We start from the raw sequence: 144,179 nt of genomic DNA, 5'->3' as shown, positions 1-144,179 counted from the left end.
GATTTGTAAACCATGTGATATGTTTTAAAAAAATTATTACTTTAACATATACAAATAAAACTCAAATTCACCCAAATTTTAATAAAATAAAAAAAATAGCTGTAAAAAAAATTATAGCATGCAGTTATATAGAGAAAGATTGATAAACTAAAAAAATTATAATTAAATGGTTATTAATCAATCACCCATAAAAAAATTGAACTCACAATAACATGTAAACAATCATCATCTCTCCAAAGAAAATTATTCCTTAACATATACAGACAAAACTCAAATTTAATTAAATTCTAATAATAAAATAGAAAAAATAACTATAAAAATTATATGATCATCATCTCTCAAAAAAAATTATTAACATATACAAACAAAACTCAAATTCAATTAAATTCTAATAATAAAATAAAAAAAATAACTATAAAAATTATATGATCATCATCTCTCCAAAGTTTTCAATATCTTTATAGATACAGAGGATAATTGATATATTTTTGGACGGTTGTAAATGTTTATCTTACGCCGACTCATAAACAGATCGTGTCGTTTTCCTATTCATTTATTTATTGACAACGTACAAACGATATCACCACTCACAAGGCAACTTTTGTGGATGTTTAATATTTATATAAAATAAATTGCGAAGTAAATAAATAAAATAAAGAAGATAAAATTGAAGCAGGTAACCCGAGCTTTTGGACTATGGATAAATTGTATTTACATAAACATACATATAATTGTTAGTTGAGAAGCGATAACAGAGTGGATATAGTTCGATCAATAAGGCAATATCGATAGTTAATTGAGATGGAGAAGAGCAGTAGTAACTATGGATGCAAAGTATGCGTTACAGGAGGTTCAGGCAATATCTGCTCTTGGCTCATCAACAAGCTTTTATCCAAAGGATACACTGTTCATGCTACTCTTCGCAACTTAGGTATATTTATATATATATAGGTAATTTAATATATATATATATATATTTAGTATATTAATAATCTGGTGTGGTGAAGCACAGATGATGAGACGAAGGTGAACTTTCTGAAGAGCTTTCCGGGGGCTAAGACAAGGTTACTTCTGTTTAAAGCTGATATTTACACACCTGATGATTTTGAGGCCCCAATCCAAGGCTGCAAGTATGTTTTTCATATTGCCACTCCTTTGCTCCAAACCAATGTTGTCTTTCAGGTAAAGTTTAGGAAAATTCTAATATATAAAATGTTCCCATTTCAATAAAAGCTAGTAATATGTGTGTATATATCTATACAAAAAAAATAAAATTAATGAAAATGATCAGAACAAGAACTCGAGTGAAGCGACAATAGGTGCGGCGAAGAGCATAGCAATGTTTTGTGAGAGATCAGGAACAGTGAAGCGACTGATCTACACGGCGTCTGTGGTGGCCGCGTCGCCGATCAAAGATGACGGCTCTGGCTTTAACGATTCCATGGACGAAACTTGCTGGACTCCTTTGAATCTTTCAATCCCTTACAGTAACGAAGATTACAGGGTGAGTTTTTGTGTTTTTGTTTTGTTTTTAAATATACTATATATATATATATACTTTTATTTTTTGCTCTTCTTGAAATAATTTTTAAGCTAAATAAAATTTTCTTATCCCTAAAAACAAAAGTGGGTTGCATATTTTACTGTTAGTTGTTACTAGTGTATTACAATAGCGACACTTGAGATAATTGTGTTTAATCATTTTTTATAATAATAAACATTAAAATAAAAATCGTTTATGAGATTAGGGATTGTATTCTTATATCCTTCATTTTATTTCATTTTAAAGTTGCGATATGTCCATTATCTCTGGTTGATAGGGTCAAGTGAATATTCCAGGCTGGGCTATAGCTAGCGAGAAACTATATAGCTTGACTTCATGCTAAATTATATTTGAAACCTATTGAAAAATATGTGGTATAGTATTATTAAAGAAAAATGAACTATTATATTAGCATAATTTTAACATTATTACAAAACGCTATCTATATTACTATACTCTGTTTTCTCTTACAATACATAAATAAATAAATCCATATGTAATTGCCGATCGATCTTGTGTTTGTAGATTTGTATACAATTATAGTTAGTACGTAGCTGAGATATGCACAATACAAATTATAGTCTTGAGAATTTAGTCTTTAAAATTTAAATAGATCATCATTTCAAAAATTTTGTACTAGCTAGGCCTACCTATATTCGAAGACAATATCAGAGAGAGAGTTATTGAGCATAGGGAACAAAGATGGTGATGGATTAGAGGTTGTAACACTTGCATGTGGCCTTGTTGGAGGGGATACACTTTTACCAGTTATACCCTTCAGTGTGGCAATGCTTTATTCTCACCTCAAAAACAGTCCAATACTATACGATTCTCTTCGGTATTTAGAGGAATTGCTTGGAAAAATACCAATAATACACATCGAAGATGTTTGTGAAGCCCTTATCTTCTCCATGGAGAACCCTTCTGTCCGTGGTAGATTCTTATGTGCAAGTGCCTATGTCTCCACTGCAGAAATAGCTTCTCACTATCAACAACACTACCCACAATTTCATTTCAAGAAAGAGTGAGTAATGATAATAAATATTATTTTCACATATCCATGTCATTAAGATCATTACATAATAAAAATTGCACTTTCAGGTACTTGGAGGGGCCAAAGAGGCATATAGAGTTTGATTCCTCAAAGCTCATTGCGAAGGGCTTTGTTTACAAATACAATGCAAATATGATTTTGGATGATTGCATCGCTTCTGGGAGGAGAATGGGTGATCTCTTGAATTAGTATTGTTTTTCTAATCCTTTCTTTATTTTTCTAAGATACAGCTACTAGAACAATTTTTGTCCCATTTAAGCTCTTAACGTATATGGAACGAAAATAAAATATAAACACATGGTATTGTATTTTATATATATATATATATATATATATATATATTTATTGATGAACGGACAGCCCCAAAACGGCAAAAAGAACATCCAGACACGAAACGGCCCCTGAGGGGAAAAAGAAAAGAACTGCCAGAGACCTTCGGCAACATGAGAATCTGTTTGATGAATCCAATTTGTCCAAAGATAGACAATTTTATATTTGTAGTTGACTTCTTGTAATCCAAATTATATATGGTATGAACTCGGTTCTGTTTGGTTTCTATTTTTTTTTAAATCAATAAAGAAATGTTATATATATTTATAAATTTTAGAATTTTTTGGAATCTCTCTATAAAATATGTTTTGTTATTTTTTTTTAAAAAATATAGTTTTTGAATTTTTTTATCAATAGTAGCCACAATATCATTCGAAAAAATATTAGTCATTCTAAGTTTGGTGATAAAAAAAAAATAATAGCGAGTTGAGTGATTTAATTATTGTATCATATTTGTAATAAAATTAAGATATAATGGTTAATTATTTTGTAAACTTATATATAATTGAGTAGAGTGATTTAATAATAGTGCATAGGTATAATTATTAAATTAAAATATCATGATAAATTATTTTGTAAAATTAGATTTAGTGTAAAAGATAACATATGCCATTAAATTAAAGTGAGTAGAAAAGATAGTGGGCTTGAGAGGCTCATTAGCACTCCATAAATCTATAATAGTTAGAGTATAACCAACAATAAACGAATCTTCGTAACAATCATTGGATATCTAGATGCAATACAAAAATGATGTGAATTTGTAGAGGCATAATGTGTATCTTTATATCGGTGGCGCTAGCTTAGAGTTATTCACTTGGTTTTTCTTTACACATTGTTGCATAAGATTGTTTAACAGTTGTGATTGCCTTCTTTTAGAGATTTTAATTTTTTAATGATTTTAGGTCTTTGTTAGATGATATTACAAGTTTGTTGTCTAATTTTTCAAGAGTGTTCTTTATTCATGTTTATTATCATAGATTTAATTGTGCATGCTCTTTGGGTGGATGAAAAAGTTTAAAGATTTCATTTCTTTCTTCAAACTGCTTAGTTTTATAAGTTGTAAGATATTATGATTTTTTTTTCAATGAATAAATTTCATTGGGACAAAAAAAAAACAATAAATGAATCTTGCCTTGTTCATAGGCCACACCAAGCTTTTAGGAGCTTTAGCCGAAAGCATAAAATAAGATATTTCTTGAATTTTTTTTAATATTAATATATTATCCAAAATTAAATAACAAATTTACATCAATATCTAAATGCTTAAGTAGAGATTGAATGTAAGAGAATTTAATTATTTGAAAATAAAAGTAAAATAAAATATAGTGTAAGACATAATTTTCATCCCTAAGTCTCTTAGAAAAGTGACTAAAATTCCAATTTCCCCATAGATCCCCAAGAACAAAATATGAATGTCTAAAAAAAAATGCATAACAAAGAGAAATCAGAAACTTATACATTAGAAATTGATGAGAAAACTTGACTGATTGTATTTGTACAATGAAATCCTTGGGAACTCGGTTTCGAATGGAGATCAAGTGAGAAATTGAGGGATTTTGGAGATATATTTTTCTTTTTTTTTGAAGGAAACATGCAAAAAAGAGCTTTGGTTTTGTTTTGAAACTGTGAGAATGAAAGTAAGGAAAGGGAAAGAAAGAGAAGGGTATATCTAGCCTAGGAGATGGGAAATCAATAAGAGAATCTAGGTCCTTAAAATTAAATTGGTATTTGATCCGAGGACTGTCCTTTAACCTTGAAAAGACGTGGGTAGTTGAAGAGTACTTGAGTAATCTTGGCATCCATCCCTATATTGACATGTGTTCACACTCGAGTGTGGTAGGTGGACACGTTTTTAAAAAAAAAAAAAAATTCATTATCACGAGGCTCGAAAAGATACTTTTGAGGGGCAAAATGTTACACCCCAATTTTCGAGACATCCAACCATTGAAAACCCAAAACAGAGAAACATTGAAGGTTTCTATTACTAGTTGTGAAGAATAAGAAGAAGGAGGAGGAGGAGGGAAGATGTGTCGTGAAAAGAGAGGAAGGAGATAGAGAAATAAAAAAATAAAAAAAGTTTGATTTTTTTGATTTTTAATTTTTAAAATCCATTAATAATATATATTTTTAAAAAAATTATGATGTGGACCAATAGTAGAGTGACATATAGTGTAACGCCTCACGTCACTATGGCTACTTTCGGGAATGACGTCTGACCCTGCAATCTAACACGAGTCTTTCCAGCATGTTTTGTCCTCACTCGCATGCTTCTTAGGAAAACTTCCCAGGAGGTCACCCATCATGAGACTACTCCAAGTCAAGCACGCTTAACTTTGGAGTTCTCAAGTGATGGGCTACCGAAAAGAAGATGCATCTTGTTGGCATAGGTAGTACCCATCAATCCATTTAAGTCATTTTCAGCTGTGTAGTCCCATACATACACAGTCTTAGAATCATCATCACACTTGACCTTCACCCATTGTGAGACTACTCTAGGTCAAACACGCTTAACTTTGGAGTTCTCAAGTGATGGACTACCGAAAAGAAGATGCATCTTGTTGGCATAGGTAGTACCCCATCAATACATTTAAGCCCAATTCAACTGTGTAGTCACATACCTACACAATCTTAGAATCATCATCACACTTGATCTTCCCCAGGCGATGTGAGATTACACAGCTTTTACCCGATCTTTCCCCCTGTGGATCACGGGGATTCTGATTGTCACACATAACATCTTAATAAGCCACATTAGTAATTAATGAAGGTGGTAGTAACAGCTTCACACTACAAGAGAAAGAGCCTACAGCGACGACTTTTGTCGCTGAAGGCATATAGCGACGACATGTCGTCGCCAAAACGGCGTCGCTGTAGGTTCATATGTGTAGCAATCTAAGGCAACGACAAAACGCAGTCGTCGGAGTAGTCTTTTAGTACAGCGACGACATGTCGGTCGCAGTAGGAAATCCTTTTTTTTTTCAGTTGGACTGGGATATTGCGACGACATGTCGTCGCTGTTGGTGGTTTCAAAATTTGAAAATTTGAATTTCAAAAACTTCTACAGCGACGACATGTGGTCGTTGTAGGTCTGTCGACCGCTCCATCAACAGCGACGAAATGTCGTCGCTGCAGAGTGTGTTGGTTTATATGCCTTCAGCGATGACATGACGTCGTTGTAGTGTCACGGAAACTCAGATTTTTATTCAGCGTTCACCCTATGGTGACGACATGTCGTACGGCGAGGACATGTCATCGTTGTAGGTATACAATTTTAAAAAATATATATTTAATTAATTATATTGATTAAAATTTATTCAATAAAATATTAAATATTAAATAAATAAATAAAACCAACTTATTTAATTAAATAATAAAGCTAATTTATTAATTAAATAATAAAACCAATTTAACAATATCCATAGTCTCCAAAATGTAAGATAACAAAACATAAGTTGTAACGACTCAAAATCACTAATATGGCTTTAGGGCCCTGATTAGTGTGTCGGGAAGGCATAATTGGTTTATGTGTGAGTTTATTGATTTAATGCATGATTATATGATAAGCATGCTTGAATGATTATATGAATGTAATTGTGGTTACATGTTATATCTGTGAGAACCACATTATTATGTGGGTAAGTTTGCAGCGTGCAACTTGAGGCGATCTTAGGGAGCAAGTTAGCGGGAAAGTCACAACGGGGCTTAATATTTGACTTGGGGCAAGTCAAGGGGTATTCCGGGAACTAGATGAATATTTGGGTTATCGGGTTATGGAAATAAATATATGGAGATATATTTGAGGTTAGGAAGCTTAGGCGAGAATATTGAGGAATTTTTACCATTTTGCCATCGGGGACATTTACAGCACCTCGAGCCTCGGGATTGATTTAATTAACCAAGGTTATACTTAACAAAACAGAAACCAGTGGAACAAAAGAGATAAACCGACCCTTTAATAGTTCTTCTCCTCTTCTCTCTTCTTTCTCAAGAAAGCTATAGGAAACTAAGGTGAATTCAGCTGGAAATCTTGTGATTTGAGCTGAAGTTTGGGGAATTAGCTCAGCTCTAACCAAGGAGCATTAAACCAAGGCCAAGGTAAGAATTGAGTTTTGTTTTTGGGTGTTAGAATTCTGAGTTTTGGCTAAATATTGAGGGTGTTTATGGTTTGAATATTTAAGGACTGAATTAGAGCTGGGAAGTTTGGGTTTTGGCTCAGGAGTTGTTAAGGAGGTGGTTCATCAAAGAAGGTAAACTTCAATTCGTAATCTAGAGGTTAAAATTTGAGTTTTTCATGACTGGTTTTTGTGTTTTGAGCTGCTGGGTTTCAGAAATCAAAATGAGATTTTAATGGGTTTTTAAGCTGGATTTATGTTGGGTTATGTTGTTAGAATCATGTTAAAAGTCTTGTGATTAATGGGTTTTGGATTTAGGGTGCTTTGGGGAGGTTTTGAATAAGGTTAGGATGTTAGAAATGGTGGATTTTCTGGGCACGAAGGGTTGGATCGCGGCTATGTTCTAGAGTGCTGCGGCCCTACGAAGCAAAGGAGCCAGGGAGGCTCGCCCAAAGGGGAGCGCCGCGGCGCCACATGGCAAGGCCGCGGCGCGTGTCTGCCTACAGAAAGGCTTGGTCTCTGTTTCAGGGGCGGGCCGCGGCTAGGTTTCTGGGGCCACAGCCCTTAGGTGCGTTTTTTATCTTTTGGGGATTTTAAGCGCGGGAACCTAACCTAGGTGCTCGTGATCGATTTCACCACCGTGTTTGGTAATTCGATGTCCCGGAAGCTAGCATTGTACCTGGAAACCTTTATTTGAATATTAATGGAATCCATTACCTTGATTGTGACTAGGTGTTAAGCTAGGGCTCGGGAAGGGGATCGTGCTCAAGAGTCGTCGCTCGTAGTCAGTGAACGTGGAAATTAAAGGTAAGAAAACTGCACCCGGTTGTGTACTTGTAATGGGACTAAGGGTTCCCTAATATGTATACTTTGAAAGGATGGTATTATGCCATGCAAACAGTAACCACGAACTAAGAGTGTCCAAGGTTACACTAGCGCACAGAGCGCGGCTCGGCCACTAGTAGCTGAGGACAGCTTATTATGCACTGAGCTTGGTTTAAGTAGGCCAGAGTCAGTGGGGTAAACAGAGGGTGCGGCCTAAGTTGTCGGCCCTAATAGTCATGTAACTTGATTGTTATTAATGCTTGGCTGTATCTTTGATTCTGAATACATGCTATGTGGTTAATATGAGTGCAAAGTGTTTGATCATGCTTATAAGACTATTCATCTATTATTGTTGTTTGTGATGCATATAATGTTTTCTTGCTGGGTATTGGTTCACGGTTGCTACGTAGTGCAGGTAAATGCAAGGGCAAACTTGATCATCCCTGACTTGGAGGACTCTGTGAGCTGAATGTACATGACCAGCTGCTCAGCTGCCACAGTTGTGAGGACGACAGGAACATGAGAGCTACAAACATCTGTTTTTCCTTAGAATGGCTGATGGTTGTCTGTATTTTGGAGATTCTGTAAACCGGCTTTTAAACACTATTTCTTTTTGGGATCCCATGTGTAAAACTGTTTAATTATATAAAATGTGTCTTTTGATACCAAAACCCTTTGAGACCCTAGCACATATATGGTTCGTGACACGTTTTTAACTAAATGACTTTATTAGCAAGTCCTGCACCTTTATAAGTACACAGTGTAGCGGTCTTGGCTATCCAGGGCGTTACATAAGTAGTATTGTCTCCAGAATAAAAAAAACCAAAAATATTAATAATTCAAAAATAGTAATATAACAAAACTAAATATCATCAAAATCAATTCCAAAGTCATTATCGTCGTGGTGGCTGTGGTGGTTGTTGTTGTGGTGGCTGTGGTGGTTGTGGCTGCTGTGGTTGTTGTGGTTGAAAGCTTGTCATCATGGACTGTAATGCCCCAAAATCCCTAATAAGGTTTAGGACCTTGATTAGGAGGCCGGGAGGGCCATAATTGATTTATTATGCTATTAAATGATTATATGCATGTTTATGTGAATTATATTATAATATGATGATAAATGCATGCATATGAGTCCATTTTTAATTATAAGGGCATTTTGGTAATTTGGCTCGTTGAGGACATAATTGTGTATTTTCATACATGTGGGTGAATTATGAATAATACCACATTATATGTGGATTTTTTCGAGCCATTCGACCTGAGACGGTCTTTGAATGCAAGTTATTGGTTTGGTCATAACGAGGTTAATTTTGGGGCTCGTGGTGAGTCTCAGGGTAATTTGAGGATTAGAACATTGCTGGGAATTAAAGGGTAATGGGATATGATTTATTAGCATTTGAGAATATTGAGAATAACGAGAATTGAAGGACGTTAATTATGATTAGCGGGATTAGATGGGAAATGACTATTTTTCCCTTGGGGGCTGTTAAGGGAAAAAGATAGGCTTGGGGGCATTTTGGTCATTTGACCTTTGGATATATGTTAACTAAAGAAAGCTGTAGAAAAACAGAACCAAAATAGAGACCTTTTTTCCCTCTTCACCTGGTCATCTCTCTTCCTCTCCCTTCCTTTGGATTTTGAAGCTAAGAATGAGGGTTCAAGTGTGGGAATCAAGGCTTAAGGGTTTAGGCTTGCGTTCAGCCATTGAAGATGATTCAATTTGAATTTAAGGTAAGGTTTTGATTCAATTTTCTGGTTCCTTGCTTTGTTTTTGGTGTTAGTTTTGAGGTTGGAGTTTTCATCATAGGAATTGGAATTCGATGAGGTTTTGAATGGTTTAAGGCTTGGGTTTTGTTGGTTTTATGATGGAGAAGTTGTGGTTATAGTTGGGGCCTTTGCTTTGTCGTGTTGGAAGTGTTTTAGTAAGGTTTTGAATAGAGTTTGAAGAGGAAAAGTAGGGAGTTTTGGCTGGGTTTTGGGTGGGGTCGCGACTCTGTTCTAGAGCGTCGTGGCCCAAGCTTGATGAAGAAGCAGAGTGGTGCTGAAAGGCCATAGGGCCGCGACGCTTGGGGAGGCGGGCCGCGACGCTTGAGGGAATTTGTGGCCAAATTAGTGTTTTGATCATGGGAACTCAAACATTAGGCCACGGGATCGTTCTTAATACCTAGTTTAGTAGGATTCGATGTCCCGGAGACTAGGTTTTGGTCCGGGAACCTTTTATTGATTGATTTTATTGATGGAATCCCATATTTGGTTATGACTAGGTGACCACGAAGGGATCAAAGGATTGATCGTTCTCAAGGGTAGTTCAATTATTATTTCTCGCTCGAACCAGAGGTAAGAAAACTACACCCAGTATGTGATGCACGAGAAACATGTGATTAGGGCATGCCATGAATGTTAAATATGAGATTGATCAGAGCTTGAGACTCTGTGTTTTCGCATGATCATAATTATGCTAGTAACTGTTAAGTAAGCATGCTGAATGCCCTACATTTGGATATTTGACATATGATATGCTTGGTAGCATTGCTTACTTGTGTATGGCACTGACTAATTAGTCAGAATTGGCAATGGTGTCAGTATTAACTGTGAAGCTGTGACTCACTAGTCAAGTTCGGCAGTAGTACTGAGCACTGGTCACATGGTATTGACTAATAAGTCAAGAACGAACTTGGCATGTTTAACATAAGCCGACAAAGATTAGATCTAATCGACATCTACATTGAATGAATCAAAATGAGCATTAATGCCAGACCGACCTCAAGTTCGATGAAAACTAAAAGCGCTTGTCTAGCCTATGGCTACTCACTTAGAGCCAGGGCCAGAGGGCCCAGGTGACTACTTCGTCATGTGGCTATGGGTACTGAGCCCGTAGTGACTACCCATCAGTCACTCATCTGTTGAAAGTAGTGACTACCCATTGTCACTCATCTGTTTAAGTTAGTGACTACCCATCAGTCACTTATCTATTTAAGTAGTGACTACCCATCAGTCACTCATCTGTTTAAGTAGTGACTTACCCATCAGTCACTCATTTGATTAGAGCAAGGGCCAGAAGGCCCAGGTGACTTTTTCAGTCACATGGCTGTGGGTGCTGAGCCCCATAGTGACTTGCTCGTTAGTCACTCATTATGGTTAAACAGAACCTCGAAGTGATATTCATTCATCTGTTCAGGGCTATAAGCTCTACATGATTATAATGATCATCAGTCACATGGCTGTGGGTGCTGAGCCCCATAGTGACTTACTCGTCAGTCCCTCATATGGTTAATGGAGCCACAAAGTGTTAAATCACTTATCTGATTAGGATTGACTTGGTAGTCATCCATTCAGGAGGGCAGGATTCCTCATCATGAATCCCCCCGTCATTATCTGAACTTGTTTGCATGCATAATTAAGGTTATTATTGCTAGACATGCACATTATGATTTGATGAAATGTTATTACTGTTCATGAGCATATTGAGTTTTCTTGCTGGGCTTCGGCTCACGGGTGATATGTGGAGCAGGTAAAGGCAAAAGAAAGTTGGACCATCCTTGAGTTGAAGAGCTTATTTGACGATGTGTACATATGAGGCTGCTCGATCGCCACGGCTGAAGGTTGAAAGAGGAACTAGGGTTAAACCCTATTTTTCCACTTAGATCAGCTGGTTGTAAATATTTTCTTGTAATGAACCTTTAAATTATATATTTGGGATCCCAATGTATACAATAAACATTTTAGTGAAACGTTATATCTTAGCCAAAAATTTTAACCCTAAACTGCTAATCATATTTAGTTACACGATTATGGCCAAATGAATCGATTAGCGAGTTTAGCACTGTTCAAATTGTACACCGTAACGGTCCCTGGAGTTTAGGGTGTTACATAGACTGTATCATGTTCATGTCCAAGTTGACTGGCTGAAATTATGGAGGTTGGATGCTCGGATTTGTTGTTTACAAATATTGTTGCATTTGCTGGAAGTTGTTGTTCTGGATCATAAAGTCTTGACTGAAGTGTTGAATCATGGACTGGAAAGCCTCAGGTGGTATCGTCGGAGGGCCAACTGTGGTGGACGGAAACGGTGATGCCTCTGATTGTGAAGAGGATCCGGTGGTGCTTGAGACAAATGTACTAGTGCCCTTCAACTTCCGTCCAATACCTCGGTTGATGCCACGACGTTGACCAAGTACCTTTGAGATGAATTGTGTCTCATTGACAGTGGCACTTCCTGCTTCAGATTCAGATTGAGACTAAGATTGGGATTTTGTCTGGACTTCTTGCTGCAAGGCATCCTGCAGTTTAGAAATAAGACAATTAATACATAATATAATTGAATAATATACATAGATACAAAACTTAGAAAGTTATTTACATATTCATCCTTAGCATTCGTGTTCCCCATCCTCGTGTTGGATGATTGTGCATGTCATGGAAGGTATTGATAATGCTGGGCAGTTCCTTAGTTTGAAGATTCATCTTTAGAAAATAAAATTTAACAATATCTCAGTTAAATATTGAAATTATTATTAAGATAACTTAAAATATTTCAAATTATCTATATATTTTTATTTACCTTCTTAAATCGAGTAGAAGCATAAGAAATCGATCCATGGAGACTTGAATACTTTTGTTTTGCTCTGTTGGCAACATTTGCCTTTGAGTGTGCCATTGTAATGCCCTGGATAACCAAGACCGTTACACTGTGTGTTTAAAATAGTGCAAGACTTGCTAATCAAGTTATTCAGACAAAGTGTAGACTCTATACCATTATCAGAGTAGGAATAAAAAGATTTTGGTCACAAACAGGCTATTCTCATTAAAAATGACGGTTTAATACTTGGAGACTCAAAATAGGGTTTAGATGTCTTAGTTACAATAAATTCTAGAAATTACAAATAGTTCAAGCCACTCTAATGGCAAAATGTACATTTTAGGTTTCCGTTCCTGTACAATTTCTCGACCGTGGCAGCCGAGCAGCTGACGATGTACACCTCGCCCCCAGAGCTCTCCAACTCATGGTCGATTCAGCCTACCCTTGCCTTTACCTGCACCACGTAGCACCCGTGAGCCAAGGCCCAGCAAGAAAGCATAATAACATAGCAAAATTAGCAACACTTATCAAATATTTCACAAAGCTCAACCACGAATTCAATATTTCATAACATTCATCCAAATAGTGATAACAGTTGTCATCTAGACAGTCAACCAACTATATCCATAACACAATATTCACATGTATAATCAGTAAGTTATCATATCCATCAAATAACATTCAGGGTTGGCGCCCTTAGTCGCACCCTCTATTTAACACACTGTCTTCGGCTCATTAGGGCCGCCCCCAGTGTAATACTCACTGACTCAGGCCAACTTAACCGAGCTCAGTGACAAATAAGTTGCCTCAGCTCCCAGTGGCCGAGCCGCGCCCCAGTGCGCAATAGTAATTCCGACACCCTTAGGCCGGTAATCGCGTGTCCCATGGCATAATAACACCATCTCACGACATGATATACAAATGTAGGGAGCTCTTAGTCCCATCGTGTCCACCTGGTTAATCACATTCACATAACAATGCATACAAACATAGGGAACACTTAGTCCCAACCTAGCCACATAATCAGGTGCAGCTTTCTTACCTTTGGCTTTCAAACGAGCTAGTTATAAGCGATGTTCCTTGAGCGCGATCCGATCCCCGAGCCCTAGCTTAGCACCTAGTCACAACCAAGATAAAGGTTACCATTAACAATCTTAAATGAGCTTCTAAACCAAGTTCTAGTCCTCGGAACATTCAACTTCGCCAAATATGGTAAAAGACTCAACCCCGAGCACCCTAGGTTAAATTCCCAAGCCTAAATTCTCAAAATCCCAAAATCCCTTAAGCGTCGCGGCATGGGCAATCCATGCCGCGGCATGGCCCCTGACAGAACCCTCCATGGGCACAAAAACAGGTAAGGGCCGCGGCATTGCTTGGACCATGCCGCGGCCCGCCCTCCTTCCTCAGCATGCTACAACATCGAAGGGCCGCGGCTCACCAAGAACCATGCCGCGGCCCGACCCTTCGAACCCAGAAAAAACCACCATTTTCAATCTCTAAACCTCACCTAAAACCATCCTAAAGCCCCCAACTCAAAACCAATTAATAATAACAACATTATAATGATTTAGACAACACAACCCAACCAAAAAAATCCAGCCTAAGACTCACCAAAATCCCAACTCCAACTTCTGAAATTTCAAACCCACAAACTCACAACTAGCCATGAAAACTCTCAAATTCAACCATCAAACTTCAAATTAATCCTTACCTCAGCTGTAGAATCGTTCTAGCAGCCAACCAGCTTCAAGCCCTTCAACTCCTCAGGTTCATATCCCTTTATTCCATCCAAAACTCAAACATAAAAACTATCTCATTAAAACCCAGAAATTCACATCAGAAAACCTTAAAACTTACCTCAATTGACTGGCTTAATTCTGCTAGTTCTTCAAGCTTCAGCAAAGTCCCTAGCCCCAAGCTCCATCCTGAGCTTGCTCTAGAATTCCAGCTCCAAAACCCACAAGAAATGGTGAAGAGATGCCCCAGCCGAATGAGAGAGAGTGAGATATCTAAGTGTTCTGTTTTCCTTTCTTTCCTTCTTCTTTTCTTTTCCTTAAGTTTCTAAGTTTATCTACAACCTCCAGTAACATCAAAAAGCAGAACATAGCCTAACCTTAAGTAAGCCAAATGACCACCTTGCCCTCCCAATAATAACTAAACCTTTAAACATTCTAAGGGCATTTTAGTCATTGCTCCCGATTCCCACTAATTCCTCAAGTGTCTTAAATATTTACCACTTAATTCCCGATACCTAACTAATCTCCAAATATATTCCTCGATGTTAAAAATAGACTCCAATATGCTCACTGAATTCCCGTTTATACCCCTAGGCTCACCCCGAGCCGGGTATAAATCCCCGCCATGACTTTTTCGCTAATTTGCTCACTAGGATCGTCTCAAGTCGTAGATCACAGATATATCCACATAATAATGTGGTCTCAAATTTAGCTTACCAATATATACGCAAGTATGCAATTACGCTCTCAATGAGCCAAATTACCATATTACCCTCACAGCAGAGTATATAGCCCCATGCATGCCTTTATCATCATATAATAATATGACCCACATAATCATGCATATAATCATATAATAGCACAATAAATCAATTATGGCCCTCCCGGCCTCCTAATCAAGGTCCTAAACCTTATTAGGGAATTTGGGTCGTTACAGCCATGAACTGTGGAATGGTGAAAAAGGTCAACCAACTTCTGCCAACTCTCGTTGTCAATGTCCTCCTGTGGATTCTTTCTGGCTGTCTTGATATCATCATACCCTCCATGTTCATCTAAGTGTCTTTTCTTGCGACCTTTTCTATTCTTGTGGCGATCCTGAAACTCTCGCTCATTCCCAGTATCTATCAGTCACCACTCAGGGAGAGCTTTGGGAAGAATGAAAAATTCCTTAAAAAAATGGTGAGATTTTTTAAATTATATGAAAATACATTACATGTGAATATGTAGATAAATTTACCTCAAGTTTTTGCATCAATCCAATCTTGTGCTCATTCGAAACACTCTGCCACGAGTCATAATATAACGGGACATGGTGACCAATAAGGTTGCCAATAAGTCTCATGAACAACGTCCCAATATTACCAACTGCTTTGTGGGTTCCCTCCTTCAGATCAAACTGTAGAGTCAACAAACATTTATTGTCATTGACGAGCTGCTGCAAATTTTTGGATTGAGACCAACCTCTTCTTTTTGCGGCAGCCGCTGCATATGTTAATTAAACAATACAATTAAATTTAATAAAATAATAATAATTTGTCATTTATTGATAAAAGATAGACTAATTATAGTATATTACCTGTCTCACAGGAAGTAGGAACTCGCGTGGGATCTGGAGGAGGAGGAGGATCCGCTCCATCACCGCCATGAGAACGAGCAACACCAGCAGAGATATCTTTGCAGTTTAAATAATTATTAACTTAAACCCAGTTATAGTTGGAGGTTAATTACATAACTTAAATAATTTTGGTAATGCAGTTGAAACTATTGAAAAACAAACATTGTTGAGAAAAGTCATATATTGATTGAAAAGTTTTCAAATTAAAACATACACATTAAACATACAAATATGAATATGCATAAAAAAAATATTATTCCTCATCAATGTCGATTCCTACATCATCATCTGTACTTTCTAAATCATCTTCACTAATTTCTTCATCATCATCGTCATTGATGAAATCATCATCCACATCCGGAACAGATCGAGACGTTTCTCCAATTATGCTGATGTGACCAGGTCGATCCAAATGCATAATCTCCAACTCTCCTAATTCCACAATGAGTACAAAATTTGATGAAGTGCTATTGTGTACGACATCAACCTCGTTATCATCATCGATACTTGGATGATCCCAGATCTTTCGATGATTGACTTCATCAACTACCTTCCAATTTTTGTTTCTTGAAGGATCTTCCAAGTAGAAAACTTGTTTTGCTTGAGTGGCAAGAATAAACTGATCGTTATTGTACCATTCAGAATTAATCATGATACTAGTTATGTTATTCTCAATCACATTTCGACACTTGCTTGCATCGGTGTTGAACCATTTGCATCGAAACAATACTACCGGGTAACCATGGGAATAACATAACTCTACAATCTCCTAAAGTTGGCCATAGAAAGTGAAACAACCGGTACCTGGCACCGAAACTCCACTATTTTGAGTGCTGCGTCTTTCATCACGACTATGGATCAAAAACTTTACACTGTTAACAATGCAAGTCGTGTAGGAGTATGCATTTTGATTGGACCTGTTTTCTAAAACAAATAATTCATCAATACACTCAGTTGACTGTACTTGCCGCAAACGACCCATCTATAGAGTATGCCACAAAAAAAAGAAAACACAATGAGATAATATTAATCGATACAAATTTCGTAAGAATTCTACAGTTTGGATCGTTTACCTTCAATTTAAACCAGATAGGGAAATCGTTTTGAAGATTTATGTTTGAATTTTCTTGAAGGCATTCACTGTATAGAACAATGATTAAGGTAAGATAATAGTTTGCCATGAATTAAATTTAATGAATCTATATATGTGTTGAGCTACTTACTCTATATATGGTTGGATTTCAGGGCAATTGTTGAGTACAAACCACTCCGCTTCTTTCCAATGAAGATAGTCAAGGGATATGATTTTCTTTTTGCTACCTGGATGACATGTGATTCAAAAACTAACAACTGTCTTTTAGGAATAACAATATCCTCATTTCTTTCCGGACAATTAAATTTAGTCTGTACGCCCTGAAGATATTGCAAACAAAAAGTCAAAGCTTCATCGGCAACATAACCCTCCGCTATAGAACCTTCAGGGTGCGCCTTATTCCTAACATAATTTTTCAACTTCTTCATATATCGCTCAAACGAATACATCCACCTCATGTAAACTGGTCCTCCAATGATAGTTTCTTGTGGTAAATGAAGAATTAAATGAATCATTATGTCAAAAAAGGCTGGAGGAAAAATCAACTCCAACTTGCACAAAATTTGTATCACTTGATCTTCTGCATTCTCCATGTCCTTAACAACCAATGCACAAGCACAAATTTGCTTAAAGAAATTGCAAAGCTCAATGATTGTCTTCGAAATAGACTTATCCAAGTAGCCTCGAACTCCTACCGGCAACAGACGCTGCATAAGAATGTGACAATCATGAAATTTCAACCCAACAATGTTGCCATCATTGTCAGTTACTTTTTTAGAGAAATTTGAACCGAAGCCATGAGGACGTCTAACTCCTTTTACGAACTAACAAAAAAATCGTCTATCATCCGGTGTGAAAGAGTACATAGGATGTGGTTTGATCAACTTTGTATCATCTCCCTTGAGGTGCAACTCTTCTCGGATACCCAAAATTTTCAAGTCTACTCGTGCATTGGTGGTGTCTTTAGATTTCTCATTCATAAGAAAAGTTCTGAGTAAACTGTCGTAAACATTTTTATCTACATGCATCACATCTAAATTGTGCTTCAGTTCAAGTTCGGACCAATACTCAAGTTCAAAGAAAATACTATTTTTACTCCAATTAAGCTCTTTTGGATCGCACTTTCTTTTCACACCTCTGAAACTGGTATGTTTACCCGGCAAACGATCTGGAACATGCATTAATTGTTCGAGTATGTCTTGACTACTAAATTTTCTTGGAGGACATCCTTTTTCATAGTTCTCATCAAACAAGCGACTTTTCCTTCACTTGTGCATAGAAGATAAGAATCTTCTATGACCAACATAAGTCGCCTTCCCAATTACCCAACATGAAGGAGTGTCTTCGTTGCATGAAGGACATGCCATATATCCTTGGCCACTCTAACCAGACAAACTACTATGGGCTGGAAAATCATTGATGGTCCATAATAGTGTTGCATGCATTCTAAATACATTGTTCGTTGCAGCATCTCTAATTTTAACTCCTTCATACCACAACTCCTTCAATTCTTCTACCACAGGCCTTAAAAAGATATCCATGTCCTTCCCAGGTGATTTCAGACCGGGAATCAATAAGGTCAGCATGAATGATGACTCTTTCATGCATAACCAAGGAGGTATATTGTACGTACAGAATATTATTAGCCACATGTTGTAAGATAGACTCATGTTACCAAATGGATTAAAACCATCAGCATCCAAACCCAATCGAACGTTTCTGGGTTCTTTGGAAAAATCACGATATCTGGAATCAAATTGTTTCCAAGCACCCCCATCAACAGGATGGTGCAAAACACCATTTTCTTTCGACCGTCCCGTACTATGCCAGGTCTTATCATTTGTTGTATGCCTTGAACCATAAAGACGCTTCAGCCTAGGAGTCAAAGGGAAGTATCGCAACACTTTGTGGGCAACTTTTTTCCCCTTTTGTGTCTTTGCCAACCCATTGGCTCTCACCACATACAGGACAACCCTGTTTTGGGGAATTCTCCTTCCAGAACAAACAACATTCGTACTTGCAAGCATGGATTCATTGATAACCTAACCCTAACTTCCTAATTTTTTTCTTAGACTCATAGAATGAAGTCGGAATCTTATTCTCCTTCGGGAATGCAAATTTCATAAACTTCAAAAGTTCATCAAAGGAACTATTTGTCCATTTATTCATAACCTTCATGTGCATCATCTTCGCCAAGAAGTTCAAGGAAGACAACCATGTACAACCAGGGTATAACTCAGCTTCAACCTCTCGAAACAGGTCATCAAATTGATTCTCCGCACTATTGCCACCACCATATGAAATTCCTTCATTTACGCCTTCTTCGTTAGTGTCTTATTCACCAATAACATCATTGATGATGTCAATCATCTCATCAGTCACTGGAGCCCCGTCGTCCACTACTGGAGGCATATCAGCTTCATCGTGGTAAGTCCACTTCATGTATCGCTGCAGAAACCCATATCTGTGTATGTGAGCCTCCACCACATCCAGTTTCTGATTTAGCATATTGACACATTGAACACATGGGCATCTGACTTCTCCTGAAGCATTCACATGATTCTTGGCCATTTGTATAAATGCTTGAAGACCATTCCAAAACTCATTAGAGTTACGTTGTCTAGTTGTTATCCAACTCTTGTCAATCGTCATAACTGATTCATGTGGGAAATAAATTATCACAATGTGATAATCATATAAAATTGTTGACGCCGTTTTTTGTCAACAGTAAATATATAGCACGTAAACAATAAATAGTTATGGCTAGAAAGATAAAATAAAACAAGGAGGATTTTTACGTGGTTCAGCAGTTAACTCTGCCTAGTCCACGAGTCTTTGTTATTAGAACTTAGGAAATTTCTAGAAATTCTTCAGAGATGAATTCTCCAGAGTTTCTCCCCAAAATCCCGAAAAATTCGGTCCTTTACAAAGGTACAGGACTTCTCTATTTATAGAGGAAGTCTCAGGATACCATCCCACACGTTTCTGGGAAGTTATCCTTTACATTAATAAATTTAATGGCTTTAAAAGCCTGTAACTCCTATATACAAGGAAACGTCCCCTGAAGACCAGGGGGCGTATAACTGACTAATAAATATCCCTTTATTATAGGGAAGTTGCAACAATAAATGTAGACTGCGTCTCTCCAAGTGACTCACTAAGATGTTCGAAGTCAGCAATCAACACCGTCAGCATCGTACCAGCCCAGGTCTCTGAGTGACTTTCGAGTTGTATTATTTTCTCCAAGACCACATAGTTTCAAGCTCATACTTATGTCAGGCTCAGAACTTTTGATCTTAGGCCACCCGAGAATAGACGTACTCCGATGTTTTTCTTTCAAGCTTGTAAGGACTTCGAGGCTACCCATCTTCGAGGTTACCACCTGCTTTGTAGGTTCGGCGCCTAGGTTGCGAACACGTATTCTAGATATCGCGAGCTCACACCTGACGAATCCAGCTTTCGAGATCACAATTCTCAAGGCTCGAAATCTGGGTGTAACATTTTGCCCCCTCAAAAGTATTTGTTTGAATCCTATGAGAAGGAAACTTTTGAACTACTTTCCTCGGGAACTGCACCGTCGCACATGTTCGAGTATGGACACGTGCCAGTTGGGTATTGCTCACCCAAGGTACTCGAGTACCTTGGAAACCTGCCCACGATCGTTCGCCTGCCACCTTTTCGGCGCCATCTTGTCATTTGTCCCTGACCGTCAGATTTGATAAGAATCATGACCAATGGCTCAGATTAATCCCTTTTTTCCACCTCTGATTGTCTATATATAAGGCCTTATCCATCTTCCTCATTTTACTGTTACATTCATCAGAGGAAAAGAGAAAAGAGAAAGAAAAAACGAGAGGCTATCCTAGAAAGCTTCTTGCTTTTGCATGTTTTCCCAGCCAAAGAAGCAAAAGACCGCCAGCTTGCTCGAGACCGTGGGATTATACTTGCAGCCTCTTCTTCAATCAACGATTTCTCTGCAATCGTCATCTTCATTGCGTAAGTATCTAATATATATATTTTTATCAGTTTCTGGCTTTGCTGTTTTTTAGTTCTTGGGAATGCACTGGTTCATCTTGTAGTTTTGACATACTAGGATGCTTTGACCAATAGGTATTTAGGTTTAGGTTTTCCCATTACTGGTTCTAAATCCAGTTTATATGTAGAAAAAACCCAAACATGGTCTCTTTTTTCTAGGTTTTCAAACTTTAAAAGACGTATTGTTACACCCAGATTTCGAGCCTTGAGAATTGTGATCTCGAAAGCTGGATTTGTCAGGTGTGAGCTCGCGATATCTAGAATACGTGTTCGCAACCTAGGCGTCGAACCTACAAAGCAGGTGGCAACCTCGAAGATGGGTAGCCTCGAAGTCCTTACAAGCTTGAAAGACAGACATCGGAGTACGTCTATTCTCGGGTGGCCTCGGATCAAAAGTTCCGAGCCTGACATAAGTATGAGCTCGAAACTATGTGGTCTTGGAGAAAATAATACAACTCGAAAGTCACTCAGAGACCTGGGCTGGTACGATGCTGACGATGTTGATTGCTGACTTCGAACATCTTAGTGAGTCACTTGGAGAGACGTAGTCTACATTTATTGTTGTAACTTCCCTATAATAAAGGGATATTTATTAGTCAGTTATACGCCCCCTGGTCTTCAGGGGACATTTCCTTGTATATAGGAGTTACAGGCTTTTAAAGCCATTAAATTTATTAATGTAAACGATAACTTCCCAGAAATTTGTGGGATAGTATCCTGAGACTTTCTCTATAAATAGAGAAGTCTTGTACCTTTGTAAAGGACCGAATTTTTTGGGATTTTGGGGAGAAAATCTAGAGAATTCATCTCTGAAGAATTTTTAGAAATTTCCTAAGTTCTAATAACAAAGACTCGTGGACTAGGCAGAGTTAACTCCTGAACCACGTAAAAATCCTACTTGTTTTATTGTATCTTTCTAGCCATAACTATTTATTGTTTATGTGCTCTATATTTAATGTTGACGAAAAACGGCGTCAACACATATCTTGCACACCAATATATTGGGTACAAAATATTGGTTTTAAAGAATGCACGATACCCAAGAATACCATTTTTGAACAACCGCCACCTTTTTCCCTGATATTTCGGGATTCTAAAATATTAGACCCACTTCCCTCCTCTTTTTTCGTGGAATACACGTTGTGACCCTTAATTGGGTTTCCAGGACCGAGCTCGTCTCGTACCCAAGCACTTCCGAGCTTGTTTCACCAAGCTCGCTATTCTTGATTCCCTGCATGCATGGCCCTCACCATTTTTTCTTTCTCGCCAAATGTCACAGAATCTGGAAAGACGGTGGGGGTCGCTGCTTGCCATCCCGTATTCGCCAAAAAATCTGAGCCCAGAATCGTTGTTTGCCCGGAACTAGCGCCTGATTCATGAACACGAGCTAGCTTGCGAGCAAGAAGAAACCCGAGCTCATTATCACCGTCAAATCGTCGAGGTCATAGAAAAGAAGAGAAGAATCCTTCGAGAGGCTTTTTATTCGGAATCTGATTCAGGGCCCAGACCGATCCCCCTTGATCCTAGGTTAAAAGTGACAATCGCGTACAACTCAGGAGATCTTCAATTCTCACTGATGGGGGAGCCCTCTACCTCGTAGCCGAGGAGGGAATTTTTCAAGGCCGAGCATTATTGGAGCTCGGTTACCTCGCTAGGTTAGATAAACGACATCTTGGCCTTTCACGGTATAAAATTGTCAGGCTCGTTAAGGTGTCGAGCCCCTACTTCCCACGAGCGAAGCTGCCACGCTCCAGGAGATGGAAATCCTGACAATAAGCTGAGGTATGCGGCTTGGAGCCAGGAGCATATGAAGGCAGGAGCGATATTGCCTTTGAAGTCTTTCTTCAAGGACTTCACGGACTTCATTGCGCTGGCTCCATTCCTGCTCAACACTAACTCATACAGGGTTCTTTCTGCCTTGAAGTCGATATACCACGAGCAGAAGTGGGAAGGACCGACGCCAAAGGAGATCCTGTATCTTTTCTGTTTGTTAGCACCATGCTAAACCTTGATTGCAACTGTGTAGGTGCTATGGACTCTGACCTTGACGCCGTGCTCTACAGTGGCGAGGGAGCTCAAAAGAGTAAGCCCCCGAGAGGCTCGTGGAGGTTAGATCGACCCTCTAAAATCCCCAAGTGCACTGAGAATACTCCACCGGCTCCAACAGCTGCGAGCACAGCAGAGGACCCGAATGCCCAGGTCGACGCATCTATCTTGACCGCACCTGCCACACTTCCTCCAGCCACAATTCCTCCAACACTCGGCCAACCCTCGAAGAAACCCTCAACCTCCAAGTCACTCCTACCGTCGGCCCGACCTCATGTTGATGAGTTCGTGCTTAATAGTACCGCTGGGGCCCACGGAGCTGTAATTGGCTCGGATATCCTTTCTCGGTGGGTCAAAGTCTTTCAGGATTCGACGCTGATCACTGGGAGTTTGTGAATAAGGCTCGAGACTGCAATACTCTTTATGATAAGAGTATTGAACTTACTGCCACGGTAATTTTCGTTACTTACCTCTAATTGCTTATGTGCCTTGGCTTATGTTCTAATTCAATCTCTTAGTGTTTCAGGCCCTCGTCGTCTCGGCACAGCTTAATTATAAGCTGACCAATGAGGTGCATACGAGCATGTCTCTGGCCCAGGAGTCGAGGGATCTCCAGCTTAAAATGGATGATGAACTCAAGGACTCGAAGACAGAGCTTGAAAAGGTGAAGACTCGTCTTGCGGAGCTGGAGAAAGCTAATGCCAAGCTCGAGGAGGAGAAAGCTGCCACTTTCGAGATAATCGAAAATGAAAAGGCCCGCCTCCTTAACGAGTTCAAAGAGAAAAAAGACAAAGAGGTCGACCAAGCCATGTACAAGATCTGGGCTAGCAACGCTGACCTCGATACCAGCTTCCTAGGTCCTCTTGAGGCGAAGCTCGTAGATAAGTTGAATGCTTGACTTGAGGCAGAGGAGGCTGCTCAGAAGGATAGTCATGCTATTCGTCCTGGAGAGTCTAGTGATGCTGGTGCTGAGAAGTCTAAGGGGACTGCTCCTTCTTGAATCTCATCTCAGGGCTGCGTCCCTTTATTTTTTGTAATTGTTTTAATTTATGCCCGTAGGGCTGATACAATTTCTTTTTTTCTTTTCTTTTAATATATATGCTTTACATTTCTTGATTTGAGATATTTTGCACATTTACATTAAAGAATCGCAAATGTTTGTTTATTCGCACAAATATAATTTGGATTTAGGCTCGAGGCTCAATGCATTCATGCACAGTTTGCTCGAATTATCCGCTTCCAATCTCGTTATTCGTCAAGGTCGGATATTACTTTAACCATGAATCTGAAAGTACTTGTATGGTGTGTAATGCAAACGGTTTAGTTATTTTTAGTTATATCTTATTTTTTAGTTACTTTTTCTCGTCCTCGGCTATCTCTCCGAGGTTATGAGTTTGAAACTATTGTTTTATAAGATACTCCAGCCTCGATCTCGACTTAACTCGAAGTGGGTTTATGTTCCAACTTATCGTCGATTAGTTTTAGCTGGTTTGCTCCAAACATGTTAAGGTCGTGATTGGTTTGTAATCCATACACTTATATGTTTTTGATAATTCGGTTATATCCAAATTACCTTAGCTCGCGCATTTGGTTACATCCAAACACTTATATGTTTATGATAATTTGGATATATCCAACTTATCTTAGCTCGCGCATTTGGTTACATCCAAACACATGTATGTATTTTGTATATCTTAATTTATTTTTCAAGCTGGTGGTATTTATATATATACCAATGATGCCCCCTTAATATCCTATGAATGTGACCATAGTTTATTAGATTAAGAGAGATTGCAAAAATAAATCATATCAGACGAAATAACTCTTTATTTGATAAAATCCAAGAGTAGGCAAAACAATACAAATAGACAAGCATGGTTACAGGCAACATCCTTCCTACACTATTGATAGTAAGGTCTTAGGTGTTCGCCATTCCATGCTCGCAGTATTAGGCTCCCATCCAATCTCGCTAGCTTGTAGACACCGGATCGGACGACTGACTCTATCTGGTAGGGTCCTTCCCAATTCGGTCCGAGCATGCCAGCTGCTGGATCTTGCATTGCCAAAAATACACGCCTTAGCACCAGATCTCCCACACCGAACTTTCGATCTCGAACCCTCTTGTTGAAGCACCTGGTAGCTCGCTGCTGGTAGGCAGCGTTCCTCAGTTGATCTTCGTTTCTTCTTTCTTCGATCAGGTCTAAGGTTTCTTCGAGTTGAGTGTGATTTGAGCTTTGGTTATAAGCGTGGGTTCGAATTGTAGGAATCTCGACCTCAATAGGCAACATAGCCTCGGAACCATATGCCAGAGAGAACAGGGTATGTCCCGTTGATGTTCGAGCTGTAGTCCTATATCCCCATAGGACTTAGGAAAATTCTTCAGGCCATCATCCTTTTGCTTCCTCCAACTTTTTCTTTAGCGAAATCTTGAGAGTTTTGTTTACAGCTTCGACCTGGCCATTCGCCTGGGGATGAGCTACTGACGAAAACTCTTTATTATTCCATTTTTTTCGCAAAAGTTGGTGAACAAGTCGCTATCGAACTAGGTTCCATTGTTGGATACAATTTTCCTCGGCATCCCATATCGGCACACAATGTTCTTTACCATGAAGTCAAGGACTTTCTTGGAAGTTATTGTTGCTAACGGTTCAACCTCTGTCCACTTTGTGAAGCAATCTACGACAACTACAGCGTACTTCACACCGCCCTTGCCAGTTGGGAGAGAGCCTATGAGGTCGATTCCCCACACTGCAAATGGCCATGGGGAAGTCATCATGGTCAGCTTGGATGGTGTAGCTCGAGGAATCGTGGCGAACTACTGGCACTTATCGCACTTCTTTACATATTCGAAAGAATCCGATTTGATGGTAGCCCAGAAATAACCTTGGCGTATGATTTTCTTGGACAGGCTATGCCCCCCAGTATGGTCTCCACAGAACCCTTCATGAATTTCTTCAATGATCTTCTTGGCTTCGGGTGGAGTCACACACCGAAGTAATGGCATGGAATATCCCATTCTATACAACTTTCCATCCAAAATGGTGTAACAGGGAATTCGATACATCAATTTTTGAGCCTGGTTCCGATCTTTCAAAAGGACGCCGGTCTCGAGATATTCGACTATCGGGGTCATCCTGGTAGGCTCGGAATCAATCATACGCACGTCTTCCTGCTTTGGCTCGTTAATACTTGGTGCTGAGAGATGTTCAATTGGCACAACGTTCAGCTCATCATTCTCGGTGGAAGTAGCGAGCCGAACTAAGGCATCTGCATTTAAGTTTTGCTCTCGAGGAACCTATTCGATCGCATAAAACTTGAAATGTTCCAATGCGGACTTTGCCTTTTCTAAGTAAGCTGCCATTTTCGTGCCACGAGCCTGATATTCTCCCAAAATTTGGTTAACCACAAGCTAGGAGTCGCTGTCAATGTATTGCTTTAGCTTTAAGCTCTTTGGCTATACGGAGTCCCGCCAGTAAAGCCTCGTATTCGGCCTCGTTATTCGATGCATTGAAGTCGAATCTTAAGGTAGAATGAAATATGCTTCCTGCGGGAGTAATCAAAATGACCCCTGCCCCTGATCCATTCTCATTAGATGACCCATCGACATAAAGTTTCCACAGCTCGTGGGTCGGGGTTATAACTTCATCGTTGGTCATGCCAGTACATTCCACTATAAAGTCTGCCAGGGCCTGTGCCCTAATGGTCGTCCTCGGGTGGTAGGTGATCTCGAATTGCCCGAGTTCAACCGCCCATTTAAGAAGTCGACCTGAAGCTTCTGGCTTAGACAAGACTTGCCTCAGTGGTTGATCGGTTAATACATGGACGGGGTGCGCCTAAAAATAGGGTCGAAGTTTACGAGATGAATGGATTAAGCTGAGAGCTAGCTTTTCCATCAAGGGGTATCTCGACTCTGCCCCCAGTAATCTTTTACTGATGTAATATACGGGCCTCTGTACCTTTTCCTCTTCTCGATCGAGCACTGCACTTATTGCGTATTTGGTAGTGGCAAGATATAAGTATAGTACTTCTCCCGTAATAGGTTTTGATAAGATGGGGGGTTCTGCGAGGTGTTTTTTAAGCTCCTGGAAGGCCAACTCGCACTCTTCCGTCCATTCAAATTTCCTGCCTCCCCTCAATAGGTTGAAAAACGGAAGACAACGGTCTGTAGATTTCGAGATAAACCTACTTAGTGCCGCCATCCTGCCAGTCAAACTTTGGACATCTTTGTGTCTTCGAGGTGAGGGCATGTCGATTAGGGCCTGGATCTTGTCTGGTTTAGCTTCTATCCCACGAGCATTTACAATGAAACCCAAGAATTTTCCAAATGATACCCCAAAGGAGCATTTCTGAGGGTTAAGCTTCATGTTATACTTCTGGAGCACGGCAAAACACTCTTCGAGGTCATCAACATGGTTATCGTTAAGTTGAGACTTGACTAGCATGTCATCAACATAAACTTCCATGATGTTCCCTATTTGCTCCGAAAACATCATGTTCACGAGCCGCTGGTATGTGGCCCCAGCATTTTTGAGCCCGAACGGCATGACGTTGTAAAAATATAGTCCTTTGTTTGTTATAAAACTCGTATGTTCCTGGTCAGGGGCATGCATGGGAATCTGGTTATATCTAGAATAGGCATCCATGAACGACATCAGTCCATGCCCTGCCGTGGCATCCACAAGCTGGTCAATCCCTGGTAAGGGAAAACAGTCATTTGGACAAGCCTTGTTGAGGTCCGAATAGTCAATGCAAGTTCGCCACGTCCCATTTGGCTTCGGGACCAACACCGGATTGGCTACCCCGTCAGGGTAAAAAGCATCCCTAATAAATCGATTTGCTTTTAACCTGTCGACCTCCTCCTTCAGTGCCTTTTTTCTGTCGTCATCCAGTTGTCTTCGCTTTTGTTGCTTCGGTGGGAAGCTTTTATCGATATTTAGTGCGTGGCTCCCTATGTTCAGACTTATTCCTACCATGTCCGAATGTGACCAAGCGAAGACATCCTGGTTTTTCTTTAAGAAGCAAATTAATTTCTATTTAGTTTCCTCCTGGAGATGTTTCCCGACCTTTACTGTTTTGGAAGGATCTGACTCTTCGAGCTTGATTTCTTTGAGCTCTTCTATTGGTTCGAGGTCAGCTTTCTCCTCCACCCTTGGGTCGATCTCCTCTTCTATCTCCAAGATTGTCCCATCTTTGTTTTGAATAATTACGAGTGCCTGTGCACTTGTCTGTTTCTTTCCTCTTAGGGAGATGCTATAGCATTCCCTTCCAGCCAACTAGTCTCCTTTCAATGTCCCGATGCCACTAGGAGTAGGGAACTTAATGGCCAGATGCCTCACAGACGAAATTGCCCCCAGCCCTACTAGGGCGGGTCTTCCAAGAAGCACGTTGTAGGCCGAAGGCAGGTCTACTACCATGAACTCCATCATCTTGGTTGTTGACCTGGGTAGTCTCCCAAGATTACAGGGGGTTCAATGGATCCCATGCAAGCGGTTCCTTCTCCTGAAAAATCGTACATTGTTGTCGCACATGCTTTCAGGCCGCGAAGAGTGAGTCCCATTTTCTCTAGGGTGGCCTTATAGAGAATGTTAACTGAGCTCCCATTGTCTATGAGAACTCGGTGAACTCTCTTATTTTCCAGCTGGAGAGTGATGACCAGTGGATCTTGGTGAGGAAACTGAACATGGGACGCGTCGTCCTCAGTAAAGGTTATTGGCTGAGACTCAATCTTTTGACTTTTAGGAGCTTTAGGTTCGGGTTCATAAGGAGACCTGTCCCCAGTTTTTAGCTCGTTCACATATCTTTTTTGGGCATTTCTGCCCATTCCCGCAAGATGAGGCCCTCCCGAGATGGTTATCACGTTTTCTCCATCAATTGGAGGGGGCTTATCTTTTTCCCTGGCTCGGGAATTGTTGTTTTGTGCAGGTTGTGGCGCAGCTGCCCTCTAGCCTGTAGACGCCTGATTAGTATTCTGGTTTTTGACATATTGCCTAAAGTAGCCTCTCGAGATCAATCCTTCGATCTCGTCCTTCAACTGTTGGCACTCATCAGTAGTGTGCCCGGTGTCTCTGTGAAATCAACAATATTTGTTGGAGTTCCTCTTGGACTTCTGATTTCTCATTGGGTCTGGACGTCTAAAGGGGACATGGTTTTCATTAGCCAGGTATATGTTCTCCCGAGACTCGTTGAGCTCGGTGTACACTCTGTACACAGAGAAATATCTTTCCCCCTTCTTTTTCTTTCCTCCTTCGGCCTCGGGGTTACTCCCTTCGTTCTTCTTTCTCTTGGAAGGGTTTTCCGTAGCAGGCTTTGAGGCTGGTGGGTCCGCCGAGGTTGAGGTAGAGTTTACGTTTATCGTTGTAGTTACGGGCTGGGAGGTCATATTAAGTGTCGACCTTGCCTCCTCTACATTGATAAACCTCTGCACTCGTTTTTTAAACTCGGTTAGGGACCTCACCGATTTTCTCTGCATGTCGTCCCAGAGAGCACTTCTCGGCATTACTCCGGCCTGGACAGCCATTAGATGACCGCTGTCATCCACATTTCGAGCTCGGGCAACTTCCAAGTTAAACCTTGTAAGGTAACTTTTTAATGTCTCACCTGGCTGCTGCCGAACATTAGTCAGAGTTGATGCCTCAAGTCTGACCCCCATCATGGCTCTGAACTGCTTCTTGAAGTCCTTAGATAGCTGATCCCAAGAAGTGATTGAGTGTCTTTTATATTTCTCGAACTAGCTCTTGGCCGGTCCCATAAGTGATGCTGGAAATAACATACACCTGAGCTCGTAACCCACGTTACTTGCTCTCATTATGGTATTGAATGTACTCAGATGGCTGTACGGATCGGCCTTTCCCTCAAAAGTTGGGACATGAGGGATACGAAATCCTTGAGGAAACGGAGTATTGGAAATATGGGGAGCGAATGGTTCGAGCTCCTCGTCAGAATCCTCATGCCGACCTTGGCCTTGCTCATTTTGCAAAATTCAGAAGGCCTTCTCCAACTAATCAATTCTTTCCTGGACCGGGTCCGTGAGGGGTCTTGCCTAAAATTGGTTGTCATTGATCACAATTCCAGGATCGCGCCTTCGCAGGGGATCTTTACGGCCATTTAGGCGATATCTCAGGTCCGGGTTCATCGGGTTAACATTACCCCAATTCTGATTCAAGTGTTCCCGCAGGTCGGAGTTATTCATGCGGCTCCCAGTATTCTTTCGACCTCGATCATACATACTGACCGATCTAGTATCTCCTGAGTCATCGCTGGTAAGACTTGTCGCATGATTATTTCGAGATGGGTCTCTTTCATGCTGCCTCGTCTCTGCAGTGCAAGACCGGGACATCTGACTTCTTGTAGATTGGGCGCCTCTCCGCTCCCTGAAGGCTTCTCTGTTCCCCTGCCTTCTTCCTGCACGTCTTTCTTCACCATCTCGAACTGGCTGAGTATTCTTGCGAGGTGGTGAAGGGTATCTTATAGGTGATGGCGGGAAGCGTATGGGTGAAGGTGGCTGCCACCCATTTCAAGACCTAGATGGTTCGGAGTTTGCCCGAGACAGGTCGGTTGCATTCTGCGTGTTACTAGGGATTTGAGTCCGAGCCTATGCAGGGGCTCGGTTATTCCCAGTTCCCGCTGGTACCTCCGCAATTGAATTAACTGGAGCCCTAGCTCGGGTACTTCTCTGGGGTCTCAAGGGAGCGGATGGCTCTGCTGGTGCCGGAGGTTGCTCTGGCCTTCTTGTGGCAGCATTTTTTCGTTGACGTCCTCGGGGCCTGCGGGGAGGAACATGCACGTCCATCAGAGGAAGGGCTTGGTTTTCACGCAGAGGTGGGGTTGAGCCGCCTGAGCCTCTGCGGCTAATCTAGCCAACTCCTTATTCTGCTTGTTGGCTTCAGCCAATTGCTGTTTCAGCTGTCGGTTTTCATTGCACAATGGGAACGTACCGCTCAGGATTGTAGTACATATCCTCATCCCTTGGAGGTGCTGGTGGTCCCCGAGAATCGGAGGACTCGCTTCTCTCTTCAGTATCCGGGTTTACCATTGGCTGCTTCCCAGGGCGTCTCAGATAGTTTTCTTCAGGAATATTTTGATCGTTTGCGGCCATAACTTGTTCAGGGACTGAATGCTTAAGGCTCTCAATGAAAGCACCAAACTGTTGACGCCATTTTTCGTCAACAGTAAATATAGAGCACGTAAACAATAAATAGTTATGGCTAGAAAGATACAATAAAACAAGGAGGATTTTTATGTGGTTCAGCAATTAACTCTACCTAGTCCACGAGTCTTTGTTATTAGAACTGAGGAAGTTACAACAATAAATGTAGATTGCGTCTCTCCAAGTGACTCACTAAGATGTTCGAAGTCAGCAATCAACACCGTCAGCATCGTACCAGTCCAGGTCTCTGAGTGACTTTCGAGTTGTATTATTTTCTCCAAGACCACATAGTTTCGAGCTCATACTTATGTCAGGCTCGGAACTTTTGATCCGAGGCCACCCGAGAATAGACGTACTCCGATGTCTGTCTTTCAAGCTTGTAAGGACTTCGAGGCTACCCATCTTCGAGGTTGCCACCTGCTTTGTAGGTTCGGCGCCTAGGTTGTGAACACGTATTCTAGATATCGCGAGCCCACACCTGACGAATCCAGCTTTCGAGATCAAAATTCTCAAGGCTCGAAATCTGGGTGTAACAAAAACTATATTTATTTGCTAATAATTTTATGAAATCTTATGAATAAATTATTAAATTTTATGAATATTGTTGATCCACGATTTGGCCAACGACACGGAGTTAAATATACGACAAATGATAAAATGTCAAGTAAAAAAGATGATCTAATGGAAGAGAAGAAAACACCAAGGATTTATAGTGGTTCGGCCCCAAAAGATGGTAATGACCTACGTCCACTTAGTGCTATTATTAAGATTGAATCTCAAAGCAGTGATCAAAGAACTAGGGTTCTTGAGTTTCACAAACTTTGGAAGAAATACAATAAAATGATGGATAATTGCACTATATATCTCTCTCTTTTTCTCTATCTTAGCAAAAAGATTCAGGAATCAAAAGTCCCTTCCTTGAGCTATTTCATGTATATTTATAGGCTCAAGGAGAGTTACATATGCCAACGTGCCCTATCTTTCCTTAATAATCGCGTATCAAGATAATAATGAAGAAATATTCAATGCAGTTATTATAAGATTACAGTTTAAGAAGGAAATAAATCAGGTTATACGACCAGCCTGGTCGTATCTAAAAATTAACCTTGACGAAGCGGTGTGCTTCTGGTCGATAGTCGAGCAGTACTTCTGCCACGTGTCAACTACGTAGGAGTAATTCTTGGTAAACAAATATATATGATCAAATTTTAGGAATATATATTATTGTTAGTTATGAATGTATTATAAAGTTTCATTATGTAATAAATATTTAATTATAATTATTATTATGTTATTTAATAATTATCAAATTCTTAATATAATTTTCACTTTTTATTTTTTTAAAAACAAAAATAAAATTTTATTATTTTAATCTTAACTTAATTTTAAGAATAAAGTTAACTTAATTGCCTATTTTATCTACATATATTATCAAATTTTATGAATATATTATAAAAATAATTATATAAATATATATTTAATTACAAATCTATTAATTTACCGTTAAAGATTATTCTTTTAATTTCTACTTATTTTATAAAAAATATTGATAATGTTTTATAATTGTAAAGTTATTATTTTAATTTCCAATTTATGATATTTTAATTAATTTTTAATAATTCCTTTAAAAAAATTTAACACACTAACTTTAAAACGATTTTGTAATGTTTAGTTTTTTTAAATCTACAAAAATTTCGGCAGCATAACGACTGTAATCTAACATATCCCAAAATTTAAAATCTACATAAATACATATAAACCAGTCCTAGAACATACAATCATTTGAATTCACAAATAAAAACAACAAAAAGATATTATAAACATATTATTTATCTAACCTAACATAAATATAATTCAAAACACAAATTTTATTTAACCTAACATGTATACAATTGAAAACAAAAAATTAATCTAACCTAACAATTTTTCATAACTTAATATCAAATGAACTATAAAATTAACAAACATACAAATTTAATTTAAAAACTATTTATGTATACAAATTAACTATAATTATTTATCAATACACTAATAATCACAAAACAAAACATATTAAAAATTGGAAAAAAAATACCCAAAATCTAGAGATGATATCCAAAGAGTTCTCCAATGCAATCTGAAATACAAAATAACAACAAAAAAATTTAATAAACATTTATCAATTAATATACTAATCAATCACAAAAAAATAAAAATAAAGATTACAAACAATACGATAAGGCCTGGGATGATATTAATGAATTGGGAAAATGCTCGGGATGCTCCAATACAATCTGAAAACAAAAAAAAATCAATAAAATTTTTAACAAAACCCATTACAATAACATACAAAATACTCACAAATAATCATAAAAAAAACTAAATTTAAAACAAATAACTACATTATTGTTTATAAATGAACTAACCTTAACAATGGAGGGCCAAAAATGGCGTCGGAACACCTTGGGCGACGTTGGGAGGCGCTGGGCGGATGAAAAATGAGGAAGAAAGGCTCTGCCTGGGGGGTTATAACACACTGTTTCACTCAAGCGGTAAGACCCTACAGCGACGACATGTCGTCGCTGTAGGATAGTGAATAGTACACGAATCCTCTCGTGTGCTACCTGTCTACTCTACAGCGACGACATGTCGTCGCTATAGCCAGTGAAATTTGACTTAAATTTTTTGGCGGTTCACGTTCCCACGTTTTATTTTGGACCCTATAGCGACGACATGTCGTCGTTGTAGAGTACAAAATAACTCATTAGTGGATATATTGAATTCTACATCAACGACATGTTGTCGATATAAGGTGTGCAAATAGGCAACCAACTATGGGCAGTTGAGTTCCCTGAGCATCCTACAGGAACGACATGTCATCGCTATAGGCAAACATATTTCCCTCTTTTTTTCTTATGAATACCCTACAGCAACGATATGTCGTCGTTGTATAGTCAGTTCCCGCCTCATGTTCCCTCCAAATTCCTGGAATCATGCAGCGACGACTAGCTGTAGGGTATTAGGAATTTGGAGGGCCAGATCGTGTGTTATTGACGACCCTATAGCGACGACATGTTGTCACTGTAGCTTATTTTTTAATAAATTAAGAGAAAATAATTTTTCGTGGATTTTGCCTACATACAACGACGACTTTAGAGTAGTCGCAATAGATGTCTTCGCTGTAGAGTCTTTTTCTTGTAGTGTCAACAAAAGTGTAACATTTGGTATTTTTACTGAAAAAAATAGATTTGGGTATATAAATACAAAAATATTAGGTATATATGCTGCAAATACCCCTATTTTTTTAAAATAAAAATTAGTTGTTTATAAAGTTTTTATTATTTTAAAAGAACAATAAGTTAGTCCAATTATAATATGACACATGTTGGAATATTTTTTTTATAATTGTTTTATTATAATTTTAATTACTTATAATTAAAAGTAATTAGTCATTTAAAAAAAATTGTTAACTAATATTGAACTTAAGTATCATTTTATTTCGTTTTTTATTTTCAAGATATCAAATAAGTATTTATTTAAGGAGTCAAATCTAAATTTAGTTAAAATATAAATATACCAAATAAATATAAGGGACATGAGTGGTGTCTATCACCACAAGGACAAGGAGGTGGTACATTGTTATTGGTACAATTCAATTTTGAGTCTATATCATAATTTAATAAATATTATGAAATATCGCTAACTAATCATAAAGTATCACTTTATATAGTATTGGTTACTTTAAAATACCAAATAGCAATATACTCTAAGGTAACAAATATCAACATTGTAAAGATAATGACATCTCTCATAGGTGAACCAGAATTTGGAAAGGAATTGAGTGGTTGTATCTAAAAGAACAAAAATATCATGCACCTAGTATCCCCTTATGAGTAGGTGACCCAAGCAAATCTGGGGCAGGCTTTTTCTTTTAAGTTTTTTTTCCTTTCAAATTTTAATATTAATATAACTTGATGCATATTTTTTCCACTAGGAATTTGATGCATATTTTAGGTTAGATATATATATATTTTTTCTATATCTAAAGTATTACTTGTAAAACTTAGATGGACTTACAAGGAATATGTCATTTTTCAGCTAATTATTTTTCTATGAATAGTAAATTTTTCATCTAACACTAACAATGAGAATTTTAAAACAGAGATAAGCAATCTATTATAATTTAATCATCTTGTTTATCGTTTTGTTGTATTCCATTTCCTTTCTTATTTTGTCTTTCTCTTATTATTATTTTTATTATATTTACCACACATTTATATGTGGTTTTACACGAGTCATTTATTAGTATACATTAATCTTTTATAAAATATAATATATACATATAGATAATGATACACACAAGATAAGGCCTCTTATGTTCGGAGACTTTAGGCATAGGGATGGCAAAAAAACCCGGCGAATCGGGGCGGGTCGGAGCCCCGACCCGATGGGGCGCCCCTGATTCGAATATAATCGGGGCAAAAACGGGGTGGGTCGAGATCCGACCCGACCCGCTAGCAATTGAAGCGGGTTGGATCACGACCCGACCCAGTTGTTGTTGTTGTTTTTTTTTTTTGTAATAAAGATTCTTTTAAAAAAAAACTAATTACTACTACTATTTAGGGTGATCCACGATCCAAATATATATATAAATATATAAATAAGACAAAGTATATTTAAGAGAGATAGATGAGAAAATTGATGTTTTGCTTTGAAGTATATTAATTTATTTTTTGTGTTTCAGTATGCAAGACCATTTATAAAAAAAATTTAGGCAACTCATTTATGTCTAGTATGAGATATTTTTTTGTCATTTACTTTTATATTGTAACATATTTTAAAAAATTAATTTTTCTTTAATTAAATAAAAAGAAAAAAAATATTTATTAGATCGGATCTGACCCGCTCTATCACATCCGGAACGGATGTAAGCCGACCCGCGTGAAATGTCTTTAACGGGACGGATTGGCCCCGCACCCATTTACATCCCTATTTAGGCCCATTTACATCCCTATTTAGGAAACCACTCACCTGCCTAGTTGAGGCCCGCACTACCTTTTAGTCAACGCGTGAAATGATTTTTACAACTCATTTTAGCTTGCCATGCCACGTGGCTCTCTTTCGTCCATACTATCTTTGCCATAACCAAAATGGTGAGTACTATATCTATATGAATGTTATCATCTCCAACACTCAAGCTTCTTATTTTTCACAGAAAAAGAGTGTTAGTACTGTGGAGAAATTTAAGATATAGTTCGTAATGGAAGGATTAAATTTAAAGGAGAAGAGTGAGTGCAGAGTATGCGTTACAGGAGGATCAGGCTATATTGGCTCTTGGCTTGTCAAGAAACTTTTAGAGAAGGGTTACACAGTTCATGCAACTCTAAGGAACTTGGGTACATAGTATACATACTATATCTATATTTACATATACATATATATATATATATATATAATATTTGTATGTGATGTGGTGAACCGGTACAGATGATGAATCCAAGGTAGGGCTTCTAAAGGGGTTTCCAGGGGCAGAGGCAAGACTGTTGTTGTTCAAAGCTGACATATACAAACCAGATGAGTTTGACAGTGCCATTCATGGTTGTACATACGTCTTCCATGTGGCCACTCTCTTTCATCAACCCCATGATAATGAAGCGGTTAACTTTCCTTATCCCCTCTATAAATAAATATACGAAATTAAATACCTTTTTCTTTTCTTTTTCATTTGTTTTTGTTAAATACCCTCTCTGTTTGATTAAATCTATCAAAATTAACCATTTAACTTATTTTGTTTAATCTTTTTTTATAAATAAGACATTTTACACTTATTTTATTATAATTAATAAATTTTTTAATTATTTTGAATTTAATATATATATTTGTTAAAATCTCACATCTCTTATCTCTTCTATATAAAAAATGTGTAGATAACATAAATTCTTGATTAAATATTTTTTTTAAAATTTTTTACGTTAACTTTAACTGAATATTCTTATAATTAACATAATATTTTTTATATTTATCGATAGATTATAAATATAACTTAAATTTAAATAAAATTAAACAAATTAAAATAGGATTTTTTTAGATATTTTACAATAATAATTATTTAAAAATAATAAAATCATTCATTTTATAACTTAAATAAAATTTAATTAAACTTAAACTTAATATTATATTAAACATATAATATATAATCTTTTGTTGTCACTGGAAAATTCAAAAACTAAAACAAACATAAACTTAAACAAAAAAAATTAATTAATTAATTAAAATTTGATATTTTTAAGATATTTTATGATAATTTTAATAATCAGATCATATTTATTTAAAAATAATAAAAGCATACATATCATTTTTATCTTATAAATTTGTGTGATAGTGTGTTTTTTATCAAGTGATTGAAACTCTTTTTCTTTATCAAATTCACCAAAAGACATTGTGAGATACATTAGAAACTAAAAATAGTTTATGCATATGTATACTATTGTCTACATTATGACTTTTTCTATTCTTATTTTATTTCTATTATTAATTTTTTTAAAATATTATTATATTATATATATGTCATATAGTCATGTAAATATATATATTTATGTCAACGTTGTGTTTTGATATCCTATATGTAGTAATGATAAATAGTTGTATATACTATAGAATTATAATTCATTCTATTTTATATATATATATATATATATATATTTAAAAAAATAGTGAACTTGTTTTTATTAAAATTATAAACGATATTTAATGCTTTAAAACTAAACAAACGTGCATTACATATTTCTTCTACCTAATATATATATATATATACAAGAGATTATATATTATATGTTTAATGTAATATTAAATATTATACGTGTATTTTAAATTTAAGTTCCTAGCTAGTTTTTTTTTTAAAAAGTAATTTTTTTACTAATTCACATTAGATTATATTATATATTTAATATGATATTATTCTAATAAGTGAGTTTAAGTTTAATTAAATTTTATTTAAGTTATAAAATGTATGATTTTATTATTTTTAAATAATTATTGTTGCAGAATATCTAAAAAATATTCTATTTTAATTTGTTTAATCATTTATTATTTTTAAATAATTATCATTGTAAAATATCTCAAAAATATCATATTTTAATTTGTTTAATTATTTATTATTTTTAAATAATTATCATTGTAAAATATCTAAAAAAAATATCCTATCTTAATTTTTTTAATTATTTATTTTATTTTATTTAAGTTTAAGAGATGTTTACAAACTACCGTTAAATATAAGAATATTCTGTTAGATATAAGAATATTCCATTAAAGTTAATATTAAAAAAATAAAAAATCGTTAAAAACAAGAATTTCCGTTATCTACACACTTTTATATATAATAGATATATATATATATATATATGACACTTTCATCAAATTTATTTATGTATTATTATTATATTTTTAATTTTTAACACTATAATACATCATATTAACCTTAATAAAATAAAATAACGCCTTATTTTTTATAAAACATTCACTCTTGTTTTCTTATAAAATTTTCATTATTTTCAAAACAATATTATTTTTAATATTATATATGACACTTCATAAAAAAATTTATTTTATCATTTTTTTATATTTATAATTTAAAAAATGTAAAATTTAATAAACTAATCAAGTAATATTTTTTTAAATAACTAATTAATTAAGTTATATTAATTGTGATCAAATAAGGTAAAATGTTTTCAAAATTAAAAAAAATCATATTAATATCATTTTGCTTGTAGTTTTGAAAATAAAATATAAAATCAATCAATTAAAAAAATTATATTAAAATAAATTGAAAAATTAGATGCAAGGATAATTGTTGTATACTTTATAAAGCACAAAATTATAATTGAAAATTTTGAAAATAGAGAACCATATTTAGCAAAAAATACATTGGATAAAAATGATATTTTCCCAAGTTTATATAATTTATCATTAACTTTACTTAGTTTTTACCCTTCATCACACATATACATTTATATACTAGACACAACAACATGCAATATGGATGTTTCCTTAGTTTTATTAATAGAGTTTATTAATTGTTTTTATTAAATTTATATTAATGTCATATAAATTTTGAAATAAATATTTTATTTTAATTAAATAGTTTATTTATTTTTGTTTAAATTTATGTTTGTTCTAGTTTTTGAATTTGAAAGTGACAACAAGAGATTATATATTATATGTTTAATATAATATTAAATATTATACGTAGATTTTAAATTTAAGTTTCTTGCTAATTTTTTTTAAAAATAATTTGTTGCTGATTCACAATAGATTATATTATATGTTTAATATGATATTATTCTAATAAGTGAGTTTAAGTTTAATCAAATTTTATTTAAGTTATAAAACATATGATTTTATTGTTTTTAAATCATTATCATTGTAAAATATCTCAAAAATATCCAATTTTAATTTGTTTAATTATTTATTTTATTTTATTTAAGTTTAAGTGTTTACAAACTACCGTTAAATATAAGAATATTCTGTTAAAGTTAACATTAAAAAATAAAAATTGTTATAATCAAGAATTTTCGTTATCTAGACCTTATTATATAGAATATATTTTATGGGGATCAGTACAAGAAGACGGTTGAGGCTGCTGTAGCTGGGACAAGAAGCATAGCAATGAGTTGTTCAAGATCAGGAAGCGTGAGGCGACTCATCTACACTGCCTCCGTCGTCTCTGCATCTCCGATCAAGGAAGACAAGAGCGGTTTTAAGGACTTTATGGATGAATCGTGTTGGACACCTTTGGATTGGGTTCCACCTTATAGTAACTATTTTTTTAAGGTAATAGTAATATTTTACAAAATTATTATAAAGATATACCAACACTCACTAACCTAATTCCAAATTAACTTTGAAAAGTGTTACTTTTCTAATACATATTTATTTTTGGGGCCCTAGGATGGGGGACGCCTATGTCTAGAATTGACCTTAATTAAAGTAGTGTGTTGAGGTGAATTAATAATAAATGAGCAACGATCTTAATAACTTTTAGATGTATTTAGAACTAGAACCATCTAACCTAGCTAGATGCTTTTTAGGCTTTATTATTGGTGTTGTCTTGTGGGTTAGCCTATGTTTGGAAAAGGGGAGAGGAAATAAAATTTTGGAGAGAAAACTAAAGAAAAAGGAACAAAAGAAATGCATGATTGATAAGAAAAAAAAAAGAAAGAAAGACGAGAAATGAAAAATGAGTGAAAAAAAATTATGTAGGTCCCACCAAATATTTTAGAGAGAAAGTGGGCATAACATTAAACTACTAATATAAGGATATGACTTTGCTCCATAAGGATGCATTGTATTTATCCACAGACCTTCTTGATTAAATAAGTACATCAAACCAAGTTCAGAATATATAAAATGTTAGGGAACGTTTATGGTACCATACACTTTTTGTGCAGTACTACATTGAATTATGTATTTTTACACTTGAGGATAAGTTATGATTACATGTTTATACATCACAGTATTTATTGTAGTTACCACATAATTTTTATACATATTTTGAGAAATTTTAATAATTTAAAGTACCAAAAATAAGAATCGAAATTTCCAGTACCACCAAATGCGTAATATTATGTTCTTGACATTCTAAATTATTTAGAATTTTTTTTAAAAGTGTGAGAGTGTTGCTCTAACTATAATAAAAATAGTCATATAAAAAAATTAGGGTCATAACATGTCCACGTATGTGAATTGGAACGTAACATACGGTATTGGTTCAACATCGTAGTCGTTCTCTAAATTTTAATTGGAAGTTTACAAAAATACCTAAGATTTAAAAAAAATACTAAAAATACAGAATTTGGAAAAATTCCAAAAATACGGAGGGACATAACCATAAATACTGAGCATTTATATTTTAAACAAAGTTTACAAATTTATACAATACAATTTTTTTTTGTAACCAAAATTTACAAATTTGTAATTAAAGAATACAAATTTATAACCATATGTTGCAATTTTGTAAATAATATTTACAAACTAAATAAAAAATTGTAATTATTAAGCAGAAATAGAATTGTTATCTGTAGTTTTATAATTTTTGTAAAATTATGTATTTTTCAAATTCTTTTAAAATTTAAAGTGATATATGCAATTTTTTCAATTTTAACCTAAGTACATAAAACAAAGTTTGCAGTACATAAGAAGATGCATTTCGTTTTTACAAAATTGAACATAATTCAAAGCCTACTAATATATCCTTACTCATTTAATTTTAAAATAGCAATAAATTTGTATAATAATAATCTAATTTTATTTCCCTCCTTTCTACTGTGGAACTTTTACGATAATTCCTGATTTTTTTTAAATAATAATGAAAGTATATCGATCGAGTCTAATGTGAAGTGTAAAGTTTGCATGCATACAGTTTGAGGGCCTATATAATTAAATTCAATAAGCAATATTAATTATTGTCCTTAACACATATACAGGCCTATCAAGATTCAAAAACATTAGCAGAGAAAGAAATTCTGAGCTTGGGGAAGGAAAATGCAGGAGGTTCAATGGAGGTTGTGACACTTGCATGTGGCCTTGTGGGAGGAGATACAGTCAAGTGGTTCACAGCCGATTCTACAAAAGTAATAGTTTCTCAGCTCACAAACAATCAAGCTTATAACAATTCGCTCAACTACTTAGAAGCATTGATTGGGAAAATACCGATTGTACACATTGATGATGTTTGCGAAGCTCATATATTTTGCATGGAAAACTCTTCCATCCATGGCAGAGTCTTGTGTGCCAGCTCCTTAATCTCATCTTCAGAAATTGCCACATATTATAATGCCCAACATTATCCTCACTTTCACGTGAAGCAGCAGTAAGTACTTATTCATTGGAAAATTTGGGTATTTATGCGTATTATAAGTGTATATATAAAAAAAAATATCATTATTTAATATTATTTTAAAATAATGCTAGTATTTGTTTGGTTTTAAAAAATATTCTTATTATTTTTTTAGTTTTCATCTATTTTTTCTCTCGGGTCACTTTTATTCTTTAAACACCATTCATCCATCCCTTATCAATTAAAACACTAATTTATGCATTTCGAATAGATCTGTGCATGATTTTTTAGTTTTTTTTTGTAATTTTTTCACAATTTTTTAGATCTGAAATGTAAAAATTTACAGAAAACTCAATAAACCTCGATAGGTGCATATAAATGTATTTTTGAAAACTAAACAAATACTAGCATTAATTTTATAATGATATTCTTTTGTTATATGCACCTAGGTTAGGTTATGCATAGATACTCAAATTTCCCTATTCATTTTCCTTTGACTTAGATTTCTTCCAATCAGATTTGGACACGTCATAACTTTAGAATAAAAGTATCAAAAGTCTATTATATTATTTTTATATAATTATACAAAAATTATTAAGGCCGTTTTAGTTCATGTAAAGTAGTGTTCTAAGTGGAATGAACGGTTTCAGGTACTTGGAAGGGCCGAGTAGAAAAATCGAGTGGGCCTCGCGTAAGCTGACTGACATGGGTTTTGTATACAAATATGATACCAAGATGATATTGGATGACTCAGTAAGCTGTGCAAAGAGGTTTGGTGATCTCCAACAATAATAAATCGTATTTTTATCTCAACAATAATACAAGTGATTGTATAATGATATTGTATCTTTATATGTAATAATGATAATAGTGATAATAATGTAATAAGTGATTGTAATACGAGGAAAACCATATAACCCTTATGCAAATGTAATGGTAATATCTTTTCGTAAGTATATGCTTGTATGCTTTATTGTATTATTGCTTGGATTATCATAATGATAAATTAAATACTATCTTATGTTCCACATTAAATCAATAGTATATTAATTTTAGAATATATAATTATTTATATATTAAAATTAAGGTTTTAGTTTATTTTCAACTAATTTAATTATTATTAATAGGGGTTTATTAAAACATATAATTTTTTTGGTGTTTTTATTTTTACTTTTTTACATTTTTTTTTTCAAAAATACCATCTTAAGTTTTCAAAAATACATTTTTAAAGTTTTATATTTACAAAAATACGGTGTTAATGAAACAACTAAAAAACAACAATAATACAAAAACTAAACATTAATCCTTTGCATACTAGACACATTTAAAAACAACCAAAAAAACAACAACTATAATCAACCCATTGCATACTAACAAGTTCTTTTAAAAAAAAATCAAAATATATCTAAAACAACTAAACAACAATTAGACATCAACTATATATAAACTTAAAACAACTAAAAACCAATGTGAAAACAACCATACATAAATCTAAAACAACACAAAAATAACATGAAAAACAACTATACATAAATCTAAACAACTAAAAAATAACACAAAAACAACCCAACATATATTAAATATAAACTAGAATTATAAGTATACTTAAAAAACTGAAATTAATTTAATGACAAATATACTAAAAACTAAAACAAAAAACAAGGGTTGATAAACATATACCTATGTAAATACATAAATCATATCTCACTTTATTTCTGTTATACCCAGATTTCGAGCCATGTTAAATGTGACCTCGAAAGCTGGATTCACAGCGAATGAACTCGTAAAGTCTGAAGTATGTTTCAAGACTAGACATCGAGCCTGCAAAGTTGAGACGACTTCGAATATATTGGCCTCGAAATCCACACGATCTCGAAGGGGAGCTCCCGAGATGGTTCTACCCTTAGGGATGACCTCGGATCAGGGGTTCCGAGCCTGACGCGAGTACGATCTCGAAAGCCATGTGACCTCGGGAGATGTCATTAGCTCGAAAGTTGATGTAAGACCTGGGAGAATAAGGCTTTGGAGATATATGATAATAATCTTGAACATCTACAAGTGTTGTCCATAAGAGACGTGGTCTACATTTATTACGGTAAATCCCCTAAAATCATGGGATATTATTTGATTAGTTATACGCCCCCTGGTTTTCAGGGGACGTTTCCTTTTATATCGGATTACAGGCGTTTAAAGCCATTTAATTTATTTGCACAAAAAGAGTAACTACCCGAAGTATGTGGGATAGTATTCTGCAATCTTCTCTATAAATAGAGAGATCATGCACCATTGTAAATGACCGAATTTCTGAACCTTGAGAGAAAACTCTGAAGAATTCACCCTTGGAAGAATTTTCAGAGATCATCTTGAGCTTAATAAAAAAGACTCGTGGACTAGGCAGATTTAACTGCTGAACCACGTAAAAATCGTGTTTTGTATTATCATATTTATATTGGCCATTACTGTTCATTGTTTACGTGCTCTTCTTTCACTGTTGACGAAAAACGGCGTCAACAGTTTGGTGCTTTCATTGAGAGCCTTAAGCATTCATCCCTGAGTAAGTCATGGCCACTAATAATCAGAACACACTTGAAGAAAATTACCCAACACGTCCTGGGAAACAGCCAATGGAAAACCCAGATGTCGAAGAAAGAAGTGGATCTTCCGATTCCCGGGGACCACCTACTCCACAAAGGGATGAGGATATGTATTACAATCCTGAGTGGTATGTTCCCATTGTGGAACTAGAAAACCGGCAACTAAAGCAGTAGTTGGCAGAGGCCAACAAACGGAATGAGGAGTTGACAAGGATAGCCGCAGAGGCGCAGGTGGCTCAGCCCCCGCCTCCGCGCGAAAACCAAGTCCCTCCTCCGAGGGACGTACACGTTCCTCCCCGTAGACCCCGTGGGCGTCCACGAAAAGATGCTACCACAAGGAGGCCGGCTCAACCTCCGACACCAGCAGAGCCATCTGCTCCACCTAGGCCCCAGAGGAGTACTCGAGCTCGGGCCCCGGCTAACCCGCCTGCGGAGGTACCTGCAGGAACTGAGAACAACCAAACCCCTGCAGAGGCTCGGACTCAGATACCTGGGAGTGCACCGCATGCAACCAACCCATCTCGAGCAAACTCCGGACCATCTAGGCCGAGAAATGGGTGGCAGCCACCGTCGCCCATACGGTTTCCTCCATCACCTATAAGATATCCTTCGCCTCCCCGCAGGAATGCTCAACCCGTTCGAGATCAGGGCGAAGAGCGTACGGGAGGAAGACAAGGAAACGGGGAGGCTTTCCAGGAGCGGAGAGGCGCCCCATCTGAAAAGAGTCAAACATCTCGGTCTCGCACGGCGGAGACGAGGCGACACGGAAAGAATCCATCACGAAATAACCATGCGACGAGTTCTACCAGTGATGATTTTGGAGATACCAGGTCGGTCAGCAAGCATGACCGAGGTCGTAAGAATACTGGAAACCGCAGAAATCGTCCCGACCTGCGATAGCACCTGAATCAAAGTCGGGGTAATGACGACCTGAGGGATCGCTTGAATAGGCATAGAGATCCCTTGCGGAGACGCAAGCCTGGAATCATGATCGATGACAAATGATTCCAGACAGTACCCCTTGCGGACCCAGTCCAAGAAAGAATCGACCAGCTTGAAAAGGCTTTTAGGCTTTTGAAAAACGAGCAAAGGAATGATCGATATGAAGACTCTGACGAGGAGCTCGAACCATTTGCTCTCCATATTTCCAATACTCCATTTCCTCAAGGGTTTCGGATCCCTCATGTCCCGACGTTTGAAGGAAAGACCGACCCGTGTAGTCATCTGAGCACGTTCAACACCATAATGAGAGCCAGTAACATGGGTTACGAGCTCAGATGCATGTTGTTTCCAGCATCGTTGACAGGACCTGCCAAAAGCTGGTTCGAAAAATATAAGAGACACTCAATAACTTCTTGGGAGCAGTTGTCTAAAGACTTAAAGAAGCAGTTCATAGCAATAATGGGGGTCAGACCAGAGGCATCCACCTTAACTAACGTTCGACAACAGCCGGGCGAAACACTAAAAAGTTACTTAACAAGGTTTAATCTGGAAGTTGCCCAAGCTCGGGACGTGGATGACAGTGGGCACCTAATGGCTGTCCGAGCTGGCGTAATGCTGGGAAGCGCCCTTTGGGACGACATGCAAAGAAAACTAGTAAGGTCCATAACCGAGTTTAACAGACGAGCGCAGAGGTTTGTCAATGTAGAGGAAGCGAGATCGACACTTATTGCGACTTCCCAGCCCGAAACTACAACGATAAACGTCAACTCTGCCTCAACCTCGGCGGACCCAGCAGCTCCAAAGCCTATCGCGAAAAACCCTTCCAAGAGGAAAAAGAACGAAGGGAGTAACCCCGAAGCCGAGGGAGGAAAGAAAAAGAAGGGGGAGAGATATTTCTCCGTGTATAGAGTATACACCGAGCTCAATGAGTCTCGGGAGAACATATACCTGGCTAATGAAAACCAGGTCCCCTTTAGGCGTCCGGACCCGATGAGAAATCAAAAATCCAAGAGGGACTCCAGTAAGTATTGCCGATTTCACAGAGACACCGGGCATACAACTGATGAATGTCGACAACTGAAGGACGAGATCGAAGGATTGATCTCGAGAGGTTACTTTCAGCAATATGTCAAAAACTAGAGTACTAGTCAGGCGGCCGCGAGCCAGAGAGCAGCCGCGCCTCCGACGGCACAAAACAATAATTCTCGAGCTCGGGAAGAAGACAGGCCCCCGCCGATAGATGGAGAGGATGTAATAACCATCTCGGGAGGGCCTCATCTCGCAGGAATAGGCAGCAATGCCCAAAAGAGATACGTTAACGAGCTGAAAACTGGGGATGGGTCTCCTTATGAACCCGAACCTAGGGCTCCAAAAAGCCAGAAGATTGAAACACAACCAATAACCTTCACTGAGGAAGACGCGTCCCATGTCCAGTTTCCTCACCATGACCCACTGGTCATCACCCTCCAGCTGGCCAATAAAAGGGTCCACCGAGTTCTCATAGACAATGGGAGCTCAGTCAACATTCTCTACAAAGCTACCCTCGAAAAGATGGGACTCTCCCTTCGCGACCTGAAAGCGTGTGCAACTACTTTGTACGAATTTTCAGGAGAAGGGACCGCCTGCATGGGATCCATCGAGCTCCCTGTGACCTTGGGAGACTACCCAGTCTCGGCAACCAAGATGATGGAGTTTGTGGTAGTAGACTTACCATCAGCCTACAATGTGCTGCTCGGGAGACCCGCCCTGGTCGGGCTGGGGGCAGTTTCATCAGTAAGGCATCTAGCCCTTAAGTTCCCGACCCCTAGCGGAGTCGGAACATTGAAGGGAGACCAATTAGCAGGGAGGGAATGCTATAGCATCTCCTTGAGAGGAAAGAAACAGACGCGCGCACAAGCACTCGCCATCATTCAAAACAAAGACGGAACGATCTTAGAGATTGACGGAGAGATTGATCCAAGGATTGAGGAGAAATTTGACCTCGAACCTTTAGAGGAGCTCGAAGAAATTCAGCTCGAGGAAACCGATCCCTCGAAAAAGGTGAAGATCGGAAAACACCTCCAAGATGAGACAAAATAGCAATTAATTTGCTTTTTGAAGAAAAACCAGGATGTCTTCGCGTGGTCGCACTCGGACATGGTGGGAATAAGTCCGAATATAGCAAGCCACGCACTGAATATAGACAAAAGCTTCCCCCCGAAGCAACAAAAACGAAGACAGCTGGACGAAGATAGAAAGAAAGCACTAAAGGAGGAGGTTGACAGGTTAAAGGCAAACCAATTTATTAGGGATGCCTTTTACCCTGACTGGGTATCCAATCCGGTGTTGGTCCCAAAGCCCAATGGGACGTGGCGAACCTGTATTGACTACTCAGATCTCAACAAAGCTTGCCCGAAAGACTGTTTTCCGTTGCCAAGGATTGACCAGCTCGTGGATGCCACGGCGGGGCATGGCCTGATGTCCTTCATCGATGCTTATTCTGGATATAACCAGATTCCCATGCATGCCCCCGACCAAGAACATACGAGCTTCATCACGGATAAGAGCCTATACTGCTATAATGTCATGCCTTTCGGGCTCAAGAATGCTAGGGCCACATACCAGCGGCTTGTGAACATGATGTTTTCAGAACAAATAGGGAACAACATGGAGGTTTATGTTGATGACATGCTTGTCAAGTCTCAACTCAACAAGAACCATGTTGATGACCTCGAAGAGTGCTTCGGCGTGCTCCAGAAATACAACATGAAGCTAAATCCTCAGAAGTGCACTTTTGGGGTGTCTTCAAGAAAATTTCTGGGCTTTATCGTGAACTCTCGTGGAATCGAGGCCAACCTCGACAAGATCAAGGCCCTGATTGACATGCCCTCACCTCGAAGGCATAAAGATGTCCAAAGTTTGACTGGCAGGATGGCAGCCTTAAGCAGATTCATCTCGAAATCTACAGACCGTGGTCTCCCATTTTTCAACTTATTGAGAGGAGGTAAGAAGTTTGAATGGACGGAGGAATGCGAGTTGACCTTTTAGGAGCTCAAAAAGCACTTTGCGGAACCACCCATCTTGTCAAAACCTGAGACGGGAGAAGTACTGTACCTATACCTTTCGACCACCGAACATGCAATAAGCGCAGTGCTCATTCGAGAAGAAGAGAAGGTGCAAAGACCCGTTTATTACATCAGTAAAAGATTACTGGGGGCAGAGTCAAGATATCCATTGATGGAGAAAATCGCGCTCAGTTTAATTCATTCGTCTCGAAAACTCCGCCCCTATTTTCAGGCGCATCCCATCCATGTGCTGACTGATAAACCACTTAGGCAAGTTTTGTCTAAACCAGAAGCTTCAAGTCGACTTCTTAAATGGGCTGTTGAGCTCGGAAAGTTCGAGATCACCTACCACCCGAGGACGACCATTAAGGCACAAGCGTTGGCAGACTTTATAGTGGAATGTACTGGCATAGCCGACAACGAGGTAATAACCCCGGCCCACGAGCTGTGGAAACTTTACGTCGATGGCTCATCAAATGAAAATGGAACGGGGGCAGGGGTCATTTTGGTTACCCCCGCAGGGAGCAGATTTCATTCTGCCTTAAGATTTGGCTTCGAAGCGTCGAATACGAGGCGTTACTCGCGGGACTTCGTATAGCAAAAGAGCTCAAAGCTAGGGCTATACATTGCTACAGTGACTCCCAACTCATGGTTAGTCAAATCTTGGGAGAATACCAGGCTCGTGGCACAAGAATGGCAGCTTATTTAGAGAAGGCAAAATCCGCATTAGAGTGTTTTGAATTTTATACAATCGAACAGGTTCCCCGCGAGTGGAACTCAAATGCAGATGCCTTAGCTCGGCTCGCCACATCCGCAGAAAATGAAGAACTGAACGTCGTGCCCATAGAACACCTTTCGGCACCTAGCATTAATGAGCCAGAGGAGGAAGATGTATGTATGATCGACACAGAGCCTACCTGGATGACCCCAATAGTTAAATATCTCGAGAACGGAGTCCTTCCAAGAGACAGGAACCAAGCTCGAAAGTTGATGTATCAACTTCCCCGCTACACCATTTTGGCCGGAAAGCTATACAGGAGGGGATATTCCATGCCGTTACTTAGGTGCGTAACCCCTCCCGAAGCTAAGAAGATCCTTGAAGAAATTCATGAAGGGTTTTGCGGAGATCACACCGGGGGGCATAGCCTGTCCAAGAAGATCATACGCCAAGGATATTTCTGGCCAACCATTAAAACAGATTCTTTCGAGTACGTGAAGAAATGCGACAAATGCCAGAGATTCGCCACGATACCCCGAGCTCCACCATCCGAGCTGACCATGTTGACTTCCCCATGGCCTTTCATGGTATGGGGCATCAACCTCATAGGCTCTCTCTCGACTGGCAAAGGCGGGGTAAAATATGCTGTAGTCGCCGTGGATTACTTCACAAAATGGACGGAGGCTGAACCATTGGCCACTATAACTTCAAAAAAGATCCTTGATTTCGTAGTAAAAAGCATCGTGTGCCGATATGGGGTGCCAAGGAAGATCGTATCCGACAACGGAACCCAGTTCGATTGCGACTTGTTCACCAACTTTTGTGAAAAGAACGACATAATAAAGAGTTTTTCGTCAGTAGCTCACCCTCAAGCGAATGGCCAGGTCGAAGCTGTGAACAAAACTCTCAAAAGTTCCCTGAAGAAAAAGTTGGAGGAGGCGAAGGGACGGTGGCCCGAAGAATTGCCTCAAGTCCTATGGGGATATAGGACCACAGCTCGAACGTCAACAGGACATACCCCATTCTCTCTAGCATACGGTTGCGAGGCAATGTTGCCCATTGAGGTCGAAATCCCAACGATCCGAACTCAGATGTACGATCAAAGTTCAAACCACACTCATCTCAAGGAAACCTTAGACTTGATTGAAGAAAAGAGGGAAGAGGCTCAGCTGAGAAACGCTGCTTACCAGCAACGAACTACCAGGTATTTCAACAAGAGGGTTCGAGATCGAAAGTTCGGAATGGGAGATCTGGTGTTGAGACGCGTATTTTTGGCAACACGAAATCCAGCAGCTGGAGTGCTCGGGTCGAATTGGGAAGGACCGTACCAGATAGAATCAGTCATCGGTCCCGGTGTGTACAAACTTGCGAGATTAGACGGGAGCCTGGTACCGCGAGCATGGAATGGCGAACACCTTAGACCTTACTATCAGTAGTGTAGGAAAAGTGTTGCCTGTAACCATGACTTTCTATTTGTATTAGTTTGTTGCTTTTGAATTCCATCAAATAAAGATTTATTTAGTTCAATACATTATCCCTTTTATTTTTGCAATCTCTCTTAATTTAATAACCTATGGTCACACTCATAGGATATTAAGGGGGCATCATCGGTATATATACCACTGATTTAAAAATAAAAATAAAGTATTTGGATGTAACCAGATACGCGAGCTTAGATAGTTTGGACGCAACCGAACTATCAAAAAACATAAGTATTTGGATTTAACCAGATACGCGAGCTTAGATAGTTTGGACGCAACCGAACTATCAAAAAATAATAACGTTTGGATTTAACCAGATGTGCAAACTTAATAGGTTTGGAGCAAACTAGCCAAAAAACTAATCGACGATAAGTAGGAACCTAAACCTACTCCGAGATAAGTCGAGATCGAGGCTGGAATATCTTAAAGAAAAATAGTTTCGAACTCATAACTTCGGAGTAAAAACCGAGGACGAGTAAAAAGTAACTAAGCAAAAAGATATAACTAAACCATTCACATCACATACCATATAAGTACTTTCGGGTTCGTGGTTAAAGTAATATCCGACCTTGATAAATAACGAGATTGGAAGCGGATAATTCGAGCAAACGATGCATGAATGCATCGAGTCTCGAGCCTAAATCCACACTATGTTTGTATGAATAAATAAACATAAAAAACTCATTCATATAAAATATGCAAAATATTTCGAGCCAAGAAATGTAAAGCATATATAAGTTTATAAAAAAAAAATTTGTATCAGCCCTACGGGCATAAATAAAAGTTACAAACAATAGAGGGACACAGCCCCGAGGTAGGAATCAAGAAGGAACAGTTCCCTTGGCTTTTCCGACGTCAATGACACTAGACCCCCTAGGACGAATAGCATGACTATCCTTCTGAGCAGCCTCTCGAGCAGCTTCACTCGCCTCAAGACGGGCACTCCACCGCTCTACATATTTGGCCTCGAGAGGACCCAGGAAGCTGGTATCGAGGTCGGCATTGTCAACCCAAATTTTGTACATGGCCTGGTCAACCGCCTTCTCCTTCTGCTCTTTGAACTCGTTCTGGAGGCGGGCCTTCTCGCCTTCCATAATGTCGAAAGTAGCAGCCTTCTCCTCTTCGAGCTTAGCGTTAGCCTTCTCCAGCTCGGCAAGACGAGTCTTCGCCTGTTCAAGCTCGGCCTTCGTCTTCTCCAGCTCCGCGAGACGGGTCTTCACTTTCTCAAGTTCGGTCTTCGAGTCCTTGAGTTCATCAGCCATCTTAAGCTGGAGATCCCTCGACTCTTGGGCCAGAGACATACTTGTGTGCACCTCGTTGGTCAGCTTATAATTAAGCTGTGCTGAAACAACAAGGGCCTGAAATACAAAGAACGAATTAGATCGCGAGCTGAGGCACAAACAGTTAAAAGAGAGTTGCGAAGGCTACCGCGGCGGTGAGTTCAATACTCTTATCATAAAGAGTATTACAGTCCGAGGCCTTGTGCACGAGGTCCCAATGGTCGGCACAGAAGCCAGAAAAGCTCTGACCCACTCGAGAGAGGACGTCCAAGCTAAGCACAGCCCCTTGGGTCCCAGCGGCGCTGTCAAGCACAAACTCCTCAATATGAGGTCAGGCCATCGGCAGTCGAACCTTGGTGACGGAAGGTTTCTTTGGGGGCTAGCCGACTGTTATTTGAGTGTCGGTCAGGGGAAGCGAGACGGGCGCAGTTGAACCAGACGCATCAACCTGGACAATCGGTTCCTCGGTTGTGCTCGAAGTAACCTGAGCTGTTGGGGTCTTCTCGAGGCGTCTGGGGACCTTGGATGGTCGGTCGGACCTCCGCGAGGCTCTCGGGCGTTTACTCTTCTGAGCTCCAGTTCCCTCATCACTGAAAAGCACAGTGTCGAGATCGGGATCCATGGCACCTGCACAGTTCCAATCGAAGTTAGACATAATGATAATGAGCTTGGAAAATAAAAAAGAAAAAACCAAGAAAAGAAAAGACCTAACTGGAACTCTCCCCCGAACTAGAGCTCGGGGACCATGACATTCCCCCATCTTCAGAAGAGGCGGGGGGAGTACCTTCCCTATAGGTGGACGTCAACCTCGAAAGGTCCCTATAATCGTTGGTCCCATATTGGACAGCTATCTCGTTCCACACCTCGTCTGAAGTATACATGGTGTCATACTTCCCGAGCCAACTATCAAACCTATGAACACAAGCGTCTACCCAACTCCATATGTAGAAGTGGTATCTATCATGCGGGCATGAAACTAACCTATCGGGCTTATGCTTTAGTAAGGTGGGGGACCACATTCTCGAGGTAAGAAGGGCTTTACCTTCATCCGAGTCCGAACTCGAGGCTTCGTCATTAGCCTCGTTCCCCGATGGCGGACTCCTTCTGCGAACTGGAAGTGGGGACCTCACCTCTCTCCTCAAAGGGAGGACACCTGTGGGAAAAGGCACCTGCTCCCAATGTTCATACTTTGTATTGGACCAGTCAAAGGTGGACTGACCCTCTCCCAAAAGTCCACATTTTCGGAGCTTATCCTCATGTAAAAGGTACAAGAGGGACCTCCTGCCATGAGGGAGTTGGAGCAGAGTTTCTCTATGCCCCTTCATTGCCTCGTCAGGAGTAGGACACTGAAAATTCGCTGGAAAGCAAGACACATTTCAACTAAGTACGGGCCTTACAGCTAAAATCCCGAGCACAGAGATAAAGAAAACTAGAATACTTACGAATCCGCCTGAACAAGTAGTGTCGAGATGGGGACAGGCCATCTGTCCAGAAGAAGGCTTTTTTGAAATCAGGTGGATGATTGGGGAGATCTTCAAAGACCTTCTTCTCTTTGGGATAGCTCGAAAGATAGTAAAAGCCATCTCCTCCCCGATCTCAGGAGGGGTTGCTTTTCAGAAAAAAGAGATATAAAATCTCCTGAGGTGAAGGCCCTTCCCACTCCAGCTCGTGGTATAGCGACCTTAGGGCCGACAGGACCCTATAAGAATTGGCGTTGAGCTGGAACGGGGCCAACCCAACAAAGTTCGTGAAGTCCTTGAAAAAAGACTTCAAAGGTAACAGCGCCCCCGCCTTCATGTGTTCCTGGCTCCATGCCGCGTATCTCAGCCTGTTGTCACGATCCCCGGGGGCGTAACAACTTCGTTCGTGAGCGGCTGGAGCTCGACAGTTCAGAGAACCCTACAACCTGAGGCCATGGAGGGCCAGAATGTCGGTTATCTGACTTGTCGAGGTAACCGAGCTCCGATAGTGCTCGGCCTCGAAGATTTCTTTCCTCGGCTGCGAGGAAGAAGGCTCCCCCATTAGTGAAAATTGAAGTTCTCCTGGACTATACGTGACGGTGACCTTTAATGCGGGGTCGAGAGGGATCGGCCTAGGCCCTGAGTTGGACTCTGGATAAAGGGCCTCCCGAAGAGTTCTCCTCTTCCCCTCTATGACCTCGTCTATTTGGCGGCAGTAATGAGCTCGAATATCCTCTTGCTCACGTGCAAGCTCGTACTCACGGATTCGACGTTGATTCCGAGCAAACAACGATTCCGGGCTCGGGGGTTTTTGGCGAGTAAGGGATTGCTAGCAACGACCCCCACCGTCTTTCCAGATTCTGTGACATCTAGCGAGAAAGAAAAAATGGTGAGGGCCATGCATGCAAGAATTACGAGCTTGATAGGACGAGCTCAGAGTTTAGGAACAAAACAAGCTCGATGCTAAGACCTTTATTAAAGGGTCAGAGCGTGCGTTCCACGAGAAAGGGAGGAGAGTAAACAATTTTTTTGAGAATCCCAAAAATCAGGGGAAAAAGAGTGGCGGATAACCAGAAAGGGTAACCTTGGGTATCGTGCATTTGTCAAAGCCAGGGTTTTATACCCGATATCTTGGTGTACAAGAAACGTTTTTTAAAATTTTAAAACCCAGAAAACAGAAATCTTGCTCAAACATCAAAACTGGATATGAACTAGTGATGTAAACCCAGTATGGAAACTTAAAACATAAAAGCCTATCAGACAAAAATTCCCTAATGTTTTGTACTAAGAAAATAAACTAGTACATTCAAAGACATAGCAAGAACAATATGAACAAAAACTGGGATAAGGGAAAACAAAGATTGGACACTTACACAATAATGGCGATTGCAGAGAAATTGCTGACTGAAGGAGAGGCTGCAAATATGAGCTCACGGACTCGAACAAACCGGAGGTCTTTTGTTTTCTCGGCTGGGAGAACATGCACGAGAAAGAGGTTCTCTGGGTTGGTCTCTGGTTTCGTCCCTTCCCTTTTTTGTTTCTGATGTGTGTAAAATAAGAGGAAGAAGAAGACCTTGAATATATAAAGGGAGAAAAGTGATAAAAAGGGTTAATCTGGTCCATTGGCCAGAATCCTAATGAAATCCGACGGTCAGGGGTCAATGACATGATGGAACCGAAAAGGTGGCAGACGAATGATCGTGGGCAGGTTTCCAAGGTACTCAAGTACCGTAAATGAGCAATACCCAAATGACGCGTGTCCATTTTCAAGTATATGACGGTACGGTTCCCGAAGAAAGTAGTTCAAAAGTTTCCTTCTCTTAGGATTCGAACAAATACTTTTGAGGGGGCAAAATGTTATACCCAGATTTCGAGCCATGTTAAATGTGACCTCGAAAGCTGGATTCACAGCGAATGAACTCGTAAAGTCTGAAGTATGTTTCAAGACTAGACATCGAGCCTGCATAGTTGAGATGACTTCGAATATATTGGCCTCGAAATCCACACGATCTCGAAGGGGAGCTCCCGAGATGGTTCTACCCTCAGGGATGACCTCGGATCAGGGGTTCCGAGCCTGACGCGAGTACGATCTCGAAAGCCATGTGACCTCGGGATATGTCATAAGCTCGAAAGTTGATGTAAGACCTGGGAGAATAAGGCTTTGGAGATATATGATAATAATCTTGAACATCTACAAGTGTTGTCCATAAGAGACGTGGTCTACATTTATTACGGTAAATCTCCTAAAATCATGGGATATTATTTGATTAGTTATACGCTCCCTGGTCTTCAGTGGACGTTTCCTTTTATATCGGATTACAGGCGTTTAAAGCCATTTAATTTATTTGCACAAAAAGAGTAACTACCCGAAGTATGTGGGATAGTATTCTGCAATCTTCTCTATAAATAGAGAGATCATGCACCATTGTAAATGACCGAATTTCTGAACCTTGAGAGAAAACTCTGAAGAATTCACCCTTGAAGAATTTTCAGAGATCATCTTGAGCTTAATAAAAAAGACTCGTGGACTAGGCAGATTTAACTGCTGAACCACGTAAAAATCGTGTTTTGTATTATCATATTTATATTGGCCCTTACTGTTCATTGTTTACGTGCTTTTCTTTCACTGTTGACGAAAAATGGCGTCAACAATTTCTAATACGTTTGTAATAACCAAGTGTGCAAGGTAGGAGGAAGTCCCTGCGCCAATGACCAAACTCCCTTCCAGGGGAAAACATGCGGGCTCGAGCTCGCACGTCCCTATACCTCGGCTCGAGCTCGTACTCGGGTAACAAAGCTCAAGACAAGGCCTCAATGAGCTCGACTGAAGGAGGTAAAGTTGTGCTCGACTTGTCCAAATGGTCCCCTACCTTACTTAGACAAGAGCCCACTACCATAGTTTCATTTAACAATTTTATGGTTTGGTCGGGGTAGACCTTAAGGTTCATAGGTTCGATAGCTGGTTGGGAAAATACCAAATGATGTATAGTTTAAACGAGGTTTGAGATGGAATAGCCGTACAATACGAAACCAATGACTATAGGAACCTTTCGAGGATGTCCCCTACATTTATGGAGGGGGCTACATTGGCCTCGTCAAAAGATAGGGGAATTTCTTGGTCCCCGAGCTCGAGCTCAAATGAGTCCTCCAGTTAGGTTCCTGATACTTAGTCATCTTTAATATTGAACTGTGTATAATTTTTCTTTTCTCCGCTTAACTAATCTTTTTTATTCTTTTCAGGCGAGGTGGATTCTGACTTGGAAAACATCTTGGGGATGCCTCCTAAGGTCCGAGGTAGTAAGTGGGGACGTGCCACCTTGAAGAAGGGCGACCCTCCACCGAAAGCTGCGAAGGTGGTTGAGGCACTTGGCTGGAAAATACACCATAGAAGCTTGATAATTCTAGAGAGTTATTTCCTAGAGAGATCCCTTAGTGCTTAGAGAATAGGGGGAATTAAGCTTTTGGACAAAGGTTTTGAACCTTGTTCAAGTTGGTGATCCCCATTACTCTACACTTTGGTTGTGTGAAAGTTTATTTTTTCATTGATCTTTTCATTCTAATGTTCTTCTTGTATATTATTGTATTGAGTTGGTAATCCTCTTCTTCTATTTCTATTTACATATTTATTGGTATATTTTGTTTTAGAGTTTTAGTTCTTATAATTCTCTTCTTCCCTTATTTCTATTTAATTGTATTTTGAGCAATTGAGTTGTAATATTTATTTAATTAATTACCTTGTCTATTGTATTTTTTTTGCATAGAGCTGTATTTTGGTTTTTCCACATTTCCATTGAGTATAAAAATATATTCTCTAACAATAAATGTCTTAGATTTTTGTAAAAAAAATATTTAATAAAATATGAATGATAAAAAATAATACAAATAGATTAAAATTATAAAATAATACTAAAACATATCAAAACTAACTACTAAAAACATATAAAAGATAAAATATGGTATACAAATAAAATTTTATAAATATATGGGAAAAAAGCTCCCATAAAAATGTAAAAAAAAAAAAAAGGCCATAACAAACTTAAGGAAAAAAACCGCCATATTTTTCAAAGTTTAAGAATAAATCTCATATTTTGTGTAATTTCCTCTAAAAAAAACTAAAAAAAATGACATTTTTGTAAAAATTGCAGTCAAATCTTATACAAAGCCCAAACCCAAAATGCAGGCCCATTCCCACCCGAACCCGACCAAACTCAACCTGACCCCACGCGAAACTCGAAACTCGAAAAATACCCCAAATCTGAAAATGTGTTGGGCGAGTTCTATATCATTTTTGTGCTCCCGAACCCGATCAAACCCGAATCCGGCAACTCAAAAACATACCCGATGTGTAGCTGTAGTTGAAATCTTGTAGGAGTCATGTATGTGTTTTTGTGTTTTTAAATAAAGGGATTTGAACCATTGTCTTTAAGATTTATATAAATGAGATTAACCATTATGTCAAAGCAGTCTTAATTTTTAAATAATAGATTCAATTAAAAATATATACATTAATTAATTATAATACATATATATTAAATATTTTTATGAATAATTAATATTTTTGCCATTCCCCCGAAACTTATGACACTACCAAATCGTGTCCCTAAAATATACGACATGTTAAAAACTCCCCCTAAAATATATCATTTACAGAAATGTAGTCCTTTCGTTAGGTTCCGTTCCATTTTGTTGCTTAAACGATGATGTGGCATTATAAATTTTGATAAATTAGTATTTTTGCCCCTCGAGCTTTGACTATTATCAAATCATATCCCCTTTTATTGGAAAAATTAAAAAAAAATCTACTTTTTATATTAATTATTTAAAAATTAATTCAAACCTAACAATTGTTTTTTTAAATTCAAAAATTAAAATCAAAATAAAATTAAAATAGTAACATTAAAAAGAAAAACGTTAAATCTTTTAAAACAATTCTTAGTATTAGTTCGAATTTATAATAATTTAATTTATAAAAGTTCAAAATTAAATGAAACTAAAACCTAAATACCAAACTAAATATACATTCAAATTCAAATCGCATTATAGGTATCTTCTTTCTTAAAAAAAATAATATAAAAGAAAATAAAATAAAAATGATAAGAAAATGAAACGAATGGAGCTGTGCAAATATTATAAGAAATATCAAAACTCAGCACGAATGAATCATTTCTTTTTAATTTATAACAAAATTAAATAAGTTTCTAATATGGGTCTATTGAATTAATGAAGATTTTATTTATTTATTTTATTCATATTTAATTTTTTAATATCTAAAGTGAATTTTAATTTGATATTTTATATTTTATTCATTTTTGTTACATATTTGGTTTTTTTTTTTTTTTTTAAATCTAGAGTGTATTTTAAAGATTTTATTAGAGTTTAAATAACTTTTATTTATTTTTTTAAGATTTTAATTAATATTTGAATTATTTTTATAAAAATTAATAAAAAAAGACACAATTTTATAGTAATCAAAGTTAAGGGGATAAAATTGCACATCATAGTTTAAATGAAAAATAGAACGGAAGCTAATAAAATGATTATTTTTCTGTAAATTGAAAAGTTCATAGAAAATTTTTAATAAATCATATATTTTAGAGAACACGTTATGATAATGTGATAAGTTCGGTTCCAAAAATACTAATTATTTTATATTTTTTTTACCGGCTGCCCGCCACATATAAATAAATATATATTTATATATACATATATTTGATCGAGGCATATATATTAGTATCGGTTTACATTACTCATGTCATATGCAGATCGACAATGGAGAAGCAGATTCAAAATGGGTGCAAAGTATGCGTCACAGGAGGCGCAGGCTACATCGCCTCTTGGCTCATCAACAAGCTCTTACACAGAGGATATACTGTACAAGCCACTCTCCGCAACCTAGGTTTATATGCATATATAGTCATTTTCTCTTCTTAATTAATTTGGTTTATAATTAATAATATATTGATCTACTATGGACGTGAACCTCAGATGATGATTCGAAGGTGGGACTATTGAAGAGCTTTCCTGGAGCCGAGACAAGATTAGCGCTGTTCAAAGCTGATATTTACAGTCCGGCTGAGTTTGACAATGCCATTCAAGGCTGTCATTATGTATTCCATGTCGCAACTCCTCTGTCCCATACAGACCCATCTCAGGTTAATTTACTTGCTACTAGTTTATTTATTTTTGAAATGAATTCTATACATAAGTGTTAGGTTGTTTGATTATATAAATAAATACACAAGTAGGTGTATTTGTGAGTGTTTTTTTATCAGCATCAAGTGGTGATAAGATGTTTATACTAGTCTAATAAATTTGGAAGTAATTAATTGGGAATTGAAAAAGCTTCAAAGTGGCTAAAAGTAGCTCTTTGGGCAGTGAATGTGGCGACACATCGCCTCTCGGTGCTACAAAACAACAACGATTGTAGCCGTTTGGTATGTGGAAAATGTCGCCTCTTGAAGAATTACCTTCGAGTTTTATGGGGGCAACCAATTGGAGAAGATGCCTAAATTCAACGCTAATGTTATTTAAATAACTTTTTAGTCATTAGATATTAATCATCAATTTTCTTCATTGAAATCGCTTTCTTAAATGAAATTGAAAGGCTTGTTATATCCGTATTCTATTTCCCTTTTTAAAGCCAAAAAGCAACACAAGTGAGGATGAGAAATATAGAAATTTGACAAAGCTCTACAACTTGCTCAGGCCTTTCTTTTAGTTGTTGTGTTTTTCTTGTTAAACCCACTGATGATCATATATATATATATATATATATATATACAATAAGTGTTTGTATAGTATCTAAATTATGTATAATCAATCAGTACAAAAACACAAGTGAAGCTTGTGTTGCTGCGGCGAAGAGTGTAGCTATGTGTTGTGTAAGATCAGGAACCGTAAAGCGACTAATCTACACAGCCTCGGTGGTCGCTGCATCACCCTTAAAAGAAGACGGAACTGGTTTCAAGGACTTGATGGACGAAACTTGTTGGTCCACTTTCAATTTTTCAACTCCTTACACCAATGATCATCTTGAGGTAAGTATTAACCAACTAATAAATTAATTAATTTTTTATAGGATGGGGTGATAATCTATTCAAAACATCTTTTATTTTTTATTTCTCAAGCAGCCCCAGAAAGATATGATATGATATCATAGGTTTAATTAATAGGAATTATGTTTGTGCAGTTTTCGATAAAATTGTTGACGATACTTGTTGATAAGATCGACTAGGCCACTAAAAAACAAATATTAACTACAAAAAATCTTACTTTTACTTTTATAGTCGTATTAAACTTTGACTAAAAATTAAAAAAATTGTGGCTAAAATATATTTTATTTATGTTGTTACTAAAAAGTCTGGATAGTTACAATTTTTATGCCTAATGTGTTTTTACCCACCATAAATTTTATGACTATTGTTGCGACTAAATTAACTATATTAGTTATAAGTAATTTTTTGTTTTTAATGTAAGTAACTTCTATTTACTAAAAATTTATGCTGTGACTAAAAGTTTATCACTAAATGATACATTTTAGTATCATCCCAATCTGATGAACACTACAAGAACATTAAACAATGAAATAAACACTACTAATTTATTCATTTAATTTTAAAAGTAACAAAAAGACACCATTATTGGCTCGATCGTGACAAAGATTATTAATTTATTTTAAGGGCGCATGTGGTGTAGGCTCTCAACTCCATATAACTGCTAATAGAATAATGTAAAGTTATTATGACACTCTCAATTAAGCCCTTGTGATCATCCATTATTAACCATACAGAACAGAGCTAAATAATTATTATACATGTGTATATATATATATATTTTGTGGTATATATAGGCGTACCTATACTCAAAGACAATGGCGGAAAAAGAATTACTAAGCTTGGGATTAAATGGAGATGGAGGGAAAATGGAGGTGGTAACACTTGCATGTGGGCTTGTTGGAGGAGATACTGTTTTACCTTACACACCACTAACCATGGCTTTGTTTATTTCTCAACTCACAAACAATGAAACACATTACAAAACCCTCAAGTATTTGGAAGAGTTGCTTGGAAAGGTACCTGTGGTACACATTGATGATGTTTGTGAAGCCCATATTTTTTGCATGGAGACTCCTCACTCACTCCATGGTAGATTCTTATGCGCCACTTCTTACATCTCATCTGCCCAAATTGCCACTTATTATCAACAAAACTACCCTCAACTTCATGTCAATAAAAAGTGAGTAATTATAATATGTACATATATATAATTGATTTAATTTCTTGTTAAGAAAGAGACTATATGAGTGTCCTAAATTACAAGGAAAAAAGCAGATGATTTCAAATGATGGCTTTTGTTGTTTCATTCAGGTACTTGGAAGGGCCCGATAGGACTATAGAGTTGGATTCCTCTAAGCTTATTGAGAAGGGCTTTATATACAAGTACAATACCGATATGATATTGGATGGTTGCATCAGTTGTGCCACAAGAATGGGCGATCTAATCTAGTAATGCTACTGTATTTTTATTTTTTTAATTACTAATTATGTGAAAGTTTTCTTAAATTGAATGTAAGGTTTAATAATTGGCTGGAGATTAATGTGTGTGGTGGACATGAATTTTATTTAGGCTGGAACCGATTAATATATATAAAGTGGAACATATCAAAGATAGGTTTTCATATGTTTAATTAATTAGTTTATTAAAATAATTGTGTTAACTTTTGTGCGCAAAATTTGATAAGATATATCACCCTAAAAAAATGTGACCGTCAAAAATTAAAATTATTTGAAGTGAAGAAGCTACGAAACCCATTGTAATTACTTGGCTCAATAACATTTATTCCGCATTTACAATAACACACTCCACTTAATCTCAAGTGACTTTGTTAAATGTTAACTTATTAATTTGTCCTAAACACAGTCTTTCGGAAAACTAAATTGATAAATTTTTGCTTTCTAAAAAAAATCTTCAAAACTTTATATAACATATAAATTAAAACTTGAAATTATAATAAGATCATATGAAATGAAAAAGGTGTATTTAATCCGTGCAAATTTTAGAATTTCAATATAATCAAATCTACACAAATGGGAAATGAATTGGATTTGCCCTATATTAGTGGGATATTGCTATTTGGCAAACTCATATTAGTGCACTGCCGGTCATTTCTTGGTGGTAAACATTAAGGCCGCTAGGTGCTTGCTCAATGATTAAATTTATACTGATTTGATTGGGTGGGAGCACCTGACTAAACCCAATGCAGAATTATTTATAAAAATATTAATTATATATCGATAATACAAGAACCACCTATGTAAAAAAGTATATGGAAAAGTATATGGAAAATCCTTACATCCTTTAAAAGGGGCACACCGATGTACTATTCTCTAGTTTTTTATTCGAGAAGTATTTTTCCACGCAATTTTTATTATGGTTATGTATATTGTAGTTATTTAAAGCATTCTGCAAATTTTCATGAAATTTTGTATAATTTATAATATCAACAATCAATGCTCAAATTGTTTGTTGCACGCGTGACTATTCTTTTATGCAGTGAAAAATAGTTTATTTGGAAATTGTTTTAGCACAATAAATTATTCAGAATTTCCTAAAAATTTGCAGGATGATCTAAATAATTATAATATACACACGATCATAAAAATATTACGTCGAAAATACTTTATAAGCCAAAAACTAGAGAAGAGTGCACCAATCTAACCATTTTTGGATGCACCGGAAAACAACCCTTATTATATTAATATAGTACCACAAAAAAAAAATCAAAATCAAAACCTTCTGAAGCGCACTTATTTAGTTGTTTATAATTGCTCCGTCCATTAGGATATAGCTTTTGCAATATTTAGGAAGAGAAATCATATATACATATAGATATAGATTGTAACAAAGTTAGATAAAGTATGTGTTACAAGAGGCGCAGGCTACCTCGGCTCTTGGCTTATCATATATACACTGTCCATGCTACTCTGCGCAACTTTGGTAATATCTATTAATTTTCCTTAATTGAATGTAATTAATATTAAAATTGATCTTGTGTGGTGAACCACAGATGATGCATCCAAGGTAGGCCTTTTGAAAATTATTGCTGGGCGAAGGAAAGATTGGTGTTGTTCAGAGCTCATATTTACAGTCCTGAAGAGTTTGAGAATGCCATTAAAGACTGCCAATATGTGTTCCATGTTGCCACTCCCATGTTCCACACAGAGGGATCTCAGCTAATAATTTCTCTGTTTTAAACATACTTTATATGTTATGAGATATAAATTGTAGAAATGATGATGATGATGATCAGCACAAGAACACTAGCGAAGCAAGTGTTAGTGCAGCAAAGAGCATAGCAATGAGTTGCGAAAGATCGAAGGCAGTGTTGTTGCTGCATCTCCGCTCAAGGAGAACGGCACTGGTTTTAATCACCTTATGGATGAAACTAGTTGGTCTTCTTTGGCTCTCTCTAACTCTATTCCTTACATCAATGATTTTCACAAGGTACCTTATTCCACTCCCTTTGTATACCTATATACAACATATATATGATATATGTAAGTTCAAGTTTAAGACTCAGCTGATTCAATTACAATTATGGTGAAAACAAATTAACAAATTTAAGATAAATGGATATTAGAATTGCAAGTGGTTGAGTACATTCTCTATGGGACCTTGTTCAGATAAACAAAATGCACTAAGAATCATGGGTATAATTTGTTACAATAATCAAAGAAACAAAAAGAAAAAATACAATCAACTCTGTTTATACAAATTGTAAAAACCCGACTACATTATCATTCCATGGCAATTTCTGCTTATATGCTCTTCACAGCTGAAATCTCTTTAGTATTTATTCTTAAGATCCCCTTAGGTTCAACCATTTAATTAATAGCACTCCTAAGTGTTGTGTAAATCCCCACTTAAGCTGTTACCATTAAATACAGTTACAAATATAGACTCTTTTGCCCGAAGGCTTACAAATCAGTTACTGGAAAATCCCAATTGCTTTTCTCTCAAATCAGTTACAAGACTAAACTCAACAACATTTCAGAACACATCAGCAATCAGTTTCAAACCAGCTCTTCCTAACAAACTATCTAACCAACACAAAAATTAGAAGAAGTCTTATCCTATATATACCTGATTCTAGCATTTGATGAAGATACCATTTTTGAAGCAAGATCCGAGAAGAACTAAGAAGCAAGAGAAACAAGAAAACAGATAAACAAGAGATTGAGTTAGTGAGAGTTTTTGTAAGAGAGAAAATGTTATATTATTTCATATAATATAATGTTAGATTAAATAATGTGACAAAATGTGATTTGTCACACAAATATGATTTATCACACCTTGTAACATATTATTGAGAGTCACAAAAATTAGACGCAAGTGTGTGCCCAAATGTGACATATTTTGAAGTTACAAAATCAGTTACAAATTTGCAACTCTCAAATATTACCCAATAATGTGTATATTATATGTTACACATTTGAGATTGGATTTCACAAAGCTATGATGAAATATGGCTGTTGGAGACATGTTTTTAATTCCCAATAGGTGTTTGGAGGTTACAAAATTATGTGGGAAATGATTTGGGACGTTTTGGAACGTTTTGGAAAAATGACTTTTTTTATGCTGAAAATGGCCTGTGGTCGCAGCCTGGGGGACAGAAGTCAGTGGTCGCGGCCATTGAAAAGTCCTGGCTGCGGCCAGTGAGGCTGACAGCCTATATGGTTTTTCAGTTTTTTCTAAATTGAACGGTTCTAACATCTCAAATCTCCATTTTAATTCTATAAACATCCAATAAAACATTGGTAACAGCCATAGGGGGTTGGTGGAATTTGAAATTCAAAGGGGTATCTCAAACTCTATAAATAGGAGCCTAATGCTCACTTGTAAGACACACCATTTTCCATCCACAAAGCACTTGGCTGGAAAATACACCATAGAGGCTTGATAATTCTAGAAAGCTATTTCCTAGAGAGATCCCTTAGTGCTTAGAGAATAGGGGGAAATAAGCTTTTGGACAAAGGTTTTGAACCTTGTTCAAGTTGGTGATCCCCACTACTCTACACTTTGATTGTGTGAGAGTTTGTCCCTTTTATTGGTTTTCTTTTCATTTTGTTGTTCTTCTTGTATTATTAGTGTATTGAGTTTGTAATTCTCTACTTCTATTTCTATTTACATATTCATTGGTATCTTTTGCTTTAGGGTTTTAGTTCTTATAATTCTCTTCCTTCTCTTATTTTTATTTACTTGTATTTTGAGTAATTGAGTTGTAATATTTATTTAATCAATTACCTTGTCTATTGTATTTTTTCCATAGAGTTGTATTTTGGTTTTTTCCACTTTTCCATTAAGTATAAAAATATATTCTCTAACAATCAAAAGCTTATTTTCTTTTCAATGGAAGGAGAAACCATAGAGATCTTGTGAGGATCCAACTTTGAAAAGATGGTAAGATAAGGTAATGTTCTTCTTTTGTTTTCTTAGAAGATCTAATGGTTTTGATAGAAATGAGAAGAAGAAAATTTTATAAATGAGGTTCATTGTTTTCTAATCTCCTTTATTTTTTCAAATATAGTTGTTAGATTAGAAGATAATTTAATATCTTGAGTTTTTGTTATATGTGATTAATATATAAATAATCTAGTAGATTATTGGGTAATATGCTAGCATGTCATAGAATTGTCTTATTTTGTGTTAATGAGAAATTATTAGAATATCAACTATATGAGTTTTATATGACATGTATAAATATATTGATTTTGTGAATCAATAGAAATGTGAAATCATATGTGTATTTGTTTACCCCAAAAAATGGCTGCTGATGATGTGGCGAGAATTTCTCACACGTGGCAAAAGTACTACTTGACTATCGACCAAAAGCACACCGCATCATCAGGGTTAATTTTTAATACGACCAGGATGGTCGTACAACCTGATTTATTTCCTTCTTAAGCTGTAATCTTATAATAACTGCATTGGATATTTCTTCATTATTATCTTGATACGCGATTATTAAGGAAAGATAGGGCACGTTGGCATGTGTAACCCTCCTTGAGCCTATTAATATGCATGAAATAGCTCAAGGAATGGACTTTTGACTTTTTGATTCCTACGTCTTTTTGCTAAATATTGAGAGAAAAAAGAGTTATAGTGAATTTTCCATCGTCTTATTGTAATACATTCAAGGTTTGTGAAACTCAAGAACCCTAGTTCTTTGATCACTGCTTTGAGATTCAATAAAAACAATAGCACTAAATGGACGTAGGTCATTACCATTCTTTGGGGTCAAACTACTATAATTTCTTGGTGTTTTCTTCCTTTCTGTTAAATTATCTTTTTCAATTGTCGTTCTATATTTTGTCGTATATTTGACTCCGTGTCGTTGGCCAAATCGATGGTCAACAGAATTATATTTGTAATTCATATTTTCATATTAATAAAGAGCCATATTAGTATGATATAAGTCATATATGTTGACAACAATGTGAAATTATATTGAAATATAATCTTGTAAACATTTGTGAGATTTTAATAGGTTTTATCCTATATTATTGTTAGTATGTGATTTGTGAATAAAAGAATCATTTGAGAATTTAAAATTTTCTCATTTAAAAGATGAGCATCTCATTTTATGAGATAAGAAAAGATGAACCTAAGGGGGTTACATCTTTTAATGGTTATGTCTTGCCATCGCAAGAAAAATGGACCAAAGTGGATTCAAAATTGTGGGATGACATATTGACTCAATAGACTTATAGTCTAGAATGTGGTAAAATGAAATATATTTGAGAATTATTTAGTGACAATAATTCTTAAATATTCAATGATGAGACATATCAAAATTGGAGAAGCAATTTTGAATCTTTACACCAATGGTGAATAAAAGAGAACTTTATTCATTTTGATTAAAGATGGTGATATGTTTAAATTAATATCAATGAGGAGATAATTTTAAACAAAAACATAAGAAATCTAAGTGTTTAAATAAATCAATGAGGGTTTATTTTCTTTGATTTGAAGTGTTTAATAAATTGACATTTTCATTTTCATTTTGATGAGAAAATCAATGGATTTCAAATAGATGTTTTCAAAATAATCTCAAAGAGACTCTTAAGAAATATACAAAAGTTGTTTAAGTGATTTTGAGATTATTTAGACAACTAAAAATGAAAATTTGTGATTATTTGTTTGAGGAATTCTCACATTACATTTGTGTTCACATTTTATTTGTAAAATACATAAAAGAAAGAAACTAAGTAAACATGTATTTGAAAGGAGTGTGCCTTGCTTTAGCAAGTAAATAAATCAAGATAAACATTGAGGTTTTATCATGGGAGTTTATCATGTGTCTTAGAGGACTCATGATGAACTTTGAGAATCATAAGTCTAGATTTATCTTGGAGGATAAATGACTTAATAGAAATGAAGAGATTTCTTCTTAAAAGTGATTATCACTATGTGAGAAATGTGGGGGTGATTCTCCAAAAGTTAATCAATTTATTTTGTTGATAATAATTGATTAATTTGGTCATCCTATCAAATATGTGATTTGGAATTCCACATTCTAAATCACATTGGCTATATGTGTGTAGAATGAACAAATCTAGACATGTTTGGTGTCTAAAGTTATTGTTTTGTAATATTTTGATTCAAGAAGGAATCAATTTAAAACATAAAGGAGAATTATAGAAACAAAGCGGTTTCTAGAATTAATATTCAAATGTTTATCTTGGATATTAAACTATAAAATAGTGGGGGTGTTGATTATGGTCAAAATCGCTATTTTAAAGGGGTAACTATTTTAATCAAACTATGGCTAGCAACAAAATTGAATAAAATAATGAGAGTGTCTAAGTATGCATAAATGAGAAAAATGATTCAAATGGAATCATTTCTACATCTCAAGGGATGGGACTTAGACTCCCTAAAGAGATTCACGGTTGATGGTAACCTTTCTTAATACTAGTAATCAAACTAGTATTAGGTTCAATAGGTAACAACAAGTCAATCAAATGAATAGAAGTAGTACTCAAATTTTGTCCCATCTGAGATATGAGTACTAGTGTGTTACCAAAATGAAGGCTAAAATCGAAAGGTTTTTTTAATAGAACTCAGTCTTGAAAACACAAGTATTTTAGGGTAACAAAATACTATAAGAGTTCTACCTATATAGACCTAGGGGTTTATTTTCTTTGATTTAAAGTGTTTAAAAAATTGACATTCTCATTTTGATTTTGATGAGAAAATCAATGGATGTCAAATTGATATTTTCAAAAGAATCTCAAAGAGACTCTTAAGAAATATACAAAAGTTGTTTAAGTGATTTTGAGATTATTTTGACAACTAAAAATGAAAATTTGTGATTATTTGTTTGAGAAATTCTCACATTACATTTGTGTTCACATTTTATTTTGTAAAATACATAAAAGAAAGAACATAAGTAAACGTTTCTTTGAAAGGAGTGTGCCTTGCTTTAGCAAGTAAATAAATCAAGATAAACATTGAGGTTTTATCGTGGGAGTTTATCATGTGGCTTAGAGGACTCATGATGAACTTTGAGAATCATAAGTCTAGATTTATCTTGGAGGATAAATGACTTAATAGAAACGAAGAGATTACTTCTTAAAAGTGATTAACACTATGTGAAAAATGTGGGGGTGATTCTCCAAAAGTTAATCAATTTATTTTGTTGATAATAGTTGATTAATTTGGTCATCCTATCAAATAGGTTATTTGGAATTCCACATTCTAAATCACATTAGCTATATGTGTATAGAATGAACAAATCTAGACATGTTTGGTGTCTAAAGTTATTGTTTTGTAATATTTTGATTCAAGAAGGAATCAATTTAAAACATAAAGGAGAATTATAAAAACAAAACAGTTTCTAGAATTAATATTCAAATGTTTATCTTGGATATTAGACTATAAAATAGTGGGGGTGTTGACTATGGTCAAAATCACTATTTTAAAGGAGTAACTATTTTAATCAAACTATGACTAGCAATAAAGTTTGAATAAAATAATGAGAATGTCTAAGTATGCATACATGAGAAAAATGATTCAAATGGAATCATTTCTATATCTCAAGGGATGGGACTTAGACTCCCTAAAGAGATTCACGGTTGATGGTAACCTATCTTAATACTAGTAACCAAACTTGTATTAGGTTCAATAGGTAACAACAAGTCAATCAAATGAATAAAAGTAGTACTCAAATTGTGTCCCATCTGAGATATGAGTAATAGTGTGTTACCAAAATGAGGGCTAATACCGAAAGGTTTTTTTAATAGAACTCAGTCTTGAAAACACAAGTATTTTAGGGTAACAAAATATTGTAAGAGTTCTACCTATATAAACCTAGGGGCGGTGCCACCCCTCATGAGAATTGGGAGTCATTCTCAAGAAAAATTTATGAATGGAATGTGCACATGGCCATTAATGGTGCAAAAGTGAGACTGTAACGCCCTAACGTCACTATGGCTCCTTCCTGGAATGACGAATGGCCCTACAAACCAACACGAGTCTTTCCAGCGTGCTTTGTCCTCACTCGCACACTTCCTGGGAAAACTTCCCAGGAGGTCACCCATCTTGAGATTACTCCAGGTTAAGCACGCTTAACTTTGAGTTCTCAAGTGATGGGATACCGAAAAGAAGATGCATCTTGTTGATATAGGTAGTACCCATCAATCCATTTAAGCCGTCTTCAACTGTGTAGTCCCATGCCTACACAGTCTTAGAATCATCACACTTGACCTTCCCCAAGCGGTGTGAGATTGCACAACTTTACCCAGTTTTTCCCCTTACGGACACGGGATTCTGACTATCATAATCATCCCCCCTTAGGAGTTAGATGTCCCCATCGGCCACACTTCCGGCTGGGTCAAGGCTCTGATACCATTTGTAACGCCCCACGTCATTATGGCTGCTTCCTGGAATGATGATTGGCCCTACAAACCAACACGAGTCTTTCCAGTGTCCTTTGTCCTCACTCGCACGCTTCCTGGGAAATCTGTTATATTATTTTATAATATAATGTAATATTATATTATATTATAATATAATATTTTAGATTAAATAAATGTGACAAAGAGTGTCACATATTGTAACATATAATAAAGAGTTACAATATTTAGATATATGAGATATATCCAAATATGTAACATATTTGGTGTTACAAATTTGTAACTTCCAAATATTACCCTTTATTGTGTAAATTTGGTGTTACACAATATTAAGATGAACTTCATAAAGTCATATGTGAAATGACTGTTAGAGATATGATTTTAACCCCAATTATGTGTTTTGGGGGTTACAAAATCATTTGGGAGGGTTTGGAACCATTTGGAAAAACAACACATTTTCAAGTGCTGAAAATGGTCAGTGGCCGTGGTCTGTGGGACAGAAAGTAGTGGCCGCGGCCACTAATGTCCTTGGCTGCGGCCACAGGCCAAAACTGACCATTTTTTCAGTTTTTTCAATCTTTGTTGAATGGCTCAAAAAACCCAAATAATTCCCAAATCTCATTTTTAATTCCATAATAATCCAATTAATCATTGGTAACAGCCATGGGGGTTGGTGGAATTTGAAATTCAAATGGTGTCTCTAAACTCTATAAATAGGAGCATATTGCTCACTTGAAAGACACAACATTTCTATCTATTAGAGCACTTTTCTAGAAACACCTTGAGGCTTGATAATTCCAGAAAACATTTCCAATATCTAAGAGAGATCCCTTAGTTCTTGAGTTAGGGGGAAATAAGCTTTTGGACAAAGGTTTTAAACCTTGTTCAAGTTGGTAATCCCCAACACTCTTCACGTAGGTTGTGTATGTGAGAGTTTCCTTTTGTTTTGTTCTTACATTTTTCTCTATTGCTTTTCTCTTTTGTTTCAAACACCTTTACTTTACTTGTAATCTTTTGTTTAGAGTTGTATCTATCATTATTCTCTTCATCTTCTTCTTTTTGCAAAACTAATTTTCCTAACAAAAACTTCCTAGGAGGTCACCCATCTTGAGATTACTCCAGGTCAAGCACGCTTAACCATGGAGTTCTCAAGTGATGGGCTACCAAATAGAAGATACATCTTGTTGATATAAGAAGTACCCATCAATCCATTTAAGCCCTCTTCAACTGTGTAGCCCCATACCTACACAGTCTTAGAATCATCACACTTGACCTTCCCCAAGCAGTGTGGGATTGCACAGCTTTACCCGGTCTTTCCCTTACGGATCACGGGATTTTTACTGTCACAGAGACATTGAGGTCTCAAGTGAACACAGCAAAGGTGTGTGTGTTATCACCGGTTTGTTATCAAGGGATAGTGGTTCAATGCTTCAGCTACCGAAATTTCAACAAACTTTGTGATAATTACTCTAAGGTAAAATTCAAGTCAAAAGACATTTTACTTTATGCACCAATGCAAAGGTTTCTATAGAGTGATTATTTAATCAAGTGGGGGAATATTATATTTTAATATAATGTTTGATTGATTAAATAAGCGTTACAAAAAGTGATTATTTAATCTAGTGGGTGAATGCTATATTATTTCATATAATATAATGTTAGATTAAATAATGTGACAAAATGTGATTTGTCACACCTTGTAACATATTATTGAGTCACAAAAATTAGACACATGCGTGTGCCCAAATGTGACATATTTTGGAGTTACAAAATCAGTTACAAATTTATAACTCCCAAATATTACCCAATAATGTGTATATTATATGTTACACATTTGAGATTGGATTTCACAAAGCCATGATGAAATATGGTTGTTGGAGACATGTTTTTAACTCCCAATAGGTGTTTGGAGGTTACAAAATCATGTGGGAATGGATTTGGGACGTTTTGAAAAAATGACTTTTTTTGTGCTGAAAATGGCTTGTGGCCGCGGCCACTGACTTTCAGTGCAGCGGCCAAGGGGACAGAAGTCAGTGCCTGCGGCCACTAAAAAGTCCTGGTCGCGGCCAGTGAGGTTGACAACCTATATGGTTTTTTCCAAATTGAACGGTTCCAACATCCCAAATAACTCTCAAATCTCCATTTTAATTCCATAAACATCCAATTAAACATTGGTAATTGTAATGCCCCAAAATCCCTAATGTGGTTTAATGGCTGGATTAGTAGGTCGGGAGGGCCATAATTGTTTTATTATGTCATTAAATGATTATATGCATGTTTATGTGAATTATATTATAATATGATGTTAAATTCATGCATGTGGGTCCACATTTCATCACAGGGGTATTTTGGTAATTTGGCCCGTTGAGGGCATATTTGTATATTTTGGTTCATGCTTGTGATTAATTGTTGAGCCCACATTATAATGTGGACTTTTTTGAGCTATTCGGCATGAGACGATCTTTGAATATAAAATATCGATTTGGTCATAACAGGCTTAAGCTCAGGGCTCGGGGTAAGTGTCTGGGTGCTTTGGTAATTAGAGCGTTACCGGGAATTAAAGGGTAACGAGTTGTGAATTATTGGTATTTGAGGATATTGGGAATTTGAGAACATTAAGTATGATTAGGCGGGAAAGGGCAAAATAGTCATTTCACCCCTAAGATATATATCAACTTTGTAGGCTGTAGAAAGAACTGAAGCAAAAATAGAGAAAGTTTTCCCTTCCTCATGTGTGTCATCTTCCTCTTGTTTCCTTTGGAGTTTTAGATCCCAATTTGAAGAACTAAGCTAAGGAATCAATGTTTGGAGCTTAGGACTTTAGTTCAACCATTGAAGAGGACTTAAATCCAGCTTGAGGTAAGAATTTATCCCTGAAACCTTAGTTATACTATGTTTTTCTTATGTTTTCAGTTGTGAAAATATAAGGTGTTAAGTTGAGAATTAATGGAAGTTTTTGGAGGAAATTTACTTGGGTTTTTATGCTTGTATGGTGGGTAAGTTGTGGTAGCAATTGGGGGCTTTGCTTGGTGATGTTGTGGGAGTTTTAATGAGGTTTTAGATTGAGTTTGAAGGGAGGAAAACATGGATTTTGGTTGAGTTCCAGGTGGGGCCGCGGCTCTGTTCTAGAGCGCCGCGACCCATGCTTGAGGAAGTGGGAGGAAGGGACCGAAGGGCCGCGGCATGGCCAGGAAGGGCCGCGACCCGTGCTAGGGAGCTGAAAGGGAGCCGCCTTTGGTTGAGGGGCGGGCCGTGGCATGGCCAGGGAGGGTCACGGCCCTTAGTTGCATTTTGGCCAAAAATAGGTTTTTGGCTTAGGGATTCAAGCCTTAGGCCTCGGGATCGATCCTACTACCCGGTTTAGTAGGATTCTATGTCTTGGAGGCTAGGTTTTTGTTCGGGAACCTATGTTATTCATTTTATTGATGGAATCCCATATTTGGTTATGACCAGGAGACCATCAAGGAACCTAAAAGGTTGATCGTTCTCAAGGGTCGTTCTTTTATTAATTCTCGCTCAAACCAGAGGTAAGAAAACTGCACCCCGTATATGACATCCGTGGTTATTATTGAGGCATGTTTAGTGTTTAAATGTGGACATTGATTGCATATTAAATGCTTGGAAAATCTTGCTTACTTGTGCATGGCACTGACTATTCAGAGTCAGCACTGGTCGCGTATTACTGACCTAAGAGTCAGGAACGGCATAAGCGTCATGAACGCAGAGCCGATAAAAAAATTAGATCTAATCGACATCAGCATTGAATGACTCATATGGGGTATTAATGTTGGACCGACCCTAAGGTCAAAGAAAACTAAAGCGCTTGACTAGTCTATGACTAGTTACTCAGAGCCAGAGCCAAAGGCCTAGGTGACTGTTTGCATCATGGCTAAGGGAACGGAATCCCACCGTTGTGACTCTATGGTCACTCAATAGGGTTATGTTGGTGACTATTTCATCAGATACCTATCTTGTTTAAGCTAGTGAAAGGATCACTTATCTGAAAAATGAACGGAACCCACCTTTGTGACTTAAAAACTGTCACTCCTCTGTTTTGGAATAAAAGTCCTGGATGATTATTATGATCATCAGTTGATGTTATATTCTTAGAGTATTGAGTTTTGTTGCTGGGCTTTGGCTCATGGGTGCTATGTGGTGTAGGTAAATGGAAAGAAAAGCTCTCCCAGCCTTGAGTGGAGAGCTTAGGTGGTGATGTGTACATATGCGGCCGCTTGACCACCACCGCCAAGGAGTTCTCAGGGGAACTAGGGGGTTTACCCTATTTTTGCCGCTTAGATCAGTGTGTCGTAAATTTTATAATGTAGTGACCATTTTGCATTGTAAATAACTTATAAACTTTTTTTTTATGGGCCCATGAACAGTTTTATGTTTTAAATAAAACATATCCTTTCATATTGATTGGTTTTCCACCTTAACCTATTAATAACACCTAGAAGCCCATTTTTAACCAAAGAACTAAATTAGCAAGTTAAATTCATAGTTCAACGTTCACCGTAACGGTCTTGGGGTAACCAAGGCGTTACAGTAACAGCCATGGGGGTTGGTGGAATTTGAAATTCAAAAGGGTATCTCAAACTCTATAAATAGGAGCCTAATGCTCACTTGTAAGACACCCCAAAATATACCATAAAGGCTTGATAATTCCAGAGAGCTATTTCCTAGAGAGATCCCTTAGTGCTTAGAGAATAGGGGAAATAAGCTTTTGGACAAAGGTTTTGAACCTTGTTCAAGTTAATGATCCCCACTACTCTACACTTTGGTTGTGTGAGAGTTTGGCCCTTTTATTGGTTTTCTTTTCATTTTGTTGTTCTTCTTGTATTATTAGTGTATTAAGTTTGTGATCCTCTACTTATATTTCTATTTACATATTCATTGGTATCTTTTGTTTTAGGGTTTTAGTTCTTATAATTCTCTTCCTTCTCTTATTTTTATTTACTTTTATTTTGAGCAATTGAGTTGTAATATTTATTTAATCAATTACCTTGTCTATTGTATTTTTTGCATAGAGTTGTATTTTGGTTTTTTCCACTTTTCCATTGAGTATAAAATTATATTCTCTAACAGAAAAGAGAGAAAACAAATCATATTACGAGAGTCTTGAGAAGAAGGATTACCTTGTCGTCCTTCTGTGACTGGGAATCCAAGCTAAATCCTTGTAATTGTGTGTTTATCAATGGAAATCTGAGCTCACCATCTAAGGAGCAGCTCAACGAGGACGTAGCCCAATATTGGGTGGAACTCGATAAAATTTCTGGTGTTTTCTTTGCCTTGATTCCCTTTTAAACATTATTGTTTTGCTGTAAATATGAGTTTTTTAGGGTGATTTATGGGTTCGGTTCGATACGGCTAAGGGGTCTTTAAGTTTTTCTATCTGCTAGGGTTTTGATGTGTTGAAAAAGGAGATCAATTTGGTTTCTGAATACTTTTGAGATATTTGTTTCATTTCAATACTGTGTCGTATTGATTTTGTTTGACTTTCAGTCAAACAGGTAGGGAAAGGTCTTTGATGACCTTGTAAATTCTGATATGCTATTTTGTTGGTGTAGGGACTGAAAAGTAATTTTCCTACAGTGGTATCAAAGCCAGTTTGTGGCTAGAAGAAGCAACAAACATTCATATCACAGAGAAAGACAACACAATCAAGGCTGGAAGGAGATAATCTAGCAGAACCTATTCAAGATCCTAAAGAAGTTCAAGAAGAATTTGTGGATATACCACTGATTGAACATACTGAAATCTCTAATACTTTTCTTGATTTATATTTAAATAATATGAGTAACTTTAAAGTTGATATTGATAAGTTTTATGGCTCAGGTGATTACAGGATTTGGAGAAGGAATGTTAGATCCTTATTGGCACAACAGAAATTACTAAGGGTCTTGGAGGATCCCATTGAGTGGCCTGAGAATACATCCAAGACTCAGCAAGAGGAATTTTTGGAAACAGGAACTGGAATCATAATATTCAATCTTTCAGATGCCATCATCAGATTAGTTGACAAAGAGGAGACTCCAGCCAAGATTTGGAAGAAGCTAGAGGAACAATTTCATCAAAAATCTCTAACTAACAAGATTTTTCTTAAGGAAATAATTTTTGGCTTCAAGATGAGTCATTCAAGAACATTAGAACAGAATCTTGATGATTTCTTGAGAATTCACATTGAACTTGTAAACTCAGGAGAGAATGAGGCTTTGAGTAATGAGAACCAATCCATTATAACTCTAAATTCACTACCTGAGTCTTATAGGGAAGTAAAGAATGCTATCAAATATGGGAGAACTGAAATCAATTTAGATGAAGTCATTTCAGCACTGAAATCTAAAGACTTGGAGATAAAATTAGAGAAAAATGAAGGTTCAAATGGAGAGTTGAACTTAAGCCGAGGAAGGCCAAGTCATAGAAAACCATGGCATTCAAGAGGAAGAAGTCAAAGCAGAGGGTCATTCAAAAATCACAGCAACCATGACAAGGGAAGATCTCGATCAAAAGGACCAAATGATCAAAAGGGTTGTTATCATTGTGGAAAACCTGGACACTACGAAATGGACTGCTATTTCTGGAAAAAGAATAAGAATAATAGGCATGAATGACAAGGAAAAGCTCAAAGTTCAGATCACCACTCATCAAAACATAAATATGACTTTCAAAATGCTAACCTAAGTGATGGTTATGAATGTGGGGAAGTTTATGTTGCTGCAACATCTTTCAAAGATTATTGGATACTAGACTCGGGTTGCACTTTTCATATGACTAATAACAAATCTTTATTGACTAATTTCAGGGATTCAAACAAAGGGAAGTGATACTAGAAAATGACCAATATTGCAAAATTGAAGGCTCTAGAACCGTGGCTTTCAAGAAGTTTGATGGTGTCACTAAATCCCTAGTTGGAGTAAGATATGTCCCTGAACTATCTAGAAATTTAATTTCACTAAGTGTGCTTGATGACTTGAAAATAGAAAGGAAAATAAAGGAAGGACGGATGAAACTATGAAAAGGATCAATGGTCATTATGAAAGGCTTAAAGAAAGAAGGCTTGTACTACCTAGTTGGAGAACCTATTGCTATATGTCACAATATAGTAGGTGAACCACCTGAAGACTCTAAGGCTATTTTATTGCATCGAAGGATGGGACACATTAGTGAAAGAGAACTGCAAATAGTAAGTAACCAGCAGCTACTAGGGAAAGATAAGGTGAGCAAAGTGGACTTTTGTGAATACTGTGTACTTGGAAAACACCACAAACTCAAATTCAAAACAGGTACTCTCAAAACTAAATCTATTTTGGAATATTTACGTTCAGATTTGTGGGGTCTTGAGAAAACTAGCACTCATGGGGGCAGTACCTATTTCATGTCGATTGTAGCTGACTACTCTAGGAAGGTTTGGGTATTTTTACTTCGACACAAAAGTGAGGCTTTTGAGAAATTTAGGCAGTGGAAAACCTTAATAGAAAACATCACAAACAGAAAAATTAAAACCTTACAAACATATAATGGCCTAGAGTTTTGTAATAACAAATTTGACACATATTGCAAAGAGAATGGTATACAAAGACATAGAACTGTTAGGCTAACTCCCCAACAAAATGGAGTGGTTGAAAGAATGAATAGAACTATTCTAAACAAGGCAAGATGCATGTTGTTTAATTCTGGTTTGTCTAAAGGGTTTTGGGGAGAAGTTGTTATGACAGCTGCCTGTTTAATAAATAGGTGCCTGTCTAGTGCTATAGAGTTAAAACTCCTGAAGAAAGGTGGTCGGGTAAACAACCAGATTTGTCAAACCTGAAAGTATTTGGTTATGCAGCCTATGCACACAAAAGTGTTGGGAAATTAGAACCTATGGCTGTCAAATGTATTTTTCTAGGTTATCCTGAAGGGGTTAAAGGCTATAGATTATGGTTGAGAGAAAAATGGGGTTTTAAAGCTATCATAAGTCGTGATGTCATTTTTAAAGAAAATGTATTTCCTTGTTTATATAACACTAACCCTGCAGGTACTCAAACTAATACTAACCCTGCAGGAACTATAAGTTTAAATCTAGAAAGTTCAGACCAAATAGAGGCCATTCAGGTGGAACCTATTGAGGAGGAAAATCAGAGAATAGAACCTCAACAAATTAAAAATCTGGCAGATTATCAGCTGACCCGAGACAGAGAGAAGAGGATTCCTAAGCCTAACTTGAAATACAGCTTCAACATATGGAATGAAAACCTAGCCTATGCTTTCAAAGGTAACTTAGAAGCTGACTCAGAAGAACCACAAAGATATGAAGAAGCTATAAAGGATAATAGGTAGAAAAATGGATACAGGCTATGAAGGATGAGATGAAGTCATTACAAAAGAACCAGACTTGGAAATTGGTACCTAAACCTAAAGGAAAGAGTATAATATCATGCAAATTGTCATGCCCCAAATTTCCTAATAAGGTTTAGGACCTTGATTAGGAGGCCGGGAGGGCCATAATTGATTTATTATATTATTAAATGATTATATGCATGTTTATGTGAATTATATTATAATATGATGATAAATGCATGCTTATGGGTCCATTTTTAATTATAAAGGCATTTTGGTAATTTGCCCCATTGAGGGCATAATTGTGTATTTTCATGCATATGGGTGAATTATGATTAATACCACATTATATGTGGAATTTTTCAAGCCATTCAACATGAGACTGTAACAACCCGAATTTTCTTAACTAGACCCACCGAACACGACTATGACTATTCGGGGTCAACTGGACCCTTACGGTCAACTTTGTTAAAAATCGGACGTTAAAAACTAAATAAACTTTAGAGTAAACTTTAGAAAATTTTACATTGGAGTACTTTGAAATAAAATAGTATTTGGATGGGATCTCATAGTTTTAAAAACAAAATGTAGTTTAAACATAACTTAAGAAATAGTCTGTGGCCGTAGGGCCTTCTTTAAGTAGAACTAGTAAACATGAAATTGATAAAAATGTTACTAGACTTAGCAGAAAACTTAAGAGAACCCTGACAACCCTGCAGGTCGGTTGTTTCACAGTATGCATACTTCAGACAGAATCCCCTCCAGCTTATTGCACTGCTCCTTAAGCTTTGCCCTTACCTACACACACAGAGTAACTGATGAGCTATAACGCTCAATAAGGAAGCTAGCTACAACTTATGACTCTACTATTCAAAACAAACTTTGCATAACAGAAATGCATATCTAGAAACTGCAAACTGAGTAACACATCTAGCATATTCACATAAGTCAAAGTGTTGCGTAACATACTGAAAACATACAACTGAGCCATCAATCGTGTTATCTATGGGGTTTTAATCCCAGTGTGGCCTCCACGGCCCAAAGAATACTCACCTCCCGTACCAAAGGGGTACACTCCGCTAAAACACGATGACTTTACTGACTTGGCGGATAACCCCACTATACGGCTGCATGGGGAATCCGCCCTCACAAGGCCTTGTACTGAGCCATCGAAATTATCTGTGGGGTCATGATCCCCGGGTGGCCTCCGCGGCCCAGAGAATACTCACCTCCCGTGCCAAAGGGGTATACTCCGCTAAAACCCGATGACTTTACTGACTGGACGGCGAACCCCACTACACGGCTGCATGGGGTCCACCCTAACAAGGTTTCCCTTGACAGTCACAAACATTGTACATGCATTCATGACACACTAAGCACATTCAAACCCGATAGATGGGTACTATCATGCGCATCCAGCCATATAATCACACATATATATAGCAACTAGAATTTAACTAGCAGTAAACAAACATGCAAACAATTCACTAGAATCACAACAAGCTAAGTTACTCTTGGTGTATACTTCCTTACCTCTTGCCCTTAGCTTTCGTGAATTATGTCTTTGTGAGTATTTCCGATCGCGTTTAGACCCTATAATCATATTGGGACAATATGTCTTAGTTTATGCTTTACTAAGATTTTAAATATAAATAAGGGAATTTAAAATCAAAAACTGAAATTCCCGACCCTGGCTCAAACCCGAGCCCTTGGGGTAGAATGACCATAATACCCCTCTCAATATCTTGAACTCAACTTAGAAAAATTATTATTTCCGATAATAATTTTATCATAAACTATGTCCAAAATTTCAAGTCAAAACTCCCATTATTTCTTAAAATTCCATTTTCTGATGCTCGAGTCTAATTCACGAGCCCCGAGCCCACTTCTTGATCTTGAGACTTAAAATTGGCAATATTGTACTTCCTCAAATATTTTCTAAGTCCTTGAAAATATTTCATAAGTTCTAAGTCATCAAATCTAAACTTTGAAACTAATTCCCAAACCTAGAACTTTTCATGAAGCTTAAATAATAATTCCTGAACCTAGCTCGTAAATTATTAATCTTAGATATTACTTAGATAAAATTTCTAAACCTCGATCCTCAAATATCAGTTTGTAGACTTTGGGATACCTAATCCCAAGCTTCATGACAAAATTCCAAAGTTTTGGGACCAACTACCATTTTTGGACCCTGTAGTTACTAATCAGTAACCATTAGTAACTAGTTGCTGAATGGATGAACATGCACGTGAACATCAAAAGACCATCACCCTCACGCACCAACTTCCAAGACCAACCCGAGCCTTGCTTGGACCCAAATTCCCCCACCATGGCATCCAAGATATCACCCTCATCACCACCATGACCATCACTTCGGCCACAACCACCACCATCACCGGCCTCCACCATTAACACCGGCAACAATGGTGCTGTATTTTTCATGACAGCCACCTACCAAGCACTAACCACCACCAAATCATCCCAAAACTCAAGATCTATCATAATGAATCATTCCCAACACCTTAATAAGTGTTTATAGACACAAAGTGCTGATTTAAAACCATGTATATCAACTCAGAAATTAATCCCAACTTTTAAGGAAACGAAATCGAAAACGGTACTGTAACAACTTCGAAAGAAAACTACAGGCTTGTACCTCTTTCTGTAGCCGGTTCCTGGTGATTTCTTTTGCCCTTTCCTATAGTATTCAACACTATGAACACATAAAAACCGTTCATCATGAGTTTTATGCAAGGAATTAAGAGAAAACCGAAGCCAAAGATGGCACTTACACTAGTTCGGATTTCTGACCAAAGTTTCCGAAACTTGGGTGAAACTCTCTCCTCTTTCTTTGCTTCCTTCTACAATCAATACAGAGATTCTAAGGACATGTCTAAGATCTGTAACTCAAAGAAAACCAAAGAAATAACTCACCTTGCTCTTATCTCCTTGAACCAGAAAGTACACACCACAAGTGCACCGTGCCCTTCTTCCTTTCCTTCTTCCCTCTTGGTTCTTGCTTCAATATGAGGATGGATGAAACCAAATGAGAGAAAGTGGCTTCAACTCCCTCTCAACCACCCTCAAATAACCTCCCAAGATTCATTCAAAATTTCCCACCAAGTTTGTGTGAAAAACTTACGTGAGAAACATAAGAATATATATTTATATTTATACATGTGCTGAAAAGTCACATGTGAGGGTACCTCATCCCCATCCTTTAGGTACCCAAACCTTACTAGACTATACTCTATACCCATCCGAAACATTCTTTGCATCTTACCCAAAACAATGCATTAAAACCATATAGCTTAAAATAATTAAAACCAACTATGGTCTAAGCACTAACTAATGCAACTTTGGTATAAACTTATGTCTATGATTTTATGTGAGTCCTTTCAACATAAAATCATAATTTTAATCTCATAAAACTCCTCTTGAATTATTCATAGACTCTTAGTGAATAAGTCACAAAATCATAGTCTAAAATGATTCTATGATTTTATGTGGATTCCAAATACATAAAATCATATACTAAAACTCTTTGAACAAGATGTCCATCTTAGATTTATTTCACATATAAGTCCCCACACTATGGTCTAAAGCGATCAACTCACATTTCTTTAATTAAAATAATATTCACCAAATATTATTTTAATTATTATTCATACTCTTAAATCAAATCAGAGAAAAAAAAATTCCGGGTTATTACAGAGACGATCTTAGAATGCAAGTTATCGGTCTGGTCATAACGGGGTTGGTTTCGGGGCTCGGGGTGAGTCTCGGGGTAATTTGGTGATTTGAACATTGCCGGGAATTAAAGGGTAATGGGATGTGATTTATTAACATTTGAGAATATTGAGAATAATGGTAATTGGAGGACGTTAATTATGATTAATGAGACAGGCGGGAAAGGACTATTTTGCCCTTAGGGGCTATTAAGGAAAGAAGATAAGCCTAAGGGCATTCAGGTCTTTTCACCCAAAGGATAGATATAAACTAAGAGGGCTGTAGCAAAACAGAGCATCTCCTTCACCTTCTTCCTCTTCATCCGTTCAACATTTTCCTCTTCTTTCCCTTTGAGATTTTGAAGCTAAGTTTGAGGATTCAAGTGTGGGAATCAAGGCTTGAGGTTCTAGGCTTGTGTTCAGCCATTGAAGAGGGTTTAATCTTGAGCTTGAGGTAAGATTCAGCCATGAAATTTCTAAATTTTTACTCTGTTTTGAAGTTAGTTTTGAGTTAGAACTTTTGATTATAGTATTGAGTAATTGGTGTGGTTTTTGGTGGTTCAAAGCTTGGGTTTTGTTGTGGGAATGTTGATTGTGTTGTGGGAATGCTTGGTTCGGATTTGGAGATGTTTGAGTAAGTTTTGGAAGGATTAAAAGAAGGAAAAACGAGGTTTTGATGGGAGAAAACAGGGGTTTTTGGCTAATGGGGAGGCAATTTCACGGCGTTTGGGAGGCAATGCCGCGATATAGGGTGCAGGAGCTTGAGGCTGGCGCCTCTGTTTGGGAGGCGGACCACGGCATGGTGAATGTAGGGTCGCGGCCCTTAAGATCATTTTCGGCCAAAATGATGCTTTCAGCATGGGAACTTAAACCTTAGGCCTCACTATCGTTCCTACTACCCGGTTTAGTGGGATTTGATGTCCCGGAGGCTAGGTCTTGGTCTGGGAACCTTTATTATTGATTTTATTGATGGAATCCCATATTTGGTTATGACTAGTGACCGCTAAGGGATCAAAGGGTTGATCCTTCTCAAGGGTCATTCAATTACTATTTCTCGCTCAAACCAGAGGTAAGAAAACTGCACCCAGTATGTGATGCATGTGATGCACGAGAAACATATGATTAGGGCATGCTATGAATGTTGAATATGAGATTGATCAGAGCTTGAGTCTCTGTGTTTGTGCATGAACATAACTATGCTAGCAACTGTTAATTAAGCATGATGAATGCCCTACATTTGGATATTTGACATATGATATATGCCTGGTAGCATTGCTTACCTGTGCATGGCACTAACTAACTAGACAGAATTGGCAATGGTGTCACTATTAACTGTGAAGTTGTGACCTACTTGTCAAGTTCTGCAGTAATACTGAGCACTGGTCACATGGCATTGAATAAAAATTCAAGAACAGTCTTAGCGTGTTTAACGCAAGCCGATAAAGATTAGATCTAATCAACATCTGCATTGAATGACTCAAATGAGCATTAATTCCGGACTGACCGAAGTTCGATGAAAACTAAAAGCGCTTGTCTAGCCTAAGGCTAGTTACTTAGAGCCAGGGCCAGAGAGCCCCAGTGACTGTTTAGTCACATGGCTATGGGTGCTGAGCCCGGGTGACTACTTCGTAACATGACTGTGGGTGCCGAGCCCCGTAGTGACTTGTTCGTCAGTCACTCATTTGATTAGAGCCATTGCCAGAAAGCCCAGGCGACTGTTTCTTCACATGGCTATGGGTATTGAGCCCCGTAGTGACTTGCTTGTCAATCACTCATTATGGTTAAACATAACCTCAAAAGTGATATTTACTCATCTGTTCAGGGCTATAAGCGTTGTATGATTATAATGATCATCATTCACATGGCTGTGGGTGCTGAGCCCCGTGGTGACTTGCTTGTCAGTCACTCCTTATGGTTAACAGAACCAACAGTGTTAAACCACACATCTGATTAGGATTGACTTGATATTCATCCAATCAGGAGGGCAAGATTTCTTATCCTAGATTCCTCAGCATTGTCTGAACTTATTTGCATGCTTTAATAGGCTATAAATTGCTAGGCATGCCAGATATGATTTCATGACATGATATTATTGTTCATGAGCATATTGAGTTTTCTTGCTGGGCTTCAGCTCACAGGTTCTATGTGGTGCAGGTAAAGGAAAAAGAAAATTGGACCATCCTTGAGTTGGAGAGCTTAGGTGACGATGTGTACATATGCGGCATCTCGTCCGCCATGGCCGATGGTTGAAAGAGGAACTGGGGTTAAACCCTGTTTTGCTGCTTAGATCGGCTGGTTGTAAATATTTTCTTGTAATGAACCTTTAAATTATATTTTTGGGATCCCAATGTATACAGTAAACGTTTTAGTGAAACATTATATCTTAACCAAAAAATTTAATCCTAAACTGATAATCATACTTAGTTACACGATTATGGCCAAATGACTCGATTAGCGAGTTTAGCACTGTTCAAATGGCACACCGTAATGGTACTTGGAGTTTAGGGCGCTACACAAATGGTGGTATAAACTAAAGGAAGGGAACCTGTAAGGTACAAGGCTAGACTGGTTGCTAAAGGCTATACACAGAAAGAAGGAATAGACTTTACAAAAAAAATTTCACTAGTGGTAAAATATAAAACTATCAGGATTATTCTATCACTAGCAAATCAATTTAGCATGGAAATAGACTAGATTGTTGTTGTAATGCCCTGAAAGCCCTAATGTTGTTTAATGGCTGGATTAGTAGGTCGAGAGGGCCATAATTGTTTTATTGTGCCATTAAATGAATATATGCATGTCTACGTGAATGATATTATAATACGATGTTAAATGCATGCATGTGGGTCCACATTTGATTGTAAGGGAATTTTGGTAATTTGGCCTGTTAAGGGCATATTTGTATATTTTGGTGCATGCTTGTGATTAATTGTTGAGGCCATATTATAATGTGGATTTGTTCGAGCAATTCGACATGAGACGATCTTTGAATATAAACAATCGGTTTGGTCGTAACAGGCTTAAGCTCGGGGCTCGGGTGAGTCTCGGGGTGTTTTGGTGATTAGAGCGTTACCGGCAATTAAAAGGTAATGGGTTATGAATTATTGGTATTTGAGGATATCGGGAATTGGAGAACATTAAGTATGATTAGCGGGTTTAGAGGATAAATGTCATTTTTGCCCTTACTAGCCTTTAGGGGGTTGTATTTAACCTAGGGGCAATATGGTCTTTTGACAAGGGATATATGGGATTCTAGTATGCTGTAGAAATAGCTTAAGCAAAAACAGAGCAAGTTCCCTTCCTCACGTTCATCATCTTCCTTCTTTCTCCTTTGGAGTATTTTTATCTCAATTTGAATAACTAAGATAGGGAATCAAAGTTTGGAGCTTAGGACTTTAGTTCAACCATTGAAGAGGACTTAAATCCAGCTTAAGGTAAGAATTCATCCATGAAACCTTAGTTATGCTCTGTTTTTCTATTGGTTTTTAGTTGAGAAATTTATAGTGTCTAGATGAGAATTAATGGATGTTTTTGGAGGAAATTCACTTGGGTTTTGATGCTTGTATGATGGGTAAGTTATAGTGACAATTGGTGGCTTTGTTTGGTGATGCTGAGGGAGTTTTAATGAGGTTTTAGAATGAGTTTGAAGGGAGGAAAACAGGGATTTTGGTTGAGTTTTAGGTGGGGCCGCGGCTCTGTTCTAGAGCGTCGCGGCCCAAGCTTGAGAAAATAGGAGGAAGAGGCTGAAGGGTCGAAGAGCCGTGACATGGCCAGGAAGGGCCACAGCCCGTGTTGGGAGCTGAAGGGAGGCCGCCTCTGGTTGAGGGGCGGGCCCCGACATGGCCAGGGAGGGATACGGCCCTTAGTGGCATTTTGGCTAAAAGTTGGTTTTTGGCTTGGGGATTCAAGCCTTAGGCCTCGAGATCGATCCTACTACCCGGTTTAGTAGGATTCGATGTCTTGGAGGCTAGGTTTTGGTTCGGGAACCTTTGTTATTCATTTTACTGATGGAATCCCATAATTGGTTTTGACCAAGTTGACCGTCAAGGAACTAAAAGGTTGATATCGTTCTCAAGGGTCGTCCTCATACTAATTCTCGCTCGAACCAGAGGTAAGAAAACTGTACCCAATATGTGACATGCGTGGTTATTGTTGAGGCATGTTGATTGTTAAATGTGGACATTGATTGTATATTAAATGCTTAGCAAAGCTTGCTTACTTGTGTATGGCACTGACTATTCAGAATTGGCACTGGCCGTGTATTACTGACCTAAGAGTCAGGAACGTCGTAAGCGTCATGAACACAGAGCCGATAAAAGATTAGATCTAATCGATATATGTGTTGAATGACTCAATGAGCATTAATATTGGACCAACCCTAGGGTCGATGAAAATTATAAGCGCTTGACTAGTCTATGACTAGTTACTCAGAGCCAGGGCCTAAGGCCTAGGTAACTGTTTTGTCGCATGGCTAGGGAGCGGAATCCCATGGTTGTGACTCTATTGTAACGCCCTGGATAGCCAAGACCGTTACACTGTGTATTTATAAAGGTGCAAGACTTGCTAATCACGTCATTGAGTTAAAAACGTGTTACTGAAACTATAATTGAGCTAAGGTTAAAAGATTTTGGTCACAAAAATCAATTTTTATATGTTTAAACATTTTAGTACACGGGATCCCAAAAGTAATAACGTTTAAAAGACAGTTTACAAAAATTCAGAACAAAAGTACAGCTATTGGCCACTCTAAGGGAAAAACAGACCTTTAGGCTTTTCCCATCCTGTATCACTCCTCGGCCGTGGCAGCGAAACAGCTGACTATGTACATTCAACCCCAAAGCTCTCCAACACAGGACTGGTCCACCTTGCCCTTGCCTTTACCTGCACCACGTAGCACCCGTGAGCCAAGGCCCAGCAAGAAACCAGATAACAGAGCATAACCTTTAAGCAACCAATTTACAATCAACAATCAAACAACTAATAAGCATGGCCACATGCTCAACAATCCACAATAGTTTTATAACCAGGCATTCAACATACCAAGTTCATCAATTAACATTAATAATCAAATCACATATTAATCAGAGTCGACACCCTTAGGTCGCATCCCCCATTTATCCCACTGACTCCTACCCGCTTAAACCGAGCTAAGTGAATATTAAGCTGTCCTCAACTACCAGTGGCCGAGCCGCGCCCTGTGCGCAAATATTGATTTCGACACTCTTAGGTCGTTCATCACATGTCCCATGGCATAATACCATCTATGACATTATACAGATATAGGGATCTCTTAGTCCCATCATTAACACATAATCAGGTGCAGTTTCTTACCTTTGATTCCGCTAACTTGTTCAATGAATTCAACTCTCAAGCACGATCCCGTCCAAGACCTGACATACACCTAATCACAGCCACAAATTAAAACCATCACTAAACTTCAATACCAAAACCTAACCTCGGGACCAATCCCGAGCCCTCGGGAAGCCCTATTTCCACCAAACGGGGTGGTGGAATCAAACCCCGAGCCCCCAGACGAAAACCCTAAAAATATAACCCAAAAACCCACTTCTGGAGACAAGGTAGCGCTACAGCACTTCAAAGAGGGCGCTATAGCGCTACAAGCAGAGCCATAGGCACCAAGAAACCCAAGTCTAGCGCTACAGCGCTAGTCACAGACCAGCAACACCCTGTTTTCCTTCCTTCAATTTTTCTCAAACCAAAACCCCTTGGAACCCTTCCAAACCTCAACTACACACCAAATTGAGTCTACCATCACCTATATCTCAGCCCACACAACCCAATAACACAAGACTTCACCACATGCATCATCAAACTAAGAAAACAAACATTGAACTCAAGAACTCAAGAATTCAACCAGAAACTCAAAACTTCAAAGCCAGAAATGGTTACCTTCAATGGAGAAATTTGCCCTTAGGTTATCACCATGCCCCTCTAGGCTTAAGCTCTTCAATTCCCAAAGCTCAAATTCCTTTAATTTTCATTCAAAGTTCAAAATCAAAATCAATTTCCTCAAAGTTAGAAAGTTCAGACTAAACTCTGAAAATTTTACTTGAATTGAGTATAACCTACATCTGAACCTCTAGCCACCTCAAGGATCATAAACTCAAGTCTTTTCTTAGGCCCTCCCTGAGATTCCAGCTCCAGAAATCCACAAGAGATTGTGAAAAATGGCCAAACCGATAGAGAAAAAGAGTCCCCTATTTTTCCTTCTTTCTTTCCTCCTTCTTTTCTTTTCCTTTAGCTTCTCCTTGTTTCTAAACATTCCACTAAGTCTGATAAGGCTGAAAATAACTTGTCTCATTTGGACCAAATGACCTTACTGCCCTCCCATTAAAATCTAAACCTTAAAACATTCTAAGGGCATTTTGGTCATTTGTTCCCAATTCCCGCTAATTCCTCGAGTGTGTTTAATATTTACCACTTACATCCCGACACTGAACTAATCACTAATTATATTCCTCAATATCAAATACTCTCCAATATACTTCTCGAATTCCCAGAAATACCCCAGGACTCCCACGAGCCGGTTATAAATCCACGCCGAGACTTTCCCGCTAAACCGCTCGCTTCGAGTCACAAGCTACAAATATATCCACATAATAATGTGGTTTCAACATTTTATCACAAATATTTACATTTATTCCCTCAACAGGCCAAAATTACAAATATACTCTTGTACCCTAATCAGGGCCTACATGCATACTAATACACATAGTCATGCATCACATTTATCCAAATAATCATATAAGCAGTTGTAATGCCCCGAATTCTCTGATGAGGTTTAATGGCGGGATTAGTAGGCCGGGAGGGTCATACTTGCTTAATTACGCCATTAAATGATAATATGCATGTTTATGTGAATTATATTATAATATGATGTTATATGCATGCATGTGGGTCCACATTTGAATATTAGGGTGTTTTGATAATTTGGCCCATTAAGGGTATATTTGTATATTTGGGTGCATATTGTGAGTGTTGAATGAGATCCCATTATTATGGAGATATATTCGAGCTATTCGGCATGAGACGGTCCTATATAAAGGATTAGCGGTTTTGTCATAACGGGGTCAATTATTGGGTAATAGGAATATTTATTTGATGATAAATTGGGAGTATTTGAGATCAAGATGGAATTCTGGAAGTTTTGACTATAATGTCCCCGGGGAGGTTTTTGGGACCCCGAGCACTAGGTTTTATTTGAGGTTACTTAAGCTTGAAGTAGCTTGTTAGATGAAACGTACGTTAGAAAACCTCTCGTTCTTCCCCGTTAGCTCATTTTCACCGTTCGAAGTGTTTTCGAAGATATTTTGAGTTCTAGGCTTCAGAATCAAGCGAGGGTCGAGGCATATCGATCCTAGGAAAGATTATAAGCTTCTTGACCGAAGGATTTGACGAGAAACAACCTAATTGAAGGTAATCTAAGTTTAAAGTTTTGAGTTTTTAGAGTTTCTAAGCTTTGAATCTTACTTTGCGAATCGTTGAGTTTTTTGTTCGATTGAACCTTGAGTTTTGATGGTTTTGGACCATTAGGAAGCTTGGGAACTTTGATTTGATGATTTGGGAATGTTTGGGGATGATTTTGGGGGCTTTGGGATGAAGGAGGACGAGTTTGGGCATGTTCTGGGTTGGGCGTCGCGGCCCTGTTCTTGGAGAGCCGCGGGCCTAGATCGAAGAAGCAGGTGGCCAAGTTTGCCTTTGCTGGGCGCCGCAGCCCTTGATGTAGGGCCCTGCAGCCCTTGAGCAGGGTTGAGCCTGTTTGAGTGTTTTGGCCCCGGGAACATGGTTTTAGGCCTCGGGATCATTCCTACTACTTGAATTAGTTTGGATTGATGCCCCGGAGGCTAGATATTGGTTTGGAAACCTATGTTGATCATTTTTATTGATGATATCCTATATTTGGTTATGACTAGGTGACCGCTAAAGGACTAAAGGTTGATCGTTCTCAAGGGTCGTTCTTTTAATCATTCTAGCTCGAATCTGAGGTAAGAAAACTGCACCCTTTGTATGTATGACATGCGTGGATGTTATTGAAGCATGTTGATTGATAAATGTGGACATGGATTGCATATTAAATGCTAGTGAATAATGTTTACTTGTATATGGTACTGACTAGTCAGGGGCACTGACCTAAGAGTCAGAAACGGCATAAGCATCCTAAACGCGGGGCCGAATGAAGATTAGATCTAATCAATATCAGCATTGAATGGCTCTACGGCATTAATTCTGGACCGAACCTAAGGTCGATGAACTTATAAGCGCTTGGCTAGTCTAATACTAGTTACTGAGAGCCAGGGCCAAAGGCCTAGGTGATCGTTTGTCACATGGCTAGGGAACGATGTTCCATAGTTATGACTCTAGAGTCATGAGGAAGGTTATGTTGGTGACTAATCACCATGCACCTATCATGTTTAAGTTAGTGAAAGGTTAACTTATTTTTTAAGCATGGTGACCCTATCGTCACATGGCTAAAGGGAGCTGTACCCACTTTAATGACTTTTGTGACTGTCACCTATCTATTTTGGACTGAGAGTCCTGAATGATTATTATGATCATCGTTGATATTATATCATGCTATATTGTGTTTTCTTGCTGGGTCTTGGCTCATGGGTGCTATGTGGTGCAGGTAAAGGAAAAGAAAAGCTCACCCAGCCTTGAGTAGAGAGCTTAGGTGGTGATGTGTACATATGCGGCCGCTTGACCACCACGGCCAAGGAGTTCTCAGAGGAACTAGGGGGTTTACCTTATTTTTTCCGCTTAGGTCGACGGGGTTGTAAATTTGAAACAGTAATGACCATTTTGTACTGTAAACAACTTGTAAATGTTTTGAATAACTCATGAGTAGTTTATATACTTAATGAAATATATACTTTCCTTTTTATTGGTTTTCCTCCTTAGCCTGTTAATCACACTTAGAGCACGTTTTTAACCAGAGGACTCGGGTAGCGGGTCCAATTTATGGTTCACCGTAACTGTTCTGGGGTAACCAGGGCGTTACAACTTGGTATGGGCATTATGAGTTCCTAGTTATGTCTTTTGGATTGACTAATGCCCCTGCTACTTTTATGGATCTGATGAACAGAGTGTTCAAGGATTATCTAGACCAGTTTGTGATCGTATTTATCGATGATATTCTGGTATATTATCAGTCAGAGTCAGAGCATGAACAACATCTAAGGTTGGTTCTACAGAGACTGAGGGAACATAGACTGTTTGCTAAGTTCAAGAAATGTGAGTTCTGGTTATCTCAAGTATCCTTTCTTGAGCATATTGTCAGTAAGGAGAGGATTAAGGTAGATCCAGCAATGATCGAAGCGGTCAGAGATTGGCCAAGGCCAAAGAATGCTTCTGAAGTTAAAAGTCTCCTTGGATTAGCAGGTTATTATAGGCGTTTCGTGGAAGGGTTCTCGAAGATAGCTACTGCATTGACAGAACTGACACGCAAGAGCCAGAGATTTGTGTGGTCAGATAAATGTGAGAACAGCTTCCAAGAACTGAAGCAGAGATTGATTACAGCTCCGATTCTGAGTCTTCCAACAGACCAGGAGAAGTTTATGATTTACTGTGATGCTTCTCATCAGGGTTTGGGTTGTGTTTTGATGCAATCAGAGAAGGTAATTGCCTATGCTTCTCGTCAGCTGAAGGAGTATGAAAAGAGATATCCTACTCATGATTTAGAGTTAGCAGCTGTGGTCTTTGCTTTGAAGATATGGAGACACTATCTCTACGGAGAGAAGTGTGAGATTTATACAGACTACAAGAGCCTGAAATACTTCTTCACCCAGAAAGATCTTAGTATGAGGCAAAGGCATTGGCTGGAGTTAGTGAAAGATTATGACTGTGAGACTATGTATCATCCAGGAAAAGCCAACGTGGTAGCTGATGCTTTAAGCCGGAAAGGTCCGGGACAGATTTATAGTATGAGGCTGATAGCCAGAGAGTTAGTGGATGATATGACCAAAGCTGGTATAGAGTTGCTGGTGAGCCAGTTGGCTAATATTACGCTACATTCTACGTTGTTAGAGAGACTTAAGGAGGGTCAGCTGAGTGATCCACAGCTGATCAAGATCAGAGAGGATGTTCTGGCTAGAGCATCCAGGGATTATACAGTGTCTGAGATAGGCTTATTGAGGTATAAAGGGTGGATATGTGTTCTGTTAGACACTGCGTTGAGGCGAGAGATTTTGGATGAATCTCATACTACACCTTACCCTTTGCATCCAGGCACCACGAAGATGTATCTGGATGTGAGATCGTTGTATTGGTGGCCAGGGATGAAGAGAGATGTAGTGGAGTATGTGGCTAAGTGCTTGACTTGTCAACAGGTCAAGGCTAAGCATCAGAGGCCGGCAGGGTTATTGCAGCCTCTAGATATCCCAGAGTGGAAGTGGGAAGACATCACAATGGATTTTGTGGTGGGCTTACCCAGGACTGTTGGTCAGCATGATTCTATTTAGGTGATAGTGGATCACTACACCAAGTCAGCTCACTTCTTGGCAGTGAGGACTACTTATACAGTTGACCAGTATGCAGATCTCTATGTGGGAGAGATCGTGCGCCTCCATGGAGCGCCTAGGTCGATCGTGTCAGATCGGGACCCTACTTTTACTTTCAAGTTCTGGGGAAGTTTGCAGAAGGCCATGGGCAATCTGAGAGGACGATCTAGATATTAGAAGACATGCTGAGAGCATGTGTGCTGGACTTTGGTGGATCCTGGAGTAAGTATCTGCCTTTGATAAAGCTCTCCTATAATAACAGTTATCAGTCTACCATTGAAGTTGCACCTTATGAGATGTTGTATGGTAGGAAATGTAGATCTCCCATTCATTGGGATGAGACAGGTGAAATGAGATACTTAGGTCCTGAGGCAGTGCAGAGGACCAGTGAGGCCATTGAGAAGATTAGAGCTCGGATGCTCGCTTCTAAGAGTAGACAGAAGAGCTATGCAGATCCAAGCGTAGGAACGTGGAGTTCCAAGTGGGGGACTATGTCTTCCTTAGAGTCTCGCCATGGAAAGGGGTGAGAAGGTTTGGGAAGAAAGGCAAGCTGAGTCCCAGATTCGTAGGTCCATTTGAGATCCTAGAGAGGATTGGTCAGGTGGCTTATAGACTGGCTTTGCCTCCGACGTTGTCTGTTGTGCATAATGTGTTTCATGTTTCAGCTCTTCGGGGGTATGTATCTGATGTGAGCCATATCTTGAGTTATGAAGATCTGGAGCTTGAGCCAGATCTCTCCTTTGAGGAGCAGCCAGTTCAAATACTTGACAGAAAAGAAAAGGTCCTCAGGAATAAGATGATACCTTTGGCTAAGGTATTGTGGAGGAACAGCAAGGTCGAGGAAGCGACCTGGGAGCTGGAATCAGATATGCAGAGTCAGTATCCCGAGCTGTTCAGGTAAATTTTGAGGACGAAATTTCTATAAGGAGGTGATAATTGTAATGCCCCGAATTCTCCGATGAGGTTTAATGGCGGGATTAGTAGGCCGGGAGGGCCATACTTGCTTAATTACGCCATTAAATGATAATATGCATGTTTTTGTGAATTATATTATAATATGATGTTATATGCATGCATGTGGGTCCACATCATTTCTAACGTTATTGACCTTTTGTCGTTTAACAGTCCTAGAATTAGCTGTCTTAAACAACTCATTATTTATAACATATGGTTCGTCTAGTTGCAATAGGTATAGCCTGTTTTTCATACATCCACCCCACAATTCACATCCATTTAAAGAAATAGGATTTTATTACTTGTGAAAGTAACTACAAATTGTTGTTGATGTAATAAAAAAAACTTAAATTAAAATTTCCATTGAAAATCGGAATAAAATAAACATTGTCTTAAAACAATATATTTATTTCCAAAATTCATTCAAGCTTATCCTTTTGCCTTGTTTGATACGAACAACCCTTGATGGATACCAAGCCGTGGCTTTTTATCCTTCATGGCTTTCCCAATGCTAAAAGTGTAAAAAAGGTACATACATGTGTTAGTAGATTGTGATTCAGCGATCCAAATTCGAAGTATCATCCTCTAAAATCACATGCATCCAAGACAAATTTAATTATTTTGGGTTCCATATGCCTTGAGTTCCGGGCAATCTTGTTCCAATTCCCAGTCTCCTTGCAATTGGAAACACTACCATTTTTGTGTACTTATAATCAGGCCTTGCTCCAAGATACTTTGCAGCATTTGATGCCTTGCCAGTTGACTTCTTGTTCTTTTTGTATGAATTTCTTTCTCTCTTGCTCTTCGAAGAAGAAGCTCAAAGCAGCTTCTCCTTGAGCTTGTTTAGTATTATTAGTATTCTTTCATTTGCTCGAACTACCATCAACAATCCTCTTTGAAGGATTCGGTGATCGTTGCATGGGAAAAATAGGAATATCTTTGATTATCACGAACTCGATGTTGTCTAAAATCAACACCATGTTGATGTTGGACAAACATTTCGTGAGGTTCTCACCCTAGAGTAACATTTTAGAGATCAGAGAGAGTATGAGGTGGGAAGCCTAGAGCTTCTATTATCAACTAAGTAGAAATCAACGCATTGCTTGACAAACATTTATTCATTAAATATTTTAGAAATAGCATAACATACAAAATGTTTTGAGATAAGCAAAATACTAAAACACTTATCTTCTATTTCTTAGGTACTTTAGCTAGCCATGAACCCATGTGTCCTGGTAGGCGAGAGTCACAAATATTCACGTAGTTAAATAGAGAAACATCTCAATTAATAAAACGTCATAGACTTTTATTAACTACCTATTCCATCCGATCAAAGTAACAGAAACTCATGTGTCCCGGTAGGCGAGAGTCACAAATATTTCTTACTTTATGAGTTTGACCCACGGTTTCGATTATTATAGACTTAATTCCTATAGTCACCGTAGGGATGAGTCTATAGAAAGTCCATCTATAACCATCTATCCTAAGAAATTTAACCATGTTAAGAAGTCCAGTGAACACCTTCCGTAGGGAGACGAAATCAAAGCGTCATGAGGCCCCACTGAACTCTAACCTTGTTAAATCAATGGTGGAGATCGAATTGAAAAATTTTAAAACTCATTATTAAATATTTTAGTATTTTATTCTTTTTGAAAAAATATCAACTTAGGTTTTCCAAATTATCAAAATAATCAATAAACCAACTAAGGTTCGCCAAATTATTAAAATAATCAACAAACCATAGTTTATAATTTTTCCATTAATTCTAAAATTACCATTGAAAATTAATCAAAAAATTAGAATTAATATGTTTCTAATCAATTATTAGGTCCAACTAAAAAGAATAACCTAATACAATTAAGTCCAACTTAGGTAAATGGGCCTTAACAATTCGAGCTTGCATGGAGGAGAGCTGGGTTCAGTATGTCGGACCCACTACTAAGGCTCCCTAACTTCCACACAAAGCCCAAAAAGACAGGAATTTGAACCTTTGTTTTATTAATTGTTATTCAATTGATTAGGCCCAATCTAGTAATGCAAAGCAAATGGGCCTTCACAAGTGGAACCACCCACAAGAGAGGAATTTAAACTTTACATGTTCAATTGGGCCCAAATAAAACCTAACATTTTATGAAAGTTTTATTTGAGTTTTCCCACATTTTTTTTAAACGCAAAAAATGGGCCATCATTATACTTATATTTAAAGCTCAAATGCAAAAAATAACTTAATAATGATGCTTGATATGTTAATAATTGGATGGGTCTAACATGTTATTCTATAAGCATGTATTATTAAATTATGCAAATATACCACAACAATACACTATTTTGTAAAATACCATAATTAATTAACATAGAATTCATCGGACAAAATTCAATATAATTAATTAAACAAGTTACAAAATATTAAATTAATTAAAATAGAATTTATCAAACAAAATTCAATTTCAAATAATTAATTTAACCATGTTAAGTTGTTAGGAATGATAAGATATTTTATTTTTAAATATTTTAACAAATTTTAAAATATCAAAATATCTTTTAACCAAATTTAAAATATCTAGTATTATCTGATAACCAATTATAAATATTTTAAACAATAAAAATATATTGAAAAATCAGATAACTAATTTTAATATTTTATTTATAACAAAATAAAAAAAATATCTTAAAATATCATGATTATCAACAAATTCAAAATATTTTAAAAAGAAAAAATATCTATAAAATTATCAGATAATCAATTTTAAATATTTTAAACCTAACCGCACAAAATATCCAATTTTAAAAAAAAATAAATTTTTTTTTTTTTTTTTGCGAAAAAATGTCGCGCGCGGGTTCCGGCACCGACGCCGTTCGGACGTCCGTACGGATCCGTACGGCCGGGTCCCCGCCGCGCGATGTGGCGTGCTGCCCCTTTGGCACACCCACATGGGGCCATTTTGTAATGAGCATGCCTTGGTGCATGATCATTAGTCAAGTCTTGCACCAAGCAACCTCATGGGATAGGGTAGTGGCAGTTTTGTAATATTGCATATGTCTCCCAGACAAAAATCATATATGTTCCTGGGAAGACTTTACTTCCCTAGAAGGCTCCTTAGGGGGAGGTGACCTGGTGACTTAGGGAAGCACCATGGCCATCAGCAGATAGGGGCCAAAGCTGTGTACTCCCTTGCCCTATCAAGGCTATATATTAATGAAATAACATTTATCCATACTTGCCCCTGTGTATTTCCTTGTTGCTTATGTGTTACTTGTTTGTTACCTTCGTTGGGCCTTTGTGTGCCACTTGCCTTGTTGTGTGCTTTGTGTTGTGTGGACGTTCCTAGGAATGACTTGCTTTGTGCTTGCTCATACTTCGTTATTGCCCGTTGCATGTCCGAGATGTGTATGTGGCTAACCGCTGAGTCTGTTTGCCTGTAGGTGTGTGTTGTAGGCTGACTTGCTAGCTTGAAGAGTCTGCAAGTGCCGCACGTTCCGTCTAGTTGGAATCCCCAAATAGCCGGCCCGTGACAGTTGGTATCAGAGCCAAGTTAGAAAGTGCTTGGCAAAAACACACTATGGTGAGCAACACTCAGAGGATCGAAGCTCTTGAGAAGCGAGTAGGGGAACTAGATGGCCTAGACGAGAGGGTCAGGGATCTTTCCTCTGCAAGTCAGGACTCGGGTTCGTCTGATGCAAACAATCGCATAGCTGCGTTGGAGAAGGAGAATGATGTTCTTCTATCCAGAATTATCGCGTTGGAGAAAAGAAACACTCCAACAAGTACTTCTGTTTCCCCTCGGTGGGAAGAGCGCATCGCGGCAGTGGAGCGCATGCTAAAGGAACAAGAAGTTTCAATAAATGACACGACGGAAGATTGCAGGGAGGCAGTCGGTGTGCTCAGAGAAGAAATGGCTGAGCTATCTGCCAAGGTAAACCTGACCATGCGAGCGGTTGGGAATGCCCCTGCAACAGGGCTGATAGGTATGGAATATGGCTGAGCCAAAGTACCCGAGCCGAGGCCCTATAATGGGGCCAGAGACGCAAAGGATTTGGAGAATTTCCTCTTTGACATGGAACATTACTTTAGAGTCGTGCGGGCCGATTCGGAAGATGGAAAGGTCGCCATGGCTACCATGTATTTTTCGGGGGATGCCAAAGTGTGGTGGAGGACCAAATATGATGATATAGAGAATGGCAGGTGTACCATCACATCTTGGGCGGACCTGAAGAGGGAATTAAAGACGCAGTTTCTGCCATAAAATGTAGCTTACATAGCTCGTCGCCAGTTACGAGAGCTTAAACAAGTCGGGACAGTCCGAGAGTATGTAAAGAGATTTTCGGGACTGATGCTCGATATTAAAGACATGTCCGAAGTGGACAGGCTCTTCTGCTTCCTCGAGGGATTGAAACCATGGGCCAAGCAAGAACTTCAAAGACAGCGTGTGACTGATCTAGCCACCGCTCAAGCTGCTGCCGAACGCTTAACAGACTACACTCCGGAGAGTAGCCTGCCGAAAAGGGCTACCCCTCCAGCCAGCTCAAGTAGCACCGGGAGTAAGAAGTCTGGGAAGTCCTGGCAGGGTAAGAGTGGGGGAGAGAAGAGGACAGCTGAGTCCAATTCTTCCAGTGGGATAGATGCTGCTGTAGGGAAGAAGCCGCTAGCTTGTTGGATTTGCAAAGGCCCACACAAGTCGGCAGTTTGCCAATTCCGGGGCAAGATAAATGCCCTCATTGGCCAAGAACAACAGGGTGAAGGAGAAGAGGAAGAAGAAGAGTACGCGCACATGGGCGCTGTCCGCCTGTTGAACGCTCTCAAGAAGCATGGCGAGAAAGGGAAGAAGACCCTGGGGAAAGGGCTAATGTTCGTGGATGCCGCTATCAATGGCAAGCCTGCCAAAAGCGTGATGATTGATACTGGCGCCACCCACAACTTCATCTCTGAACTCGAAGCAAAGCGACTGGGACTAAAGCTGGAGAAAGATGCAGGCCGCATGAAGGCGGTCAACTCCAAAGCCTTGGCCACATCTGGCGTGGCTAGAGGGGTAAAAGTGAAGATCGACACGTGGGAAGGGCAGACTGATTTGGTGGTCGTCCATATGGACGACTTCGATGTAGTTTTGGGAATGGACTTTCTAACCGAGAAAGGTGCCATTCCAATTCCTGCCACTGGAAGCTTACTCATAATGGGAGAGACTCCTTCAATGGTACCTGCAAAGGTGAAGCCACCCCTGCTGTGAAGCTTCTATCAGCTTTACAGTTCAAGAAGGGTGTGAGGAAGCAGGAGCCGACTTATGTGGCTGTACCCACCGTGTTCGAAGAAGTAGTGGAAGAAATTGTTCCACTAGAAATTACGAGGGTCTTGAAGGTGTATGGGGATGTGATGCCAGATAAACTCCCCAAAGCCTTGCCACCAAAGAGGGGGTTGATCACCAGATAGAGCTGGTGCCTGGAGCGAAACCTCCAACAAAAGCGCCATACAGAATGGCACCCCCTGAGCTAGAAGAATTGAGGAAGCAATTAAAAGAGCTATTGGAGGCAGGCTTCATCAGACCGTCGAAGGCGCCATATGGCGCACCGGTGCTATTCCAGAAGAAGCACGATGGGAGCTTGAGACTGTGCATCGACTATAGGGCTCTCAATAAGGTGACAGTTCGCAACACATACCCCATTCCTCTAATCACTGATTTGTTCGACCAGCTAAGTGGAGCCAAATACTTCACAAAGTTGGACTTGAGATCGGGCTATTATCAGGTGCGGATTGCAGATGGGGATGAACCAAAAACTACGTGTGTTACTCGATACGGAGCATTTGAGTTTCGAGTAATGCCGTTTGGGTTGACAAACGCACCTGCTACCTTCTGCACACTAATGAACCAAGTATTCCACGAGTATCTAGATAAGTTCGTGGTGGTGTACTTGGATGACATCGTGGTTTATAGCGCCTCAATTGAAGAACATCAAGAACACTTGGCTCAAGTGTTTCAGAAGTTGAGAGAGAACCAGCTATATGTGAAGCGAGAGAAATGCGCGTTCGCATAGGAGAGCATCAAGTTCTTAGGCCACGTGGTGGAACGTGGCCGTATTCGTATGGATCTGGAGAAGGTGAGGGCAATCCAGGAATGGAAAGCCCCCACAAACATGAAAGAACTCCGCTCCTTCTTGGGCCTAGCCAACTACTATAGACGATTTGTGGATGGCTACTCAAGAAGGGCGACACCCTTGACCGAGCTTCTGAAAAAGGGTGTGATTTGGGCGTGGACTGACAAATGTGCTGAAGCGTTCAGAAGTTTGAAAGAAGCCATGATGAAGGATCCTGTTCTTGCCTTGCCAACTATTAGCAAGCCCTTCGAAGTACAGACAGATGCATCAGATTATGCCCTAGGAGGGGTACTAGTACAAGAGGACCACCCGGTCGCATACGAAAGTCGCAAGCTGTCTGAAGCTGAGAGGAGGTATACTGCCCAGGAGAAGGAGCTCATCGCAGTTATACATTGCTTGCGAGTGTGGAGGCATTACTTGCTGGGGTCAAAGTTCATAGTGAAGACGGATAATGCAGCTGTGAGTCATTTCCTTACTCAGCCGAAGCTGACCCCTAAGCAGGCTCGATGGCAGGAGTTTGTGGCGGAATTCGACTTCCGTTTTGAGCACAGGGCAGGACGCTTAAACCAGGCAGCTGACGCCTTGAGTCGCAAAGCGGAGTTGGCGACTTTAAAGATCATGGCTAGCTTGTCGGCTAGCGTGGTGAACAATCCACTTAAGGAACGCATTAAAGAAAACCTGGAGAAAGACCCAGTTGTCAGGACCATCCTGAAGCTCATCAAAGAAGGCAAGACTCGCCAGTTCTGGGTGGAGGATGACCTTCTGTGGGCTAAAGGGGGGCGCTTGTATGTTCCAAAAGCTGGAGATTTGCGAAGGACATTACTAAGCGAGTGTCATGACACTCTGTGGGCAGGTCATCCAGGGTGGCAGAGAACCCATGCCCTTTTGAAGCAGGGATACTACTGGCCACAAATGCGGGACGATGTAGTGGAGTACACCAAGACCTGTCTGGTCTGCCAGCAAGACAAGGTCGATAGGAACAAGACACCTGGGTTGTTGGAGCCCTTGCGAGTCCCAAGCCGACCATGGGAGAGCGTGTCGCTTGACTTTATCACCAGTCTTCCGAAGACAGGAGATTTAAGTGCGATCTTGGTGGTCGTGGATAGATTCTCGAAGTATGCAACATTCATCCCAGTGTCGAAGTACTGTTTGGCAGAAGAGACAGCCAGACAATTTTTCAAACATATTGTCAAATATTGGGGAGTGCCCCAGAACATAGTCAGTGACCGAGATGGAAGATTCACGGGGACGTTTTGGTCCGAATTATTCAATCTCTTGGGGTCACAACTGAATATTTCCTCGAGCTACCATCCGCAGACAGATGGGCAGACAGAAAGATTCAATGGGATGTTGGAAGAGTATTTGCGCCACTTTGTCAATGCCAATCAGAAGAATTGGCCGCAACTACTCGATGTAGCTCAATTTTGTTTCAACTCTCAAAAGAGTTCTTCGTCGAATAAGAGCCCTTTTGAAGTTGTTAATGGACAGCAACCACTGTTACCCCACACAGTGGACGAATATCGCGGTCGAAACCCGCGAGCCTTTCACTTCACCAAAGACTGGAAGAAGACAACAGAGATTGCCCGAGCTTATCTAGAGAAAGCCTCAAGAAGAATGAAGAAGTGGGCAGATCAGAAGTGCAGACCACTGGAGTTCAAAGCAGGTGACTTAGTGTTAATCAAGCTGCGGCCCGAACAGTTGAGATTCCGAGGGGACAAAGACATCAGACTCGTCCGCAAGTACGAGGGTCCAGTCTCAGTCATCTCAAAAGTTGGCCTAACTTCATACAAAGTCGACCTACCCGCTTGGATGAAGATACACCTGGTCCTTCACGTCAGCAACTTGAAGTCGTATCATGAAGATCCAGCCAATCCAGAGCGCAACCAGTCAACCAGAGGAGGAGTCAGTGTTCAGCCAAGGAGCAAGTGTCAACCTGTAGAAATCCTGGCGGAAAGAACGGTCACCACTGACCGTAAAAAGCATAAGGAATATATGGTAAAATGGAAGGGGCTCGCTGATGACGAAATCAGCTGGGAAAGGGCGGAAGACTTGAAGAAGCTCACGCAGAAGATTGAAGATCTACAAGCTACTTCGTCGAGGGCGCCGAAAGATTAAGTGGGGGAGAGTGTGGCGTGCTGCCCCTTTGGCACACCCACATGGGGCCATTTTGTAATGAGCATGCCTTGGTGCTTGATCATTAGTCAAGTCTTGCACCAAGCAACCTCATGGGATAGGGTAGTGGCAGTTTTGTAATATTGCATATGTCTCCCAGACAAAAATCATATATGTTCCTGGGAAGACTTTATTTCCCTAGAAGGCTCCTTAGGGGGAGGTGACCTGGTGACTTAGGGAAGCACCATGGCCATCAGCAGATAGGGGCCAAAGCTGTGTACTCCCTTGCCCTATCAAGGCTATATATTAATGAAATAACATTTATCCATACTTGCCCCTGTGTATTTCCTTGTTGCTTATGTGTTACTTGTTTGTTACCTTCGTTGGGCCTTTGTGTGCCACTTGCCTTGTTGTGTGCTTTGTGTTGTGTGGACGTTCCTAGGAATGACTTGCTTTGTGCTTGCTCATACTTCGTTATTGCCCGTTGCATGTCCAAGATGTGTATGTGGCTAACCGCTGAGTCTGTTTGCCTGTAGGTGTGTGTTGTAGGCTGACTTGCTAGCTTGAAGAGTCTGCAAGTGCCGCACGTTCCGTCTAGTTGGAATCCCCAAATAGCCGGCCCGTGACATGCGGCTCCATGCGTGCCCAGCACACACATTGCAAAAATCAGTCCAAAAAAAAATCTGTGCAGTTTTTAAATCCATAACAAGCCAAAACACAACCAAATTATTGCTAAATTTACATAAGAAAACATACATACATACACCAATAACATGTACCATCCAATTAACACCTAACATATCAATCAATTTCATACATGTTCATTCATGAAAATAAACTAGCAACCTGTGGCTCTGATACCAATTGTAGGAAAAACTAATTGCAGGATCTTTATTTATTTTCATGCAATTTACATATTATCAACACAAACATGCAAATTCCTAGAACATGCTCCTATGAAATTGATACAAATACAAAGTAAAGTAAAAACTTACATTACGCAGCGGAACTGGAACAACTCCATCCTTCAATCTCTCTAACCCTTGATTCCATTCTGTAGCAGAGTATTATCAAGAGATTGAACAAGATCAGCAACACAGTCTTCCTCACCAAGCCTTTGATCAAACTAGAACTAGTGTGGGCTGGCTCTCAACACATGAGATAGAGATCTAGAAAAGAAGAAGAGATTATGGCTAAGAAAGGATTAGAGTGTCTAGGTTTTCACTTACCCAAATCAACTGAGACTGACTTGCTGCTAAAAACCCTAGATATCATATTCCTTATATAGGCAACTTAATGGGATTTATTTAAATTTCAATTAATTAAAAATAATAAACAAAACTAAAAGCCTTGGGCTGCCATAAATGAACTTGGACCCAATCTCTTTATTTTGAATTTAAATCCCAACTGAGCCTAAATTCAAAACCTTTTATTTATTTATTTTTTAATTAATTAATTAAATCCTTATTCAAATTAGCTAATTATAATTTGAAACTTGATTTAATATTATTTATTTATATTGATACCAATTTATCAATATTAATAAATTTACCCAAATATTCTCTTTTATTCTCTAAATCTCATATCTCTGTAAATTTTCCAAAATTGACCTAGTCAACTTTAAAAATCCTAATTGATAATTAAATCAATTAATTGAGACATTCTAGATGATTTACTCAAAGCTGATGCGGGGACCATGGATCCATGAAATCAAGCTCCAACAAGTTACCGTGAATTTATTTACGAATAATTTCACTACCTTATTAATTCCTCGTGACTCCACTATAGACTCGGAATTGAACTCTTGAATTCATAGAACGTATTTTCAAAACCATAAATACGTTATCCATTGTTATAACCATTACAATCAGTCAATCCTCTATCGATGACTTACTAACGAGCTGGGTGCAAATTACCGTTTTACCCCTCATCAGTATTTTATCCTTAACTCCCACTAAGTTCCTTATAAATGATATTTCCGTGAACTTAATCACAGAAATGAGATCTCAATCATTTAACCTTTTGAACAAAGCAATTAAGGAAATCATCTTTTCACTTCTCATACAGAAGTTATAGATTTCGTATCTATGAATAATACTCCCACTCAATTACACTAATAAATCTCCAAGATGTAAGTATGGGCTAGACCGTAGGGTAAGCTGGTAACGAACAAGTCAAAAGATTTAAATAATATAATTAGCAGAATATTATCACTCAGAATTAAGATCGGCTTAATATATGGTCAACGTTGTGACATTGATTAGATTTGATAACAACGATACTTATTTATCAATCAATAATCAATATCGGTCCTAGTCCGATGTAACTAAATACATCCGATCTTATCTACTTGGTCGATGCCTTGGACAAGACATCACACCCTGAATGTGTAAGTAGATCATATCGTAGATTGCCTAATCAGTGAAAATCCAATGCACTGATCTAATCTTAGGACTCGTTCTTTTGAACATATAATTACAACTATAATCCACTGTGACCTAGTCATTATAATTGTAACTATTCATATGTTCGGGATTTTATAAATGTTTGTATTATTTCAATAATCATGTAATAAAACAAGCAAGCAACACGGTTGTCAAACTAAATGATTTCTACTACTTTTATTGATAATATGAAAACATGCTACATGTCCGACATGGTTTTATAAGGGCATAAAACCCAACAGTTTACTCCATTCAAACTTAGCTAAAAATGTGTAATTTCGTGTTTAAATATTCAGCGTGTGCCGATATATCGCAGCTATAGGGGGCGATATGTCGCAGCACGTAGATACGGAAAACACGAAACGATGCACGGTCGCCTCGGGCATACTGGCCCAGGCGATATATCGCCTACAGGGGGCGATATATCGCCTCCTTCAGCATGGATTCAAACTCTTTTGAATTCATTTCCTTTCAGCCATTCAAACTCCTTCAACAGTCCAGCATCTTTTGAACGAGTCTTCAGCCTCTGCTGAACGATTATTCAAATGATTTTCACCTAAAAAGCCATTATCTTTATTCAAGTAAAATCAAGATATTTTCATTCCCAAACTCTATAAATAGGACCTAGTACCCAGCCATTATTCACCATTTGCTCTAAGTTCAGAAGCTGCTAGTGTTAAGTGAGTGTGAGAGTGTAAACACCTGGTTTGGGGAAAAACTATAAGCTTAAACATCATAAGCTTATCAAACACTTTGGGAAGTGAGTTCTATAGTATTTCGGTGGAGGTTAGATTGATCTTGCAAATCTTTGAGGTAACCAAAACTCTAGTTTCTTTCTGTATTATGTTTCCTTTCTCTTAGTCTTCTACTCAATTTCTTAACCTCATTCTTATTTTGGTTAGGGAATCCAAGTTCTTAAGCACTTAAGTTGTGGTAAGCATATTTTCTTTTAATGGTTTAGTCTTCCTATTCTCTTTCATTTAATCTCCTTTCTTTATACTCACTCTTGTTCATTATGGTTTTAGGAGTGTTCCAAAAAGTCCCAACTCAGTCCATTTTATCCCGGTAACTTTGGTAAGGAAAATAGGCTAGAATCTATATGTTTATGTTTATGCTATTTTATGTGTTATGTTTTCATATGTTGTGAATATGTTATTGATGTGTATGTTGTAGGCTTGGGCATATGCCCTATTTGACTAACAAGACCCCAAAAAGATTGTGGGCATAAGCCTATTTAGCTGGTAGGACCCCACTAATCTCATGGGCATAAGCTTGTTTAGTCTATGGGACCCCAAGTAATAATGGCCATTATAATAAGTGAATTATGTGTTATGATATGTCTTTACGTTATTATGAAATTATGTTTATGTTTATGACTATGTGTTAGATTTTTCCTTGTTGGGCATTAGGCTCATTCCTTTCTGTTTATGTGCAGGAAATAAGCTTTAGTGGTGGAAAGATTCGTGACGCTTGGAGGATGTGTATCGATGGTGAATGGAGTCAAGGGGCCGAGCGTTATTCGATTCGAGGATGTAGTCTCCTTTTAAATTTTTATGATTTTATGTGTATTTTCCGCAACAAATATGTAATGTCTTTTATTTTTAAATCATCTTTTGTTTTAAAAAAAAACAATGGGATCCCATAATCCTTCTTAGTATTCTGTTTGTTTGTAAATAACTCTCATTTTGCAAGTTACTCAATAAATTATGGTATTTTCGTAAAAATGTAAGTTTTATGTATAGTTTCGTTAATGGTCCAAATAGTCTAGAGTAGTGGGTCGTTACACCTTGCTCCTGATGTGGCTGGGGGTCGCGGCTCAAGCTTCTAGGGCCACGACTCTTGGGTGTTTTTGAGGCTGTTTGAGTGTTTTGAGCTCGAGAACTTCGTTTTAGTCCTCAAGATCGTTCCTACTACCCGGATTAGTGGGGATTGATGTGCCGGAGGCTAGATCTTGGTTCGAGAACCTTTTTTATTCATTTTATTGATGGTGTCCCATATTTGGTTATGACTATGTGACCGCTAAAGGCTTAAATGTTGATCGTTCTCAAGGGTCGTTCTTATATTAACTCTCACTCGAATCAGAGGTAAGAAAACTGCACCCCATATGTGACATGCATGGCTATTCATGAGGCATGTTGAATGTATAAATGTGGACATGGATTGATTATTGAATGTTTAGCAAATCTTGCTCACTTGTGCATGATATTGACTAATTAGTCAGAATTGGCAAAGGTGTCAGTATCAACTGTGAAGTTGTGACTCATTAGTCAAGTTCGGCAGTGGTAATGGGTGCTGGTCACACAGTGTTGATTCATAAGTCAAGAACGGCCTTAGCGTGTTCAACGCAAGCCAATAAAGATTAGATCTAATTGACATCTGCATTACATGACTCAGAAGAGCGTTAATGTCGGACCGACCTCAAGTTCGATGAAAAGTAAAAGCGCTTATGTGGCTTACCCATCAGTCACTCATCTGTTTAAGCTAGTGACTTACCCAGCAGTCACTCATCTGTTTAAGCTAGTGACTTACCCAGCAGTCACTCATCTGTTTAAGCTAGTGACTTGCTTGTCAGTCACTCATTATGGTTTATCAGAACCTCAAGTGATATGAACTCATATGTTCAGAGCTATAAGCTCTGTATGATTATAATAATAATAATAATCATTTGTTAATATTTATATGCATTACCGTGTTTTCTTGCTGGGCTTTAGCTCATGGGTGCTATGTGGTGCATGTAAAGGGAAAGAAAAGCTCACCCAGCCTTGAGTGGAGAGCTTAGGTGGTGTTGTGTATATATGCAGCCGCTTGACCACCACGGCCAAGGAGTTCTTAGAGGAACTAGCGGGTTTACCCGATTTTTGCCGCTTAGGTCGGTGAGTTGTAAATTTGAAACTATAATGACCATTTTGAGTTGTAAATAGTTTGTAAATGTTTTGATGGGCCCATGAACAGTTTTATGTATTAAATAAAATATATCATTTCATTTTGATTGGTTTTCCACCTTAGCCTGTTAATAATACCTAGAAACACTTTTTTAACCAAAGAACTCGGGTAGCGAGTTAAATCTCCGGTTCACCGTTCACCGTAACTGTTCTAGGGTAACCAGGGCGTTACAGAGAGAGTTAGTGAGAGTTTTTGTAAGAGAGAAAACAAATCATATCCAGAGAGTCTTGAGAAGAAGGATTACCTTGTCGTCCTTCTGTGACTGGGAATCCAAGATAAATCCTTGTAATTGTGTGTTTATCAATGGAAATATGAGCTCACCATCTGAGGAGCAGCTCAACGAGGACGTAGCCCAATATTGGGTGAACCTCGATAAAATTTCTGGTGTTTTCTTTGCCTTGATTCCCTTTTAAACATTTCTGTTTTGCTGTAAATATGAGTTTTTCAGGGTGATTTCTATAGGTTGGGTTCGATAGGGCTAAGGGGTCTTTCAGTTTTTCTGTCTGCTAGGGTTTTGATGTATTGAAAAAGGAGATCAATTTTGTTTCTGAATACTTTTGAGATATTTGTTTCATTTCAATACTGTGTTGTATTGAGTTTGTTTGACTTTCAGTCAAACTGGTAGGGAAAGGTCTTTTATGACCTTGTAAATTCTGGTATGCTGTTTTGTTAGTGTCGGGACTGAAAAGTAATTTTCCTACACTAAGTAATTCTCTAGGTTCTTTATTCACAAAACAGTAAAAGAAAAGTGAATCTTCTATTCGAGAAAAAAAACATATAGTTAATGCAATAACAAAAATTTTAAAAAAAAAAAGAAAAAGAAAAATCAGTCAAAATAAAGAGAGTGATCACTATACATAAGATCAAGATTGTCCACGTCACCAAAATTAATTTATCTAATCAACAAAATGTAACAAACTTAACAAGTAGATACAGATCGACAAAACAATTGTAGAAAATATGTACACAAGTTTATGGAATCGTAAACAAATAATAATAATAATAAAAGTAAAGTTCATTTCCACAAAAACTGATTATTAATTACCAATTAATTTTAACTTTAGTTCTATCTAGTAAACAAATATTAGGGTTGAAAATTCAGATAATAAAATAATAAACAAATAGCAATTACAATTGCAATTGCAATTATAACGACATTTATTGAATGGAAACGTAGGGTGTTTTATTTCATTAACTATCCATTTTATTATGTTATTAATCTAACTTTTACTATTATTTTTCTTATTCTGATAGCGGGTTTACTAAAACGATTTTTATTCTTTTTCAAGATATAAGATTTAAATCTATATGTAAACTTTCTACATCTACGTGATAAATTCTAACATATAACAGGCATTAAGAACAAAACCCATAAAAACTACACAAATCGTACAGGTATTCTCATCCAATTTATAATTTATGTCTATACAACTATAACATATTTATTTATCAATTCTCAAATGTTGAATTAAAATAATGAATCATGCAATAGATGACCATTCAATTACAAACATTAAACATAAATTAAATAGATCATAATAAAGAAGAACAAATCATAAAAATAATGGCATTAACTAATAGTAGAGTATCAAAAACTACACTAAAACCTTAGACAAAATATTTAATTAATGTTTGAAATAAAAACAAGCATTGAATTCATAGAAAAATGCATAAAGAAAAGGGCTAACAAGCAAATTAGCCCACAAATCAGATATTATTTAGATAAAGGTCTCTCTTTAAAAAATAATCAATAAATGACATATTCCAACAAATTAATACAGTGAAATTCCATATGTGTCATTCACTCTTTACCGAAAAAAATAGAGGAAAGTAGATTGAGATTCAATTGCTGACGACCACAGAATGAAACAGTCTACTTCTCTCTCTCCTTCTCGTTGTTTTTTATTTTTTGCTGAGAAATTTTTTGATAATATCACTCTCATTCACGTTTTTTTGCTGAGAAATGTGATAGAAATGATAAAGTAGGAGTAATTTAGTAAATTGATGATCTAAAAGGTCATTTTTCTACAATTTTTAAAATAGGGATATTGGGCTTCAAATGCACTTAATTTGGGCAATTTGTTATAAATTCTCTAAAGAAAAAGAAAAGGCCCAAATTCAATGCAACTCTCAAACTTCCAAACTCTCTAATACGATTCTCTCCGTCTTTTATAACCATCCAAACTTCCACTCAGGGTCGGCCTTGCAACGACATATCACCTACAAGCTGCGACATTTCGTCTCCTTTCTGTTTCATTTGTTTTAATTTCTCTCAATGATTATGAATTAATCTTAAAGTTGCACATCTATAATAACACATCAAACCCCCATAAAAACTTGAGGAAAACATACCAAATCAAAGTAAAAGAACTAATTACGAGTACATGAAATTCTCACTCATCAATGGACACCATTTGTTCATAGGAGCCAATTAATACTGTCATAACAACACTTACAATATCAATTCTACTATTTATTTTTCGGCTTTACAATTCTAAACGATTGACAACTTGTCTGTTTTTATTCTTGAATTAATTCGGTTGGTTGAATTATTTTTCGCGTGTTCTTGACTTTTTCTTTTAATTAGTCAATCTTTTGACTTGACAAATTCAAAGTTGCTTGTGAGGTCCAAATATGTGTGACTTTGTGAACAAATTGGGTCTGATTAACGTGCACCCCAGAACAAAAAACAATGATAGTCGTTTGGCTTAAAACCGTCCTGGCTTCTACGATAATTCAAATTCAAAGGGAAGATAAACATGTAAATTATCTTTCTACTCAATCAAAATATATATATATATATATCTCATTAAATATATATTCATAAAAATATAATAAATAAAATATACTGACCCGACATGCATATGTATGAAATATTCATAACACATCCAGATTCCATCTATGAATCCTCTAGTAAAACTGGCATTCTGCCATTTTATTAACTAATAATATACTAATATTCATCCAATTTCACAATTTAGAATTGTTATAGAAAAGGGTATGCAGCTTCCCTTTATGCTGATTGTAGATATATATATATATATATATATTTATAGATTTGTGTGGTGTGAATAAAATACAATATTATAATGATAATAGATAAGGTTTAAAAAGCAAATTTACTAAAGGTTCTTTTGGCATCAAAAAAGTAAGTGCCTGAAAAGTGAGTAAAGGTTGGCAATAGACCGATCACATAACAGTTTATCTTAAATGAAAAAAAAAAAAAAAAACTTTATGGTTGGTAGGTTATATTGAACCATATATATGTGGTGGATGAGAATATTCTCCTATTCATTTATGACAAGATATTATGAACAGGCCTACTTACACTCAAAGACCCTGACTGAGAAAGAAATATTGAGTTTTGGGAGCAAATATGAGGATGAGGGTCAATTAGAGGTTGTAACGCTAGCATGTGGCCTTGTCGGTGGGGATACACTTTTACCGCTCGCATCATCACCTACTTTGGCTGTATTTGTTTCTCAGCTCACAAACTACGCCAACGCCATGCATTATAATTCCCTCAAGTATTTAGAGGCACTGCTTGGAAAAGTACCTACTGTACACATTGATGATGTTTGCCAAGCCCATATATTTCGTATGGAATGTCCTTCACTACGTGGTAGAGTCTTATGTGCCAATTCCTACATCTCCACGCATAAATTGTACTTATTATTGTTAGAAATGTTGGTCCGGCCCAATCCAACCAATGTCACAAAGAAATCAGCAGAGATCCAAGAAGTTGGGAGCAACTCATTATTAGGAAATGATTAACATGGTATTCTCTTAGAATATCTTTATCAAATTATGTGCATTGTAACAAACTCTCAGGTAGCATTCCATATGTGTATACTCTAGAATATTATTTCAATTGTAATTGTTGCAGTATATATATTCAATACAGTGCCTCAGACTCAATTGAGTTGAGCTTTATTCATTCAATATAGTAGCACTCTCTGTATTTTAAGTTGGTATTAGAGCATTCATTGGTGTGTGTCACAATCCATGGACGGTGACGAGCAGACTCCTCCACCAACTGACGGCGATTCAGCTACTAAAGACGGTTCCAGTGCTAACCAACAGTCCTCAGCTCCCAACACAATGACTAATGTCATCTCTCAAGCTCCAACTCCGAATGTGGTGGTTTCTCAGTTTGGAAGCACGTTGAATCAACCCTTTGCGTTGAAGTTGGATCACCACAACTTCTTCTTGTAGAAAACTATGGTCTCAACCATAGTTTGTGGTCATTGTTTGGATGGCTATCTTGGAGGTACATTACCCAGACCACAGGAGTTTCTTCCTCCTTCTTTTAACCTAAATGGTAGTGTGAGCTCAGTTGGACAGATGAACCCCAAATTTGACCAGTGGATCTTCAACGATCAGTTGTTACTCGAATGGGTTTATGGCTCGATGTCTGAAGGTATAGCCTCCGAGGTGATAGGATGTGACTCATTCGTTTCTCTGTGGCAAGCTCTTGAAGCTCTTTATGGTGCACACTCTAAATCCAAGATGGATGAATATTGCACCAAGATCCAAACAGCAAAGAAGGGGGCTTTGACTATGTCCGACTATCTGCGACAGAAGAAATAGTGGGCTGATGTTCTGACTCTTGCAGGGGATCCATACCCGGAGAATCAACTTGCCACCTATGTCCTTTCTAGCTTGGACATTGACTATCGTCCTATTGTAATGCTTATTGAAGCACGCAACTCTACCTCTTGGCAGGAGCTTCAAGACATTCTCCTTAGCTATGACAGTAAAATGGAGAGACTCAACTCGATTTCTGGCTCGAGCAAACTCCTTGGTACCTCTTTGTCTCCCTCCGCCAATTTTTGCTAACAAAGGTCCCTTCCCAGGAAATGGACGAGGCTCCAACCGTCACAAGTGCAACTCTAGCAACAACAGGGGTACCACCAACAAATCTTGTGGTAGAGTAGGCATAAATACTAGGCCACGACCCACCTGTCAAGTGTGTGGCAGGTATGGCCATTCAATTTCCTATTGTTACAATAGGTGCGATGAGACTTACATGGGGCATGTGCCTGGTAGCACAAACAACAGTCTGAAGAAGTCCTCAGGCAGTGCTTCTCCTTTTGTTGCTTCACCTGATGCCTTGAACCATGATGCCTGGTTTGCGGATTGTGGCGCTAGCAACCACATCACTACAAAAACCACCAAGATGAATTTGAAAGAGGAATACAATGGTAAGGAGGTTGTCTTCGTTGGGAATGGTAATCAACTTCTTGTCCACCATGTTGGTTTAGGCTCTTTACATACTCTATCACCTTTAATTCTAAAAGAGCTTCTCTGTAACGGCCTAGATAGCCAAGACCGTTACACTGAGTGTTTATAAAGGTGTAAAACTTGCTAATCAAGTCATTTAGTTAGAAATGTGTTACTAAAACTATAATTGAACTTGGATACAAAAGTTACATTTCACATAATTTGACATTTTGTACATGGGATCCCAAAAGAAATAGAGTTTAAAAGACAGTTTACAAAAATTCCAGATTATAAACATGTACTGGCCACTCTAAGGGCAAAATAGACATTTAGGCATCTCCCGTCCTGTATCACTCCTCGGCTGTGGCGGTCGATCAGCTGACTATCTACATTCAGCCCCCGAAGCTCTCCTACTCATGACTGGTCTGCCTTGCTCTTGCCTTTACCTACACCACGTAGCACCCATGAGCCAAGGCCTAGCAAGAAAATCGGATAACAAGGCATAATCATTAATCAATCAATCAATCACATAACTCATAAAGCATAGTCATATATTCAACAATCTAATTATTTCGATGAATCATTTCTTTGGACAGGAGAAGATTATGTAAACACTTACTCGAAATCTCACTTATCAGATTATAATATACACTTAATTAGGCATTCAGCATACCAAGTTCATCAAATTAACATTAATAAAAAAATTCATTTATTAACCAGGGTCGATGCTCTTAGGTCGCATCCCCTATTTATCCCACTAACTTCGGCCCGCTTAAACTGAGCTCAGTGAAGATTAAGCTGTCCTCAGCTACTAGTGGCTGAGCCGCGCCCTGTGCGCAAATATTGATTCCGGCACTCTTAGGCAGTTTATCATATGTCCCCATGACATAATACCATCTATGACATCATACAAATATAGGGAGCTCTTAGTCCCAACATAATCACATAACCGGGTGCAGTTTGCTAACCTTTAGAATTTGATAGCTTAATTAGTGAAATCGTCCATCAAGCACGATCCCGTCCGAGCCCTAGCATACACCTAGTCACAGCCATGAATTAGAACCATCACTAAACTTCAATTCCATAACCTAACCTCGGGACCAATCCCGAGCCCTCAGGAAGCCCTAATTCCCCCAAACGGGGTGGTGGTATCAAACCCCGAGCCCCTGGGCAAAGAAACCCTAAGAAATAACCCAAAAACACACTTCTGGAAACAAGGTAGCGCTACAGCGCCACTAAGTGGGCTATAGCGCTACAAACAGAGCCAAAAAGCACCCAGACAACTCAGGCCTAGCGCTGTAGCGCCCAAAGGCTAGCGCTACAGCGCTAGTTACAGCATCAAAACATCCTCTGATTTCTCCTTCGATTTTCCTCGAACCAAAACCCACCAAAACTCCTCCAAACCTCAACCATACACCAAAATGAGCCTTCCATCATCTACATCTCATCCCACATAACCCATCAACACAAAACCTAGCCACATGCACTATTAAACAAAGAAAAACAAGAATTGAACTCAAGACTCAAGAACCCAACCAGAAACTCAGAACCAACCTAGCAACTAAGTTGATCAAGCTCAGAATTTTCTTACCTTTGATGGGGAATTCGACCCTAGGTTATCCTCCAAACCTTCCCAGCTTTCAACTCCTCAATTCTTCAAGCTTAGTTCCCTCAACTTCCACCAAAAACCAAGTTTTAGAAATAAATCCTGACATAGTTTAGAAACTCATCAAAACCTTGAAACTTACCTCAATTAAGCTTAATTCCAGTAGAACCTCCTAGCTTTACCAAGGACCCAGGTGCTAAACCTTAGCATAAGCCTCCTCTGAACCACTGCTCCAAAACCCCTCAAGAAATGGTGCAAGGAGAAGGAACCGAGTGAGAGAGAAAGGGGTTAGCTTATATGTTATGTTTTTTTTCTTCTTTCTTTCCTTTTGTCTCTTTCCCTTTTTCTCTCAGCTTCTATCAATTTCTACACTTCCCACTAAGTCATAAAGGGAGAATATCACTTATCCCTTAAAGTCAAATGACCATTTTGCCCTCCCAAACATAACTAAGCCTTTAATCCTTCCAAGGGCATTTTGGTCATTTGTTCCCATTTCCCTCTAATTCCTCGAGTGTCTCTAATAATTATCGCTTAAACCCCGACACCTAACTAATCACCAATTATTTTCCTCAATGTCAAATAGTCTCCAATATATTTCCCAGATTCCCAAAAATATCCCCAGGCTCCCCCGAGCTGGGTATAAATCCCCGCCGTGACTTTTCCGCTAAACCGCTCACTAGGATCGCCTCGAGTCACAAGCTACAAATATATCCACATAATAATGTGGTCTCAACAATTTATCACAAATATTTACATTTATGCCCTCAACATGCCAAAATTACGAATATACCCTTTATAACCTAATCAGGGCCTACATGCATACTAATACTCATAATCATGCATCTCATATATCCAAATAGTCATATAAGCATGCTTATCACATAATCATGAATTTAATCATTTAAATCACACATAATTCAGTTATTCCCTCACACTAATCAAGACCCTTAAGCCTTATTAGTAATTTTGGGTCGTTACATTCTCCATGTTCCTCAAATTACTAAAAACTTGATTAGTATTTCAAAGCTAGCATCTGATAACAATGTGTATGTTGAGTTCTTTTCTGATTTGTGTTTTGTGAAGGACAAGGAGACAAAGCAGGTGGTTCTCAAAGGGAAGCTTAGAGATGGCCTCTATCAGTTTGATATTCCTACTTCTGTGTCAGTTGTTCCTCCCGCTCACCTATTGTTCTATTTTCACTATTTTTATGGTCTTGTAGTGTCATCTAATTCCCATGTAACTCAGCATGTGGCTGCTCAATCTTTTTGTCCAATCAAAGACAAATGGCATAGGAGGTTAGATCATCCATCTAGTAAAGTCTTGGATGTTGTTTTCAAAAATATCAATATAAAGAATGTTCATCATGCTCTATGTTGTTGTGATGCTTGTCAATTAGGTAAATCACATTCTCTGCCATTCAAAACTAATCCTAACCGAGCAAACTCACCTCTTGAACTTGAGCATACAGATGTCTGGGGACCATCTCCCATTATGTCTAATACTAATTTCAGATTTTATTTCCACTTTGTTCATGACTACAGTCCTTGCACATGGATTTATCCCTTGAGAGCCAAGTCGGATGTATTCAATGCATTCATTTAGGTCAAATCTCTTCTGGAAAACCAATTCAATTGTCGTATGAAAAATCTTCAAACCGACTGGGGGGAGAATATCAATCATTTACTTGGTTTATTAGTGACAATGGAATTGTTTTTCAACACTCATGTCCCCATACTTCAGCTCAAAATGGAAGCATTGAACACAAGCATATACACATTGTTGAAATGGGTCTCACATTGCTTGCTCAAGCAAGTGCTCCACAAAAATTCTGGTGGGATGCATTTCAGACCTCAATCTACCTAATTAATAGGTTGCCTACTCCTGTTCTTGACCAGAAAACACCATATGAGCCACTCTTTGCAAAACAACCTAACTATAACTTTTCTAAAATCTTTGGTGCAGCATGTTTTCCCTGTCTACGTTCATATCAGTCTCATAAATTTTAGTTTTCATTCAACCAAGTGGGTGAACCTTGGCTATAGTGATAGCCACAAAGGACACAAGTGTTTCTACCTATCCAGTACAGGTAGATTGTATATATCTAGGAATATCATCTTCAATGAAGATGAATTCCCTTTCAAATCGGGTTTTCCAAATACACATCAGCCAGAGCCACCTGTGTCTATTCTAGTGTCATTTTGGTCAGCCTCTGCTCCCATGAACATGTCAACCTCTTCACCAAATGGTTCATCAAATATTGTTGCAGGTAATCAGACTGATAGTTCTCATCTCAGTCCACAAAACAAAACACCACCTGCACAATCATCTCCGAGTTCTAGCACACATCAAGTAGATGAAACTAATCATATTGTTTCAAGCTTTGAAATAACTGACAGGTCTGCTGGTGCATCAATGTCTCAAGCTCATCCTGGTCCTTGCAGTGAACATGTTATAGAATCTGAACATTCATTAGATGGTGATCATGACCCTGAACCAGCACGAACAACTCATCCTATGGTGACAAGATCTAAGGCGGGAATTTTCAAGCCTAAGACATATCTTGGACATTCTAGTTGGACTAATATCAATGAAGAACCACGCTCGGTTGAGGAGGCTTTTAAACAAAAAGAATGGAAAGATGCAATGATTGAAGAATGTGATGCATTGGTCAGGAATGGAACTTGGACTTTGGTTCCAAAAACACCTCATATGAACATAGTTGGAAACAAGTGGGGGTTCAAGATTATGAAAAATGCAAATGGAACTTTTCAAAGGTATAAAGCACATTTGGTGGCTAAGGGATTCAATAAGAGACCTGGAGTGGACTTTGGAGAAACCTCCAGTCCAGTTATCAAGGCTTCTACTATTCGTATAGTGCTCACCATAGTAGTAGCCAAGTCTTGGGATGTCAGTCAGCTTGACATAAATAACGTCTTCCTTAATGGGCATCTTGTGAAAGATTTTTACATGGGCCAGCCTCGCGGTTTTGAAAACAAAACCAAACCAGATCATGTCTGTAAATTGATTAAGTCAATCTATGGTCTAAGACAATATTCAAGGGCATGGTTTGATAGGCTGAAATCAACACTAATTGGCTAGAATTTCAAGAACTCCAAGGCAGATTCTTCATTATTTTTCTATAAGTCAGCCTCTCATATACTTCTAGTTCTTATTTATGTTGATGACATAATTGTTACAGGCAATGATTCAAGGAAGTTGCAGCAGTTCACTCACAAACTGAACCAGACTTTTGCATGAAGAATCTCGGTCCTTTACATTATTTCTTGGGAATAGAACTCTATAGAGATGACACAGGAATGTATCTTAGCCAGCCAAAGTATGTTGAAGAGCTGTTGAGGAAAATGAATATGCTTAATCTCAAGTCTTGTCCTACGCCTATGGCAATTGGGAAGATGCTTTCAATTTCAGATGGTGAGGCTTTGAAGAACCCGACTAAGTACAGAAGTATAATTGGAGGATTGCAATACTTAACTCATACAAGATCTGACATAAGTTTTGTTGTAAATAAACTTAGTCAGTTCTTAAAGCACCAACAACTATGCATTGGAGTGCAGCTAAAAGAATACTCAGATATCTTAAAGGAACTCTTCATCACTATTTGCATATTAGACACTGCGACAGGCTTGCTCTTACTAGTTTCTCTGACGCGGATTGGGCATGTTGCCCAGACGATAGACACTTTGTTGCAGGTCTCTATGTTTATCTTGGTGACACATTATTGTCATGGTCCTCCAAGAAGCAGATAGTAGTATCACAGTCTAGTACAAAATCGGAGTATAGGGCTCTTGCTCAAGTGGCTGCAGAGATATCATGGATTCAGGGGTTATTACAGGAACTTGATTTTCCTTTACCTTCAATACCAATCACCTGGTGTGATAACATGGGAGCCAGTGCTCTTGCCTCTAATCCTTTTTATCATTCTATGACCAAGCACATTGAATTAGATGTGCACTTTATGAGGGACAAAGTTTTTTAGCAGACTCTTGAGATCAGATACATTCCTTCTAGTGAGAAAATTGCAGATTGTCTCACTAAGAGCTTGTCACATAGTCATTTTTTATTTCTAATTGCCAAACTAGGTGTGGTGTCTACCCCACTTAGTTTGAGAAGGGATGTTAGAAATGTTGATCCAGCCCAATCCAGTGAGGCCCATATTACAGAGAAATCAGCAGAGATCAAGAAGTTGGGAGCAGCCCATTATTAGGAAATTATTATAACGGTATTCTATTAGAATATCTTTATCAAAAATTATGTGCATTGTAACAAACTCTCAGCTAGCATTCTATACATGTATACTCTAGAATATTTTTCCAATTGTAATTGTTGCAGTATATATATTCAATACAGTGCTTCAGACTCAATTGAGCTGAGCTTTATTCATTCAATATAGTAGTACAATCTGTATTTTAAGTAAAAAAAAAAGAGTGAGTAATTTATAATTTTTTATTTTATTTCCAGCTTAAATTTTGTAACATGTATGTACTAACGAAATGGGTGTTAATATTGTTTCGTTTCACGTACATGGAGGGGCCAGAGAAGAAAATAGAATTGGATTCCTCAAAGCTTGTTGAATAGGGATTCGTATACAAGTACAATACCAAAATGATATTAGATGATTGATCAGTTGTGTTGGGAGAATGGGTGACCTAAACCCCACTAATTCTAATTCTACTTGAAAACCTTGTTTAAATTGAATGTGCAATTTTGCATTGTGAACTTTACTAGGGACAATAAAGATGGTATATCATCATGATCCTTTTGAACTGCTTTCTATAAAGTTCTCTATGCAAACTCTAATAACTCTAATTATTTAAAACTCAGATTTATATTTCTAGAATGCAAGATTGATTTTTTTTTGTTTTTATTTCTTACAATGAACAGAGTCCTCGGGGAGACTTTTGACTTCCAAAAAAAAAAAAGGCTTTAAACAAGATTATAAGGAAAAGCTACACAACTAAATTAAATTTAGTACCAAAGAGAGGAACAGTCACTCTCTTGGACAGCATCATGGCCATAGGCCTAGTCAAATTCTAACTTTCTAGTCCTAAGTTTTATGAACACTCTTCCATTATTGTCTGCATATAATGTGGCTTATGCAAGTAAAAACTCTCCTATATAGGGACAGGATATCTAGATCAGGAGAAATATTCATCACTGTCAAATGGGAAATTCATTTCAAAATCCACATTGTCAAGTGAAAGATCCAAATCACACATTGGAGAGTTGGCGAGTGAAGTTGGAGCTGAAAGTATCTCAGTGAGATCAGACTCAGGAGTTCGGACACTGTTGGCAAGTCCAAAGCTGCTCATCTTATGGCATGGTGATACCGAGAAGTAGGCAGAATCTGAAGTCGTTGGAGATATAAAAGGAGACGAGAAACCACCCGCGAAATCACTCTCAATCATCTCAGAGAAGAAAGGGATGTCTTCAGATTCGATTGGTGTTGAAGCGAATGAAAAGGGTTGAAACATGTGATCCTCGCTTGTGTCCAAGTCCTCTGTCTTAACTTCAAGACTAAAAGGTTTTTCTTGAGATTGCTTTAGCTTGTCTTTATGGACTACTTCAGGGTGTGGAAAATGGCTCATTTTGGTTAATGAGGAAGAGGCCACAATGGCTGGTTGAGAGGCTCGCCTACATGTATGGTAACCTTTGTAGGTGATCTCAAGGATTGAAGAGTCCTGATCCGACCTTTGGACTTGCTTTGTAGCCAAACAACCTTGTGTTTTTCGATGTGTGCATCTAAAGTAGCTTCTGCAATACCACAATCTTATGTTAGAAAATGTAACCACTCTAGTTTTTGTACGCAACTTTTAATAAATAACAGCCAACATATGATGCCGCCAAACAAGAATATGTCGTGAGAATTCCGTACATATTCTTTACACAAACAACATATGCAAATTATTACGTTGTCTATGGCAATCTTTCTCTTTTTACCCGAGCAAGCTTTTCGTGGGGTCCACAAAAGACACTAACTAACAAGGCGAAATTTGGTAGAGGCTAAACCTTATCGTACAACAGAACATGTGGGGTTTTTATAATTGTGTGCAAGAGATTAACTTTGAGAAAAAGGAGGAGGGGAAAAAGATGTGAAAGAAAGAAAGAAAAATAAAATCAAAAGAGCATTAATAGTAGATATAATTGACACCAACTTTACTGCTCAAGAGTCCAGCCAGAAAAATAGGGGACTAATAAATTGAACTGCGGTCATGAAAACCCGGCTTATTGGTGGCTGACATCAAATTAAGAATGATGTTTTGTGTCCGTTTGTATGGCTTGACATATTTATGCTGAATGATGAGCTTAGGTAGAAGAAGAATTGTCAACCCATTTGGCCAACAACAATAGGCTCAACTATAATAAAGCCCATAAATTAAACAGTACGAAAAATGAAAAGGGTAAACAAAAGAGAACCAAATTGTCAGAACATTAAATGGTATTGGAATTGAGAAACTGGAAATATCAGACACAGAGCCTTGCTATTGGAGGTGGTTATGATCTATGTACGTTCTCTTTTGGATAAGTTAAAATCTTCACGCACCACTTGCACTTGATAGCATTTTTAGAAGGAAACAAACAATAAAAATAAAAACGAGAAAGCAAAAAGGTTTTTGTAATCTTCCTAATTGAGTTTTGGGGTTGGAAAGCAATGATTAGATGACATTGAATGGAGTCAGGCAAACAAAAAAGAGATCTAATAAGTGTCTAATAACTCAGTTAAAACTACAGAGATTTTTCTCACCTAGGATGATTAGCACCAAGAATATCCTTCTGGCCATATTTTCTCCAGCTGTGGCCATCTTCCATATGCCCTTCTGAGCCTGTTCCTACACAGACCTTTACTTGTTCACTCTTCACAGTGGTTTTTCTGCAAAGAAAAACAAAAATGATGGTATTAAATTAAAAGGCCAGCTCAAATCAGATAAATTTCTTACAATTTAGCAGAAATCGAAAGTTGGCTAATGCTCAAAATTTGAAGGAGAAATTTTGTTTACCTCTTCTTAAAGACATCTCTGTGATTTGAGTCTTGATCAATGATAACACTTTTTGGGCTATTATTTCCAAAGGAACATGGGGACGATTCCTGAGGCTTAGTCTCTCCATCCCAGTTGAGCACTGAGAGTGCCTTTTCATATGAAGATAATATCTTCTCAACCAAAACATCTCTGGTTTCATGAGAGGAAGATGGTTGAAGATAGCCCATTAGCTGTTTTGCTAGCTCTTTCCCCTCCATAAGTTCATTGATTAGGAACTTTTGCTCAAAATCTGTCTTCTTCTCCATTTAGTTAACAAACCCCAAAAAGAAAAAGAAATGGTAATAGGAAATCAAATGCACTAAACTGAATTCAACTAAAATTTGATTCTCAAGTGCTCAAAGGACTGAAAATGGAACCATCTTAGGAAGAAAAGAAAGGGGTGTTTGTGGAAAGAAATTACGAAGGAGAACAAGAGTTTTGTTATGAAGCCACAAACTCTGATACTATAACTTGATCATCAATAATTGAGACCCAATTGAGAATGAAGTTGGAGATGTTGAAAGGAGGTGATGAAACAGAAGGTGGCTTACTTAAAAGAACAGTATATAAGGTAAAGCAAGTGAATGTGGCAGTTCAATGGGTATTTGAGTTTAGTATAACTTTTGTAGAGAGAAAAAGAAGTGGGAAAAGCTTAATTAATAATAAGAAAGTGAGTGAGGCTTTCTTAATAAAGAAGGTGAGAGGAAGTGGGGAGATTTATAAGATGGAGAAAAGAAAAGAGATGGAAAAGAGAATTAAGATTTTGACTGAAGAAAAAAAAACGATTTTTCTTTTTTTTCTTTTTCATTCAAAATTGTTTTTTTCTTTATTTAGTGACAAGAATGGTCCAGTAATTGTGTTTGTGTACGAATAATCCAATTGCTGACCCTTTCAAAGTTCCAATCGCTGTATCTATCTATCTGTATACATATCATAAAAAATCTATATTAGCCAGTTTACACTCTTCTATTTTTGTCTATATTTCATATTTATGAATATATTAATAACTGAAGTACTGAGAAATAACACGGAAAAAGATTTGAAAATTCTCGTTCTCATCCTTTATCTCTGACTACCAAACCACACACCCTTATTATTATTATTTTTCCTCTTTGCTGAATAGTCAAATAAAAATTAAATTATTATACAAAAAAATAATAATAAAAAAATGGTAAGTTAATATATGAGTTATGAGTAGGTTGGTATCGTAATGTGTGACCCCGTTGCTTACGTTGGTGTCTATATCTCATAGTTAGTTGGTGTTCTGACACACAAAAACAAACATCCAACTTGGACATAATAAGTAATTAAGATATAATAAGTTTAAGATATGATTATGTATTGATAAAACAGGTTTATTACAATGACATTAAAGGTTTAAACAAGTCTCCACTCGTCTTCAATTTGAAATTATTATAATTATATATATGCATTGTGATTCGTTGCTTTTTTTATTTATAAAAATATGGTTTCCTGCCACTTGGTTTGAAGTAATGAGATTATTCCTCTTTATGGATTAATTATCATTAATTAAGAGCATTTGTAGAAAAGAAATGACAACAGTTTTTAACTGATTGTTACTCTAATTAGGAACTGCAATCCAACGGTGATTGTTTTATATTAATTTCGTATATTCAATTTTATTATTATGTTCACTTATTTGGAAAGTGATAATATATATAGGCAGTACTCCAAGGATCGAGATTCACATTTTAAGACATTATTATTACTAATTTATAAGTATGTAACACAACATAGCCACTTGATTGACCGATTGACTGAAATTGAATTCTGAATAGTGGTTTATTTTAATTTATCAAAAATATAGTTCCGCTCAAATTAACCTATTAAGTTAAGAGACATCAATGAGCGAGAGAAATGATCTATCACCTCTACTTTTATTTTTCTTTGTTTCTCATTGTAAGCGAGGAGAAAATTTTTAGGTAGACTAATATAATTATTTTTAAAAAAAAAAGCTGAAACAAATTATATATTAACTCAAATATAATTATAGTTAAAAATGTAAAATAACTTATTATTTGAAGTCATTTTGTACTTTGTCCTATTTTTGATAATTTTTTGTAAAATAGTCTCCAAAATTGGTCAAAAATTTTAGAAAGTTAATTGAAATTTTAAATAAATGTCATTTTACAAAAAATTATCAAAACTAAATAAGAGTGCAAAATAATTTCTGAAAAATATCATTTTTACCGATTACTCTTAAAAATACTAAATATTTAAATTATACCACAATGGTGTATGGTAGTAAATATTACACAAAATAAAAAATCACATGTTCTATTAGAAGAAAAGGAAATTATATTTAAACTGAAATTATTTCCCTCTTTGTTAAGATGGAAAATTCCTAATTCCTTAAAGGCCAATCCAACTAGTCAAATTTCTATTTATTTATTTTACAAAATATACTTAAGAGAGCAACATTAAGTTGTGTTCTGGATGACCTAGTCCAAGCAACTAGAAAAAATAATTATTATATGTATAGTACACATCACTTATTTTTTTTCAAGTAACTTATCAGTGATAACGATATATGCTTTTCCTCCAATGGTAGGATTTAATTAGACTCAAGTTAATTAAATTGAGTGTGCTTTTTAAGAAATAACACTATAGTTTTATTGTCAGAATTTCTAATTCATGTTGGTGGCACTGATAATGAAGCAATCCATATTTTAGCTTTAGTATGCCTTTAGGTTAACTAGACAATCAGCCTACTTAGATGAATGAGATTCCTCATCCTCTTTGTAATGTCTTTTCTCAATTGAATTGAAGGTGATTCAATCACTTTGTCCAAAAAAAAAAAAGATCTCAACCTAAATATATTCATTTGATTAATTTATTAGTATACAACATGTATATTTAAGTATAGTATTATTATTAATTAATTAAAAGGCTTTTATATTATGCCTTACAAACCATTTTTTTAAAATAATCATTATATGCTGCAATGATATACATCTTAACAGCAGAGAACAAGTCAATGATAAGTTCTCATCTAAATAAAATATATAGATCCTCAACTTGACAATAGCTCATTTAAGGTAGCACATCTTTGGTATAACTGTAATGCTTGAATTTTTCATAATATTATTGAGAACACAGTTATAAGTCATAAACATAAATATTACTCATTTCTTTAAGAAAATCATAATAAGCAAAAGGATCTAATGTTTTTACAAAAATAAAATAAGGTTAGCAACATTTGAATAAAAATAAAGATACTTAAAGAAAAGAATAAATAAGATTTTTGCCCCCCGAACTATCACCACTGTCACATCGTGCCCCCTGAATATTTCGAGTTGTTAAAAATTCCCCTCGAACTATGCACGTTACTGAGTTGTGGGACTTCCGTTAGATTTCATCTTATGTGGTCACGTCAGTGCCACATGTATAATTCAAATTAAAAAATTAATAAAATTAAAATAATTAGACAAAAAAATTATTTTAAAAGATTAAAAAAATAAAATATAAACACATTTTTTTCCTTATAAAAAAAATATCATATTAACTAATTAAAATCTAAAAACATAATTTTGATAAAACTATAACAAAAAAAATCCCAATAATAAATTTAATAAAACCATAACCCAAAACAAAACAAAAATATATATCATTTTTTTGTTGATTGGCATTCATTCTCCTTCATCGGTGTTAGATCTGGACAACTTTAAGAAAGAAAAAAAGTGGTTAGCTAATGGAGTTTATGAATTAAATGATTTTTTAGATCTAGAACAACTTAAGCAAGAACCCATATTCAATATGAAAATTATACACTCAGATTCAATTTGTGTTGGTTTAATTTGAAAATTATACACCCAGATTCAAGCAAGAACAACTTAAGTGAACCCAAATTCAAGAACACTAAAGAAAAAAATCATGAACACATACTCAAATTAATACAAAAGCTCATGAACACATTCCCAAAATCCAGATTTGCTCTGACAGGGACGACATCTCTTCAACCCAGCCACATGAGCCCCACCGACCTCTTCTCTTAGCCACCAGCACCGCCGCTTGCAAAGCCCTCCGTTCTTGTCTATGCAGATCGAAAACATGTATCTTCCATCCCCGCTCGGTGTCGTCCATGGCTACTGTCCATGGTTGCAAGAAAAATACAGGTTGATTGAGAATAAGACAGTGTCGGGGAACCCTCAGTTGTGTCTTGGACCCAAGCTCCAGTTGCCTCTAGTCCCCGTCACCGAAAAATAAAATATGGTCCCAAGCTTCAGATCCTCAATCGTGTCTCCGATCCAAGCTCCAATTGCCTCTAATCCCCCTCACCAGAAAACCAGATTTGGCCATCATTATTTTGCCTAGCCCCAACTTCTTATTATGCCTCAGCCCCAGACCCAAGTTGTGTTCTTCCTCTGAGAAGAGGAAACACACTATCTCTCTGTTTGTTTTTTCTTTCTTTCTTTTTTCTTTTGATTTTTTAGAAACCCCTGTTCTCCATTTTTTTAGATCTAACCTGTATTCTCCCATTTTTCTTTTGAATTTTTGGGCACTGATTTTTTGAATTAATATTTTGTTTTTTTAATCTTTAAAATGATTTTTTTATATTTTTTAATTTGAATTATACATGTGGCACTGATGTAGCAGTGCCACGTCAGTGCCCAAAATGTTAAATTTGCTCGATGTTGTCCACATAAGATGAAATCTAACGGAAGTCCCACAACTCAGTAACGTGCATAGTTCGGGGGAATCTTTAACAACGCGAAATATTCAGGGGGCACGATGTGACAGTGATGATAGTTCGGGGGGCAAAAATCCTATTTATTCTAAAGAAAATGCCTTCATAAATAAAAGTTTAGGCCCTTGATCATTCCTCGACTATATGGTCCCCACGAATTCATCACTAAGCTCTTAGGTCTCACTCGCCACCAACCATTCTAACCTCAATTATCTGCACAATAATATCATAAGGAGTGAGCTTCTAAGCCTAATAAACAAAATACAACAGTCATATTAACATATAGTCATAACAATCATAAATTCATACAAAATTTCATATCAAAAGGTATTTATGCTAGTCATATAAGATCATAATATCCTAGGTTATAAACATCGTCTAAGTCATAAACATAGGTCATAATCATAGATCATAATAACATGTCATAATAACAAAACATGTATAAGAAAAGATAAGTACTTATAAGGGGTGGAAATTAAGCCACGGACATCAACTTAGGTCTGTCATACGAGTTTTGGCAACTGTGCCTACAGGACATCAACTTAGGTCCATCATACAATTTCTGAACACCTTAGGTCCAGCCACACTTATCTCTATTGTACCTTAAATGTTAGGGTCACACACTTAGGTCCAGCCACACTTATTTAAGTAACTAATGAGTCACACACTTGATAGGTGAGTAATAAGTCTACCTCCAAGGATTTGTTCCCTGTATAGATGACTAATGAGTCCATCTCTAGGGTTCTCTTCCTTGAATAGATGGCTAATAACTCCATCTCTGGGGATCCACTCCCTAAGCCATGTGAGGTGTAGGTCACCTTAGCCTTTTGGCTCTGGCTCTAAATAACTAGCATTTAGACTAAACAAGTGCTTTTTGTTTTCATCGAACTTAAGGTCGGTCAAGCATTTCATGCTTATGTTGATTATGCTTATATCGATTAGATCTAATCTTTTCATTTTGCATTGAACACGCTAATACCATTCTTAAATCATAACCCAATACCATACGACTAGTGTTCAATACTACTGCTGAACTTTACTAAGAAGCCACAACTTCACAATCAATACTGACACCATTACCGTTTCTGACTAATAAGTCAGTACCATTCACAGATAAGCAAAATTGCTAAGCATTTAATATGCAATCAATGTCCACGTATAGAGCACTCAACATGCCTCATCAATAACCATGCATGTCACATATTGGGTGCAGTTTTCTTACCTCTGGTTCGAGCGTGAAATAATAAAATAGCGACCCTTGAGAACTATCAATCATTTGGTCCCTTAGCAGTCACCTAATCATAACCAAATATAAACTCCCATCTATAAAATAAGTAAAAAAATGTTCCCGGACCGAGACCTAGCCTCCGGGACATCGAATCCTACTAAACCGGGTAGTATGAATGATCCTGAGGCCTAAGGTTTGAGTTCCCACGATTAAAACACCATTCTGGCCACAAATGCCCTTAAGCGTCGTGGCCCCACCCTACTAAGTCGCGACCTGCCTCCCAAACAAAGGCGCCAGCCACAAGAACCTGCACCACGCACTGCGGCCCCAAGGCCTTTCAACTCCACCTCTCTTCTTCACTAAGCTCGGGTCGCGGCGCCCAAGAACAGGGCCGCGGCCCCACCTGGAACCCAGCTAAAAACCTTCGCTTTTCCTCTTTTAAATCCTTCCAAAAATCAAAGTTCCCAAACATCCCAATGGCCCAAAACTATCAAAACTCGAGGCTCAAACAATTCAAAAACTAATCAACACATAAAATCCAATTCAAAGCTTAGAAACTCAAAAACTAAAAACTTAAAGCTTGAATTACCTCAAATTGAGTCGAGTCAGACTAAATCCTCCGGTTAATAAGCTTCTAATCTTCCCCATAATTGTTATAACTCGATCCTCGCTAGAATCCAAGTCCTAGAACTCAAGTTCCCTTCAAAAATGTGATGAACAGTAAAAATGGATAATGGGAGAAAGAGAAAAGGTGTTTGAACGTAGTTTTCCTTCTGACAGGTTACTTCAAGCTTAAGTAACCTCAAGTAAATCTAATACTCGTAGTCCCAAATACAACGCCGGGGGAAAAATAGTCAAAATTCCCAGAATTTCCTCCTGATCTCACTAACTCCAAATATATCATCAAATAATCATTCTCATTATCCAATATCCCAATAATTGACCCCGTTATGACAAAACCGCTAAATTACATCCTAGGATCGTTTCATGCCGAATAGCTTGAACATATCCACATAATAATGTGGCCTCATCCATACTTCATCAACATGCATGAAAATATACAAATATGCCATCAACGAGCCAAATTACCAAAATACCCTTATAATGAAAAGTGAACCCACGTGCATGCATTTATCATCATATAATAATATAACTCACATAATCATGCATATAATCATTTAATTGCATAATAAATCAATTATGGCCCTCCTGACCCCCTAATCCAGGCATTAAGTCATATTAGGGATTTTGGGTCGTTACACAAACTCCTCGTACCGAAGACTATCCACGACGACCTGGAAAGCAAACCATGGCTAACCCAGGCCCTGAAGAGATGAGTGATTCATCCAGTTCTCAGGGGTCACCTGCTCCCAGGCCTGATGAAGATCTATACTACATTCCTGAAAGATATGTTCCCATCGTGGAACTTGAAAATCGCCAACTGTGCAAACAGGTGGCAGAGTCGACAAGGCGTAATGAGGAATTATCCAGGCAAGTTGTTGAAGCCCAAGCCCCTCCCCGAAGGTCGAGAGGATGTCCTCGTGGGAGCACGGCCGCCAGGAGGGCGGAACAAGCATTGCAGCAGCATCAGCCAAGACCCCGAAGGAACACCCGGGCTGAGGCCACTGACAACCCAACTGCAGAGGTGTTAGCATGGATGGGTAATAATCGAGCTCCTTCAGTTGCTCGGAACTTGAATCCCAAGGTTACAATAAACAACCAGGAACCTGTTTGGGAAAGCTCTGGGTCGTCTAGAGTCAACAACGGGAGACAGCCGTCGTTGCCCATAAGGCATCCACCGTCACCAATAAGACACCCCTCACTAGTCCGAGAGGTCTCGCGACTTGCACCACGGAGACCGTCTCGCAAGGGCAGTCGGGATGGAAACCGACAAAACAGGAATGGACAAGGAAATGAAAGGGAGGCTACTTGAGAACACAGGACTCCTCAACCTTCAGGGAGTCAAATTTCAAGGTCACAATCTGCTGGGGTGAGGAGACCATCAGAGGACCCACCTCGTAATCATCGAGCCTCACAGCCAGAAAAGGCTGCAAGCTTCGCAAGCAGGAGCTCGGATTACACTCGCTCCGTGAGAATTTATAAATACTGAGCCTAGACATACAGGAAATCAGGGGAATCATCCTGATTTGTAGGATCACCTGAACCATAACCGGGAACGAGATAATTCCCCGAACCCAGATTTGCGATTCCATCTGAAATATCGTAAACAGTCGGTATATAACCCTAGCTCCCTCAAGCTCAAGCTCAGGCTTGACCCCAATGGATCTGGTCCAGGAAAGGATAGATCAATTGGAAAGGGCATTCAGACTCCTGCAAGACAAGCAGAGTAGAGATAAGGCTAAAGAGTCTGATGAAGAGCTCGAGCCTTTTGCCCCATATATTTCTAACACCCCATTTCCACAATGATTCAGAATACCTCACGTAGCACCATTTGATGGAAATTTAGACCCGTACAGTCATCTAAGCTCCTTTAATACCATCATGCGAGCCAATATTGGCTACGAACTCATATGTATGTTGTTTCCAGCTACTCTTACAAGACCAGCAAAAAACTGGTTTGAAAAGTTTCAAAGACACTCAATCTCGTCCTGGGATCAACTAGCAAGAGAATTTAAAAAGAAATTCAAGGCTATGGTTGGTGTCAGGCCCGAAGCCTCAGCCCTGACCAATGTCAAACAACAATAAGAGGAGTCACTGAAGAGTTACCTTACAAGGTTTAACATAGAAGTGGCTCAAGTCCGAAATGTCGATGATAGTGGCCACTTGATGACCGTTAAAGCTGGTATTTTACCAGGGAGTCCCCTTTGGGAAGATTTATAGAGAAAACCCATTCGGTACTAACCGAGTTCAAACGGAGGGCCTAGAGGTTTGTCAATGTAGAAGAGATGAGGTTAGCATTAAACCTGACCTCTCAACCCATAACTACAATGACAAATGTTAACTCTGCCTCAACCTCGGCGGCCCCATCAACTTCGAAACCCTCCGGGGATAACCCCTCTAAAAGAAATAAGAATGAAGGGAATAACCCCGGTGCTGATGGAAGGAAAAAGAAGAAGGAAGATAAATACTTCTCCATTTACACAGTGTATTCCGAACTCAACGAGACTCAAGAAAACATATTCCTAGCCAATGAAAGTCAGGTCTCGTTCAAACGACCTGGCCCTATGCGGAATCAGAAGGCGAAAAGGGACTCAAATAAATATTGTAGATTCCAAAGAGACATCGGACACACAATCGATGAATTTCGACAACTAAAGGATGAGATCGAAGGCTTGATCTCGGCAGGATATCTCGAACAATATGTTAGAAACCGAAATTCCAATCAAGCCTCAGCAAGTCAGAGGGCAGCAGTTGCACAACCTGCCCAAAATAATAACTCCCGAGTATGGGAGGATGAACGACCCTTTCTGATTGATGGATAGGATGTAGTAACCATCTCGAGGGGACCTCAAATTGTAGGTTCGGGCAAGAATGCCCAAAAGAGATATGTAAACAAACGCAAAACTAGAGACGGTTCTCCTTACAAACCCGAACCACGAGTTCCAAAGCACCAGAGAGTTGAGACTCAGCCCATTACATTTAATGAAGAAGACGCGTCACATGTCAAACAAGTGCGCAGACACTTGTAGTTGTTCAAGAAATGGATGGTCCTGTCTTTGAGATAAATGAGGAGATCAACCCCAGAGTGGAAGAAAGGGCCGATCTCGAACCTCTGGAGGAGCTCGAGGAAATGACGATCGAAGAGATGGATGCCACAAAGGTGATAAATGTGGGTAAGAATATTTCCGACAAGGCAAAATAACAATTAATTTGCTTCTTGAAAGAAAACCAGGACGTGTTTGCATGGTCACATTCGGACATGGTAGGAATCAGTCCAAATGTCATAAGCCATGCACTAAACATTGACAAGAGCTTCCCCCCGAAGCAGCAAAATTGAAGGCTCATGGACGATGAGAGAAAGAGGGCCCTCAAAGAAGAAGTCAATAGGTTAAAAGAAAATCGATTCATACGAGATGCCTTATATTTGGATTGGGTCGCCAATCCATTGTTGGTCCCAAAATCCAACGACAAATGGCGAACCTGTATCGACTACTCAGATCTTAACAAAGCATGTCCTAAACATTGTTTCCCCTTACCTCGGATAGATCAACTCGTAGACGCCACTGCAGGTCACGGCATCATGTCATTCATGGATGTGTATTCTGGATATAACATGCGCCGGACCAAGAACATACAAGCTTCGTAACTGATAAAGGGTTGTACTGCTACAATGTCATGCCTTTTGGGCTCAAAAACGCTGGAGCCACATACCAAAGGCTGGTGAATAGGATGTTTGCTGAACAGATAAGAAATAACATGGAAGTTTATGTGGACGATATGTTAGTCAAATATAAACATAACAATAATCATGTGGATGATCTCGTGGAGTTTTTTACTGTACTTCAGAAATATAACATGAAACTTAACCTACAAAAGTGCTCATTTGGAGTGTCTTCGGGAAAGTTCCTTGATTTATAGTAAACGCACGGGGAATAGAGGTTAATCCAGACAAGATTAAGGCATTAATCGATATGCCCTCACCTTAAAAACATAAGGATGTCCATAGCCTAACTGGACAAATGGCGGCCTTAAGTAGGTTTATCTCAAAATCTACGAATCAGTGCTTTCCATTCTTTAATCTTTTGAGAGGGGGCAAAAATTTGAGTGGACAGAGGAGTGAGAGCTCACGTTTCAGAAACTTAAGAAACACCTCACCAAACCACCAATCTTTTTCAAACCAATCACAGGATAAATTTTGTATATATACCTTGCTACAACCAAGCACGTCATTAGTGTGGTACTAGAGCGAGAAGAGGAAAAAAATACAAAAACTTGTTTACTATGTCAGCAAAATGTTACTGGGGGCAGAATCGAGATACCCATTAATGGAAAAACTAGCTCTGAGCCTGGTACACGTAGCTCGAAAGCTCCGACCTTACTTCCAAGCACACCCTATTCACGTGCTGACCGACCAGACATTGCGACAAGTTTTGTCCAAGCCAGAAGCTTCCGGAAGAATGTTAAAGTGGGTTGTTGAGCTCGGGCAATTCGAGATCACATACCACCCAAGAACAACTATCAAAGGACAGGCCCTGTCAGATTTCATTGTCGAATGTACCGAGATCTCATATGACAAAATTATAACCCTAGCCCACGAGCTGTGGAAACCTTATGTCGACGGATCCTCTAATGAAAATAGATCGGGGGCAGGTATCATATTGTAATTCCCCAAAATTTCCTAATAAGGTTTAGGACCTTGATTAGGAGGTCGGGAGGGCCATAATTGATTTATCATGCTATTGAATGATTATATACATGTTTATGTGAATTATATTATTATATGATAATAAATGCATGCATATGGGTCCACATTCTATTATAAGGGCATTTTGGTAATTTGCCCCATCAAGGGCGTAATTGTGTATTTTCATACATGTGGGTGAATTATGAATAATACCACATTATATGTGGATTTGTTCGAGCCATTCGACATGAGACGATCTTTGAATGCAAGTTTTCGGTATGGTCATAACGGGATTAATTATGTGCCTCGAGGTGAGTCTCGGGGGGATTTGAGGATTAGAACATTGCCGAGAATTAAAGGGTAATGGGATATGATTTATTGGCATTTGAGAATAATGGGAATTTGAGGGTGTTAATTATGATTAACGAGATAGGTGGGAAAGGACGGGTTTGCCCTTGGTGGCTGTTAAGGCTTTTATTTAGGCATGAGGGCATTTAGGTCTTTTCACCCTAAGCTTATAATTACCCATTAGAAGGCTGTGGAAGTGAACAAAAAAAAAACAGAGTCTCCTTCACCTTCTCCTGTGCATCATTTCTCTCCCACTTCTCTTTGGATTTTGAAGCTTCTTTTGAGGAACCAAGCCTTGAGGGTTTTGGGTTATGCTCTACTATTGAAGAGGGTCCTAAGCTGAGATTGAGGTGAGTTCTTAACCATGCAATCTCTTGTTCTTGCTCTGTTTTCTCATTGAGTTCCAGTTGGGTTTTTGGTTTGAAAGTTAGGTTTCAATGGGAGTTTCTGGCAAAGGATACTTGGGTTATGATGCCTAGGACTTGTGTATATGGTATTTGGGTTCATTTGGGGGTTTGAAAGAAGTTTTGAAGCTTATTTTTTAGGTTGGAAATGGAGGATTCGAAGGAGGGGAAAAACCAGGGTGATATGCCTAGTGCTAGAGCTACAGCGCCTAAAGGGTAGCGCTAGCCAGGGCAAATTTCCCTTGGTTGTAGTGTTGGGGTGCTAGGGGGCAGCGCTGTAGCACTACCCTATTTTCTCTGATGCATGTTTTGGGTGTTTTTAAAGGTTTTTGGCTTGGGGTTTCAATTCCTTAGGCTCGGGATCGAATCTACTCACCGTTTGGGTACAATTCGGGGTCCCGGAAGTGAGGTTTAGGTCAAGACCCTATTATTGTGGATTTCATTAATCAAAGATTGTATTTGGTTATGACTAGGTGACCGCTAAGGGATTAAAGGATCGATCGTTCTCAAGGGTCATTCATTTGTTATTTCTCGCTCGAACCAAAGGTAAGAAAGCTGCACCCCATATGTGACATGCATGGTTATTATTGAGGCATGTTGAGTGTTTAAATGTGGACATGGATTGCATATCAAATGCTTAGCAAATCTTTCTTACTTGTGAATGGCACTAACTTACTAGTCAGAATCGGCAATGGTGTCAGATCCGTCTGTGAAGTTGTGACTTACTAGTCAAGTTCAACAGCGGTACTGAGCATTGGTCGTGTGTTACTGACCTATGAGTTAAGAGTGGCATAAGCGTCATGATCACAGAGCCGAAAAAAGATTAGATATAATCGACATCTACATTGAATGACTCATCCTGAGCATTAATGTCGAGTCGACCTCAAGTTCGATGAAAACTAAAAGTGCTTGTCTAGTCTAAAGGCTAGTTACTTAGAGCCAGAGTCAGTAAGACTAAGGTGACCTACACGTTACATGGCTATGAGGGTATGGGACCTCAGAGATTGACTTACTAGTCCTCTGATCGAGATTGACTTACTAGTCATCTACTCAGAGCACAGGACTCCACAAACATTTATTTGTACCTGCTTGCATGTGTGTTAAGGCTATTATTGTTAGGCATGCACATTATGATTTTATGACATGTTATTACTGTTCATGAACATATTGAGTTTTCTTGCTGGGCTTCGGCTCACGGGTGCTGTGTGGTGCAGGTAAAGGCAAAAGAAAGCTAGACCATCCTTGAGTTGGAGAGCTTAGGTGACGATGTGTACATGTGCGGCTGCTCGACTGCCACGGCCGAGGGTTGAAAGATGAACTAGGGTTAAACCCTATTTTGCTGCTTAGATCGGCTAGTTGTAAATATTTTCTTGTAATTGACCTTTAAATTATATTTTTGGGATCCCAATGTATACAATAAACATTTTAGTGAAACGTTATATCTTAACCAAAAATTTTAACCATAAACCGCTAATCATACTTAGTTACACGATTATGGCCAAATGAATCGATTAGCGAGTTTAGCACTGTTTAAAATGCACACTGTAACAGGCCCTGGAGTTTAGGGCGTTACACATATTAATTACCCCAACAGGAAAACAATTCCACTCGGCCTTAAGGTTCGGCTTCGAAGCGTCAAACAACGAGGCTGAATACGAGGCACTACTAGCACGACTTCGAATAGCCAGAGAGCTCAAAGCAAAGGCTATACATTGCTATAGTGACTCGTAGCTAGTGGTTAACCAAGTCATGGGCGAATATCAGGCTCGAGGCATAAAAATGGTTGCGTACCTAGAAAAGGAAAAAGCTGCTCTTGGACAATTCGAATTCTACGATATAGAACAAGTCCCCCGAAAACAAAATTCAAATGCAGACGCATTGGCTAGGCTCGCCACAACTAACGAGGTCGATACACCGAATGTGGTCCCAGTGGAGTTTCTTCCGACCCCGAGTATTAACGAGCTTGGCGAAGAAGACGTATGCATGATTGACTCGCAACCAACCTGGATGACCCCAATAGTTGATTACCTCAAAACCAGAAATCTCCCAGCAGACCGGAACGGGCTAGAGAGCTGTTGTATCAGATCCCAAGATACACTATTGTGGAATTAAGGTTGTATAGAAGAGGGTACTCTATGCCATTACTTCGATGTGTCACTCCACCCGAGGCAAAGAAAATTTTGGAAGAAATTCATGAAGGATTTTGTGGAGACCACACTTGGGGACAAAGTCTATCCAAAAAGGTGATAAGATAGGGGTATTTCTAGCCCACAGTCAAGGCAGACTCGTTCGAATATGTCAGACAATGTGATAAATTTCAACGGCTTGCCTCAGTTCCAAGAGCTCCACCTACCGAACTCAACATGATGAGCTCCCCATGGCCAATTGCAGTATGTGGAATTGACCTCATAGGCTCATTGCCCACTAGAAATGGTGGAGTAAGGTACGCTGTGGTCGCCGTTGACTATTTATAAAAATGGACCGAAGCTGAACCATTAGCCATTATTACCTCGAAAAAATTCTTAGACTTTGTTGTAAAAGATATAGTCTGTCGATATGGGATGCCCAGAAAAATAGTATCCAACAATGGATCCTATTGACGCGGTTTTTCGCCAACAGTTAATTATGTAAATAGCTGGGATGGATTGGTGCTTAATGGTAAACCGTAATAAGCAAATGGTACTTAAAAACACTAGAAACGAAATATCAAGAACACTCGTCCCTTTTTACGTGGTTCGGAGGTTAAAATCCCCTTAGTCCACTACTCTATATTATTATTGTCTATCTCTCTCTAATTTTTGACAGAGTTTTTGCATTACAAAGAAAAAATACTACCCCTCTCCTTATCCAAGGTCTTAGTATTTATAGAGAAATTCCCTGGATAGGTATTGGGGTTGTCACGTGAATCCAAATCCCCCGTGTGACCCGTCTCACACTAATGATGAATATTAGAATTTATATTAAGGTATGGTCTAATCATTAGGTAAAACTGATCATGGGTCAGTAGGGATATTTGGACATGTGATATCTGATCATGCACGATTATATTACGTGTCCGGGATTTCAGGGATTTGTGGGCATGTAATGCCTATCCATGCACGTCTATATAACGTATCCAGGTTTATAAAGATCCAGGGAAATGGCAGATCTTTAGAATACCCCGAGCTGAGTATAGCATCAGCTCGTGTCTATAGCTTCGTATTCATCAGCTTGCACTATTTTCTTGGGGAATTGCGTTGTCTTTACAAAGGAAATATGAACTTGTGGATCATCTATTACAGTTCTTGGCCAACCAGCTGTATCCAAGCAATCTAAAAGACTCGTTCTGAATTCTATGACATAAATTTACCCCCTAAGTCCCTGCTCGTGTTCTATGACGTCATTTTCTGACTTACACGACGGGGACTATTAAGGTACTGTCGCGATTATCCAGTTATTCCCATTACTTGAGTACTGGACACGTGGAACGCTGCGATTGGAGTCTGTTCGAGTTTTGAGGATTACATTAATGGCATGGCCAACTTTTTGCCGCCGTTTCGTCTTTTGAAACACTATCCTCGGATCTTGCACTAATTTGATCGGACGGTCCACGTCGTTTTATGCCTTTTACGTATAAATAAGGTTGGCAATTTCCAGGATTCACCACCTTTCATTTGAAATCTTTCTGCATCTTTTCTCTTCTGCATTTCCAAATCCTTCTTCCTTCTCATAAAATTCCAAAAACCATCTGTTGCAAAAACCCTCATAAACACAATTACTCAGTCACTCAGGAGTCTTCCAGGAACTCTCCCCTGCAAAGTCTACTTCTTTTACTGAACAACACACTGTAAGTCTTTTGGTTTTGAAGGAACTTTTCTTTTACGGGCTTCTGTGTTTCTTTTTTCCCTTTTTTTTTTTTTTTATATATCATGCTTATCCGCACTTCACCATAATCAATATTAGGTTGTTCTCCAAATGTCTTTGGCACATAGGCTTCGACTTAGGTTTACTAGGTAAGTCTTAAAATATCTCTAGAACTGTGATATTCATAAAACTGGTTAATTTTTGGGTAAACCTTGGCAATTTATGGCGAATTTTAGGAAACACCCATTCAAGATATTGAAGATGAGAAGTTTTTAGGGTTTGAAACCAGGTTGCTTAGAGGTTACGCTTCTTGGGTGGTTTTGCTCTAAGCCGCCCCCTAAGGAGAATAGGGGCCTGATTTTCTGGCACACAGATCCCTAAACATCAGGGGTTTGTTGGGAAACCTAGGCGTGTAGCGTAGGTAGCGCGTGGCATCACACCGCGGACTGAGATTACCTTAGCTCGTGCGTTAAAAGCCTCAGCCTTCCTTCGTGCTTTCTTGCTTTTATAACAATTCTAGGTCGTCTACTAAGTGTTCCATCATTCTTGTTCGCCAGGCGATCTAATGGCGCCCTAGAAGAGCGTTCACAAGAAGAGTGCAGCCGACTCATCGTCTCACCGAGCCAACAAGGGAAAAGAGGTCACCCCCGAATCCCTTATCCCTTAGTTGCCTCGTGGTGGAGGTGGAGGTCGTGGTCGGACCTGACGCATTCTTGGAGGTAGAGAGAATATTCTCCAAGATCACGACCCAAGGAAGGTTCAACAAGATTATGTTGTCCCAAACCATTGAGGTCGGGACTAGCGTCCTCATTGCTCGACCTCCATATGAAGGGAAATGGAGCTGCGCGCCACTCCAGGACAACTTTTCGACCTGGAGCGATGAGCACTTAAAGGCAGGGGCCTTTCTTCCCCTTGATCAATATTTTGCCAACTTCCTCAACTACGTGAAGTTGGCACTCTTCTAGCTCCCCCCAAACTCGTATCAGCTACTGGCGAGGTTGAAGTACCCTTTCCTGAAGCACGAGTAGGAGGTCCCCACCCCGGCGAATATTCTCTACTTTTTTTGCCTCAAGGCCAGCCCTGATCAACGAGGGCAAGGTGATGGGTTTTATTACTTGACCCGATTCTCGAACTCGGCCGTAGACATCAAGCTACCCAGCCATCCCAACGATTATAAAGATAAATTCTTTTTGTCAAATGGGTTTCGCAACTGTGAACATTGTTACTTTAATCGTCCTCGTAAGTTTTCTTTTCTCTCTTAGCTTGTGAAATTATTCCCTTTGTATCTGGAGCTATCTCTCGCGTGTATACTAACTGAGTAATATCTTCGTGCGGCCATTTTTGCGAGGACGGCCAAATTTGTGACCCTCGGGAGTCAATATGATACTTTGTCGAGGCTTCCGCCTAGCAAGAAGGATTACCGCCAGCTCGTGTCCGACGACACGATGTTGGCGTGTAAATTAATTACAGAGGGCCAAACTCTGGCCTTGAGAAGAGCACAGGCTAACATCCCAATAACCCGTGAGCTCCCGCCTATCCCCGAAGGGGGTGTTCAGGTTGATGAAGGCGAGGAGCAAGAAGAGGATGAGGTACCTCTAGTGCAGAAGAGGCAAGCTCTTGAGGCCGCTCGGGACCCTGATGTAGAGCGAGCTTCATTGAGGGCAGCAATGGGCCCCTCCGGCCAAGGTAGCCCATACCCCTTTAGGGACTTAGATAGGGTTGTCGCCGACCTTAGGCTAGTTAGGTTTAACCCAAACCAGCTCATACATCGCCACCCCAATGACCCCGACCGTAACTGTAATGCCCCGAATTCTCCGATGTGGTTTAATGGTGGGATTAGTAGACCGGGAGGGCCATATTTGTTTAATTAAGCCATTAAATGATATTATGCATGTATATGTGAATTATATTATAATATGATGTTAAATGCATGCATGTGGGTCCACATTTAAATTACAGGGGTGTGATGGTAATTTGGCCCGTTGAGGGTATAATTGTATATTTGTATGCATGTCGGTGATATATGATGAGACCACATTATAATGTGGGTTTGTTCGAGCTATTCGGCATGAGACGATCTTGGATATTAGTTTGCGGTTTAGTCACAACAGGTTTAAGTGCGGGGCTCAGGTTGAGTCTCGGGGTGGTTTTAATGATTAGAGTGTTGCCGGGAATTAAAAGGTAACGGGATGTGAATTATTGGTGTTTGAGATTATTGAGAATAGTGGGAATTGGAGAGCGTTAATTATGATTAACGAGATAGGAGGAAAGTACCAAATATGCCCTTGGGAGCCTTTAGAAATCCTAAATTGACCTAGGGGTAAAATGGTCATTTTACCCCTAGGATAGATACAACCAGTGTTGGCTGAAAGAAGGTAGTAAAAACAGAGCAAGTTTTTGAGTCCTCCCATACCTTCTTCTCTTCACCTTTCTTTGTGATTTTTGAATTAATCTTGAGGATTCAAGCTTGGGAAGCAAGCCTTGGGAGTTTGGGAGTGTGTTCCACCAGTGAAGAGCATTATAAGCTGAGCTTTGGGTAAGTTTCTAACCATAGAATTCTCTGGTTTGCCATGTTTTAGCTTTGTTTTGTAGCTGAGATTTCTAGGGTGAATACTTGGTTTTGTTGGGAATTTTGGCTAGGGTTCCTATGCTTGTGATGTTTGGGGTGTGTTAGGATGGTTTTTGGGTTCATTTGGCATTAAGAATGGGATTTGGAAGCTTGGGAATCAGGTTGGAATCGAAGGAAATGAAGAAGGTCGGTTCAGGGGAGTTTGGGTCTGGAGGTAGCGCTATAGCGCCCACCCTAGGGCGCTACAGCGCTCCTCGGGAGGCTTTTTGGCATGTTGGTGGTTTTGAGTATAGTGCTAGGGCGCTAGAGGTTGAGCGTTGTAGCGCTACCCTGTTCCTTCAAAGTCCCGGTTTGAGTATTTTTAAGGGTTTTTGACTTGGGGTTTCAATCCTTAAGGCCCGGGATCGAATCTACTCACCGTGTGGGCATGTTTCGAGGTCCCGAGAGTGGAGCTTAGGTTAAGACCCTATTATAGTGGATTTTCATTAATGGAGGTTATAATTGGTTGTGATTAGGTAACCGCTAAGGAACTAAAAGATTGATCGTTCTCAGGGGTCGTCCTTATTATACTTCTCGCTCGAACCTGAGGTAAGAAAACTGCACCCTGTGTATATGTGACATGCGAGTTTGGTATTGAGGCATGTTGATTGATAAATTTGGACATGGATTGCACAGTAAATGCTAGTGAACATTGATTATCTGAATGTGGCACTGACTTATTAGTCAGAATCGGCAACGGTATTAGATCCATCTGTGAAACTATGATTTATTAGTCAAGTTCACAATGAGTTGAACACTGGTCGTGTTTTACTGACCTAAGAGTCAAAAATGGCATAGTGTCATGAACTCCGAGCCAAATGAAGATTAGATGTAATCGATATCAGCGTTGAATAACTCATATGAGGTATTAATGCTGGACCGACCAGAAGGTCGATGAAAATTATAAGTGCTTGGCTAGTCTAAGACTAGTTATTCAGAGCCAGGGCATATGGCCCCGGTGACTGTTTGTCACATGGCTAGGGAACGTTGTTCCATAGTTATGACTCTAGAGTCATGATGAAGGTTATGTTGGTGACTAATCACCATGCACCCATCCTATTAAAGCTAGTGAAATGCTCACTTATCTGTTAAGCCCTGGTGATCCTATCGTCACATGGCTAAAGGGTGTTGTTCCCATATTAGTGACTTTTGCGATTGTCACCTATTTGTTTGGACTGATGGTCCTGAATGATTATTACGATCATTGTTGATATTATATCATGCTTTATTGTGTTTTCTTGCTGGGCCTTGGCTCATGGGTGTTATGCGGTGCAGGTAAAGGGAAAGAAAAGCTCACCCAGCCTTGAGTGGAGAGCTTAGGTGGTGATGTGTACATATGCAGCCGCTTGACCACCACAGCCAAGGCGTTCTCAGAGGAACTAGGGGGTTTACCCTATTTTTGCCGCTTAGGTCGGCGGGATTGTAAATTTGAACACTAATGACCATTTTGTACTGAGAACAACTTGTAAATGTTTTGATTAGCTCTGTATAGAAGTTTGTAATGAAAATATCCATTCCTTTTTTATTAGTTTTCTACCTTAACCTGTTAATCATACTTAGAGCACGTTTTTAACCAAAGGACTCGGGTAGCAGGTCAAATTTCCAGTTCACTGTTTATCGTAACTGTTTTGGGGTAACCAGGTCGTTACAGTAACATAACCCTGCTTCAGTGCGTGGATCATTTAGTGCTACGTCACGACATGGGCCAACCCAGGGGCACTGTAGTTGTAGACAACACCCTATCCTTTAGGTCAGTCTTTTTTTAAGAGTATGGAACCAACCTTAGGTCGTGGGCCTCCTTGCGCCAGGGTATCCTTGCCCTTGGACTTAGGAAATACGTAGAGGAGTCCAGCCCCAAGATGGAACCTGAGCCTGACCCTCCCCTAATCCAAGAAGTTGTAGAGTTAGGCTCTCCCTCTCCTACAGCGGTCCCGAGGTCGGAGGTCGTGGCAATAGACTCCTCCTCTAGCTCGGAGGGTAGGACTTTTTGTTATATCGCATACACATTTTATGTAAACTGATGACTTTGTATGTATATTAATGTCCTTCCTACTCTTTTTCAGGCGAGGAGATGGCACAACAAGGGGTTCCTGATATCCGCACGATTTTCCAGGAGGGAAAATCCAGCTCGGGGCCACTCGTAAAGAAGCTCCGACTTCCATCCAAGAAGGTTCCTCCTGCGACAGGAACGACCTCCGAATCCCCGGCTAAGGGGAAAAGCCAAAGCTCAATAGCTCCCGCTGCTCAGGAGAAAAGGGGCCCGCCTCCACCTCCTCCCCGATTTCCACCCACCTTTGCTCAGGATCAAGCAGCACAAGCTGATCCCCCAGGGCCTATCGTCTCCACCGCCTCTGTACGTATTCCGGTAAATGCCCAGGACCTAGAGAACATCCCGGATACCTTTTGGGGGATTCTCTACGAGACGGCTAACCATAAGGTGGAGCATTTTTACAAGGCCAATCCGAAGGACCTGAGGGTGATCGAGCGGAGGAGTCCGGAGAACGTTATGGAGCCCGCGCTAGGGATGAACCTTACAGTATGCCAACTTTCCTTAGCCAAACATACTCTTTTGATTTTATCCCAGTGCGTGTCTAACTTGTGGGTCATCTATTACAGTTCTTGGCCAGCCATCTGTGTCCGAGCTGTCTAAAAGATTCGTGCTGAATTCTAGGACGTACAGATCCCTATACGACAGCGATCTTTTTACCCATTTCTGTGAGAAAAATGGGATAATAAAAATTTTCTCCTCCGTTGTCCATCCCCAGTCAAATGGCCAGGTCGAAGCAGTCAATTAAACCTTAAAGAGCTCCATAAAGAAAAGGTTAGAGGAGGCAAAGGGGAAGTGGCCCGAAGAGTTGCCTCAAGTCTTGTAGGCTTATAGAACCACAGCACGGACTTCAATGGGATATACTTCCTTCTCCCTAGCTTATGGATGCGAGGCCAAGTTGCCTATTAAGGTCGAAATCCCTACAATACGGAGCCATGCATACAATCAGGCCTCGAACCGATCTCAGCTCAAAGAAAGTCTAGACCCCATTGAAGAAAGATGAAATGAAGCCCAATTGAAAAATGTTGCATATCAGCAGCGGGCTACTAGATACTTCAACAAGAGTGTTCAAGATAGGAAATTCGAATTGGGAGACCTGATACAAAGGCGTGTATTTTTAGCTACACGAGACCCGTCTGCCAGGGTACTTGGACCTAACTAGGAAGGACCTTACCATATCAAGTCCGTCATTCGACCTGGGGTGTACAAACTAGCAAGGCTAAATGGGGAGTTGGTGTCGCGAGCTTGGAATGGCGAACATTTGCGACCTTATCATCAATAATATAGGAATGGTGTTTCCACGACAACCAAGCATGTTTATTTTTTCTACTTTTCATCAATAAATTCTAAGTTTTATTTTCTTTTAATGTTGTATTTTTTGCAAACTCTCTTAATTTAATAACTTATGATCACACTCACAGTATATTAAGGGGGGCATAAGTGGTATATGATCATACCATAGGTTTGAAAAAATAAATAACATAAAATAAAACTGTCTGGACTTAACCCAACAGTAAAAAAATTTTAAGTGTATGGATCACTAACCAAACACGAGCTAAAAATAAAATTGTCTGGACTTAAATCGACAGTAAATTTTTTTAAGTGTATGGATCACTAACCAAACACGAGCTAAATTACTTTGGAACAAACCAACCTAAGCGACAGTAAAGAAGTTGGAATTTAAAACCAACTGTGAATTAAAGTCGATCCCAAGGTTGGAAAGTTTTGCAAAATAAGTCTCGACCTCGTAAGCTAGCAAATATACTTGAGGGTGAGAAAAAGGGACTAAAAAAGCAAGATATAACTAAACTATTAAAATTACATGCCAATTAAGTACTTTCGAGTGCATGGTAAAAGTAAGGTTCGACCTTGACATTAACGAAGTCGAACATGGATACTCTAAATAAAATTGTGCATGAGTGCATTGAAATTTGAGCTTAAATCCAATAGATGTATTTGTACAAATAAACAAATATAAAAGCAAGCCTTTTTAAGCTCGAAATATTTCGACCTAGAGATGTAAAGCATAATATTAAGGCAAAAAGCTTAAAATCAAATCAAATGCATAAAAGACTTTCGAGCCAGAAAATTGTATGCATAAAGATAAAAGTTACTATTTAATAGCTCTAAATCGAGCTATGTATTATCTTCACCCCAAGGGCACATAAAATAAATAACAGATTAAGTTACAAAAGAATAATGGGATGCAACCCATGATCTTGTCTTCACGAGGCAGTGCCTCCCCACCAGTAGAGCTGGGTGCCTCCGCCGTCTTCTCGGCCTCGAGCTTGTCCTCCTCTTCTTCAAGTCGAGCTTGCCACTTGTCAACAAACTCATCCTCTAAGTTGTCTAGGAA

At 38.2% G+C, this 144,179-nt stretch overlaps 4 protein-coding genes and 1 pseudogene across 4 annotated transcripts; 4 read left to right on the top strand and 1 right to left on the bottom strand.

Moving 5' to 3' along the window:
• The first annotated feature begins 598 nt into the window (after window positions 1-598).
• On the top strand, window positions 599-3,153 carry LOC133797531 (NADPH HC-toxin reductase 1-like). Its single transcript, XM_062235456.1, has 5 exons — window positions 599-931; window positions 1,013-1,182; window positions 1,292-1,504; window positions 2,188-2,567; window positions 2,645-3,153. The coding sequence occupies exons 1-5, from the start codon at window positions 802-804 to the stop codon at window positions 2,784-2,786; spliced, it is 1,035 nt and encodes a 344-aa protein (XP_062091440.1). The 5' UTR covers window positions 599-801; the 3' UTR covers window positions 2,787-3,153.
• A 33,131-nt stretch (window positions 3,154-36,284) lies between these two features.
• On the top strand, window positions 36,285-42,883 carry LOC133797529 (NADPH HC-toxin reductase 1-like). Its single transcript, XM_062235455.1, has 5 exons — window positions 36,285-36,489; window positions 36,581-36,750; window positions 39,710-39,922; window positions 41,575-41,960; window positions 42,578-42,883. Exons 1-5 carry the CDS (start codon window positions 36,354-36,356, stop codon window positions 42,717-42,719), a joined length of 1,047 nt encoding a protein of 348 aa, XP_062091439.1. The 5' UTR covers window positions 36,285-36,353; the 3' UTR covers window positions 42,720-42,883.
• A 16,302-nt stretch (window positions 42,884-59,185) lies between these two features.
• LOC133797528 (NADPH HC-toxin reductase 1-like) lies at window positions 59,186-62,111 on the top strand. Its single transcript, XM_062235454.1, has 5 exons — window positions 59,186-59,342; window positions 59,432-59,598; window positions 60,271-60,483; window positions 61,296-61,681; window positions 61,813-62,111. The coding sequence occupies exons 1-5, from the start codon at window positions 59,216-59,218 to the stop codon at window positions 61,949-61,951; spliced, it is 1,032 nt and encodes a 343-aa protein (XP_062091438.1). The 5' UTR covers window positions 59,186-59,215; the 3' UTR covers window positions 61,952-62,111.
• Window positions 62,112-62,532: 421 nt separating this feature from the next.
• LOC133795506 (NADPH HC-toxin reductase 1-like) lies at window positions 62,533-111,240 on the top strand (annotated as a pseudogene).
• Window positions 111,241-119,122: 7,882 nt separating this feature from the next.
• Window positions 119,123-122,016, bottom strand: LOC133797527 (probable WRKY transcription factor 46). Its single transcript, XM_062235453.1, has 3 exons — window positions 121,312-122,016; window positions 121,059-121,184; window positions 119,123-120,067 (listed from the first exon to the last, which is right to left on the bottom strand). The coding sequence occupies exons 1-3, from the start codon at window positions 121,596-121,598 to the stop codon at window positions 119,452-119,454; spliced, it is 1,029 nt and encodes a 342-aa protein (XP_062091437.1). The 5' UTR covers window positions 121,599-122,016; the 3' UTR covers window positions 119,123-119,451.
• Between the last annotated feature and the right edge of the window lie 22,163 nt (window positions 122,017-144,179).

This window comes from Humulus lupulus, chromosome 8 (genome assembly GCF_963169125.1).
Source record: "Humulus lupulus chromosome 8, drHumLupu1.1, whole genome shotgun sequence".
Taxonomy (NCBI): domain Eukaryota; kingdom Viridiplantae; phylum Streptophyta; class Magnoliopsida; order Rosales; family Cannabaceae; genus Humulus; species Humulus lupulus.
Note: the sequence above shows the minus strand (reverse complement) of the source record. Positions and strands in the feature narration are given on the sequence as shown.

What these genes read in the sequence shown, in the direction of transcription:
- LOC133797531 (XM_062235456.1), top strand. Translation starts at nt 802, where the DNA reads ATGGAGAAGAGCAGTAGTAACTATGGATGCAAAGTATGCGTTACAGGA. An exon ending in TGCTACTCTTCGCAACTTAG is followed by an intron (nt 932 to 1,012) that starts GTATATTTATAT and finishes GGTGAAGCACAG; the next exon opens with ATGATGAGACGAAGGTGAAC. An exon ending in ACAGTAACGAAGATTACAGG is followed by an intron (nt 1,505 to 2,187) that starts GTGAGTTTTTGT and finishes TGTACTAGCTAG; the next exon opens with GCCTACCTATATTCGAAGAC.
- LOC133797529 (XM_062235455.1), top strand. Translation starts at nt 36,354, where the DNA reads ATGGAAGGATTAAATTTAAAGGAGAAGAGTGAGTGCAGAGTATGCGTT. An exon ending in AACCCCATGATAATGAAGCG is followed by an intron (nt 36,751 to 39,709) that starts GTTAACTTTCCT and finishes TATGGGGATCAG; the next exon opens with TACAAGAAGACGGTTGAGGC. An exon ending in ATAGTAACTATTTTTTTAAG is followed by an intron (nt 39,923 to 41,574) that starts GTAATAGTAATA and finishes ACACATATACAG; the next exon opens with GCCTATCAAGATTCAAAAAC.
- LOC133797528 (XM_062235454.1), top strand. Translation starts at nt 59,216, where the DNA reads ATGGAGAAGCAGATTCAAAATGGGTGCAAAGTATGCGTCACAGGAGGC. An exon ending in CCCATACAGACCCATCTCAG is followed by an intron (nt 59,599 to 60,270) that starts GTTAATTTACTT and finishes ATAATCAATCAG; the next exon opens with TACAAAAACACAAGTGAAGC. An exon ending in CAACTTCATGTCAATAAAAA is followed by an intron (nt 61,682 to 61,812) that starts GTGAGTAATTAT and finishes TGTTTCATTCAG; the next exon opens with GTACTTGGAAGGGCCCGATA.
- LOC133797527 (XM_062235453.1), bottom strand. Translation starts at nt 121,598, where the DNA reads ATGGAGAAGAAGACAGATTTTGAGCAAAAGTTCCTAATCAATGAACTT. An exon ending in AGAGATGTCTTTAAGAAGAG is followed by an intron (nt 121,185 to 121,311) that starts GTAAACAAAATT and finishes TTTTCTTTGCAG; the next exon opens with AAAAACCACTGTGAAGAGTG. An exon ending in CTTGGTGCTAATCATCCTAG is followed by an intron (nt 120,068 to 121,058) that starts GTGAGAAAAATC and finishes GTGGTATTGCAG; the next exon opens with AAGCTACTTTAGATGCACAC.